This window comes from Watersipora subatra, chromosome 11 (genome assembly GCF_963576615.1).
Source record: "Watersipora subatra chromosome 11, tzWatSuba1.1, whole genome shotgun sequence".
Taxonomy (NCBI): domain Eukaryota; kingdom Metazoa; phylum Bryozoa; class Gymnolaemata; order Cheilostomatida; family Watersiporidae; genus Watersipora; species Watersipora subatra.
This window is the reverse complement of record NC_088718.1, coordinates 20,875,040-21,019,218: the sequence shown is the minus strand read 5'-3', so window position 1 is coordinate 21,019,218 and position 144,179 is coordinate 20,875,040.

Sequence of the window (144,179 nt, the reverse complement as noted above, 5' to 3'; positions counted from 1 at the left end):
TGACAAAAGTAAAAAATGTAAATTTCTGATTTCAACCAAACATGCTAGAATTGCTCCAATTGAGCTAATTAGCTTATTGTGAAAATATTACAAACGTCTGACCAAACTGAAAAATGTAAATTTCCAATTTCAACCAAACAAGCTAGAAATGCTCCAATTGAGCTAATTAGCTTATTGTGAGAATATTACAAACGTCTGACAAAACTGAAAAATAGAAATTTCAAATTTCAACCAAACATGCTAGAAATGCTCCAATTGAGCTAATTAGCTTATTGATAGAATATTGCAATTGTCTGACAAAACTGAAAAATGTAAATTTCCAATTTCAACCAAACATGCTAGAAATGCTCCAATTGAGCTAATTAGCTAATTGTTAGAATATTACAAACGTCTGACAAAAGTGAAAAATGTAAATTTCCAATTTCAACCAAACATGCTAGAAATGCTCCAATTGAGCTAATTAGCTTATTGTGAGAATATTACAAACGTCTGAAAAAACTGAAAAATGTAAATTTCCAATTTCAACCAAACATGCTAGAAATGCTCCAATTGAGCTAATTAGCTTATTGTTAGAATATTACAAACGTCTGACAAAAGTAAAAAATGTAAATTTCTGATTTCAACCAAACATGCTAGAATTGCTCCAATTGAGCTAATTAGCTTATTGTGAGAATATTACAAACGTCTGACAAAACTGAAAAATGTAAATTTCCAATTTTAACCAAACATGCTAGAAATGCTCCAATTGAGCTAATTAGCTTATTGTGAGAATATTGCAATTGTCTGACAAAAGTGAAAAATGTAAATTTCCAATTTCAACCAAACATGCTAGAAATGTTCCAATTGAGCTAATTAGCTTATTGTGAGAATATTGCAATTGTCTGACAAAAGTGAAAAATGTAAATTTCCAATTTCAACCAAACATGCTAGAAATGCTCCAATTGAGCTAATTAGCTTATTGTGAGAATATTACAAACGTCTGACAAAACTGAAAAATGTAAATTTCCAATTTCAACCAAACATGCTAGAAATGTTCCAATTGAGCTAATTAGCTTATTGTGAGAATATTACAAACGTCTGACAAAACTGAAAAATGTAAATTTCCAATTTCAACTAAATATGCTAGAAATGCTCCAATTGAGCTAATTAGCTTATTGTGAGAATATTACAAACGTCTGACAAAACTGAAAAATGTAAATTTCCAATTTCAACCAAACATGCTAGAAATGCTCCAATTGAGCTAATTAGCTTATTGTGAGAATATTGCAATTGTTTGACAAAAGTGAAAAATGTAAATTTCCAATTTCAACCAAACATGCTAGAAATGCTCCAATTGAGCTAATTAGCTTATTGTGAGAATATTACAAACGTCTGACAAAACTGAAAAATGTAAACTTCCAATTTCAACCAAACATGCTAGAAATGCTCCAATTGAGCTAATTAGCTTATTGTGAGAATATTGCAATTGTATGACAAAAGCGAAAATGTAAATTTCCAATTTCAACCAAACATGCTAGAAATGCTCCAATTGAGCTAATTAGCTTATTGTGAGAATATTACAAACGTCTGACAAAAGTGAAAAATGTAAATTTCCAATTTCAACCAAACATGCTAGAAATGCTCCAATTGAGCTAATTAGCTTATTGTGAGAATATTACAAACGTCTGACAAAACTGAAAAATGTAAATTGCCAATTTTAACCAAACATGCTAGAAATGCTCCAATTGAGCTAATTAGCTTATTGTGAGAATGTTACAAACGTCTGACAAAACTGAAAAATGTAAATTGCCAATTTCAACCAAACATGCTACAAATGCTCCAATTGAGCTAATTAGCTTATTGTGAGAATATTGCAATTGTCTGACAAAAGTGAAAAATGTAAATTTCCAATTTCAACCAAACATGCTAGAAATGCTCCAATTGAGCTAATTAGCTTATTGTGAGAATATTACAAACGTCTGACAAAACTGAAAAATGTAAATTTCCAATTTCAACCAAACATGCTAGAAATGCTCCAATTGAGCTAATTAGCTTATTGTGAGAATATTACAAACGTCTGACAAAAGTGAAAAATGTAAATTTCCAATTTCAACCAAACATGCTAGAAATGCTCCAATTGAGCTAATTAGCTTATTGTGAGAATATTACAAACGTCCGACAAAAGTGAAAAATGTAAATTTCCAATTTCAACCAAACATGCTAGAAATGCTCAAATTGAGCTTATTAGCTTATTGTGAGAATATTACAAACGTCTGACAAAACTGAAAAATGTAAATTTCCAATTTCAACCAAACATGCTAGAAATGCTCCAATTAAGCTAATTAGCTTATTGTGAGAATATTACAAACGTCTGACCAAACTGAAAAATGTAAATTTCCAATTTCAACCAAACAAGCTAGAAATGCCCCAATTGAGCTAATTAGCTTATTGTGAGAATATCACAAACGTCTGACAAAACTGAAAAATAGAAATTTCCAATTTCAACCAAACATGCTAGAAATGCTCCAATTGAGCTAATTAGCTTATTGATAGAATATTGCAATTGTCAGACAAAACTGAAAAATGTAAATTTCCAATTTCAACCAAACATGCTAGAAATGCTCCAATTGAGCTAATTAGCTTATTGTTAGAATATTACAAACGTCTGACAAAAGTGAAAAATGTAAATTTCCAATTTCAACCAAACATGCTAGAAATGCTCCAATTGAGCTAATTAGCTTATTGTGAGAATATTACAAACGTCTGACAAAACTGAAAAATGTAAATTTCCAATTTCAACCAAACATGCTAGAAATGCTCCAATTGAGCTAATTAGCTTATTGTGAGAATATTACAAACGTCTGACAAAAGTAAAAAATGTAAATTTCTGATTTCAACCAAGCATGCTAGAAATGTTCCAATTGAGCTAATTAGCTTATTGTGAGAATATTGCAATTGTCTGACAAAAGTGAAAAATGTAAATTTCCAATTTCAACCAAACATGCTAGAAATGCTCCAATTGAGCTAATTAGCTTATTGTGAGAATATTACAAACGTCTGACAAAACTGAAAAATGTAAATTTCCAATTTCAACCAAACATGCTAGAAATGCTCCAATTGAGCTAATTAGCTTATTGTGAGAATATTACAAACGTCTGACAAAACTGAAAAATGTAAATTTCCAATTTCAACTAAATATGCTAGAAATGCTCCAATTGAGCTAATTAGCTTATTGTGAGAATATTGCAATTGTTTGACAAAAGTGAAAAATGTAAATTTCCAATTTCAACCAAACATGCTAGAAATGCTCCAATTGAGCTAATTAGCTTATTGTGAGAATATTACAAACGTCTGACAAAACTGAAAAATGTAAACTTCCAATTTCAACCAAACATGCTAGAAATGCTCCAATTGAGCTAATTAGCTTATTGTGAGAATATTGCAATTGTTTGACAAAAGTGAAAAATGTAAATTTCCAATTTCAACCAAACATGCTAGAAATGCTCCAATTGAGCTAATTAGCTTATTGTGAGAATATTACAAACGTCTGACAAAACTGAAAAATGTAAATTGCCAATTTCAACCAAACATGCTAGAAATGCTCCAATTGAGCTAATTAGCTTATTGTGAGAATGTTACAAACGTCTGACAAAACTGAAAAATGTAAATTGCCAATTTCAACCAAACATGCTACAAATGCTCCAATTGAGCTAATTAGCTTATTGTGAGAATATTGCAATTGTCTGACAAAAGCGAAAAATGTAAATTTACAATTTCAACCAAACATGCTAGAAATGCTCCAATTGAGCTAATTAGCTTATTGTGAGAATATTACAAACGTCTGACAAAACTGAAAAATGTAAAATGCCAATTTCAACCAAACATGCTAGAAATGCTCCAATTGAGCTAATTAGCTTATTGTGAGAATATTGCAATTGTCTGACAAAAGCGAAAAATGTAAATTTCCAATTTCAACCAAACATGCTAGAAATGCTCCAATTGAGCTAATTAGCTTATTGATAGAATATTGCAATTGTCTGACAAAACTGAAAAATGTAAATTTCCAATTTCAACCAAACATGCTAGAAATGCTCCAATTGAGCTAATTAGCTTATTGTGAGAATATTACAAACGTCTGAAAAAACTGAAAAATGTAAATTTCCAATTTCAACCAAACATGCTAGAAATGCTCCAATTGAGCTAATTAGCTTATTGTGAGAATATTGCAATTGTCTGACAAAAGTGAAAAATGTAAATTTCCAATTTCAACCAAACATGCTAGAAATGCTCCAATAGAGCTAATTAGCTTATTGTGAGAATATTACAAACGTCTGACAAAAGTGAAAAATGTAAATTTCCAATTTCAACCAAACATGCTAGAAATGCTCAAATTGAGCTTATTAGCTTATTGTGAGAATATTACAAACGTCTGACAAAACTGAAAAATGTAAATTTCCAATTTCAACCAAACATGCTAGAAATGCTCCAATTAAGCTAATTAGCTTATTGTGAGAAATTTACAAACGTCTGACCAAACTGAAAAAGGTAAATTTCCAATTTCAACCAAACAAGCTAGAAATGCTCCAATTGAGCTAATTAGCTTATTGTGAGAATATCACAAACGTCTGACAAAACTGAAAAATAGAAATTTCCAATTTCAACCAAACATGCTAGAAATGCTCCAATTGAGCTAATTAGCTTATTGATAGAATATTGCAATTGTCTGACAAAACTGAAAAATGTAAATTTCCAATTTCAACCAAACATGCTAGAAATGCTCCAATTGAGCTAATTAGCTTATTGTTAGAATATTACAAACGTCTGACAAAAGTGAAAAATGTAAATTTCCAATTTCAACCAAACATGCTAGAAATGCTCCAATTGAGCTAATTAGCTTATTGTGAGAATATTACAAACGTCTGACAAAACTGAAAAATGTAAATTTCCAATTTCAACCAAACATGCTAGAAATGCTCCAATTGAACTAATTAGCTTATTGTGAGAATATTACAAACGTCTGACAAAAGTAAAAAATGTAAATTTCTGATTTCAACCAAACATGCTAGAAATGTTCCAATTGAGCTAATTAGCTTATTGTGAGAATATTGCAATTGTCTGACAAAAGTGAAAAATGTAAATTTCCAATTTCAACCAAACATGCTAGAAATGCTCCAATTGAGCTAATTAGCTTATTGTGAGAATATTACAAACGTCTGACAAAACTGAAAAATGTAAATTTCCAATTTCAACCAAACATGCTAGAAATGCTCCAATTGAGCTAATTAGCTTATTGTGAGAATATTACAAACGTCTGACAAAAGTGAAAAATGTAAATTTCCAATTTCAACTAAATATGCTAGAAATGCTCCAATTGAGCTAATTAGCTTATTGTGAGAATATTACAAACGTCTGACAAAACTGAAAAATGTAAATTTCCAATTTCAACCAAACATGCTAGAAATGCTCCAATTGAGCTAATTAGCTTATTGTGAGAATATGGCAATTGTTTGACAAAAGTGAAAAATGTAAATTTCCAATTTCAACCAAACATGCTAGAAATGCTCCAATTGAGCTAATTAGCTTATTGTGAGAATATTACAAACGTCTGACAAAACTGAAAAATGTAAACTTCCAATTTCAACCAAACATGCTAGAAATGCTCCAATTGAGCTAATTAGCTTATTGTGAGAATATTGCAATTGTATGACAAAAGCGAAAATGTAAATTTCCAATTTCAACCAAACATGCTAGAAATGCTCCAATTGAGCTAATTAGCTTATTGTGAGAATATTACAAACGTCTGACAAAAGTGAAAAATGTAAATTTCCAATTTCAACCAAACATGCTAAAAATGCTCCAATTGAGCTAATTAGCTTATTGTGAGAATATTACAAGCGTCTGACAAAACTGAAAAATGTAAATTTCCAATTTCAACCAAACATGCTAGAAAGGCTCCAATTGAGCTAATTAGCTTATTGTGAGAATATTGCAATTGTCTGACAAAAGTGAAAAATGTAAATTTCCAATTTCAACCAAACATGCTAGAAATGCTCAAATTGAGCTAATTAGCTTATTGTGAGAATATTACAAACGTCTGACAAAAGTAAAAAATGTAAATTTCTGATTTCAACCAAACATGCTAGAAATGCTCCAATTGAGCTAATTAGCTTATTGTGAGAATATTACAAACGTCTGACAAAACTGAAAAATAGAAATTTCCAATTTCAACTAAACATGCTAGAAAGGCTCCAATTGAGCTAATTAGCTTATTGTGAGAATATTGCAATTGTCTGACAAAAGTGAAAAATGTAAATTTCCAATTTCAACCAAACATGCTAGAAATGCTCCAATTGAGCTAATTAGCTTATTGTGAGAATATTACAAACGTCTGACAAAAGTAAAAAATGTAAATTTCTGATTTCAACCAAACATGCTAGAAATGCTCCAATTGAGCTAATTAGCTTATTGTGAGAATATTACAAACGTCTGACAAAACTGAAAAATAGAAATTTCCAATTTCAACCAAACATGCTAGAAAGGCTCCAATTGAGCTAATTAGCTTATTGTGAGAATATTGCAATTGTCTGACAAAAGTGAAAAATGTAAATTTCCAATTTCAACCAAACATGCTAGAAAGGCTCCAATTGAGCTAATTAGCTTATTGTGAGAATATTACAAACGTCTGACAAAACTGAAAAATAGAAATTTCCAATTTCAACCAAACATGCTAGAAAGGCTCCAATTGAGCTAATTAGCTTATTGTGAGAATATTGCAATTGTCTGACAAAAGTGAAAAATGTAAATTTCCAATTTCAACCAAACATGCTAGAAATGCTCCAATTGAGCTAATTAGCTTAATGTGAGAATATTACAAACGTCTGACAAAACTGAAAAATGTAAATTTCCAATTTCAACCAAACATGCTAGAAATGCTCCAATTGAGCTAATTAGCTTATTGTTAGAATATTACAAACGTCTGACAAAAGTGAAAAATGTAAATTTCCAATTTCAACCAAACATGCTAGAAATGCTCCAATTGAGCTAATTAGCTTATTGTGAGAATATTACAAACGTCTGACAAAACTGAAAAATGTAAATTTCCAATTTCAACCAAACATGCTAGAAATGCTCCAATTGAGCTAATTAGCTTATTGTGAGAATATTACAAACGTCTGACAAAAGTAAAAAATGTAAATTTCTGATTTCAACCAAACATGCTAGAAATGCTCCAATTGAGCTAATTAGCTTATTGTGAGAATATTGCAATTGTCTGACAAAAGTGAAAAATGTAAATTTCCAATTTCAACCAAACATGCTAGAAATGCTCCAATTGAGCTAATTAGCTTATTGTGAGAATATTACAAACGTCTGACAAAACTGAAAAATGTAAATTTCCAATTTCAACCAAACATGCTAGAAATGCTCCAATTGAGCTAATTAGCTTATTGTGAGAATATTACAAACGTCTGACAAAACTGAAAAATGTAAATTTCCAATTTCAACTAAATATGCTAGAAATGCTCCAATTGAGCTAATTAGCTTATTGTGAGAATATTGCAATTGTTTGACAGAAGTGAAAAATGTAAATTTCCAATTTCAACCAAACATGCTAGAAATGCTCCAATTGAGCTAATTAGCTTATTGTTAGAATATTACAAACGTCTGACAATAGTGAAAAATGTAAATTTCCAATTTCAACCAAACATGCTAGAAATGCTCCAATTGAGCTAATTAGCTTATTGTGAGAATATTACAAACGTCTGAAAAAACTGAAAAATGTAAATTTCCAATTTCAACCAAACATGCTAGAAATGCTCCAATTGAGCTAATTAGCTTATTGTGAGAATATTGCAATTGTCTGACAAAAGTGAAAAATGTAAATTTCCAATTTCAACCAAACATGCTAGAAATGCTCCAATAGAGCTAATTAGCTTATTGTGAGAATATTACAAACGTCTGACAAAAGTGAAAAATGTAAATTTCCAATTTCAACCAAACATGCTAGAAATGCTCCAATTGAGCTAATTAGCTTATTGTGAGAATATTACAAACGTCCGACAAAAGTGAAAAATGTAAATTTCCAATTTCAACCAAACATGCTAGAAATGCTCAAATTGAGCTTATTAGCTTATTGTGAGAATATTACAAACGTCTGACAAAACTGAAAAATGTAAATTTCCAATTTCAACCAAACATGCTAGAAATGCTCCAATTAAGCTAATTAGCTTATTGTGAGAAATTTACAAACGTCTGACCAAACTGAAAAAGGTAAATTTCCAATTTCAACCAAACAAGCTAGAAATGCTCCAATTGAGCTAATTAGCTTATTGTGAGAATATCACAAACGTCTGACAAAACTGAAAAATAGAAATTTCCAATTTCAACCAAACATGCTAGAAATGCTCCAATTGAGCTAATTAGCTTATTGATAGAATATTGCAATTGTCTGACAAAACTGAAAAATGTAAATTTCCAATTTCAACCAAACATGCTAGAAATGCTCCAATTGAGCTAATTAGCTTATTGTTAGAATATTACAAACGTCTGACAAAAGTGAAAAATGTAAATTTCCAATTTCAACCAAACATGCTAGAAATGCTCCAATTGAGCTAATTAGCTTATTGTGAGAATATTACAAACGTCTGACAAAACTGAAAAATGTAAATTTCCAATTTCAACCAAACATGCTAGAAATGCTCCAATTGAACTAATTAGCTTATTGTGAGAATATTACAAACGTCTGACAAAAGTAAAAAATGTAAATTTCTGATTTCAACCAAACATGCTAGAAATGTTCCAATTGAGCTAATTAGCTTATTGTGAGAATATTGCAATTGTCTGACAAAAGTGAAAAATGTAAATTTCCAATTTCAACCAAACATGCTAGAAATGCTCCAATTGAGCTAATTAGCTTATTGTGAGAATATTACAAACGTCTGACAAAACTGAAAAATGTAAATTTCCAATTTCAACCAAACATGCTAGAAATGCTCCAATTGAGCTAATTAGCTTATTGTGAGAATATTACAAACGTCTGACAAAACTGAAAAATGTAAATTTCCAATTTCAACTAAATATGCTAGAAATGCTCCAATTGAGCTAATTAGCTTATTGTGAGAATATTACAAACGTCTGACAAAACTGAAAAATGTAAATTTCCAATTTCAACCAAACATGCTAGAAATGCTCCAATTGAGCTAATTAGCTTATTGTGAGAATATGGCAATTGTTTGACAAAAGTGAAAAATGTAAATTTCCAATTTCAACCAAACATGCTAGAAATGCTCCAATTGAGCTAATTAGCTTATTGTGAGAATATTACAAACGTCTGACAAAACTGAAAAATGTAAACTTCCAATTTCAACCAAACATGCTAGAAATGCTCCAATTGAGCTAATTAGCTTATTGTGAGAATATTGCAATTGTATGACAAAAGCGAAAATGTAAATTTCCAATTTCAACCAAACATGCTAGAAATGCTCCAATTGAGCTAATTAGCTTATTGTGAGAATATTACAAACGTCTGACAAAAGTGAAAAATGTAAATTTCCAATTTCAACCAAACATGCTAAAAATGCTCCAATTGAGCTAATTAGCTTATTGTGAGAATATTACAAGCGTCTGACAAAACTGAAAAATGTAAATTTCCAATTTCAACCAAACATGCTAGAAAGGCTCCAATTGAGCTAATTAGCTTATTGTGAGAATATTGCAATTGTCTGACAAAAGTGAAAAATGTAAATTTCCAATTTCAACCAAACATGCTAGAAATGCTCAAATTGAGCTAATTAGCTTATTGTGAGAATATTACAAACGTCTGACAAAAGTAAAAAATGTAAATTTCTGATTTCAACCAAACATGCTAGAAATGCTCCAATTGAGCTAATTAGCTTATTGTGAGAATATTACAAACGTCTGACAAAACTGAAAAATAGAAATTTCCAATTTCAACTAAACATGCTAGAAAGGCTCCAATTGAGCTAATTAGCTTATTGTGAGAATATTGCAATTGTCTGACAAAAGTGAAAAATGTAAATTTCCAATTTCAACCAAACATGCTAGAAATGCTCCAATTGAGCTAATTAGCTTATTGTGAGAATATTACAAACGTCTGACAAAAGTAAAAAATGTAAATTTCCAATTTCAACCAAACATGCTAGAAATGCTCCAATTGAGCTAATTAGCTTATTGTGAGAATATTACAAACGTCTGACAAAACTGAAAAATAGAAATTTCCAATTTCAACCAAACATGCTAGAAAGGCTCCAATTGAGCTAATTAGCTTATTGTGAGAATATTGCAATTGTCTGACAAAAGTGAAAAATGTAAATTTCCAATTTCAACCAAACATGCTAGAAAGGCTCCAATTGAGCTAATTAGCTTATTGTGAGAATATTACAAACGTCTGACAAAACTGAAAAATAGAAATTTCCAATTTCAACCAAACATGCTAGAAAGGCTCCAATTGAGCTAATTAGCTTATTGTGAGAATATTGCAATTGTCTGACAAAAGTGAAAAATGTAAATTTCCAATTTCAACCAAACATGCTAGAAATGCTCCAATTGAGCTAATTAGCTTATTGTGAGAATATTACAAACGTCTGACAAAACTGAAAAATGTAAATTTCCAATTTCAACCAAACATGCTAGAAATGCTCCAATTGAGCTAATTAGCTTATTGTTAGAATATTACAAACGTCTGACAAAAGTGAAAAATGTAAATTTCCATTTTCAACCAAACATGCTAGAAATGCTCCAATTGAGCTAATTAGCTTATTGTGAGAATATTACAAACGTCTGACAAAACTGAAAAATGTAAATTTCCAATTTCAACCAAACATGCTAGAAATGCTCCAATTGAGCTAATTAGCTTATTGTGAGAATATTACAAACGTCTGACAAAAGTAAAAAATGTAAATTTCTGATTTCAACCAAACATGCTAGAAATGTTCCAATTGAGCTAATTAGCTTATTGTGAGAATATTGCAATTGTCTGACAAAAGTGAAAAATGTAAATTTCCAATTTCAACCAAACATGCTAGAAATGCTCCAATTGAGCTAATTAGCTTATTGTGAGAATATTACAAACGTCTGACAAAACTGAAAAATGTAAATTTCCAATTTCAACCAAACATGCTAGAAATGCTCCAATTGAGCTAATTAGCTTATTGTGAGAATATTACAAACGTCTGACAAAACTGAAAAATGTAAATTTCCAATTTCAACTAAATATGCTAGAAATGCTCCAATTGAGCTAATTAGCTTATTGTGAGAATATTGCAATTGTTTGACAGAAGTGAAAAATGTAAATTTCCAATTTCAACCAAACATGCTAGAAATGCTCCAATTGAGCTAATTAGCTTATTGTTAGAATATTACAAACGTCTGACAAAACTGAAAAATGTAAACTTCCAATTTCAACCAAACATGCTAGAAATGCTCCAATTGAGCTAATTAGCTTATTGTGAGAATATTGCAATTGTTTGACAAAAGTGAAAAATGTAAATTTCCAATTTCAACCAAACATGCTAGAAATGCTCCAATTGAGCTAATTAGCTTATTGTGAGAATATTACAAACGTCTGACAAAACTGAAAAATGTAAATTGCCAATTTCAACCAAACATGCTAGAAATGCTCCAATTGAGCTAATTAGCTTATTGTGAGAATGTTACAAACGTCTGACAAAAGTGAAAAATGTAAATTGCCAATTTCAACCAAACATGCTACAAATGCTCCAATTGAGCTAATTAGCTTATTGTGAGAATATTGCAATTGTCTGACAAAAGCGAAAAATGTAAATTTACAATTTCAACCAAACATGCTAGAAATGCTCCAATTGAGCTAATTAGCTTATTGTGAGAATATTACAAACGTCTGACAAAACTGAAAAATGTAAAATGCCAATTTCAACCAAACATGCTAGAAATGCTCCAATTGAGCTAATTAGCTTATTGTGAGAATATTGCAATTGTCTGACAAAAGCGAAAAATGTAAATTTCCAATTTCAACCAAACATGCTAGAAATGCTCCAATTGAGCTAATTAGCTTATTGTGAGAATATTACAAGCGTCTGACAAAACTGAAAAATGTAAATTTCCAATTTCAACCAAACATGCTAGAAAGGCTCCAATTGAGCTAATTAGCTTATTGTGAGAATATTGCAATTGTCTGACAAAAGTGAAAAATGTAAATTTCCAATTTCAACCAAACATGCTAGAAATGCTCAAATTGAGCTAATTAGCTTATTGTGAGAATATTACAAACGTCTGACAAAAGTAAAAAATGTAAATTTCTGATTTCAACCAAACATGCTAGAAATGCTCCAATTGAGCTAATTAGCTTATTGTGAGAATATTACAAACGTCTGACAAAACTGAAAAATAGAAATTTCCAATTTCAACTAAACATGCTAGAAAGGCTCCAATTGAGCTAATTAGCTTATTGTGAGAATATTGCAATTGTCTGACAAAAGTGAAAAATGTAAATTTCCAATTTCAACCAAACATGCTAGAAATGCTCCAATTGAGCTAATTAGCTTATTGTGAGAATATTACAAACGTCTGACAAAAGTAAAAAATGTAAATTTCTGATTTCAACCAAACATGCTAGAAATGCTCCAATTGAGCTAATTAGCTTATTGTGAGAATATTACAAACGTCTGACAAAACTGAAAAATAGAAATTTCCAATTTCAACCAAACATGCTAGAAAGGCTCCAATTGAGCTAATTAGCTTATTGTGAGAATATTGCAATTGTCTGACAAAAGTGAAAAATGTAAATTTCCAATTTCAACCAAACATGCTAGAAATGCTCCAATTGAGCTAATTAGCTTATTGTGAGAATATTACAAACGTCTGACAAAAGTGAAAAATGTAAATTTCCAATTTCAACCAAACATGCTAGAAATGCTCAAATTGAGCTAATTGCTTATTGTGAGAATATTACAAACGTCCGACAAAAGTGAAAAATGTAAATTTCCAATTTCAACCAAACATGCTAGAAATGCTCAAATTGAGCTTATTAGCTTATTGTGAGAATATTACAAACGTCTGACAAAACTGAAAAATGTAAATTTCCAATTTCAACCAAACATGCTAGAAATGCTCCAATTGAGCTAATTAGCTTATTGTGAGAATATTACAAACGTCTGACAAAACTGAAAAATGTAAACTTCCAATTTCAACCAAACATGCTAGAAATGCTCCAATTGAGCTAATTAGCTTATTGTGAGAATATTGCAATTGTATGACAAAAGCGAAAATGTAAATTTCCAATTTCAACCAAACATGCTAGAAATGCTCCAATTGAGCTAATTAGCTTATTGTGAGAATATTACAAACGTCTGACAAAAGTGAAAAATGTAAATTTCCAATTTCAACCAAACATGCTAGAAATGCTCCAATTGAGCTAATTAGCTTATTGTGAGAATATTACAAACGTCTGACAAAACTGAAAAATGTAAATTGCCAATTTCAACCAAACATGCTAGAAATGCTCCAATTGAGCTAATTAGCTTATTGTGAGAATGTTACAAACGTCTGACAAAACTGAAAAATGTAAATTGCCAATTTCAACCAAACATGCTACAAATGCTCCAATTGAGCTAATTAGCTTATTGTGAGAATATTGCAATTGTCTGACAAAAGCGAAAAATGTAAATTTCCAATTTCAACCAAACATGCTAGAAATGCTCCAATTGAGCTAATTAGCTTATTGTGAGAATGTTACAAACGTCTGACAAAACTGAAAAATGTAAATTGCCAATTTCAACCAAACATGCTACAAATGCTCCAAATGAGCTAATTAGCTTATTGTGAGAATATTGCAATTGTCTGACAAAAGCGAAAAATGTAAATTTTACAATTTCAACCAAACATGCTAGAAATGCTCCAATTGAGCTAATTAACTTATTGTGAGAATATTACAAACGTCTGACAAAACTGAAAAATGTAAAATGCCAATTTCAACCAAACATGCTAGAAAGGCTCCAATTGAGCTAATTAGCTTATTGTGAGAATATTACAAACGTCTGACAAAACTGAAAAATAGAAATTTCCAATTTCAACCAAACATGCTAGAAAGGCTCCAATTGAGCTAATTAGCTTATTGTGAGAATATCGCAATTGTCTGACAAAAGTGAAAAATGTAAATTTCCAATTTCAACCAAACATGCTAGAAATGCTCCAATTGAGCTAATTAGCTTATTGTGAGAATATTACAAACGTCTGACAAAACTGAAAAATGTAAATTTCCAATTTCAACCAAACATGCTAGAAATGCTCCAATTGAGCTAATTAGCTTATTGTTAGAATATTACAAACGTCTGACAAAAGTGAAAAATGTAAATTTCCAATTTCAACCAAACATGCTAGAAATGCTCCAATTGAGCTAATTAGCTTATTGTGAGAATATTACAAACGTCTGACAAAACTGAAAAATGTAAATTTCCAATTTCAACCAAACATGCTAGAAATGCTCCAATTGAGCTAATTAGCTTATTGTGAGAATATTACAAACGTCTGACAAAAGTAAAAAATGTAAATTTCTGATTTCAACCAAACATGCTAGAAATGTTCCAATTGAGCTAATTAGCTTATTGTGAGAATATTGCAATTGTCTGACAAAAGTGAAAAATGTAAATTTCCAATTTCAACCAAACATGCTAGAAATGCTCCAATTGAGCTAATTAGCTTATTGTGAGAATATTACAAACGTCTGACAAAACTGAAAAATGTAAATTTCCAATTTCAACCAAACATGCTAGAAATGCTCCAATTGAGCTAATTAGCTTATTGTGAGAATATTACAAACGTCTGACAAAACTGAAAAATGTAAATTTCCAATTTCAACTAAATATGCTAGAAATGCTCCAATTGAGCTAATTAGCTTATTGTGAGAATATTGCAATTGTTTGACAAAAGTGAAAAATGTAAATTTCCAATTTCAACCAAACATGCTAGAAATGCTCCAATTGAGCTAATTAGCTTATTGTGAGAATATTACAAACGTCTGACAAAACTGAAAAATGTAAACTTCCAATTTCAACCAAACATGCTAGAAATGCTCCAATTGAGCTAATTAGCTTATTGTGAGAATATTGCAATTGTTTGACAAAAGTGAAAAATGTAAATTTCCAATTTCAACCAAACATGCTAGAAATGCTCCAATTGAGCTAATTAGCTTATTGTGAGAATATTACAAACGTCTGACAAAACTGAAAAATGTAAATTGCCAATTTCAACCAAACATGCTAGAAATGCTCCAATTGAGCTAATTAGCTTATTGTGAGAATGTTACAAACGTCTGACAAAACTGAAAAATGTAAATTGCCAATTTCAACCAAACATGCTACAAATGCTCCAATTGAGCTAATTAGCTTATTGTGAGAATATTGCAATTGTCTGACAAAAGCGAAAAATGTAAATTTACAATTTCAACCAAACATGCTAGAAAAGCTCCAATTGAGCTAATTAGCTTATTGTGAGAATATTACAAACGTCTGACAAAACTGAAAAATGTAAAATGCCAATTTCAACCAAACATGCTAGAAATGCTCCAATTGAGCTAATTAGCTTATTGTGAGAATATTGCAATTGTCTGACAAAAGCGAAAAATGTAAATTTCCAATTTCAACCAAACATGCTAGAAATGCTCCAATTGAGCTAATTAGCTTATTGATAGAATATTGCAATTGTCTGACAAAACTGAAAAATGTAAATTTCCAATTTCAACCAAACATGCTAGAAATGCTCCAATTGAGCTAATTAGCTTATTGTGAGAATATTACAAACGTCTGAAAAAACTGAAAAATGTAAATTTCCAATTTCAACCAAACATGCTAGAAATGCTCCAATTGAGCTAATTAGCTTATTGTGAGAATATTGCAATTGTCTGACAAAAGTGAAAAATGTAAATTTCCAATTTCAACCAAACATGCTAGAAATGCTCCAATAGAGCTAATTAGCTTATTGTGAGAATATTACAAACGTCTGACAAAAGTGAAAAATGTAAATTTCCAATTTCAACCAAACATGCTAGAAATGCTCCAATTGAGCTAATTAGCTTATTGTGAGAATATTACAAACGTCCGACAAAAGTGAAAAATGTAAATTTCCAATTTCAACCAAACATGCTAGAAATGCTCAAATTGAGCTTATTAGCTTATTGTGAGAATATTACAAACGTCTGACAAAACTGAAAAATGTAAATTTCCAATTTCAACCAAACATGCTAGAAATGCTCCAATTGAGCTAATTAGCTTATTGTGAGAATATTACAAACGTCTGACCAAACTGAAAAATGTAAATTTCTAATTTCAACCAAACAAGCTAGAAATGCTCCAATTGAGCTAATTAGCTTATTGTGAGAATATCACAAACGTCTGACAAAACTGAAAAATAGAAATTTCCAATTTCAACCAAACATGCTAGAAATGCTCCAATTGAGCTAATTAGCTTATTGATAGAATATTGCAATTGTCTGACAAAACTGAAAAATGTAAATTTCCAATTTCAACCAAACATGCTAGAAATGCTCCAATTGAGCTAATTAGCTTATTGTTAGAATATTACAAACGTCTGACAAAAGTGAAAAATGTAAATTTCCAATTTCAACCAAACATGCTAGAAATGCTCCAATTGAGCTAATTAGCTTATTGTGAGAATATTACAAACGTCTGACAAAACTGAAAAATGTAAATTTCCAATTTCAACCAAACATGCTAGAAATGCTCCAATTGAGCTAATTAGCTTATTGTGAGAATATTACAAACGTCTGACAAAAGTAAAAAATGTAAATTTCTGATTTCAACCAAACATGCTAGAAATGTTCCAATTGAGCTAATTAGCTTATTGTGAGAATATTGCAATTGTCTGACAAAAGTGAAAAATGTAAATTTCCAATTTCAACCAAACATGCTAGAAATGCTCCAATTGAGCTAATTAGCTTATTGTGAGAATATTACAAACGTCTGACAAAACTGAAAAATGTAAATTTCCAATTTCAACCAAACATGCTAGAAATGCTCCAATTGAGCTAATTAGCTTATTGTGAGAATATTACAAACGTCTGACAAAACTGAAAAATGTAAATTTCCAATTTCAACTAAATATGCTAGAAATGCTCCAATTGAGCTAATTAGCTTATTGTGAGAATATTACAAACGTCTGACAAAACTGAAAAATGTAAATTTCCAATTTCAACCAAACATGCTAGAAATGCTCCAATTGAGCTAATTAGCTTATTGTGAGAATATTGCAATTGTTTGACAAAAGTGAAAAATGTAAATTTCCAATTTCAACCAAACATGCTAGAAATGCTCCAATTGAGCTAATTAGCTTATTGTGAGAATATTACAAACGTCTGACAAAACTGAAAAATGTAAACTTCCAATTTCAACCAAACATGCTAGAAATGCTCCAATTGAGCTAATTAGCTTATTGTGAGAATATTGCAATTGTATGACAAAAGCGAAAATGTAAATTTCCAATTTCAACCAAACATGCTAGAAATGCTCCAATTGAGCTAATTAGCTTATTGTGAGAATATTACAAACGTCTGACAAAAGTGAAAAATGTAAATTTCCAATTTCAACCAAACATGCTAAAAATGCTCCAATTGAGCTAATTAGCTTATTGTGAGAATATTACAAGCGTCTGACAAAACTGAAAAATGTAAATTTCCAATTTCAACCAAACATGCTAGAAATGCTCAAATTGAGCTAATTAGCTTATTGTGAGAATATTACAAACGTCTGACAAAAGTAAAAAATGTAAATTTCTGATTTCAACCAAACATGCTAGAAATGCTCCAATTGAGCTAATTAGCTTATTGTGAGAATATTACAAACGTCTGACAAAACTGAAAAATAGAAATTTCCAATTTCAACTAAACATGCTAGAAAGGCTCCAATTGAGCTAATTAGCTTATTGTGAGAATATTGCAATTGTCTGACAAAAGTGAAAAATGTAAATTTCCAATTTCAACCAAACATGCTAGAAATGCTCCAATTGAGCTAATTAGCTTATTGTGAGAATATTACAAACGTCTGACAAAAGTAAAAAATGTAAATTTCTGATTTCAACCAAACATGCTAGAAATGCTCCAATTGAGCTAATTAGCTTATTGTGAGAATATTACAAACGTCTGACAAAACTGAAAAATAGAAATTTCCAATTTCAACCAAACATGCTAGAAAGGCTCCAATTGAGCTAATTAGCTTATTGTGAGAATATTGCAATTGTCTGACAAAAGTGAAAAATGTAAATTTCCAATTTCAACCAAACATGCTAGAAATGCTCCAATTGAGCTAATTAGCTTATTGTGAGAATATTACAAACGTCTGACAAAAGTGAAAAATGTAAATTTCCAATTTCAACCAAACATGCTAGAAATGCTCAAATTGAGCTAATTGCTTATTGTGAGAATATTACAAACGTCCGACAAAAGTGAAAAATGTAAATTTCCAATTTCAACCAAACATGCTAGAAATGCTCAAATTGAGCTTATTAGCTTATTGTGAGAATATTACAAACGTCTGACAAAACTGAAAAATGTAAATTTCCAATTTCAACCAAACATGCTAGAAATGCTCCAATTGAGCTAATTAGCTTATTGTGAGAATATTACAAACGTCTGACAAAACTGAAAAATGTAAACTTCCAATTTCAACCAAACATGCTAGAAATGCTCCAATTGAGCTAATTAGCTTATTGTGAGAATATTGCAATTGTATGACAAAAGCGAAAATGTAAATTTCCAATTTCAACCAAACATGCTAGAAATGCTCCAATTGAGCTAATTAGCTTATTGTGAGAATATTACAAACGTCTGACAAAAGTGAAAAATGTAAATTTCCAATTTCAACCAAACATGCTAGAAATGCTCCAATTGAGCTAATTAGCTTATTGTGAGAATATTACAAACGTCTGACAAAACTGAAAAATGTAAATTGCCAATTTCAACCAAACATGCTAGAAATGCTCCAATTGAGCTAATTAGCTTATTGTGAGAATGTTACAAACGTCTGACAAAACTGAAAAATGTAAATTGCCAATTTCAACCAAACATGCTACAAATGCTCCAATTGAGCTAATTAGCTTATTGTGAGAATATTGCAATTGTCTGACAAAAGCGAAAAATGTAAATTTCCAATTTCAACCAAACATGCTAGAAATGCTCCAATTGAGCTAATTAGCTTATTGTGAGAATGTTACAAACGTCTGACAAAACTGAAAAATGTAAATTGCCAATTTCAACCAAACATGCTACAAATGCTCCAATTGAGCTAATTAGCTTATTGTGAGAATATTGCAATTGTCTGACAAAAGCGAAAAATGTAAATTTTACAATTTCAACCAAACATGCTAGAAATGCTCCAATTGAGCTAATTAACTTATTGTGAGAATATTACAAACGTCTGACAAAACTGAAAAATGTAAAATGCCAATTTCAACCAAACATGCTAGAAAGGCTCCAATTGAGCTAATTAGCTTATTGTGAGAATATTACAAACGTCTGACAAAACTGAAAAATAGAAATTTCCAATTTCAACCAAACATGCTAGAAAGGCTCCAATTGAGCTAATTAGCTTATTGTGAGAATATTGCAATTGTCTGACAAAAGTGAAAAATGTAAATTTCCAATTTCAACCAAACATGCTAGAAATGCTCCAATTGAGCTAATTAGCTTATTGTGAGAATATTACAAACGTCTGACAAAAGTAAAAAATGTAAATTTCTGATTTCAACCAAACATGCTAGAAATGCTCCAATTGAGCTAATTAGCTTATTGTGAGAATATTACAAACGTCTGACAAAACTGAAAAATAGAAATTTCCAATTTCAACCAAACATGCTAGAAAGGCTCCAATTGAGCTAATTAGCTTATTGTGAGAATATTGCAATTGTCTGACAAAAGTGAAAAATGTAAATTTCCAATTTCAACCAAACATGCTAGAAATGCTCCAATTGAGCTAATTAGCTTATTGTGAGAATATTACAAACGTCTGACAAAAGTGAAAAATGTAAATTTCCAATTTCAACCAAACATGCTAGAAATGCTCCAATTGAGCTAATTAGCTTATTGTGAGAATATTACAAACGTCCGACAAAAGTGAAAAATGTAAATTTCCAATTTCAACCAAACATGCTAGAAATGCTCAAATTGAGCTTATTAGCTTATTGTGAGAATATTACAAACGTCTGACAAAACTGAAAAATGTAAATTTCCAATTTCAACCAAACATGCTAGAAATGCTCCAATTGAGCTAATTAGCTTATTGTGAGAATATTACAAACGTCTGACCAAACTGAAAAATGTAAATTTCCAATTTCAACCAAACAAGCTAGAAATGCTCCAATTGAGCTAATTAGCTTATTGTGAGAATATCACAAACGTCTGACAAAACTGAAAATTAGAAATTTCCAATTTCAACCAAACATGCTAGAAATGCTCCAATTGAGCTAATTAGCTTATTGATAGAATATTGCAATTGTCTGACAAAACTGAAAAATGTAAATTTCCAATTTCAACCAAACATGCTAGAAATGCTCCAATTGAGCTAATTAGCTTATTGTTAGAATATTACAAACGTCTGACAAAAGTGAAAAATGTAAATTTCCAATTTCAACCAAACATGCTAGAAATGCTCCAATTGAGCTAATTAGCTTATTGTGAGAATATTACAAACGTCTGACAAAAGTGAAAAATGTAAATTTCTGATTTCAACCAAACATGCTAGAATTGCTCCAATTGAGCTAATTAGCTTATTGTGAGAATATTACAAACGTCTGACAAAACTGAAAAATGTAAATTTCCAATTTCAACCAAACATGCTAGAAATGCTCCAATTGAGCTAGTTAGCTTATTGTGAGAATATTGCAATTGTCTGACAAAAGTGAAAAATGTAAATTTTCAATTTCAACCAAACATGCTAGAAATGCTCCAATTGAGCTAATTAGCTTATTGTGAGAATATTACAAACGTCCCACAAAAGTGAAAAATGTAAATTTCCAATTTCAACCAAACATGCTAGAAATGCTCCAATTGAGCTAATTAGCTTATTGTGAGAATATTACAAACGTCTGACAAAACTGAAAAATGTAAATTTCCAATTTCAACCAAACATGCTAGAAATGCTCCAATTGAGCTAATTAGCTTATTGTGAGAATATTACAAACGTCTGACAAAACTGAAAAATGTAAATTTCCAATTTCAACCAAACAAGCTAGAAATGCTCCAATTGAGCTAATTAGCTTATTGTGAGAATATTACAAACGTCTGACAAAAGTGAAAAATGTAAATTTCCAATTTCAACCAAACATGCTAGAAATGCTCCAATTGAGCTAATTAGCTTATTGATAGAATATTGCAATTGTCTGACAAAACTGAAAAATGTAAATTTCCAATTTCAACCAAACATGCTAGAAATGCTCCAATTGAGCTAATTAGCTTATTGATAGAATATTGCAATTGTCTGACAAGAATGAAAAATGTGAATTTCCAATTTCAACCAAACATGCTAGAAATGCTCCAATTGAGCTAATTAGCTAATTGTTAGAATATTACAAACGTCTGACAAAAGTGAAAAATGTAAATTTCCAATTTCAACCAAACATGCTAGAAATGCTCCAATTGAGCTAATTAGCTTATTGTGAGAATATTACAAACGTCTGACAAAACTGAAAAATGTAAATTTCCAATTTCAACCAAACATGCTAGAAATGCTCCAATTGAGCTAATTAGCTTATTGTGAGAATATTACAAACGTCTGACAAAACTGAAAAATGTAAATTTCCAATTTCAACCAAACATGCTAGAAATGCTCCAATTGAGCTAATTAGCTTATTGTGAGAATATTGCAAATGTATGACAAAAGCGAAAAATGTAAATTTCCAATTTCAACCAAACATGCTAGAAATGCTCCAATTGAGCTAATTAGCTTATTGTGAGAATATTACAAACGTCTGACAAAAGTGAAAAATGTAAATTTCCAATTTCAACCAAACATGCTAGAAATGCTCCAATTGAGCTAATTAGCTTATTGTGAGAATATTACAAACGTCTGACAAAACTGAAAAATGTAAATTGCCAATTTCAACCAAACATGCTAGAAATGCTCCAATTGAGCTAATTAGCTTATTGTGAGAATATTGCAATTGTCTGACAAAAGCGAAAAATGTAAATTTCCAATTTCAACCAAACATGCTAGAAATGCTCCAATTGAGCTAATTAGCTCATTGTGAGAATATTACAAACGTCTGACAAAAGTAAAAAATGTAAATTTCTGATTTCAACCAAACATGCTAGAAATGCTCCAATTGAGCTAATTAGCTTATTGTGAGAATATTACAAACGTCTTACAAAACTGAAAAATAGAAATTTCCAATTTCAACCAAACATGCTAGAAAGGCTCCAATTGAGCTAATTAGCTTATTGTGAGAATATTGCAATTGTTTGACAAAAGCGAAAAATGTAAATTTCCAATTTCAACCAAACATGCTAGAAATGCTCCAATTGAGCTAATTAGCTTATTGTGAGAATATTGCAATTGTCTGACAAAAGTGAAAAATGTAAATTTCCAATTTCAACCAAACATGCTAGAAATGTTCCAATTGAGCTAATTAGCTTATTGTGAGAATATTGCAATTGTCTGACAAAAGTGAAAAATGTAAATTTCCAATTTCAACCAAACATGCTAGAAATGCTCCAATTGAGCTAATTAGCTTATTGTGAGAATATTACAAACGTCTGACAAAACTGAAAAATGTAAATTTCCAATTTCAACCAAACATACTAGAAATGCTCCAATTGAGCTAATTAGCTTATTGTGAGAATATTACAAACGTCTGACAAAAGTGAAAAATTTAAAATTCCAATTTCAATCAAACATGCTAGAAATGCTCCAATTGCGCAAATAAGCCTACTGTAAGAATTTTACAAACGTCTGACAAAACTGAAAATTTAAATTTTGAATTTCAACCAAACATGCTAGAAATGCTCCAATTGAGCTAATTAGCTTATTGTGAGAATATTGCAATTGTTTGACAAAAGTGACAAATGTAAATTTCCAATTTCAACCAAACATGCTAGAAATGCTCCAATTGAGCTAATTAGCTTATCGTGAGAATATTACAAACGTCTGACAAAAGTGAAAAATAGAAATTTCCAATTTCAACCAAACATGCTAGAAATGCTCCAATTGAGCTAATTAGCTTATTGTGAGAATATTACAAACGTCTGACTAAACTGAAAAATGTAAATTTCCAATTTCAACCAAACAAGCTAGAAATGCTCCAATTGAGCTAATTAGCTTATTGATAGAATATTGCAATTGTCTGACAAAACTGAAAAATGTAAATTTCCAATTTCAACCAAACATGCTAGAAATGCTCCAATTGAGCTAATTAGCTTATTGATAGAATATTGCAATTGTCTGACAAAACTGAAAAATGTAAATTTCCAATTTCAACCAAACATGCTAGAAATGCTCCAATTGAGCTAATTAGCTAATTGTTAGAATATTACAAACGTCTGACAAAAGTGAAAAATGTAAATTTCCAATTTCAACCAAACATGCTAGAAATGCTCCAATTGAGCTAATTAGCTCATTGTGAGAATATTACAAACGTCTGAAAAAACTGAAAAATGTGAAATTCCAATTTCAACCAAACATGCTAGAAATGCTCCAATTGAGCTAATTAGCTTATTGTGAGAATATTACAAACGTCTGACAAAAGTAAAAAATGTAAATTTCTGATTTCAACCAAACATGCTAGAATTGCTCCAATTGAGCTAATTAGCTTATTGTGAGAATATTACAAACGTCTGACAAAACTGAAAAATGTAAATTTCCAATTTCAACCAAACATGCTAGAAATGCTCCAATTGAGCTAATTAGCTTATTGTGAGAATATTGCAATTGTCTGACAAAAGTGAAAAATGTAAATTTCCAATTTCAACCAAACATGCTAGAAATGTTCCAATTGAGCTAATTAGCTTATTGTGAGAATATTGCAATTGTCTGACAAAAGTGAAAAATGTAAAATTCCAATTTCAACCAAACATGCTAGAAATGTTCCAATTGAGCTAATTAGCTTATTGTGAGAATATTACAAACGTCTGACAAAAGTGAAAAATGTAAATTTCCAATTTCAACCAAACATGCTAGAAATGCTCCAATTGAGCTAATTAGCTTATTGTGAGAATATTGCAATTGTTTCACAAAAGTGAAAAATGTAAATTTCCAATTTCAACCAAACATGCTAGAAATGCTCCAATTGAGCTAATTAGCTTATTGTGAGAATATTACAAACGTCTGACAAAACTGAAAAATGTGAATTGCCAATTTCAACCAAACATGCTAGAAATGCTCCAATTGAGCTAATTAGCTTATTGTGAGAATATTGCAATTGTCTGACAAAAGCGAAAAATGTAAATTTCCAATTTCAACCAAACATGCTAGAAATGTTCCAATTGAGCTAATTAGCTTATTGTGAGAATATTACAAACGTCTGACAAAACTGAAAAATGTAAATTGCCAATTTCAACCAAACATGCTAGAAATGCTCCAATTGAGCTAATTAGCTTATTGCGAGAATATTGCAATTGTCTGACAAAAGCGAAAAATGTAAATTTCCAATTTCAACCAAACATGCTAGAAATGCTCCAATTGAGCTAATTAGCTCATTGTGAGAATATTACAAACGTCTGACAAAAGTAAAAAATGTAAATTTCTGATTTCAACCAAACATGCTAGAAATGCTCCAATTGAGCTAATTAGCTTATTGTGAGAATATTACAAACGTCTGACAAAACTGAAAAATAGAAATTTCCAATTTCAACCAAACATGCTAGAAATGCTCCAATTGAGCTAATTAGCTTATTGTGAGAATATTGCAATTGTCTGACAAAAGTGAAAAATGTAAATTTCCAATTTCAACCAAACATGCTAGAAATGCTCCAATTGAGCTAATTAGCTTATTGTGAGAATATTACAAACGTCTGACAAAAGTGAAAAATGTAAATTTCCAATTTCAACCAAACATGCTAGAAATGCTCCAATTGAGCTAATTAGCTTATTGTGAGAATATTACAAACGTCCGACAAAACTGAAAAATGTAAATTTCCAATTTCAACCAAACATGCTAGAAATGCTCAAATTGAGCTAATTAGCTTATTGTGAGAATATTACAAACGTCTGACAAAACTGAAAAATGTAAATTTCCAATTTCAACCAAACATGCTAGAAATGCTCCAATTGAGCTAATTAGCTTATTGTGAGAATATTGCAATTGTCTGACAAAAGCGAAAAATGTAAATTTCCAATTTCAACCAAACATGCTAGAAATGCTCCAATTGAGCTAATTAGCTCATTGTGAGAATATTACAAACGTCTGACAAAACTGAAAAATGTAAATTTCCAATTTCAACCAAACATGCTAGAAATGCTCCAATTGAGCTAATTAGCTTATTGTGAGAATATTGCAATTGTCTGACAAAAGCGAAAAATGTAAATTTCCAATTTCAACCAAACATGCTAGAAATGCTCCAATTGAGCTAATTAGCTTATTGATAGAATATTGCAATTGTCTGACAAAACTGAAAAATGTAAATTTCCAATTTCAACCAAACATGCTAGAAATGCTCCAATTGAGCTAATTAGCTTATTGTTAGAATATTACAAACGTCTGACAAAAGTGAAAAATGTAAATTTCCAATTTCAACCAAACATGCTAGAAATGCTCCAATTGAGCTAATTAGCTTATTGTGAGAATATTACAAACGTCTGACAAAACTGAAAAATGTAAATTTCCAATTTCAACCAAACATGCTAGAAATGCTCCAATTGAGCTAATTAGCTTATTGTGAGAATATTACAAACGTCTGACAAAAGTAAAAAATGTAAATTTCTGATTTCAACCAAACATGCTAGAATTGCTCCAATTGAGCTAATTAGCTTATTGTAAGAATATTACAAACGTCTGACAAAACTGAAAAATGTAAATTTCCAATTTCAACCAAACATGCTAGAAATGCTCCAATTGAGCTAGTTAGCTTATTGTGAGAATATTGCAATTGTCTGACAAAGGTGAAAAATGTAAATTTTCAATTTCAACCAAACATGCTAGAAATGCTCCAATTGGGCTAATTAGCTTATTGTGAGAATATTACAAACGTCCCACAAAAGTGAAAAATGTAAATTTCCAATTTCAACCAAACATGCTAGAAATGCTCAAATTGAGCTAATTAGCTTATTGTGAGAATATTACAAACGTCTGACAAAACTGAAAAATGTAAATTTCCAATTTCAACCAAACATGCTAGAAATGCTCCAATTGAGCTAATTAGCTTATTGTGAAAATATTACAAACGTCTGACCAAACTGAAAAATGTAAATTTCCAATTTCAACCAAACAAGCTAGAAATGCTCCAATTGAGCTAATTAGCTTATTGTGAGAATATTACAAACGTCTGACAAAACTGAAAAATAGAAATTTCAAATTTCAACCAAACATGCTAGAAATGCTCCAATTGAGCTAATTAGCTTATTGATAGAATATTGCAATTGTCTGACAAAACTGAAAAATGTAAATTTCCAATTTCAACCAAACATGCTAGAAATGCTCCAATTGAGCTAATTAGCTAATTGTTAGAATATTACAAACGTCTGACAAAAGTGAAAAATGTAAATTTCCAATTTCAACCAAACATGCTAGAAATGCTCCAATTGAGCTAATTAGCTTATTGTGAGAATATTACAAACGTCTGAAAAAACTGAAAAATGTAAATTTCCAATTTCAACCAAACATGCTAGAAATGCTCCAATTGAGCTAATTAGCTTATTGTTAGAATATTACAAACGACTGACAAAAGTAAAAAATGTAAATTTCTGATTTCAACCAAACATGCTAGAATTGCTCCAATTGAGCTAATTAGCTTATTGTGAGAATATTACAAACGTCTGACAAAACTGAAAAATGTAAATTTCCAATTTTAACCAAACATGCTAGAAATGCTCCAATTGAGCTAATTAGCTTATTGTGAGAATATTGCAATTGTCTGACAAAAGTGAAAAATGTAAATTTCCAATTTCAACCAAACATGCTAGAAATGTTCCAATTGAGCTAATTAGCTTATTGTGAGAATATTGCAATTGTCTGACAAAAGTGAAAAATGTAAATTTCCAATTTCAACCAAACATGCTAGAAATGCTCCAATTGAGCTAATTAGCTTATTGTGAGAATATTACAAACGTCTGACAAAACTGAAAAATGTAAATTTCCAATTTCAACCAAACATGCTAGAAATGCTCCAATTGAGCTAATTAGCTTATTGTGAGAATATTACAAACGTCTGACAAAAGTAAAAAATGTAAATTTCTGATTTCAACCAAACATGCTAGAATTGCTCCAATTGAGCTAATTAGCTTATTGTAAGAATATTACAAACGTCTGACAAAACTGAAAAATGTAAATTTCCAATTTCAACCAAACATGCTAGAAATGCTCCAATTGAGCTAGTTAGCTTATTGTGAGAATATGGCAATTGTCTGACAAAGGTGAAAAATGTAAATTTTCAATTTCAACCAAACATGCTAGAAATGCTCCAATTGAGCTAATTAGCTTATTGTGAGAATATTACAAACGTCCCACAAAAGTGAAAAATGTAAATTTCCAATTTCAACCAAACATGCTAGAAATGCTCAAATTGAGCTAATTAGCTTATTGTGAGAATATTACAAACGTCTGACAAAACTGAAAAATGTAAATTTCCAATTTCAACCAAACATGCTAGAAATGCTCCAATTGAGCTAATTAGCTTATTGTGAAAATATTACAAACGTCTGACCAAACTGAAAAATGTAAATTTCCAATTTCAACCAAACAAGCTAGAAATGCTCCAATTGAGCTAATTAGCTTATTGTGAGAATATTACAAACGTCTGACAAAACTGAAAAATAGAAATTTCAAATTTCAACCAAACATGCTAGAAATGCTCCAATTGAGCTAATTAGCTTATTGATAGAATATTGCAATTGTCTGACAAAACTGAAAAATGTAAATTTCCAATTTCAACCAAACATGCTAGAAATGCTCCAATTGAGCTAATTAGCTTATTGTGAGAATATTACAAACGTCTGACAAAAGTAAAAAATGTAAATTTCTGATTTCAACCAAACATGCTAGAAATGCTCCAATTGAGCTAATTAGCTTATTGTGAGAATATTACAAACGTCTGACAAAACTGAAAAATAGAAATTTCCAATTTCAACCAAAGATGCTAGAAAGGCTCCAATTGAGCTAATTAGCTTATTGTGAGAATATTGCAATTGTCTGACAAAAGTGAAAAATGTAAATTTCCAATTTCAACCAAACATGCTAGAAATGCTCCAATTGAGCTAATTAGCTTATTGTGAGAATATTACAAACGTCTGACAAAAGTGAAAAATGTAAATTTCCAATTTCAACCAAACATGCTAGAAATGCTCCAATTGAGCTAATTAGCTTATTGTGAGAATATTACAAACGTCCGACAAAAGCGAAAAATGTAAATTTCCAATTTCAACCAAACATGCTAGAAATGCTCAAATTGAGCTTATTAGCTTATTGTGAGAATATTACAAACGTCTGACAAAACTGAAAAATGTAAATTTCCAATTTCAACCAAACATGCTAGAAATGCTCCAATTAAGCTAATTAGCTTATTGTGAGAATATTACAAACGTCTGACCAAACTGAAAAATGTAAATTTCCAATTTCAACCAAACATGCTAGAAATGCTCCAATTGAGCTAATTAGCTTATTGTGAGAATATCACAAACGTCTGACAAAACTGAAAAATAGAAATTTCCAATTTCAACCAAACATGCTAGAAATGCTCCAATTGAGCTAATTAGCTTATTGTTAGAATATTACAAACGTCTGACAAAAGTGAAAAATGTAAATTTCCAATTTCAACCAAACATGCTAGAAATGCTCCAATTGAGCTAATTAGCTTATTGTGAGAATATTACAAACGTCTGACAAAACTGAAAAATGTAAATTTCCAATTTCAACCAAACATGCTAGAAATGCTCCAATTGAGCTAATTAGCTTATTGTGAGAATATTACAAACGTCTGACAAAAGTAAAAAATGTAAATTTCTGATTTCAAACAAACATGCTAGAAATGTTCCAATTGAGCTAATTAGCTTATTGTGAGAATATTGCAATTGTCTGACAAAAGTGAAAAATGTAAATTTCCAATTTCAACCAAACATGCTAGAAATGCTCCAATTGAGCTAATTAGCTTATTGTGAGAATATTACAAACGTCTGACAAAACTGAAAAATGTAAATTTCCAATTTCAACCAAACATGCTAGAAATGCTCCAATTGAGCTAATTAGCTTATTGTGAGAATATTACAAACGTCTGACAAAACTGAAAAATGTAAATTTCCAATTTCAACTAAATATGCTAGAAATGCTCCAATTGAGCTAATTAGCTTATTGTGAGAATATTACAAACGTCTGACAAAACTGAAAAATGTAAATTTCCAATTTCAACCAAACATGCTAGAAATGCTCCAATTGAGCTAATTAGCTTATTGTTAGAATATTACAAACGTCTGACAAAAGTGAAAAATGCAAATTTCCAATTTCAACCAAACATGCTAGAAAGGCTCCAATTGAGCTAATTAGCTTATTGTGAGAATATTACAAACGTCTGACAAAACTGAAAAATGTAAATTTCCAATTTCAACCAAACATGCTAGAAATGCTCCAATTGAGCTAATTAGCTTATTGTGAGAATATTACAAACGTCTGACAAAAGTAAAAAATGTAAATTTCTGATTTCAACCAAACATGCTAGAAATGTTCCAATTGAGCTAATTAGCTTATTGTGAGAATATTGCAATTGTCTGACAAAAGTGAAAAATGTAAATTTCCAATTTCAACCAAACATGCTAGAAATGCTCCAATTGAGCTAATTAGCTTATTGTGAGAATATTACAAACGTCTGACAAAACTGAAAAATGTAAATTGCCAATTTCAACCAAACATGCTAAAAATGCTCCAATTGAGCTAATTAGCTTATTGTGAGAATATTACAAACGTCTGACAAAAGTAAAAAATGTAAATTTCTGATTTCAAACAAACATGCTAGAAATGTTCCAATTGAGCTAATTAGCTTATTGTGAGAATATTGCAATTGTCTGACAAAAGTGAAAAATGTAAATTTCCAATTTCAACCAAACATGCTAGAAATGCTCCAATTGAGCTAATTAGCTTATTGTGAGAATATTACAAACGTCTGACAAAACTGAAAAATGTAAATTTCCAATTTCAACCAAACATGCTAGAAATGCTCCAATTGAGCTAATTAGCTTATTGTGAGAATATTACAAACGTCTGACAAAACTGAAAAATGTAAATTTCCAATTTCAACTAAATATGCTAGAAATGCTCCAATTGAGCTAATTAGCTTATTGTGAGAATATTACAAACGTCTGACAAAACTGAAAAATGTAAATTTCCAATTTCAACCAAACATGCTAGAAATGCTCCAATTGAGCTAATTAGCTTATTGTTAGAATATTACAAACGTCTGACAAAAGTGAAAAATGTAAATTTCCAATTTCAACCAAACATGCTAGAAATGCTCCAATTGAGCTAATTAGCTTATTGTGAGAATATTACAAACGTCTGACAAAACTGAAAAATGTAAATTTCCAATTTCAACCAAACATGCTAGAAATGCTCCAATTGAGCTAATTAGCTTATTGTGAGAATATTACAAACGTCTGACAAAAGTAAAAAATGTAAATTTCTGATTTCAACCAAACATGCTAGAAATGTTCCAATTGAGCTAATTAGCTTATTGTGAGAATATTGCAATTGTCTGACAAAAGTGAAAAATGTAAATTTCCAATTTCAACCAAACATGCTAGAAATGCTCCAATTGAGCTAATTAGCTTATTGTGAGAATATTACAAACGTCTGACAAAACTGAAAAATGTAAATTTCCAATTTCAACCAAACATGCTAGAAATGCTCCAATTGAGCTAATTAGCTTATTGTGAGAATATTACAAACGTCTGACAAAACTGAAAAATGTAAATTTCCAATTTCAACTAAATATGCTAGAAATGCTCCAATTGAGCTAATTAGCTTATTGTGAGAATATTACAAACGTCTGACAAAACTGAAAAATGTAAATTTCCAATTTCAACCAAACATGCTAGAAATGCTCCAATTGAGCTAATTAGCTTATTGTGAGAATATTGCAATTGTTTGACAAAAGTGAAAAATGTAAATTTCCAATTTCAACCAAACATGCTAGAAATGCTCCAATTGAGCTAATTAGCTTATTGTGAGAATATTACAAACGTCTGACAAAACTGAAAAATGTAAACTTCCAATTTCAACCAAACATGCTAGAAATGCTCCAATTGAGCTAATTAGCTTATTGTGAGAATATTGCAATTGTATGACAAAAGCGAAAATGTAAATTTCCAATTTCAACCAAACATGCTAGAAATGCTCCAATTGAGCTAATTAGCTTATTGTGAGAATATTACAAACGTCTGACAAAAGTGAAAAATGTAAATTTCCAATTTCAACCAAACATGCTAAAAATGCTCCAATTGAGCTAATTAGCTTATTGTGAGAATATTACAAGCGTCTGACAAAACTGAAAAATGTAAATTTCCAATTTCAACCAAACATGCTAGAAATGCTCCAATTGAGCTAATTAGCTTATTGTGAGAATATTGCAATTGTCTGACAAAAGTGAAAAATGTAAATTTCCAATTTCAACCAAACATGCTAGAAATGCTCCAATTGAGCTAATTAGCTTATTGTGAGAATATTACAAACGTCTGACAAAAGTAAAAAATGTAAATTTCTGATTTCAACCAAACATGCTAGAAATGCTCCAATTGAGCTAATTAGCTTATTGTGAGAATATTACAAACGTCTGACAAAACTGAAAAATAGAAATTTCCAATTTCAACTAAACATGCTAGAAAGGCTCCAATTGAGCTAATTAGCTTATTGTGAGAATATTGCAAACGTCTGACAAAAGTGAAAAATGTAAATTTCCAATTTCAACCAAACATGCTAGAAATGCTCCAATTGAGCTAATTAGCTTATTGTGAGAATATTACAAGCGTCTGACAAAACTGAAAAATGTAAATTTCCAATTTCAACCAAACATGCTAGAAAGGCTCCAATTGAGCTAATTAGCTTATTGTGAGAATATTGCAATTGTCTGACAAAAGTGAAAAATGTAAATTTCCAATTTCAACCAAACATGCTAGAAATGCTCCAATTGAGCTAATTAGCTTATTGTGAGAATATTACAAACGTCTGACAAAAGTAAAAAATGTAAATTTCTGATTTCAACCAAACATGCTAGAAATGCTCCAATTGAGCTAATTAGCTTATTGTGAGAATATTACAAACGTCTGACAAAACTGAAAAATAGAAATTTCCAATTTCAACTAAACATGCTAGAAAGGCTCCAATTGAGCTAATTAGCTTATTGTGAGAATATTGCAATTGTCTGACAAAAGTGAAAAATGTAAATTTCCAATTTCAACCAAACATGCTAGAAATGCTCCAATTGAGCTAATTAGCTTATTGTGAGAATATTACAAACGTCTGACAAAAGTAAAAAATGTAAATTTCTGATTTCAACCAAACATGCTAGAAATGCTCCAATTGAGCTAATTAGCTTATTGTGAGAATATTACAAACGTCTGACAAAACTGAAAAATAGAAATTTCAAATTTCAACCAAACATGCTAGAAATGCTCCAATTGAGCTAATTAGCTTATTGATAGAATATTGCAATTGTCTGACAAAACTGAAAAATGTAAATTTCCAATTTCAACCAAACATGCTAGAAATGCTCCAATTGAGCTAATTAGCTTATTGTGAGAATATTACAAACGTCTGACAAAAGTAAAAAATGTAAATTTCTGATTTCAACCAAACATGCTAGAAATGCTCCAATTGAGCTAATTAGCTTATTGTGAGAATATTACAAACGTCTGACAAAACTGAAAAATAGAAATTTCCAATTTCAACCAAAGATGCTAGAAAGGCTCCAATTGAGCTAATTAGCTTATTGTGAGAATATTGCAATTGTCTGACAAAAGTGAAAAATGTAAATTTCCAATTTCAACCAAACATGCTAGAAATGCTCCAATTGAGCTAATTAGCTTATTGTGAGAATATTACAAACGTCTGACAAAAGTGAAAAATGTAAATTTCCAATTTCAACCAAACATGCTAGAAATGCTCCAATTGAGCTAATTAGCTTATTGTGAGAATATTACAAACGTCCGACAAAAGTGAAAAATGTAAATTTCCAATTTCAACCAAACATGCTAGAAATGCTCAAATTGAGCTTATTAGCTTATTGTGAGAATATTACAAACGTCTGACAAAACTGAAAAATGTAAATTTCCAATTTCAACCAAACATGCTAGAAATGCTCCAATTAAGCTAATTAGCTTATTGTGAGAATATTACAAACGTCTGACCAAACTGAAAAATGTAAATTTCCAATTTCAACCAAACATGCTAGAAATGCTCCAATTGAGCTAATTAGCTTATTGTGAGAATATCACAAACGTCTGACAAAACTGAAAAATAGAAATTTCCAATTTCAACCAAACATGCTAGAAATGCTCCAATTGAGCTAATTAGCTTATTGTGAGAATATTGCAATTGTTTGACAAAAGTGACAAATGTAAATTTCCAATTTCAACCAAACATGCTAGAAATGCTCCAATTGAGCTAATTAGCTTATCGTGAGAATATTACAAACGTCTGACAAAAGTGAAAAATAGAAATTTCCAATTTCAACCAAACATGCTAGAAATGCTCCAATTGAGCTAATTAGCTAATTGTTAGAATATTGCAATTGTCTGACAAAAGTGAAAAATGTAAATTTCCAATTTCAACCAAACATGCTAGAAATGCTCCAATTGAGCTAATTAGCTTATTGTGAGAATATTACAAACGTCTGACAAAAGTGAAAAATTTAAAATTCCAATTTCAATCAAACATGCTAGAAATGCTCCAATTGCGCAAATAAGCCTACTGTAAGAAATTTACAAACGTCTGACAAAACTGAAAATTTAAATTTTGAATTTCAACCAAACATGCTAGAAATGCTCCAATTGAGCTAATTAGCTTATTGTGAGAATATTGCAATTGTTTGACAAAAGTGACAAATGTAAATTTCCAATTTCAACCAAACATGCTAGAAATGCTCCAATTGAGCTAATTAGCTTATCGTGAGAATATTACAAACGTCTGACAAAAGTGAAAAATAGAAATTTCCAATTTCAACCAAACATGCTAGAAATGCTCCAATTGAGCTAATTAGCTAATTGTTAGAATATTACAAACGTCTGACAAAAGTGAAAAATGTAAATTTCCAATTTCAACCAAACATGCTAGAAATGCTCCAATTGAGCTAATTAGCTTATGTTGAGAATATTACAAACGTCTGAAAAAACTGAAAAATGTAAAATTCCAATTTCAACCAAACATGCTAGAAATGCTCCAATTGAGCTAATTAGCTTATTGTGAGAATATTACAAACGTCTGACAAAAGTAAAAAATGTAAATTTCTGATTTCAACCAAACATGCTAGAATTGCTCCAATTGAGCTAATTAGCTTATTGTGAGAATATTACAAACGTCTGACAAAACTGAAAAATGTAAATTTCCAATTTCAACCAAACATGCTAGAAATGCTCCAATTGAGCTAATTAGCTTATTGTGAGAATATTGCAATTGTCTGACAAAAGTGAAAAATGTAAATTTCCAATTTCAACCAAACATGCTAGAAATGTTCCAATTGAGCTAATTAGCTTATTGTGAGAATATTGCAATTGTCTGACAAAAGTGAAAAATGTAAATTTCCAATTTCAACCAAACATGCTAGAAATGCTCCAATTGAGCTAATTAGCTTATTGTGAGAATATTACAAACGTCTGACAAAAGTAAAAAATGTAAATTTCTGATTTCAACCAAACATGCTAGAAATGCTCCAATTGAGCTAATTAGCTTATTGTGAGAATATTACAAACGTCTGACAAAAGTGAAAAATGTAAATTTCCAATTTCAACCAAACATGCTAGAAAGGCTCCAATTGAGCTAATTAGCTTATTGTGAGAATATTGCAATTGTCTGACAAAAGTGAAAAATGTAAATTTCCAATTTCAACCAAACATGCTAGAAATGCTCCAATTGAGCTAATTAGCTTATTGTGAGAATATTACAAACGTCTGACAAAAGTGAAAAATGTAAATTTCCAATTTCAACCAAACATGCTAGAAATGCTCCAATTGAGCTAATTAGCTTATTGTGAGAATATTACAAACGTCCGACAAAAGTGAAAAATGTAAATTTCCAATTTCAACCAAACATGCTAGAAATGCTCAAATTGAACTTATTAGCTTATTGTGAGAATATTACAAACGTCTGACAAAACTGAAAAATTAGAAATTTCCAATTTCAACCAAACATGCTAGAAATGCTCCAATTGAGCTAATTAGCTTATTGATAGAATATTGCAATTGTCTGACAAAACTGAAAAATGTAAATTTCCAATTTCAACCAAACATGCTAGAAATGCTCCAATTGAGCTAATTAGCTTATTGTTAGAATATTACAAACGTCTGACAAAAGTGAAAAATGTAAATTTCCAATTTCAACCAAACATGCTAGAAATGCTCCAATTGAGCTAATTAGCTTATTGTGAGAATATTACAAACGTCTTACAAAACTGAAAAATAGAAATTTCCAATTTCAACCAAACATGCTAGAAAGGCTCCAATTGAGCTAATTAGCTTATTGTGAGAATATTGCAATTGTTTGACAAAAGCGAAAAATGTAAATTTCCAATTTCAACCAAACATGCTAGAAATGCTCCAATTGAGCTAATTAGCTTATTGTGAGAATATTGCAATTGTCTGACAAAAGTGAAAAATGTAAATTTCCAATTTCAACCAAACATGCTAGAAATGTTCCAATTGAGCTAATTAGCTTATTGTGAGAATATTGCAATTGTCTGACAAAAGTGAAAAATGTAAATTTCCAATTTCAACCAAACATGCTAGAAATGCTCCAATTGAGCTAATTAGCTTATTGTGAGAATATTACAAACGTCTGACAAAACTGAAAAATGTAAATTTCCAATTTCAACCAAACATGCTAGAAATGCTCCAATTGAGCTAATTAGCTTATTGTGAGAATATTACAAACGTCTGACAAAAGTGAAAAATTTAAAATTCCAATTTCAATCAAACATGCTAGAAATGCTCCAATTGCGCAAATAAGCCTACTGTAAGAAATTTACAAACGTCTGACAAAACTGAAAATTTAAATTTTGAATTTCAACCAAACATGCTAGAAATGCTCCAATTGAGCTAATTAGCTTATTGTGAGAATATTGCAATTGTTTGACAAAAGTGACAAATGTAAATTTCCAATTTCAACCAAACATGCTAGAAATGCTCCAATTGAGCTAATTAGCTTATCGTGAGAATATTACAAACGTCTGACAAAAGTGAAAAATAGAAATTTCCAATTTCAACCAAACATGCTAGAAATGCTCCAATTGAGCTAATTAGCTAATTGTTAGAATATTACAAACGTCTGACAAAAGTGAAAAATGTAAATTTCCAATTTCAACCAAACATGCTAGAAATGCTCCAATTGAGCTAATTAGCTTATTGTGAGAATATTACAAACGTCTGAAAAAACTGAAAAATGTAAAATTCCAATTTCAACCAAACATGCTAGAAATGCTCCAATTGAGCTAATTAGCTTATTGTGAGAATATTACAAACGTCTGACAAAACTGAAAATTAGAAATTTCCAATTTCAACCAAACATGCTAGAAATGCTCCAATTGAGCTAATTAGCTTATTGATAGAATATTGCAATTGTCTGACAAAACTGAAAAATGTAAATTTCCAAATTCAACCAAACATGCTAGAAATGCTCCAATTGAGCTAATTAGCTTATTGTTAGAATATTACAAACGTCTGACAAAAGTGAAAAATGTAAATTTCCAATTTCAACCAAACATGCTAGAAATGCTCCAATTGAGCTAATTAGCTTATTGTGAGAATATTACAAACGTCTGACAAAAGTGAAAAATGTAAATTTCCAATTTCAACCAAACATGCTAGAAATGCTCCAATTGAGCTAATTAGCTTATTGTGAGAATATTACAAACGTCTGACAAAAGTAAAAAATGTAAATTTCTGATTTCAACCAAACATGCTAGAATTGCTCCAATTGAGCTAATTAGCTTATTGTGAGAATATTACAAACGTCTGACAAAACTGAAAAATGTAAATTTCCAATTTCAACCAAACATGCTAGAAATGCTCCAATTGAGCTAATTAGCTTATTGTGAGAATATTGCAATTGTCTGACAAAAGTGAAAAATGTAAATTTCCAATTTCAACCAAACATGCTAGAAATGTTCCAATTGAGCTAATTAGCTTATTGTGAGAATATTGCAATTGTCTGACAAAAGTGAAAAATGTAAAATTCCAATTTCAACCAAACATGCTAGAAATGTTCCAATTGACCTAATTAGCTTATTGTGAGAATATTACAAACGTCTGACAAAAGTGAAAAATGTAAATTTCCAATTTCAACCAAACATGCTAGAAATGCTCCAATTGAGCTAATTAGCTTATTGTGAGAATATTGCAATTGTTTGACAAAAGTGAAAAATGTAAATTTCCAATTTCAACCAAACATGCTAGAAATGCTCCAATTGAGCTAATTAGCTTATTGTGAGAATATTGCAATTGTCTGACAAAAGCGAAAAATGTAAATTTCCAATTTCAACCAAACATGCTAGAAATGTTCCAATTGAGCTAATAAGCCTACTGTAAGAAATTTACAAACGTCTGACAAAACTGAAAAATGTAAAATGCCAATTTCAACCAAACATGCTAGAAAGGCTCCAATTGAGCTAATTAGCTTATTGTGAGAATATTACGAACGTCTGACAAAACTGAAAAATAGAAATTTCCAATTTCAACCAAACATGCTAGAAAGGCTCCAATTGAGCTAATTAGCTTATTGTGAGAATATTGCAATTGTCTGACAAAAGTGAAAAATGTAAATTTCCAATTTCAACCAAACATGCTAGAAATGCTCCAATTGAGCTAATTAGCTTATTGTGAGAATATTACAAACGTCTGACAAAAGTAAAAAATGTAAATTTCTGATTTCAACCAAACATGCTAGAAATGCTCCAATTGAGCTAATTAGCTTATTGTGAGAATATTACAAACGTCTGACAAAACTGAAAAATAGAAATTTCCAATTTCAACCAAACATGCTAGAAAGGCTCCAATTGAGCTAATTAGCTTATTGTGAGAATATTGCAATTGTCTGACAAAAGTGAAAAATGTAAATTTCCAATTTCAACCAAACATGCTAGAAATGCTCCAATTGAGCTAATTAGCTTATTGTGAGAATATTACAAACGTCTGACAAAAGTGAAAAATGTAAATTTCCAATTTCAACCAAACATGCTAGAAATGCTCCAATTGAGCTAATTAGCTTATTGTGAGAATATTACAAACGTCCGACAAAAGTGAAAAATGTAAATTTCCAATTTCAACCAAACATGCTAGAAATGCTCAAATTGAACTTATTAGCTTATTGTGAGAATATTACAAACGTCTGACAAAACTGAAAAATGTAAATTTCCAATTTCAACCAAACATGCTAGAAATGCTCCAATTGAGCTAATTAGCTTATTGTGAGAATATCACAAACGTCTGACAAAACTGAAAATTAGAAATTTCCAATTTCAACCAAACATGCTAGAAATGCTCCAATTGAGCTAATTAGCTTATTGATAGAATATTGCAATTGTCTGACAAAACTGAAAAATGTAAATTTCCAATTTCAACCAAACATGCTAGAAATGCTCCAATTGAGCTAATTAGCTTATTGTTAGAATATTACAAACGTCTGACAAAAGTGAAAAATGTAAATTTCCAATTTCAACCAAACATGCTAGAAATGCTCCAATTGAGCTAATTAGCTTATTGTGAGAATATTACAAACGTCTGACAAAAGTGAAAAATGTAAATTTCCAATTTCAACCAAACATGCTAGAAATGCTCCAATTGAGCTAATTAGCTTATTGTGAGAATATTACAAACGTCTGACAAAAGTAAAAAATGTAAATTTCTGATTTCAACCAAACATGCTAGAATTGCTCCAATTGAGCTAATTAGCTTATTGTGAGAATATTACAAACGTCTGACAAAACTGAAAAATGTAAATTTCCAATTTCAACCAAACATGCTAGAAATGCTCCAATTGCGCATATAAGCCTACTGTAAGAATATTACAAACGTCTGACAAAACTGAAAAATGTAAATTTCCAATTTCAACCAAACATGCTAGAAATGCTCCAATTGAGCTAATTAGCTTATTGTGAGAATATTGCAATTGTCTGACAAAAGCGAAAAATTTAAATTTCCAATTTCAACCAAACATGCTAGAAATGCTCCAATTGAGCGAATTAGCTCATTGTGAGAATATTACAAACGTCTGACAAAAGTAAAAAATGTAAATTTCTGATTTCAACCAAACATGCTAGAAATGCTCCAATTGAGCTAATTAGCTTATTGTGAGAATATTACAAACGTGTTACAAAACTGAAAAATAGAAATTTCCAATTTCAACCAAACATGCTAGAAAGGCTCCAATTGAGCTAATTAGCTTATTGTGAGAATATTGCAATTGTTTGACAAAAGCGAAAAATGTAAATTTCCAATTTCAACCAAACATGCTAGAAATGCTCCAATTGAGCTAATTAGCTTATTGTGAGAATATTGCAATTGTCTGACAAAAGTGAAAAATGTAAATTTCCAATTTCAACCAAACATGCTAGAAATGTTCCAATTGAGCTAATTAGCTTATTGTGAGAATATTGCAATTGTCTGACAAAAGTGAAAAATGTAAATTTCCAATTTCAACCAAACATGCTAGAAATGCTCCAATTGAGCTAATTAGCTTATTGTGAGAATATTACAAACGTCTGACAAAACTGAAAAATGTAAATTTCCAATTTCAACCAAACATGCTAGAAATGCTCCAATTGAGCTAATTAGCTTATTGTGAGAATATTACAAACGTCTGACAAAAGTGAAAAATTTAAAATTCCAATTTCAATCAAACATGCTAGAAATGCTCCAATTGCGCAAATAAACCTACTGTAAGAAATTTACAAACGTCTGACAAAACTGAAAATTTAAATTTTGAATTTCAACCAAACATGCTAGAAATGCTCCAATTGAGCTAATTAGCTTATTGTGAGAATATTGCAATTGTTTGACAAAAGTGACAAATGTAAATTTCCAATTTCAACCAAACATGCTAGAAATGCTCCAATTGAGCTAATTAGCTTATCGTGAGAATATTACAAACGTCTGACAAAAGTGAAAAATAGAAATTTCCAATTTCAACCAAACATGCTAGAAATGCTCCAATTGAGCTAATTAGCTAATTGTTAGAATATCACAAACGTCTGACAAAAGTGAAAAATGTAAATTTCCAATTTCAACCAAACATGCTAGAAATGCTCCAATTGAGCTAATTAGCTTATTGTGAGAATATTACAAACGTCTGAAAAAACTGAAAAATGTAAAATTCCAATTTCAACCAAACATGCTAGAAATGCTCCAATTGAGCTAATTAGCTTATTGTGAGAATATTACAAACGTCTGACAAAAGTAAAAAATGTAAATTTCTGATTTCAACCAAACATGCTAGAATTGCTCCAATTGAGCTAATTAGCTTATTGTGAGAATATTACAAACGTCTGACAAAACTGAAAAATGTAAATTTCCAATTTCAACCAAACATGCTAGAAATGCTCCAATTGAGCTAATTAGCTTATTGTGAGAATATTGCAATTGTCTGACAAAAGTGAAAAATGTAAATTTCCAATTTCAACCAAACATGCTAGAAATGTTCCAATTGAGCTAATTAGCTTATTGTGAGAATATTGCAATTGTCTGACAAAAGTGAAAAATGTAAAATTCCAATTTCAACCAAACATGCTAGAAATGTTCCAATTGAGCTAATTAGCTTATTGTGAGAATATTACAAACGTCTGACAAAAGTGAAAAATGTAAATTTCCAATTTCAACCAAACATGCTAGAAATGCTCCAATTGAGCTAATTAGCTTATTGTCAGAATATTGCAATTGTTTGACAAAAGTGAAAAATGTAAATTTCCAATTTCAACCAAACATGCTAGAAATGCTCCAATTGAGCTAATTAGCTTATTGTGAGAATATTACAAACGTCTGACAAAACTGAAAAATGTGAATTGCCAATTTCAACCAAACATGCTAGAAATGCTCCAATTGAGCTAATTAGCTTATTGTGAGAATATTGCAATTGTCTGACAAAAGCGAAAAATGTAAATTTCCAATTTCAACCAAACATGCTAGAATTGCTCCAATTGAGCTAATTAGCTTATTGTGAGAATATTACAAACGTCTGACAAAACTGAAAAATGTAAATTTCCAATTTCAACCAAACATGCTAGAAATGCTCCAATTGCGCATATAAGCCTACTGTAAGAATATTACAAACGTCTGACAAAACTGAAAAATGTAAATTTCCAATTTCAACCAAACATGCTAGAAATGCTCCAATTGAGCTAATTAGCTTATTGTGAGAATATTGCAATTGTCTGACAAAAGCGAAAAATTTAAATTTCCAATTTCAACCAAACATGCTAGAAATGCTCCAATTGAGCGAATTAGCTCATTGTGAGAATATTACAAACGTCTGACAAAAGTAAAAAATGTAAATTTCTGATTTCAACCAAACATGCTAGAAATGCTCCAATTGAGCTAATTAGCTTATTGTGAGAATATTACAAACGTCTTACAAAACTGAAAAATAGAAATTTCCAATTTCAACCAAACATGCTAGAAAGGCTCCAATTGAGCTAATTAGCTTATTGTGAGAATATTGCAATTGTTTGACAAAAGCGAAAAATGTAAATTTCCAATTTCAACCAAACATGCTAGAAATGCTCCAATTGAGCTAATTAGCTTATTGTGAGAATATTGCAATTGTCTGACAAAAGTGAAAAATGTAAATTTCCAATTTCAACCAAACATGCTAGAAATGTTCCAATTGAGCTAATTAGCTTATTGTGAGAATATTGCAATTGTCTGACAAAAGTGAAAAATGTAAATTTCCAATTTCAACCAAACATGCTAGAAATGCTCCAATTGAGCTAATTAGCTTATTGTGAGAATATTACAAACGTCTGACAAAACTGAAAAATGTAAATTTCCAATTTCAACCAAACATGCTAGAAATGCTCCAATTGAGCTAATTAGCTTATTGTGAGAATATTACAAACGTCTGACAAAAGTGAAAAATTTAAAATTCCAATTTCAATCAAACATGCTAGAAATGCTCCAATTGCGCAAATAAACCTACTGTAAGAAATTTACAAACGTCTGACAAAACTGAAAATTTAAATTTTGAATTTCAACCAAACATGCTAGAAATGCTCCAATTGAGCTAATTAGCTTATTGTGAGAATATTGCAATTGTTTGACAAAAGTGACAAATGTAAATTTCCAATTTCAACCAAACATGCTAGAAATGCTCCAATTGAGCTAATTAGCTTATCGTGAGAATATTACAAACGTCTGACAAAAGTGAAAAATAGAAATTTCCAATTTCAACCAAACATGCTAGAAATGCTCCAATTGAGCTAATTAGCTAATTGTTAGAATATCACAAACGTCTGACAAAAGTGAAAAATGTAAATTTCCAATTTCAACCAAACATGCTAGAAATGCTCCAATTGAGCTAATTAGCTTATTGTGAGAATATTACAAACGTCTGAAAAAACTGAAAAATGTAAAATTCCAATTTCAACCAAACATGCTAGAAATGCTCCAATTGAGCTAATTAGCTTATTGTGAGAATATTACAAACGTCTGACAAAAGTAAAAAATGTAAATTTCTGATTTCAACCAAACATGCTAGAATTGCTCCAATTGAGCTAATTAGCTTATTGTGAGAATATTACAAACGTCTGACAAAACTGAAAAATGTAAATTTCCAATTTCAACCAAACATGCTAGAAATGCTCCAATTGAGCTAATTAGCTTATTGTGAGAATATTGCAATTGTCTGACAAAAGTGAAAAATGTAAATTTCCAATTTCAACCAAACATGCTAGAAATGTTCCAATTGAGCTAATTAGCTTATTGTGAGAATATTGCAATTGTCTGACAAAAGTGAAAAATGTAAAATTCCAATTTCAACCAAACATGCTAGAAATGTTCCAATTGAGCTAATTAGCTTATTGTGAGAATATTACAAACGTCTGACAAAAGTGAAAAATGTAAATTTCCAATTTCAACCAAACATGCTAGAAATGCTCCAATTGAGCTAATTAGCTTATTGTGAGAATATTACAAACGTCTGACAAAACTGAAAAATGTGAATTGCCAATTTCAACCAAACATGCTAGAAATGCTCCAATTGAGCTAATTAGCTTATTGTGAGAATATTGCAATTGTCTGACAAAAGCGAAAAATGTAAATTTCCAATTTCAACCAAACATGCTAGAAATGTTCCAATTGAGCTAATTAGCTTATTGTGAGAATATTACAAACGTCTGACAAAACTGAAAAATGTAAATTGCCAATTTCAACCAAACATGCTAGAAATGCTCCAATTGAGCTAATTAGCTTATTGCGAGAATATTGCAATTGTCTGACAAAAGCGAAAAATGTAAATTTCCAATTTCAACCAAACATGCTAGAAATGCTCCAATTGAGCTAATTAGCTCATTGTGAGAATATTACAAACGTGTGACAAAAGTAAAAAATGTAAATTTCTGATTTCAACCAAACATGCTAGAAATGCTCCAATTGAGCTAATTAGCTTATTGTGAGAATATTACAAACGTCTGACAAAACTGAAAAATAGAAATTTCCAATTTCAACCAAACATGCTAGAAAGGCTCTAATTGAGCTAATTAGCTTATTGTGAGAATATTGCAATTGTCTGACAAAAGTGAAAAATGTAAATTTCCAATTTCAACCAAACATGCTAGAAATGCTCCAATTGAGCTAATTAGCTTATTGTGAGAATATTATAAACGTCTGACAAAAGTAAAAAATGTAAATTTCTGATTTCAACCAAACATGCTAGAAATGCTCCAATTGAGCTAATTAGCTTATTGTGAGAATATTACAAACGTCTGACAAAACTGAAAAATAGAAATTTCCAATTTCAACCAAACATGCTAGAAATGCTCCAATTGAGCTAATTAGCTTATTGTGAGAATATTGCAATTGTCTGACAAAAGTGAAAAATGTAAATTTCCAATTTCAACCAAACATGCTAGAAATGCTCCAATTGAGCTAATTAGCTTATTGTGAGAATATTACAAACGTCTGACAAAAGTGAAAAATGTAAATTTCCAATTTCAACCAAACATGCTAGAAATGCTCCAATTGAGCTAATTAGCTTATTGTGAGAATATTACAAACGTCCGACAAAAGTGAAAAATGTAAATTTCCAATTTCAACCAAACATGCTAGAAATGCTCAAATTGAGCTAAATAGCTTATTGTGAGAATATTACAAACGTCTGACAAAACTGAAAAATGTAAATTTCCAATTTCAACCAAACATGCTAGAAATGCTCCAATTGAGCTAATTAGCTTATTGTGAGAATATTACAAACGTCTGACCAAACTGAAAAATGTAAATTTCCAATTTCAACCAAACAAGCTAGAAATGCTCCAATTGAGCTAATTAGCTTATTGTGAGAATATTACAAACGTCTGACAAAACTGAAAAATAGAAATTTCCAATTTCAACCAAACATGCTAGAAATGCTCCAATTGAGCTAATTAGCTTATTGATAGAATATTGCAATTGTCTGACAAAACTGAAAAATGTAAATTTCCAATTTCAACCAAACATGCTAGAAATGCTCCAATTGAGCTAATTAGCTTATTGTTAGAATATTACAAACGTCTGACAAAAGTGAAAAATGTAAATTTCCAATTTCAACCAAACATGCTAGAAATGCTCCAATTGAGCTAATTAGCTTATTGTGAGAATATTACAAACGTCTGACAAAACTGAAAAATGTAAATTTCCAATTTCAACCAAACATGCTAGAAATGCTCCAATTGAGCTAATTAGCTTATTGTGAGAATATTACAAACGTCTGACAAAAGTAAAAAATGTAAATTTCTGATTTCAACCAAACATGCTAGAATTGCTCCAATTGAGCTAATTAGCTTATTGTAAGAATATTACAAACGTCTGACAAAACTGAAAAATGTAAATTTCCAATTTCAACCAAACATGCTAGAAATGCTCCAATTGAGCTAGTTAGCTTATTGTGAGAATATTGCAATTGTCTGACAAAGGTGAAAAATGTAAATTTTCAATTTCAACCAAACATGCTAGAAATGCTCCAATTGAGCTAATTAGTTTATTGTGAGAATATTACAAACGTCCCACAAAAGTGAAAAATGTAAATTTCCAATTTCAGCCAAACATGCTAGAAATGCTCAAATTGAGCTAATTAGCTTATTGTGAGAATATTACAAACGTCAGACAAAACTGAAAAATGTAAATTTCCAATTTCAACCAAACATGCTAGAAATGCTCCAATTGAGCTAATTAGCTTATTGTGAAAATATTACAAACGTCTGACCAAACTGAAAAATGTAAATTTCCAATTTCAACCAAACAAGCTAGAAATGCTCCAATTGAGCTAATTAGCTTATTGTGAGAATATTACAAACGTCTGACAAAACTGAAAAATAGAAATTTCAAATTTCAACCAAACATGCTAGAAATGCTCCAATTGAGCTAATTAGCTTATTGATAGAATATTGCAATTGTCTGACAAAACTGAAAAATGTAAATTTCCAATTTCAACCAAACATGCTAGAAATGCTCCAATTGAGCTAATTAGCTAATTGTTAGAATATTACAAACGTCTGACAAAAGTGAAAAATGTAAATTTCCAATTTCAACCAAACATGCTAGAAATGCTCCAATTGAGCTAATTAGCTTATTGTGAGAATATTACAAACGTCTGAAAAAACTGAAAAATGTAAATTTCCAATTTCAACCAAACATGCTAGAAATGCTCCAATTGAGCTAATTAGCTTATTGTTAGAATATTACAAACGTCTGACAAAAGTAAAAAATGTAAATTTCTGATTTCAACCAAACATGCTAGAATTGCTCCAATTGAGCTAATTAGCTTATTGTGAGAATATTACAAACGTCTGACAAAACTGAAAAATGTAAATTTCCAATTTTAACCAAACATGCTAGAAATGCTCCAATTGAGCTAATTAGCTTATTGTGAGAATATTGCAATTGTCTGACAAAAGTGAAAAATGTAAATTTCCAATTTCAACCAAACATGCTAGAAATGTTCCAATTGAGCTAATTAGCTTATTGTGAGAATATCGCAATTGTCTGACAAAAGTGAAAAATGTAAATTTCCAATTTCAACCAAACATGCTAGAAATGCTCCAATTGAGCTAATTAGCTTATTGTGAGAATATTACAAACGTCTGACAAAACTGAAAAATGTAAATTTCCAATTTCAACCAAACATGCTAGAAATGTTCCAATTGAGCTAATTAGCTTATTGTGAGAATATTACAAACGTCTGACAAAACTGAAAAATGTAAATTTCCAATTTCAACTAAATATGCTAGAAATGCTCCAATTGAGCTAATTAGCTTATTGTGAGAATATCACAAACGTCTGACAAAACTGAAAAATGTAAATTTCCAATTTCAACCAAACATGCTAGAAATGCTCCAATTGAGCTAATTAGCTTATTGTGAGAATATTGCAATTGTTTGACAAAAGTGAAAAATGTAAATTTCCAATTTCAACCAAACATGCTAGAAATGCTCCAATTGAGCTAATTAGCTTATTGTGAGAATATTACAAACGTCTGACAAAACTGAAAAATGTAAACTTCCAATTTCAACCAAACATGCTAGAAATGCTCCAATTGAGCTAATTAGCTTATTGTGAGAATATTGCAATTGTATGACAAAAGCGAAAATGTAAATTTCCAATTTCAACCAAACATGCTAGAAATGCTCCAATTGAGCTAATTAGCTTATTGTGAGAATATTACAAACGTCTGACAAAAGTGAAAAATGTAAATTTCCAATTTCAACCAAACATGCTAGAAATGCTCCAATTGAGCTAATTAGCTTATTGTGAGAATATTACAAACGTCTGACAAAACTGAAAAATGTAAATTGCCAATTTCAACCAAACATGCTAGAAATGCTCCAATTGAGCTAATTAGCTTATTGTGAGAATGTTACAAACGTCTGACAAAACTGAAAAATGTAAATTGCCAATTTCAACCAAACATGCTACAAATGCTACAATTGAGCTAATTAGCTTATTGTGAGAATATTGCAATTGTCTGACAAAAGCGAAAAATGTAAATTTACAATTTCAACCAAACATGCTAGAAATGCTCCAATTGAGCTAATTAGCTTATTGTGAGAATATTACAAACGTCTGACAAAACTGAAAAATGTAAAATGCCAATTTCAACCAAACATGCTAGAAATGCTCCAATTGAGCTAATTAGCATATTGTGAGAATATTGCAATTGTCTGACAAAAGCGAAAAATGTAAATTTCCAATTTCAACCAAACATGCTAGAAATGCTCCAATTGAGCTAATTAGCTTATTGATAGAATATTGCAATTGTCTGACAAAACTGAAAAATGTAAATTTCCAATTTCAACCAAACATGCTAGAAATGCTCCAATTGAGCTAATTAGCTTATTGTGAGAATATTACAAACGTCTGAAAAAACTGAAAAATGTAAATTTCCAATTTCAACCAAACATGCTAGAAATGTTCCAATTGAGCTAATTAGCTTATTGTGAGAATATTACAAACGTCTGACAAAACTGAAAAATGTAAATTTCCAATTTCAACCAAACATGCTAGAAATGCTCCAATTGAGCTAATTAGCTTATTGTGAGAATATTGCAATTGTCTGACAAAAGCGAAAAATGTAAATTTCCAATTTCAACCAAACATGCTAGAAATGTTCCAATTGAGCTAATTAGCTCATTGTGAGAATATTACAAACGTCTGACGAAAGTAAAAAATGTAAATTTCTGATTTCAACCAAACATGCTAAAAATGCTCCAATTGAGCTAATTAGCTTATTGTGAGAATATTACAAACGTCTGACAAAACTGAAAAATGTAAATTTCCAATTTCAACCAAACATGCTAGAAAGGCTCCAATTGAGCTAATTAGCTTATTGTGAGAATATTGCAATTGTCTGACAAAAGTGAAAAATGTAAATTTCCAATTTCAACCAAACATGCTAGAAATGCTCCAATTGAGCTAATTAGCTTATTGTGAGAATATTACAAACGTCTGACAAAAGTAAAAAATGTAAATTTCTGATTTCAACCAAACATGCTAGAAATGCTCCAATTGAGCCAATTAGCTTATTGTGAGAATATTACAAACGTCTGACAAAACTGAAAAATAGAAATTTCCAATTTCAACCAAAGATGCTAGAAAGGCTCCAATTGAGCTAATTAGCTTATTGTGAGAATATTGCAATTGTCTGACAAAAGTGAAAAATGTAAATTTCCAATTTCAACCAAACATGCTAGAAATGCTCCAATTGAGCTAATTAGCTTATTGTGAGAATATTACAAACGTCTGACAAAACTGAAAAATGTAAATTTCCAATTTCAACCAAACATGCTAGAAATGCTCCAATTGAGCTAATTAGCTTATTGTGAGAATATTACAAACGTCTGACAAAAGTGAAAAATGTAAATTTCCAATTTCAACCAAACATGCTAGAATTGCTCAAATTGAGCTTATTAGCTTATTGTGAGAATATTACAAACGTCTGACAAAACTGAAAAATGTAAATTTCCAATTTCAACCAAACATGCTAGAAATGCTCCAATTAAGCTAATTAGCTTATTGTGAGAATATTACAAACGTCTGACCAAACTGAAAAATGTAAATTTCCAATTTCAACCAAACAAGCTAGAAATGCTCCAATTGAGCTAATTAGCTTATTGTGAGAATATCACAAACGTCTGACAAAACTGAAAAATAGAAATTTCCAATTTCAACCAAACATGCTAGAAATGCTCCAATTGAGCTATTTAGCTTATTGATAGAATATTGCAATTGTCTGACAAAACTGAAAAATGTAAATTTCCAATTTCAACCAAACATGCTAGAAATGCTCCAATTGAGCTAATTAGCTTATTGTTAGAATATTATAAACGTCTGACAAAAGTGAAAAATGTAAATTTCCAATTTCAACCAAACATGCTAGAAATGCTCCAATTGAGCTAATTAGCTTATTGTGAGAATATTACAAACGTCTGACAAAACTGAAAAATGTAAATTTCCAATTTCAACCAAACACGCTAGAAATGCTCCAATTGAGCTAATTAGCTTATTGTGAGAATATTACAAACGTCTGACAAAAGTAAAACATGTAAATTTCTGATTTCAACCAAACATGCTAGAAATGTTCCAATTGAGCTAATTAGCTTATTGTGAGAATATTGCAATTGTCTGACAAAAGTGAAAAATGTAAATTTCCAATTTCAACCAAACATGCTAGAAATGCTCCAATTGAGCTAATTAGTTTATTGTGAGAATATTACAAACGTCTGACAAAAGTGAAAAATGTAAATTTCCAATTTCAACCAAACATGCTAGAAATGCTCCAATTGAGCTAATTAGCTTATTGTGAGAATATTACAAACGTCTGACAAAACTGAAAAATGTAAATTGCCAATTTCAACCAAACATGCTAGAAATGCTCCAATTGAGCTAATTAGCTTATTGTGAGAATGTTACAAACGTCTGACAAAACTGAAAAATGTAAATTGCCAATTTCAACCAAACATGCTACAAATGCTCCAATTGAGCTAATTAGCTTATTGTGAGAATATTGCAATTGTCTGACAAAAGTGAAAAATGTAAATTTACAATTTCAACCAAACATGCTAGAAATGCTCCAATTGAGCTAATTAGCTTATTGTGAGAATATTACAAACGTCTGACAAAACTGAAAAATGTAAAATGCCAATTTCAACCAAACATGCTAGAAATGCTCCAATTGAGCTAATTAGCTTATTGTGAGAATGTTACAAACGTCTGACAAAACTGAAAAATGTAAATTGCCAATTTCAACCAAACATGCTACAAATGCTCCAATTGAGCTAATTAGCTTATTGTGAGAATATTGCAATTGTCTGACAAAAGCGAAAAATGTAAATTTACAATTTCAACCAAACATGCTAAAAATGCTCCAATTGAGCTAATTAGCTTATTGTGAGAATATTACAAACGTCTGACAAAACTGAAAAATGTAAATTTCCAATTTCAACCAAACATGCTAGAAAGGCTCCAATTGAGCTAATTAGCTTATTGTGAGAATATTGCAATTGTCTGACAAAAGTGAAAAATGTAAATTTCCAATTTCAACCAAACATGCTAGAATTGCTCCAATTGAGCTAATTAGCTTATTGTGAGAATATTACAAACGTCTGACAAAAGTAAAAAATGTAAATTTCTGATTTCAACCAAACATGCTAGAAATGCTCCAATTGAGCTAATTAGCTTATTGTGAGAATATTACAAACGTTTGACAAAACTGAAAAATAGAAATTTCCAATTTCAACCAAACATGCTAGAAAGGCTCCAATTGAGCTAATTAGCTTATTGTGAGAATATTGCAATTGTCTGACAAAAGTGAAAAATGTAAATTTCCAATTTCAACCAAACATGCTAGAAATGCTCCAATTGAGCTAATTAGCTTATTGTGAGAATATTACAAACGTCTGACAAAAGTGAAAAATGTAAATTTCCAATTTCAACCAAACATGCTAGAAATGCTCCAATTGAGCTAATTAGCTTATTGTGAGAATATTACAAACGTCCGACAAAAGTGAAAAATGTAAATTTCCAATTTCAACCAAACATGCTAGAAATGCTCAAATTGAGCTTATTAGCTTATTGTGAGAATATTACAAACGTCTGACAAAACTGAAAAATGTAAATTTCCAATTTCAACCAAACATGCTAGAAATGCTCCAATTAAGCTAATTAGCTTATTGTGAGAATATTACAAACGTTTGACCAAACTGAAAAATGTAAATTTCCAATTTAGACCAAACAAGCTAGAAATGCTCCAATTGAGCTAATTAGCTTATTGTGAGAATATCACAAACGTCTGACAAAACTGAAAAATGTAATTTTCCAATTTCAACCAAACATGCTAGAAATGCTCCAATTGAGCTAATTAGCTTATTGATAGAATATTGCAATTGTCTGACAAAACTGAAAAATGTAAATTTCCAATTTCAACCAAACATGCTAGAAATGCTCCAATTGAGCTAATTAGCTTATTGTGAGAATATTACAAACGTCTGACAAAAGTGAAAAATGTAAATTTCCAATTTCAACCAAACATGCTAGAAATGCTCCAATTGAGCTAATTAGCTTATTGTGAGAATATTACAAACGTCTGACAAAACTGAAAAATGTAAATTTCCAATTTCAACCAAACATGCTAGAAATGCTCCAATTGAGCTAATTAGCTTATTGTGAGAATATTACAAACGTCTGACAAAAGTAAAAAATGTAAATTTCTGATTTCAACCAAACATGCTAGAAATGCTCCAATTGAGCTAATTAGCTTATTGTGAGAATATTACAAACGTCTGACAAAACTGAAAAATGTAAATTTCCAATTTCAACCAAACATGCTAGAAATGCTCCAATTGAGCTAGTTAGCTTATTGTGAGAATATTGCAATTGTCTGACAAAAGTGAAAAATGTAAATTTTCAATTTCAACCAAACATGCTAGAAATGCTCCAATTGAGCTAATTAGCTTATTGTGAGAATATTACAAACGTCCCACAAAAGTGAAAAATGTAAATTTCCAATTTCAACCAAACATGCTAGAAATGCTCAAATTGAGCTAATTAGCTTATTGTGAGAATATTACAAACGTCTGACAAAACTGAAAAATGTAAATTTCCAATTTCAACCAAACATGCTAGAAATGCTCCAATTGAGCTAATTAGCTTATTGTGAGAATATTACAAACGTCTGACAAAACTGAAAAATGTAAATTTCCAATTTCAACCAAACAAGCTAGAAATGCTCCAATTGAGCTAATTAGCTTATTGTGAGAATATTACAAACGTCTGACAAAACTGAAAAATAGAAACTTCCAATTTCAACCAAACATGCTAGAAATGCTCCAATTGAGCTAATTAGCTTATTGATAGAATATTGCAATTGTCTGACAAAACTGAAAAATGTAAATTTCCAATTTCAACCAAACATGCTAGAAATGCTCCAATTGAGCTAATTAGCTTATTGTGAGAATATTGCAATTGTTTGACAAAAGTGAAAAATGTAAATTTCCAATTTCAACCAAACATGCTAGAAATGCTCCAATTGAGCTAATTAGCTTATTGTGAGAATATTGCAATTGTTTGACAAAAGTGAAAAATGTAAATTTCCAATTTCAACCAAACATGCTAGAAATGCTCCAATTGAGCTAATTAGCTTATTGTGAGAATATTACAAACGTCTGACAAAACTGAAAAATGTAAACTTCCAATTTCAACCAAACATGCTAGAAATGCTCCAATTGAGCTAATTAGCTTATTGTGAGAATATTGCAATTGTATGACAAAAGCGAAAATGTAAATTTCCAATTTCAACCAAACATGCTAGAAATGCTCCAATTGAGCTAATTAGCTTATTGTGAGAATATTACAAACGTCTGACAAAACTGAAAAATGTGAATTGCCAATTTCAACCAAACATGCTAGAAATGCTCCAATTGAGCTAATTAGCTTATTGTGAGAATGTTACAAACGTCTGACAAAACTGAAAAATGTAAATTGCCAATTTCAACCAAACATGCTACAAATGCTCCAATTGAGCTAATTAGCTTATTGTGAGAATATTGCAATTGTCTGACAAAATCGAAAAATGTAAATTTACAATTTCAACCAAACATGCTAGAAATGCTCCAATTGAGCTAATTAGCTTATTGTGAGAATATTACAAACGTCTGACAAAACTGAAAAATGTAAAATGCCAATTTCAACCAAACATGCTAGAAATGCTCCAATTGAGCTAATTAGCTTATTGTGAGAATATTGCAATTGTCTGACAAAAGCGAAAAATGTAAATTTCCAATTTCAATTAAACATGCTAGAAATGTTCCAATTGAGCTAATTAGCTTATTGTGAGAATATTGCAATTGTTTGACAAAAGTGAAAAATGTAAATTTCCAATTTCAACCAAACATGCTAGAAATGCTCCAATTGAGCTAATTAGCTTATTGTGAGAATATTACAAACGTCTGACAAAACTGAAAAATGTAAAATGCCAATTTCAACCAAACATGCTAGAAATGCTCCAATTAAGCTAATTAGCTTATTGTGAGAATATTACAAACGTTTGACAAAACTGAAAAATGTAAATTTCCAATTTAGACCAAACAAGCTAGAAATGCTCCAATTGAGCTAATTAGCTTATTGTGAGAATATCACAAACGTCTGACAAAACTGAAAAATGTAATTTTCCAATTTCAACCAAACATGCTAGATATGCTCCAATTGAGCTAATTAGCTTATTGATAGAATATTGCAATTGTCTGACAAAACTGAAAAATGTAAATTTCCAATTTCAACCAAACATGCTAGAAATGCTCCAATTGAGCTAATTAGCTTATTGTTAGAATATTACAAACGTCTGACAAAAGTGAAAAATGTAAATTTCCAATTTCAACCAAACATGCTAGAAATGCTCCAATTGAGCTAATTAGCTTATTGTGAGAATATTACAAACGTCTGACAAAACTGAAAAATGTAAATTTCCAATTTCAACCAAACATGCTAGAAATGCTCCAATTGAGCTAATTAGCTTATTGTGAGAATATTACAAACGTCTGACAAAAGTAAAAAATGTAAATTTCTGATTTCAACCAAACATGCTAGAATTGCTCCAATTGAGCTAATTAGCTTATTGTGAGAATATTACAAACGTCTGACAAAACTGAAAAATGTAAATTTCCAATTTCAACCAAACATGCTAGAAATGCTCCAATTGAGCTAGTTAGCTTATTGTGAGAATATTGCAATTGTCTGACAAAAGTGAAAAATGTAAATTTTCAATTTCAACCAAACATGCTAGAAATGCTCCAATTGAGCTAATTAGCTTATTGTGAGAATATTACAAACGTCCCACAAAAGTGAAAAATGTAAATTTCCAATTTCAACCAAACATGTTAGAAATGCTCCAATTGAGCTAATTAGCTTATTGTGAGAATATTACAAACGTCTGACAAAACTGAAAAATGTAAATTTCCAATTTCAACCAAACATGCTAGAAATGCTCCAATTGAGCTAATTAGCTTATTGTGAGAATATTACAAACGTCTGACAAAACTGAAAAATGTAAATTTCCAATTTCAACCAAACAAGCTAGAAATGCTCCAATTGAGCTAATTAGCTTATTGTGAGAATATTACAAACGTCTGACAAAACTGAAAAATAGAAACTTCCAATTTCAACCAAACATGCTAGAAATGCTCCAATTGAGCTAATTAGCTTATTGATAGAATATTGCAATTGTCTGACAAAACTGAAAAATGTAAATTTCCAATTTCAACCAAACATGCTAGAAATGCTCCAATTGAGCTAATTAGCTAATTGTTAGAATATTACAAACGTCTGACAAAAGTGAAAAATGTAAATTTCCAATTTCAACCAAACATGCTAGAAATGCTCCAATTGAGCTAATTAGCTTATTGTGAGAATATTACAAACGTCTGAAAAAACTGAAAAATGTAAATTTCCAATTTCAACCAAACATGCTAGAAATGTTCCAATTGAGCTAATTAGCTTATTGTGAGAATATTACAAACGTCTGACAAAAGTGAAAAATGTAAATTTCCAATTTCAACCAAACATGCTAGAAATGCTCCAATTGAGCTAATTAGCTTATTGTGAGAATATTACAAACGTCTGACAAAACTGAAAAATGTAAATTTCCAATTTCAACCAAACATGCTAGAAATGCTCCAATTGAGCTAATTAGCTTATTGTGAGAATATTGCAATTGTATGACAAAAGCGAAAAATGTAAATTTCCAATTTCAACCAAACATGCTAGAAATGCTCCAATTGAGCTAATTAGCTTATTGTGAGAATATTACAAACGTCTGACAAAAGTGAAAAATGTAAATTTCCAATTTCAACCAAACATGCTAGAAATGCTCCAATTGAGCTAATTAGCTTATTGTGAGAATATTACAAACGTCTGACAAAACTGAAAAATGTAAATTGCCAATTTCAACCAAACATGCTAGAAATGCTCCAATTGAGCTAATTAGCTTATTGTGAGAATATTGCAATTGTCTGACAAAAGCGAAAAATGTAAATTTCCAATTTCAACCAAACATGCTAGAAATGCTCCAATTGAGCTAATTAGCTTATTGTGAGAATATTACAAACGTCTGACAAAAGTAAAAAATGTAAATTTCTGATTTCAACCAAACATGCTAGAAATGCTCCAATTGAGCTAATTAGCTTATTGTGAGAATATTACAAACGTCTGACAAAACTGAAAAATGTAAATTTCCAATTTCAACCAAACATGCTAGAAATGCTCCAATTGAGCTAACTAGCTTATTGTGAGAATATTACAAACGTCCGACAAAAGTGAAAAATGTAAATTTCCAATTTCAACCAAACATGCTAGAAATGCTCCAATTGAGCTAATTAGCTTATTGTTAGAATATTACAAACGTCTGACAAAAGTGAAAAATGTAAATTTCCAATTTCAACCAAACATGCTAGAAATGCTCCAATTGAGCTAATTAGCTTATTGTGAGAATATTACAAACGTCTGACAAAAGTGAAAAATGTAAATTTCCAATTTCAACCAAACATGCTAGAAATGCTCCAATTGAGCTAATTAGCTTATTGTGAGAATATTACAAACGTCTGACAAAACTGAAAAATGTAAATTTCCAATTTCAACTAAATATGCTAGAAATGCTCCAATTGAGCTAATTAGCTTATTGTGAGAATATTGCAATTGTATGACAAAAGCGAAAATGTAAATTTCCAATTTCAACCAAACATGCTAGAAATGCTCCAATTGAGCTAATTAGCTTATTGTGAGAATATTACAAACGTCTGACAAAACTGAAAAATGTAAATTGCCAATTTCAACCAAACATGCTAGAAATGCTCCAATTGAGCTAATTAGCTTATTGTGAGAATGTTACAAACGTCTGACAAAACTGAAAAATGTAAATTGCCAATTTCAACCAAACATGCTAGAAATGCTCCAATTGAGCTAATTAGCTTATTGTGAGAATATTACAAACGTCTGACAAAAGTGAAAAATGTAAATTTCCAATTTCAACCAAACATGCTAGAAATGCTCCAATTGAGCTAATTAGCTTATTGTGAGAATATTACAAACGTCCGACAAAAGTGAAAAATGTAAATTTCCAATTTCAACCAAACATGCTAGAAATGCTCAAATTGAGCTTATTAGCTTATTGTGAGAATATTACAAACGTCTGACAAAACTGAAAAATGTAAATTTCCAATTTCAACCAAACATGCTAGAAATGCTCCAATTAAGCTAATTAGCTTATTGTGAGAATATTACAAACGTTTGACCAAACTGAAAAATGTAAATTTCCAATTTAGACCAAACAAGCTAGAAATGCTCCAATTGAGCTAATTAGCTTATTGTGAGAATATCACAAACGTCTGACAAAACTGAAAAATGTAATTTTCCAATTTCAACCAAACATGCTAGAAATGCTCCAATTGAGCTAATTAGCTTATTGTGAGAATATTACAAACGTCTGACAAAACTGAAAAATGTAAATTTCCAATTTCAACCAAACTTGCTAGAAATGCTCCAATTGAGCTAATTAGCTTATTGTGAGAATATTACAAACGTCTGACAAAACTGAAAAATGTAAATTTCCAATTTCAACCAAACATGCTAGAAATGCTCCAATTGAGCTAACTAGCTTATTGTGAGAATATTACAAACGTCCGACAAAAGTGAAAAATGTAAATTTCCAATTTCAACCAAACATGCTAGAAATGCTCCAATTGAGCTAATTAGCTTATTGTTAGAATATTACAAACGTCTGACAAAAGTGAAAAATGTAAATTTCCAATTTCAACCAAACATGCTAGAAATGCTCCAATTGAGCTAATTAGCTTATTGTGAGAATATTACAAACGTCTGACAAAAGTGAAAAATGTAAATTTTCAATTTCAACCAAACATGCTAGAAATGCTCCAATTGAGCTAATTAGCTTATTGTGAGAATATTACAAACGTCCGACAAAAGTGAAAAATGTAAATTTCCAATTTCAACCAAACATGCTAGAAATGCTCCAATTGAGCTAATTAGCTTATTGTTAGAATATTACAAACGTCTGACAAAAGTGAAAAATGTAAATTTCCAATTTCAACCAAACATGCTAGAAATGCTCCAATTGAGCTAATTAGCTTATTGTGAGAATATTACAAACGTCCGACAAAAGTGAAAAATGTAAATTTCCAATTTCAACCAAACATGCTAGAAATGCTCAAATTGAGCTTATTAGCTTATTGTGAGAATATTGCAATTGTTTGACAAAAGTGAAAAATGTAAATTTCCAATTTCAACCAAACATGCTAGAAATGCTCCAATTGAGCTAATTAGCTTATTGTGAGAATATTACAAACGTCTGACAAAACTGAAAAATGTAAACTTCCAATTTCAACCAAACATGCTAGAAATGCTCCAATTGAGCTAACTAGCTTATTGTGAGAATATTACAAACGTCCGACAAAAGTGAAAAATGTAAATTTCCAATTTCAACCAAACATGCTAGAAATGCTCCAATTGAGCTAATTAGCTTATTGTTAGAATATTACAAACGTCTGACAAAAGTGAAAAATGTAAATTTCCAATTTCAACCAAACATGCTAGAAATGCTCCAATTGAGCTAATTAGCTTATTGTGAGAATATTACAAACGTCTGACAAAACTGAAAAATGTAAATTTCCAATTTCAACCAAACATGCTAGAAATGCTCCAATTGAGCTAGTTAGCTTATTGTGAGAATATTGCAATTGTCTGACAAAAGTGAAAAATGTAAATTTTCAATTTCAACCAAACATGCTAGAAATGCTTCAATTGAGCTAATTAGCTTATTGTGAGAATATTACAAACGTCCCACAAAAGTGAAAAATGTAAATTTCCAATTTCAACCAAACATGCTAGAAATGCTCCAATTGAGCTAATTAGCTTATTGTGAGAATATTACAAACGTCTGACAAAACTGAAAAATGTAAATTTCCAATTTCAACCAAACATGCTAGAAATGCTCCAATTGAGCTAATTAGCTTATTGTGAGAATATTACAAACGTCTGACAAAACTGAAAAATGTAAATTTTCAATTTCAACCAAACATGCTAGAAATGCTCCAATTGAGCTAATTAGCTTATTGTGAGAATATTGCAATTGTTTGACAAAAGTGAAAAATGTAAATTTCCAATTTCAACCAAACATGCTAGAAATGCTCCAATTGAGCTAATTAGCTTATTGTGAGAATATTACAAACGTCTGACAAAACTGAAAAATGTAAATTTTCAATTTCAACCAAACATGCTAGAAATGCTCCAATTGAGCTAATTAGCTTATTGTGAGAATATTGCAATTGTTTGACAAAAGTGAAAAATGTAAATTTCCAATTTCAACCAAACATGCTAGAAATGCTCCAATTGAGCTAATTAGCTTATTGTGAGAATATTACAAACGTCTGACAAAACTGAAAAATGTAAACTTCCAATTTCAACCAAACATGCTAGAAATGCTCCAATTGAGCTAATTAGCTTATTGTGAGAATATTGCAATTGTATGACAAAAGCGAAAATGTAAATTTCCAATTTCAACCAAACATGCTAGAAATGCTCCAATTGAGCTAATTAGCTTATTGTGAGAATATTACAAACGTCTGACAAAACTGAAAAATGTAAATTTCCAATTTCAACCAAACATGCTAGAAATGCTCCAATTGAGCTAATTAGCTTATTGTGAGAATATTACAAACGTCCGACAAAAGTGAAAAATGTAAATTTCCAATTTCAACCAAACATGCTAGAAATGCTCAAATTGAGCTTATTAGCTTATTGTGAGAATATTACAAACGTCTGACAAAACTGAAAAATGTAAATTTCCAATTTCAACCAAACATGCTAGAAATGCTCCAATTAAGCTAATTAGCTTATTGTGAGAATATTACAAACGTTTGACCAAACTGAAAAATGTAAATTTCCAATTTAGACCGAACAAGCTAGAAATGCTCCAATTGAGCTAATTAGCTTATTGTGAGAATATCACAAACGTCTGACAAAACTGAAAAATGTAATTTTCCAATTTCAACCAAACATGCTAGAAATGCTCCAATTGAGCTAATTAGCTTATTGTGAGAATATTACAAACGTCTGACTAAACTGAAAAATGTAAATTTCCAATTTCAACCAAACTTGCTAGAAATGCTCCAATTGAGCTAATTAGCTTATTGTGAGAATATTACAAACGTCTGACAAAACTGAAAAATGTAAATTTCCAATTTCAACCAAACATGCTAGAAATGCTCCAATTGAGCTAACTAGCTTATTGTGAGAATATTACAAACGTCCGACAAAAGTGAAAAATGTAAATTTCCAATTTCAACCAAACATGCTAGAAATGCTCCAATTGAGCTAATTAGCTTATTGTTAGAATATTACAAACGTCTGACAAAAGTGAAAAATGTAAATTTCCAATTTCAACCAAACATGCTAGAAATGCTCCAATTGAGCTAATTAGCTTATTGTGAGAATATTACAAACGTCTGACAAAAGTGAAAAATGTAAATTTCCAATTTCAACCAAACATGCTAGAAATGCTCCAATTGAGCTAATTAGCTTATTGTGAGAATATTACAAACGTCTGACAAAACTGAAAAATGTAAATTTCCAATTTCAACCAAACATGCTAGAAATGCTCCAATTGAGCTAGTTAGCTTATTGTGAGAATATTGCAATTGTCTGACAAAAGTGAAAAATGTAAATTTTCAATTTCAACCAAACATGCTAGAAATGCTCCAATTGAGCTAATTAGCTTATTGTGAGAATATTACAAACGTCCCACAAAAGTGAAAAATGTAAATTTCCAATTTCAACCAAACATGCTAGAAATGCTCCAATTGAGCTAATTAGCTTATTGTGAGAATATTACAAACGTCTGACAAAACTGAAAAATGTAAATTTCCAATTTCAACCAAACATGCTAGAAATGCTCCAATTGAGCTAATTAGCTTATTGTGAGAATATTACAAACGTCTGACAAAACTGAAAAATGTAAATTTCCAATTTCAACTAAATATGCTAGAAATGCTCCAATTGAGCTAATTAGCTTATTGTGAGAATATTACAAACGTCTGACAAAACTGAAAAATGTAAATTTCCAATTTCAACCAAACATGCTAGAAATGCTCCAATTGAGCTAATTAGCTTATTGTGAGAATATTGCAATTGTTTGACAAAAGTGAAAAATGTAAATTTCCAATTTCAACCAAACATGCTAGAAATGCTCCAATTGAGCTAATTAGCTTATTGTGAGAATATTACAAACGTCTGACAAAACTGAAAAATGTAAACTTCCAATTTCAACCAAACATGCTAGAAATGCTCCAATTGAGCTAATTAGCTTATTGTGAGAATATTGCAATTGTATGACAAAAGCGAAAATGTAAATTTCCAATTTCAACCAAACATGCTAGAAATGCTCCAATTGAGCTAATTAGCTTATTGTGAGAATATTACAAACGTCTGACAAAACTGAAAAATGTAAATTGCCAATTTCAACCAAACATGCTAGAAATGCTCCAATTGAGCTAATTAGCTTATATTGAGAATGTTACAAACGTCTGACAAAACTGAAAAATGTAAATTGCCAATTTCAACCAAACATGCTAGAAATGCTCCAATTGAGCTAATTAGCTTATTGTGAGAATATTGCAATTGTCTGACAAAAGCGAAAAATGTAAATTTACAATTTCAACCAAACATGCTAGAAATGCTCCAATTGAGCTAATTAGCTTATTGTGAGAATATTACAAACGTCTGACAAAACTGAAAAATGTAAAATGCCAATTTCAACCAAACATGCTAGAAATGCTCCAATTGAGCTAATTAGCTTATTGTGAGAATATTGCAATTGTCTGACAAAAGCGAAAAATGTAAATTTCCAATTTCAACCAAACATGCTAGAAATGTTCCAATTGAGCTAATTAGCTAATTGTGAGAATATTACAAACGTCTGACGAAAGTAAAAAATGTAAATTTCTGATTTCAACCAAACACGCTAAAAATGCTCCAATTGAGCTAATTAGCTTATTGTGAGAATATTACAAACGTCTGACAAAACTGAAAAATGTAAATTTCCAATTTCAACCAAACATGCTAGAAAGGCTCCAATTGAGCTAATTAGCTTATTGTGAGAATATTGCAATTGTCTGACAAAAGTGAAAAATGTAAATTTCCAATTTCAACCAAACATGCTAGAAATGCTCCAATTGAGCTAATTAGCTTATTGTGAGAATATTACAAACGTCTGACAAAAGTAAAAAATGTAAATTTCTGATTTCAACCAAACATGCTAGAAAGGCTCCAATTGAGCTAATTAGCTTATTGTGAGAATATTACAAACGTCTGACAAAAGTGAAAAATGTAAATTTCCAATTTCAACCAAACATGCTAGAAATGCTCCAATTGAGCTAATTAGCTTATTGTGAGAATATTACAAACGTCCGACAAAAGTGAAAAATGTAAATTTCCAATTTCAACCAAACATGCTAGAAATGCTCAAATTGAGCTTATTAGCTTATTGTGAGAATATTACAAACGTCTGACAAAACTGAAAAATGTAAATTTCCAATTTCAACCAAACATGCTAGAAATGCTCCAATTAAGCTAATTAGCTTATTGTGAGAATATTACAAACGTTTGACCAAACTGAAAAATGTAAATTTCCAATTTAGACCAAACAAGCTAGAAATGCTCCAATTGAGCTAATTAGCTTATTGTGAGAATATCACAAACGTCTGACAAAACTGAAAAATGTAATTTTCCAATTTCAACCAAACATGCTAGAAATGCTCCAATTGAGCTAATTAGCTTATTGATAGAATATTGCAATTGTCTGACAAAACTGAAAAATGTAAATTTCCAATTTCAACCAAACATGCTAGAAATGCTCCAATTGAGCTAATTAGCTTATTGTTAGAATATTACAAACGTCTGACAAAAGTGAAAAATGTAAATTTCCAATTTCAACCAAACATGCTAGAAATGCTCCAATTGAGCTAATTAGCTTATTGTGAGAATATTACAAACGTCTGACAAAACTGAAAAATGTAAATTTCCAATTTCAACCAAACATGCTAGAAATGCTCCAATTGAGCTAATTAGCTTATTGTGAGAATATTACAAACGTCTGACAAAAGTAAAAAATGTAAATTTCTGATTTCAACCAAACATGCTAGAATTGCTCCAATTGAGCTAATTAGCTTATTGTGAGAATATTACAAACGTCTGACAAAACTGAAAAATGTAAATTTCCAATTTCAACCAAACATGCTAGAAATGCTCCAATTGAGCTAGTTAGCTTAGTGTGAGAATATTGCAATTGTCTGACAAAAGTGAAAAATGTAAATTTTCAATTTCAACCAAACATGCTAGAAATGCTCCAATTGAGCTAATTAGCTTATTGTGAGAATATTACAAACGTCCCACAAAAGTGAAAAATGTAAATTTCCAATTTCAACCAAACATGCTAGAAATGCTCCAATTGAGCTAATTAGCTTATTGTGAGAATATTACAAACGTCTGACAAAACTGAAAAATGTAAATTTCCAATTTCAACCAAACATGCTAGAAATGCTCCAATTGAGCTAATTAGCTTATTGTGAGAATATTACAAACGTCTGACAAAACTGAAAAATGTAAATTTCCAATTTCAACCAAACAAGCTAGAAATGCTCCAATTGAGCTAATTAGCTTATTGTGAGAATATTACAAACGTCTGACAAAACTGAAAAATAGAAATTTCCAATTTCAACCAAACATGCTAGAAATGCTCCAATTGAGCCAATTAGCTTATTGATAGAATATTGCAATTGTCTGACAAAACTGAAAAATGTAAATTTCCAATTTCAACCAAACATGCTAGAAATGCTCCAATTGAGCTAATTAGCTAATTGTTAGAATATTACAAACGTCTGACAAAAGTGAAAAATGTAAATTTCCAATTTCAACCAAACATGCTAGAAATGCTCCAATTGAGCTAATTAGCTTATTGTGAGAATATTACAAACGTCTGAAAAAACTGAAAAATGTAAATTTCCAATTTCAACCAAACATGCTAGAAATGTTCCAATTGAGCTAATTAGCTTATTATGAGAATATTACAAACGTCTGACAAAAGTGAAAAATGTAAATTTCCAATTTCAACCAAACATGCTAGAAATGCTCCAATTGAGCTAATTAGCTTATTGTGAGAATATTACAAACGTCTGACAAAACTGAAAAATGTAAATTTCCAATTTCAACCAAACATGCTAGAAATGCTCCAATTGAGCTAATTAGCTTATTGTGAGAATATTGCAATTGTATGACAAAAGCGAAAAATGTAAATTTCCAATTTCAACCAAACATGCTAGAAATGCTCCAATTGAGCTAATTAGCTTATTGTGAGAATATTACAAACGTCTGACAAAAGTGAAAAATGTAAATTTCCAATTTTAACCAAACATGCTAGAAATGCTCCAATTGAGCTAATTAGCTTATTGTGAGAATATTACAAACGTCTGACAAAACTGAAAAATGTAAATTGCCAATTTCAACCAAACATGCTAGAAATGCTCCAATTGAGCTAATTAGCTTATTGTGAGAATATTGCAATTGTCTGACAAAAGCGAAAAATGTAAATTTCCAATTTCAACCAAACATGCTAGAAATGCTCCAATTGAGCTAATTAGCTCATTGTGAGAATATTACAAACGTCTGACAAAAGTAAAAAATGTAAATTTCTGATTTCAACCAAACATGCTAGAAATGCTCCAATTGAGCTAATTAGCTTATTGTGAGAATATTACAAACGTCTGACAAAACTGAAAAATGTAAATTTCCAAATTCAACCAAACATGCTAGAAATGCTCCAATTGAGCTAACTAGCTTATTGTGAGAATATTACAAACGTCCGACAAAAGTGAAAAATGTAAATTTCCAATTTCAACCAAACATGCTAGAAATGCTCAAATTGAGCTTATTAGCTTATTGTGAGAATATTACAAACGTCTGACAAAACTGAAAAATGTAAATTTCCAATTTCAACCAAACATGCTAGAAATGCTCCAATTGAGCTAATTAGCTTATTGTGAGAATATTACAAACGTCTGACCAAACTGAAAAATGTAAATTTCCAATTTCAACCAAACATGCTAGAAATGCTCCAATTGAGCTAATTAGCTTATTGTTAGAATATTACAAACGTCTGACAAAAGTGAAAAATGTAAATTTCCAATTCAACCAAACATGCTAGAAATGCTCCAATTGAGCTAATTAGCTTATTGTGAGAATATTACAAACGTCTGACAAAAGTGAAAAATGTAAATTTCCAATTTTAACCAAACATGCTAGAAATGCTCCAATTGAGCTAATTAGCTTATTGTGAGAATATTACAAACGTCTGACAAAAGTGAAAAATGTAAATTTCCAATTTTAACCAAACATGCTAGAAATGCTCCAATTGAGCTAATTAGCTTATTGTGAGAATATTACAAACGTCTGACAAAACTGAAAAATGTAAATTTCCAATTTCAACCAAACATGCTAGAAATGCTCCAATTGAGCTAATTAGCTTATTGTGAGAATATTACAAACGTCTGACAAAACTGAAAAATGTAAATTTCCAATTTCAACCAAACAAGCTAGAAATGCTCCAATTGAGCTAATTAGCTTATTGTGAGAATATTACAAACGTCTGACAAAACTGAAAAATAGAAATTTCCAATTTCAACCAAACATGCTAGAAATGCTCCAATTGAGCTAATTAGCTTATTGATAGAATATTGCAATTGTCTGACAAAACTGAAAAATGTAAATTTCCAATTTCAACCAAACATGCTAGAAATGCTCCAATTGAGCTAATTAGCTAATTGTTAGAATATTACAAACGTCTGACAAAAGTGAAAAATGTAAATTTCCAATTTCAACCAAACATGCTAGAAATGCTCCAATTGAGCTAATTAGCTTATTGTGAGAATATTACAAACGTCTGAAAAAACTGAAAAATGTAAATTTCCAATTTCAACCAAACATGCTAGAAATGTTCCAATTGAGCTAATTAGCTTATTGATAGAATATTGCAATTGTCTGACAAAACTGAAAAATGTAAATTTCCAATTTCAACCAAACATGCTAGAAATGCTCCAATTGAGCTAATTAGCTTATTGTTAGAATATTACAAACGTTTGACAAAAGTGAAAAATGTAAATTTCCAATTTCAACCAAACATGCTAGAAATGCTCCAATTGAGCTAATTAGCTTATTGTGAGAATATTACAAACGTCTGACAAAAGTGAAAAATGTAAATTTCCAATTTCAACCAAACATGCTAGAAATGCTCCAATTGAGCTAATTAGCTTATTGTGAGAATATTACAAACGTCTGACAAAAGTAAAAAATGTAAATTTCTGATTTCAACCAAACATGCTAGAATTGCTCCAATTGAGCTAATTAGCTTATTGTGAGAATATTACAAACGTCTGACAAAACTGAAAAATGTAAATTTCCAATTTCAACCAAACATGCTAGAAATGCTCCAATTGAGCTAGTTAGCTTATTGTGAGAATATTGCAATTGTCTGACAAAAGTGAAAAATGTAAATTTTCAATTTCAACCAAACATGCTAGAAATGCTCCAATTGAGCTAATTAGCTTATTGTGAGAATATTACAAACGTCCCACAAAAGTGAAAAATGTAAATTTCCAATTTCAACCAAACATGCTAGAAATGCTCCAATTGAGCTAATTAGCTTATTGTGAGAATATTACAAACGTCTGACAAAACTGAAAAATGTAAATTTCCAATTTCAACCAAACATGCTAGAAATGCTCCAATTGAGCTAATTAGCTTATTGTGAGAATATTACAAACGTCTGACAAAACTGAAAAATGTAAATTTCCAATTTCAACCAAACAAGCTAGAAATGCTCCAATTGAGCTAATTAGTTTATTGTGAGAATATTACAAACGTCTGACAAAACTGAAAAATAGAAATTTCCAATTTCAACCAAACATGCTAGAAATGCTCCAATTGAGCCAATTAGCTTATTGATAGAATATTGCAATTGTCTGACAAAACTGAAAAATGTAAATTTCCAATTTCAACCAAACATGCTAGAAATGCTCCAATTGAGCTAATTAGCTAATTGTTAGAATATTACAAACGTCTGACAAAAGTGAAAAATGTAAATTTCCAATTTCAACCAAACATGCTAGAAATGCTCCAATTGAGCTAATTAGCTTATTGTGAGAATATTACAAACGTCTGAAAAAACTGAAAAATGTAAATTTCCAATTTCAACCAAACATGCTAGAAATGTTCCAATTGAGCTAATTAGCTTATTGTGAGAATATTACAAACGTCTGACAAAAGTGAAAAATGTAAATTTCCAATTTCAACCAAACATGCTAGAAATGCTCCAATTGAGCTAATTAGCTTATTGTGAGAATATTACAAACGTCTGACAAAACTGAAAAATGTAAATTTCCAATTTCAACCAAACATGCTAGAAATGCTCCAATTGAGCTAATTAGCTTATTGTGAGAATATTGCAATTGTATGACAAAAGCGAAAAATGTAAATTTCCAATTTCAACCAAACATGCTAGAAATGCTCCAATTGAGCTAATTAGCTTATTGTGAGAATATTACAAACGTCTGACAAAAGTGAAAAATGTAAATTTCCAATTTCAACCAAACATGCTAGAAATGCTCCAATTGAGCTAATTAGCTTATTGTGAGAATATTACAAACGTCTGACAAAACTGAAAAATGTAAATTTCCAATTTCAACCAAACATGCTAGAAATGCTCCAATTGAGCTAATTAGCTTATTGTGAGAATATTGCAATTGTCTGACAAAAGCGAAAAATGTAAATTTCCAATTTCAACCAAACATGCTAGAAATGCTCCAATTGAGCTAATTAGCTTATTGTGAGAATATTACAAACGTCTGACAAAACTGAAAAATGTAAATTTCCAATTTCAACCAAACATGCTAGAAATGCTCCAATTGAGCTAATTAGCTTATTGTTAGAATATTACAAACGTCTGACAAAAGTGAAAAATGTAAATTTCCAATTCAACCAAACATGCTAGAAATGCTCCAATTGAGCTAATTAGCTTATTGTGAGAATATTACAAACGTCTGACAAAAGTGAAAAATGTAAATTTCCAATTTTAACCAAACATGCTAGAAATGCTCCAATTGAGCTAATTAGCTTATTGTGAGAATATTACAAACGTCTGACAAAAGTGAAAAATGTAAATTTCCAATTTTAACCAAACATGCTAGAAATGCTCCAATTGAGCTAATTAGCTTATTGTGAGAATATTACAAACGTCTGACAAAACTGAAAAATGTAAATTTCCAATTTCAACCAAACATGCTAGAAATGCTCCAATTGAGCTAATTAGCTTATTGTGAGAATATTACAAACGTCTGACAAAACTGAAAAATGTAAATTTCCAATTTCAACCAAACAAGCTAGAAATGCTCCAATTGAGCTAATTAGCTTATTGTGAGAATATTACAAACGTCTGACAAAACTGAAAAATAGAAATTTCCAATTTCAACCAAACATGCTAGAAATGCTCCAATTGAGCTAATTAGCTTATTGATAGAATATTGCAATTGTCTGACAAAACTGAAAAATGTAAATTTCCAATTTCAACCAAACATGCTAGAAATGCTCCAATTGAGCTAATTAGCTAATTGTTAGAATATTACAAACGTCTGACAAAAGTGAAAAATGTAAATTTCCAATTTCAACCAAACATGCTAGAAATGCTCCAATTGAGCTAATTAGCTTATTGTGAGAATATTACAAACGTCTGAAAAAACTGAAAAATGTAAATTTCCAATTTCAACCAAACATGCTAGAAATGTTCCAATTGAGCTAATTAGCTTATTGATAGAATATTGCAATTGTCTGACAAAACTGAAAAATGTAAATTTCCAATTTCAACCAAACATGCTAGAAATGCTCCAATTGAGCTAATTAGCTTATTGTTAGAATATTACAAACGTTTGACAAAAGTGAAAAATGTAAATTTCCAATTTCAACCAAACATGCTAGAAATGCTCCAATTGAGCTAATTAGCTTATTGTGAGAATATTACAAACGTCTGACAAAAGTGAAAAATGTAAATTTCCAATTTCAACCAAACATGCTAGAAATGCTCCAATTGAGCTAATTAGCTTATTGTGAGAATATTACAAACGTCTGACAAAAGTAAAAAATGTAAATTTCTGATTTCAACCAAACATGCTAGAATTGCTCCAATTGAGCTAATTAGCTTATTGTGAGAATATTACAAACGTCTGACAAAACTGAAAAATGTAAATTTCCAATTTCAACCAAACATGCTAGAAATGCTCCAATTGAGCTAGTTAGCTTATTGTGAGAATATTGCAATTGTCTGACAAAAGTGAAAAATGTAAATTTTCAATTTCAACCAAACATGCTAGAAATGCTCCAATTGAGCTAATTAGCTTATTGTGAGAATATTACAAACGTCCCACAAAAGTGAAAAATGTAAATTTCCAATTTCAACCAAACATGCTAGAAATGCTCCAATTGAGCTAATTAGCTTATTGTGAGAATATTACAAACGTCTGACAAAACTGAAAAATGTAAATTTCCAATTTCAACCAAACATGCTAGAAATGCTCCAATTGAGCTAATTAGCTTATTGTGAGAATATTACAAACGTCTGACAAAACTGAAAAATGTAAATTTCCAATTTCAACCAAACAAGCTAGAAATGCTCCAATTGAGCTAATTAGTTTATTGTGAGAATATTACAAACGTCTGACAAAACTGAAAAATAGAAATTTCCAATTTCAACCAAACATGCTAGAAATGCTCCAATTGAGCCAATTAGCTTATTGATAGAATATTGCAATTGTCTGACAAAACTGAAAAATGTAAATTTCCAATTTCAACCAAACATGCTAGAAATGCTCCAATTGAGCTAATTAGCTAATTGTTAGAATATTACAAACGTCTGACAAAAGTGAAAAATGTAAATTTCCAATTTCAACCAAACATGCTAGAAATGCTCCAATTGAGCTAATTAGCTTATTGTGAGAATATTACAAACGTCTGAAAAAACTGAAAAATGTAAATTTCCAATTTCAACCAAACATGCTAGAAATGTTCCAATTGAGCTAATTAGCTTATTGTGAGAATATTACAAACGTCTGACAAAAGTGAAAAATGTAAATTTCCAATTTCAACCAAACATGCTAGAAATGCTCCAATTGAGCTAATTAGCTTATTGTGAGAATATTACAAACGTCTGACAAAACTGAAAAATGTAAATTTCCAATTTCAACCAAACATGCTAGAAATGCTCCAATTGAGCTAATTAGCTTATTGTGAGAATATTGCAATTGTATGACAAAAGCGAAAAATGTAAATTTCCAATTTCAACCAAACATGCTAGAAATGCTCCAATTGAGCTAATTAGCTTATTGTGAGAATATTACAAACGTCTGACAAAAGTGAAAAATGTAAATTTCCAATTTCAACCAAACATGCTAGAAATGCTCCAATTGAGCTAATTAGCTTATTGTGAGAATATTACAAACGTCTGACAAAACTGAAAAATGTAAATTTCCAATTTCAACCAAACATGCTAGAAATGCTCCAATTGAGCTAATTAGCTTATTGTGAGAATATTGCAATTGTCTGACAAAAGCGAAAAATGTAAATTTCCAATTTCAACCAAACATGCTAGAAATGCTCCAATTGAGCTAATTAGCTCATTGTGAGAATATTACAAACGTCTGACAAAAGTAAAAAATGTAAATTTCTGATTTCAACCAAACATGCTAGAAATGCTCCAATTGAGCTAATTAGCTTATTGTGAGAATATTACAAACGTCTGACAAAACTGAAAAATGTAAATTTCCAATTTCAACCAAACATGCTAGAAATGCTCCAATTGAGCTAACTAGCTTATTGTGAGAATATTACAAATGTCCGACAAAAGTGAAAAATGTAAATTTCCAATTTCAACCAAACATGCTAGAAATGCTCAAAAGGAGCTTATTAGCTTATTGTGAGAATATTACAAACGTCTGACAAAACTGAAAAATGTAAATTTCCAATTTCAACCAAACATGCTAGAAATGCTCCAATTGAGCTAATTAGCTTATTGTGAGAATATTACAAACGTCTGACCAAACTGAAAAATGTAAATTTCCAATTTCAACCAAACATGCTAGAAATGCTCCAATTGAGCTAATTAGCTTATTGTTAGAATATTACAAACGTCTGACAAAAGTGAAAAATGTAAATTTCCAATTTCAACCAAACATGCTAGAAATGCTCCAATTGAGCTAATTAGCTTATTGTGAGAATATTACAAACGTCTGACAAAAGTGAAAAATGTAAATTTCCAATTTCAACCAAACATGCTAGAAATGCTCCAATTGGGCTAATTAGCTTATTGTGAGAATATTACAAACGTCTGACAAAACTGAAAAATGTAAATTTCCAATTTCAACCAAACATGCTAGAAATGCTCCAATTGAGCTAATTAGCTTATTGTGAGAATATTACAAACGTCTGACAAAAGTAAAATATGTAAATTTCTGATTTCAACCAAACATGCTAGAATTGCTCCAATTGAGCTAATTAGCTTATTGTGAGAATATTACAAACGTCTGACAAAACTGAAAAATGTAAATTTCCAATTTCAACCAAACATGCTAGAAATGCTCCAATTGAGCTAGTTAGCTTATTGTGAGAATATTGCAATTGTCTGACAAAAGTGAAAAATGTAAATTTTCCATTTCAACCAAACATGCTAGAAACGCTCCAATTGAGCTAATTAGCTTATTGTGAGAATATTACAAACGTCCCACAAAAGTGAAAAATGTAAATTTCCAATTTCAACCAAACATGCTAGAAATGCTCCAATTGAGCTAATTAGCTTATTGTGAGAATATTACAAACGTCTGACAAAACTGAAAAATGTAAATTTCCAATTTCAACCAAACATGCTAGAAATGCTCCAATTGAGCTAATTAGCTTATTGTGAGAATATTACAAACGTCTGACAAAACTGAAAAATGTAAATTTCCAATTTCAACCAAACAAGCTAGAAATGCTCCAATTGAGCTAATTAGCTTATTGTGAGAATATTACAAACGTCTGACAAAAGTGAAAAATGTAAATTTCCAATTTCAACCAAACATGCTAGAAATGCTCCAATTGAGCTAATTAGCTTATTGTGAGAATATTACAAACGTCTGACAAAAGTGAAAAATGTAAATTTCCAATTTCAACCAAACATGCTAGAAATGCTCAAATTGAGCTTATTAGCTTATTGTGAGAATATTACAAACGTCTGACAAAACTGAAAAATGTAAATTTCCAATTTCAACCAAACATGCTAGAAATGCTCCAATTGAGCTAATTAGCTTATTGTGAGAATATTACAAACGTCTGACAAAAGTGAAAAATGTAAATTTCCAATTTCAACCAAACATGCTAGAAATGCTCAAATTGAGCTTATTAGCTTATTGTGAGAATATTACAAACGTCTGACAAAACTGAAAAATGTAAATTTCCAATTTCAACCAAACATGCTAGAAATGCTCCAATTGAGCTAATTAGCTTATTGTGAGAATATTACAAACGTCTGACAAAAGTGAAAAATGTAAATTTCCAATTTCAACCAAACATGCTAGAAATGCTCCAATTGAGCTAATTAGCTTATTGTGAGAATATTACAAACGTCTGACAAAACTGAAAAATGTAAATTTCCAATTTCAACCAAACATGCTAGAAATGCTCCAATTGAGCTAATTAGCTTATTGTGAGAATATTACAAACGTCTGACAAAAGTAAAAAATGTAAATTTCTGATTTCAACCAAACATGCTAGAATTGCTCCAATTGAGCTAATTAGCTTATTGTGAGAATATTACAAACGTCTGACAAAACTGAAAAATGTAAATTTCCAATTTCAACCAAACATGCTAGAAATGCTCCAATTGAGCTAGTTAGCTTATTGTGAGAATATTGCAATTGTCTGACAAAAGTGAAAAATGTAAATTTTCAATTTCAACCAAACATGCTAGAAATGCTCCAATTGAGCTAATTAGCTTATTGTGAGAATATTACAAACGTCCCACAAAAGTGAAAAATGTAAATTTCCAATTTCAACCAAACATGCTAGAAATGCTCCAATTGAGCTAATTAGCTTATTGTGAGAATATTACAAACGTCTGACAAAACTGAAAAATGTAAATTTCCAATTTCAACCAAACATGCAAGAAATGCTCCAATTGAGCTAATTAGCTTATTGTGAGAATATTACAAACGTCTGACAAAACTGAAAAATGTAAATTTCCAATTTCAACCAAACAAGCTAGAAATGCTCCAATTGAGCTAATTAGCTTATTGTGAGAATATTACAAACGTCTGACAAAAGTGAAAAATGTAAATTTCCAATTTCAACCAAACATGCTAGAAATGCTCCAATTGAGCTAATTAGCTTATTGTGAGAATATTACAAACGTCTGACAAAACTGAAAAATGTAAATTTCCAATTTCAACCAAACAAGCTAGAAATGCTCCAATTGAGCTAATTAGCTTATTGTGAGAATATTACAAACGTCTGACAAAAGTGAAAAATGTAAATTTCCAATTTCAACCAAACATGCTAGAAATGTTCCAATTGAGCTAATTAGCTTATTGTGAGAATATTACAAACGTCTGACAAAACTGAAAAATGTAAATTTCCAATTTCAACCAAACATGCTAGAAATGCTCCAATTGAGCTAATTAGCTTATTGTGAGAATATTGCAATTGTATGACAAAACTGAAAAATGTAAATTTCCAATTTCAACCAAACATGCTAGAAATGCTCCAATTGAGCTAATTAGCTTATTGTGAGAATATTACAAACGTCTGACAAAAGTGAAAAATGTAAATTTCCAATTTCAACCAAACATGCTAGAAATGCTCAAATTGAGCTTATTAGCTTATTGTGAGAATATTACAAACGTCTGACAAAACTGAAAAATGTAAATTTCCAATTTCAACCAAACATGCTAGAAATGCTCCAATTGAGCTAATTAGCTTATTGTGAGAATATTACAAACGTCTGACAAAAGTGAAAAATGTAAATTTCCAATTTCAACCAAACATGCTAGAAATGCTCCAATTGAGCTAATTAGCTTATTGTGAGAATATTACAAACGTCTGACAAAACTGAAAAATGTAAATTTCCAATTTCAACCAAACATGCTAGAAATGCTCCAATTGAGCTAATTAGCTTATTGTGAGAATATTACAAACGTCTGACAAAAGTAAAAAATGTAAATTTCTGATTTCAACCAAACATGCTAGAATTGCTCCAATTGAGCTAATTAGCTTATTGTGAGAATATTACAAACGTCTGACAAAACTGAAAAATGTAAATTTCCAATTTCAACCAAACATGCTAGAAATGCTCCAATTGAGCTAGTTAGCTTATTGTGAGAATATTGCAATTGTCTGACAAAAGTGAAAAATGTAAATTTTCAATTTCAACCAATCATGCTAGAAATGCTCCAATTGAGCTAATTAGCTTATTGTGAGAATATTACAAACGTCCCACAAAAGTGAAAAATGTAAATTTCCAATTTCAACCAAACATGCTAGAAATGCTCCAATTGAGCTAATTAGCTTATTGTGAGAATATTACAAACGTCTGACAAAAGTGAAAAATGTAAATTTCCAATTTCAACCAAACATGCTAGAAATGCTCCAATTGAGCTAATTAGCTTATTGTGAGAATATTACAAACGTCTGACAAAACTGAAAAATGTAAATTTCCAATTTCAACCAAACATGCTAGAAATGCTCCAATTGAGCTAATTAGCTTATTGTGAGAATATTACAAACGTCTGACAAAAGTAAAAAATGTAAATTTCTGATTTCAACCAAACATGCTAGAATTGCTCCAATTGAGCTAATTAGCTTATTGTGAGAATATTACAAACGTCTGACAAAACTGAAAAATGTAAATTTCCAATTTCAACCAAACATGCTAGAAATGCTCCAATTGAGCTAGTTAGCTTATTGTGAGAATATTGCAATTGTCTGACAAAAGTGAAAAATGTAAATTTTCAATTTCAACCAAACATGCTAGAAATGCTCCAATTGAGCTAATTAGCTTATTGTGAGAATATTACAAACGTCCCACAAAAGTGAAAAATGTAAATTTCCAATTTCAACCAAACATGCTAGAAATGCTCCAATTGAGCTAATTAGCTTATTGTGAGAATATTACAAACGTCTGACAAAACTGAAAAATGTAAATTTCCAATTTCAACCAAACATGCAAGAAATGCTCCAATTGAGCTAATTAGCTTATTGTGAGAATATTACAAACGTCTGACAAAACTGAAAAATGTAAATTTCCAATTTCAACCAAACAAGCTAGAAATGCTCCAATTGAGCTAATTAGCTTATTGTGAGAATATTACAAACGTCTGACAAAAGTGAAAAATGTAAATTTCCAATTTCAACCAAACATGCTAGAAATGCTCCAATTGAGCTAATTAGCTTATTGTGAGAATATTACAAACGTCTGACAAAACTGAAAAATGTAAATTTCCAATTTCAACCAAACAAGCTAGAAATGCTCCAATTGAGCTAATTAGCTTATTGTGAGAATATTACAAACGTCTGACAAAAGTGAAAAATGTAAATTTCCAATTTCAACCAAACATGCTAGAAATGTTCCAATTGAGCTAATTAGCTTATTGTGAGAATATTACAAACGTCTGACAAAACTGAAAAATGTAAATTTCCAATTTCAACCAAACATGCTAGAAATGCTCCAATTGAGCTAATTAGCTTATTGTGAGAATATTGCAATTGTATGACAAAACTGAAAAATGTAAATTTCCAATTTCAACCAAACATGCTAGAAATGCTCCAATTGAGCTAATTAGCTTATTGTGAGAATATTACAAACGTCTGACAAAAGTGAAAAATGTAAATTTCCAATTTCAACCAAACATGCTAGAAATGCTCAAATTGAGCTTATTAGCTTATTGTGAGAATATTACAAACGTCTGACAAAACTGAAAAATGTAAATTTCCAATTTCAACCAAACATGCTAGAAATGCTCCAATTGAGCTAATTAGCTTATTGTGAGAATATTACAAACGTCTGACAAAAGTGAAAAATGTAAATTTCCAATTTCAACCAAACATGCTAGAAATGCTCCAATTGAGCTAATTAGCTTATTGTGAGAATATTACAAACGTCTGACAAAACTGAAAAATGTAAATTTCCAATTTCAACCAAACATGCTAGAAATGCTCCAATTGAGCTAATTAGCTTATTGTGAGAATATTACAAACGTCTGACAAAAGTAAAAAATGTAAATTTCTGATTTCAACCAAACATGCTAGAATTGCTCCAATTGAGCTAATTAGCTTATTGTGAGAATATTACAAACGTCTGACAAAACTGAAAAATGTAAATTTCCAATTTCAACCAAACATGCTAGAAATGCTCCAATTGAGCTAGTTAGCTTATTGTGAGAATATTGCAATTGTCTGACAAAAGTGAAAAATGTAAATTTTCAATTTCAACCAATCATGCTAGAAATGCTCCAATTGAGCTAATTAGCTTATTGTGAGAATATTACAAACGTCCCACAAAAGTGAAAAATGTAAATTTCCAATTTCAACCAAACATGCTAGAAATGCTCCAATTGAGCTAATTAGCTTATTGTGAGAATATTACAAACGTCTGACAAAACTGAAAAATGTAAATTTCCAATTTCAACCAAACATGCAAGAAATGCTCCAATTGAGCTAATTAGCTTATTGTGAGAATATTACAAACGTCTGACAAAACTGAAAAATGTAAATTTCCAATTTCAACCAAACAAGCTAGAAATGCTCCAATTGAGCTAATTAGCTTATTGTGAGAATATTACAAACGTCTGAAAAAACTGAAAAATGTAAATTTCCAATTTCAACCAAACATGCTAGAAATGTTCCAATTGAGCTAATTAGCTTATTGATAGAATATTGCAATTGTCTGACAAAAGTGAAAAATGTAAATTTCCAATTTCAACCAAACATGCTAGAAATGCTCCAATTGAGCTAATTAGCTTATTGTTAGAATATTACAAACGTCTGACAAAAGTGAAAAATGTAAATTTCCAATTTCAACCAAACATGCTAGAAATGCTCCAATTGAGCTAATTAGCTTATTGTGAGAATATTACAAACGTCTGACAAAACTGAAAAATGTAAATTTCCAATTTCAACCAAACATGCTAGAAATGCTCCAATTGAGCTAATTAGCTTATTGTGAGAATATTACAAACGTCTGACAAAAGTTAAAAATGTAAATTTCTGATTTCAACCAAACATGCTAGAATTGCTCCAATTGAGCTAATTAGCTTATTGTGAGAATATTACAAACGTCTGACAAAACTGAAAAATGTAAATTTCCAATTTCAACCAAACATGCTAGAAATGCTCCATTTGAGCTAGTTAGCTTATTGTGAGAATATTGCAATTGTCTGACAAAAGTGAAAAATGTAAATTTTCAATTTCAACCAAACATGCTAGAAATGCTCCAATTGAGCTAATTAGCTTATTGTGAGAATATTACAAACGTCCCACAAAAGTGAAAAATGTAAATTTCCAATTTCAACCAAACATGCTAGAAATGCTCCAATTGAGCTAATTAGCTTATTGTGAGAATATTACAAACGTCTGACAAAACTGAAAAATGTAAATTTCCAATTTCAACCAAACATGCTAGAAATGCTCCAATTGAGCTAATTAGCTTATTGTGAGAATATTACAAACGTCTGACAAAACTGAAAAATGTAAATTTCCAATTTCAACCAAACAAGCTAGAAATGCTCCAATTGAGCTAATTAGCTTATTGTGAGAATATTACAAACGTCTGACAAAACTGAAAAATAGAAATTTCTAATTTCAACCAAACATGCTAGAAATGCTCCAATTGAGCCAATTAGCTTATTGATAGAATATTGCAATTGTCTGACAAAACTGAAAAATGTAAATTTCCAATTTCAACCAAACATGCTAGAAATGCTCCAATTGAGCTAATTAGCTAATTGTTAGAATATTACAAACGTCTGACAAAAGTGAAAAATGTAAATTTCCAATTTCAACCAAACATGCTAGAAATGCTCCAATTGAGCTAATTAGCTTATTGTGAGAATATTACAAACGTCTGAAAAAACTGAAAAATGTAAATTTCCAATTTCAACCAAACATGCTAGAAATGTTCCAATTGAGCTAATTAGCTTATTGTGAGAATATTACAAACGTCTGACAAAAGTGAAAAATGTAAATTTCCAATTTCAACCAAACATGCTAGAAATGCTCCAATTGAGCTAATTAGCTGATTGTGAGAATATTACAAACGTCTGACAAAAGTGAAAAATGTAAATTTCCAATTTCAACCAAACATGCTAGAAATGCTCCAATTGAGCTAATTAGCTTATTGTGAGAATATTACAAACGTCTGACAAAACTGAAAAATGTAAATTGCCAATTTCAACCAAACATGCTAGAAATGCTCCAATTGAGCTAATTAGCTTATTGTGAGAATATTGCAATTGTCTGACAAAAGCGAAAAATGTAAATTTCCAATTTCAACCAAACATGCTAGAAATGCTCCAATTGAGCTAATTAGCTCATTGTGAGAATATTACAAACGTCTGACAAAACTGAAAAATGTAAATTTCCAATTTCAACCAAACATGCTAGAAATGCTCCAATTGAGCTAACTAGCTTATTGTGAGAATATTACAAACGTCCGACAAAAGTGAAAAATGTAAATTTCCAATTTCAACCAAACATGCTAGAAATGCTCAAATTGAGCTTATTAGCTTATTGTGAGAATATTACAAACGTCTGACAAAACTGAAAAATGTAAATTTCCAATTTCAACCAAACATGCTAGAAATGCTCCAATTGAGCTAACTAGCTTATTGTGAGAATATTACAAACGTCCGACAAAAGTGAAAAATGTAAATTTCCAATTTCAACCAAACATGCTAGAAATGCTCCAATTGAGCTAACTAGCTTATTGTGAGAATATTACAAACGTCCGACAAAAGTGAAAAATGTAAATTTCCAATTTCAACCAAACATGCTAGAAATGCTCAAATTGAGCTTATTAGCTTATTGTGAGAATATTACAAACGTCTGACAAAACTGAAAAATGTAAATTTCCAATTTCAACCAAACATGCTAGAAATGCTCCAATTGAGCTAATTAGCTTATTGTGAGAATATTACAAACGTCTGACCAAACTGAAAAATGTAAATTTCCAATTTCAACCAAACATGCTAGAAATGCTCCAATTGAGCTAATTAGCTTATTGTTAGAATATTACAAACGTCTGACAAAAGTGAAAAATGTAAATTTCCAATTTCAACCAAATATGCTAGAAATGCTCCAATTGAGCTAATTAGCTTATTGTGAGAATATTACAAACGTCTGACAAAAGTGAAAAATGTAAATTTCCAATTTCAACCAAACATGCTAGAAATGCTCCAATTGAGCTAATTAGCTTATTGTGAGAATATTACAAACGTCTGACAAAACTGAAAAATGTAAATTTCCAATTTCAACCAAACATGCTAGAAATGCTCCAATTGAGCTAATTAGCTTATTGTGAGAATATTACAAACGTCTGACAAAAGTAAAAAATGTAAATTTCTGATTTCAACCAAACATGCTAGAATTGCTCCAATTGAGCTAATTAGCTTATTGTGAGAATATTACAAACGTCTGACAAAACTGAAAAATGTAAATTTCCAATTTCAACCAAACATGCTAGAAATGCTCCAATTGAGCTAGTTAGCTTATTGTGAGAATATTGCAATTGTCTGACAAAAGTGAAAAATGTAAATTTTCAATTTCAACCAAACATGCTAGAAATGCTCCAATTGAGCTAATTAGCTTATTGTGAGAATATTACAAACGTCCCACAAAAGTGAAAATTGTAAATTTCCAATTTCAACCAAACATGCTAGAAATGCTCCAATTGAGCTAATTAGCTTATTGTGAGAATATTACAAACGTCTGACAAAACTGAAAAATGTAAATTTCCAATTTCAACCAAACATGCTAGAAATGCTCCAATTGAGCTAATTAGCTTATTGTGAGAATATTACAAACGTCTGACAAAACTGAAAAATGTAAATTTCCAATTTCAACCAAACAAGCTAGAAATGCTCCAATTGAGCTAATTAGCTTATTGTGAGAATATTACAAACGTCTGACAAAACTGAAAATTAGAAATTTCCAATTTCAACCAAACATGCTAGAAATGCTCCAATTGAGCTAATTAGCTTATTGTGAGAATATTACAAACGTCTGACAAAACTGAAAAATGTAAATTTCCAATTTCAACCAAACATGCTAGAAATGCTCCAATTGAGCTAATTAGCTTATTGTGAGAATATTACAAACGTCTGACAGAAGTAAAAAATGTAAATTTCTGATTTCAACCAAACATGCTAGAATTGCTCCAATTGAGCTAATTAGCTTATTGTGAGAATATTACAAACGTCTGACAAAACTGAAAAATGTAAATTTCCAATTTCAACCAAACATGCTAGAAATGCTCCAATTGAGCTAGTTAGCTTATTGTGAGAATATTGCAATTGTCTGACAAAAGTGAAAAATGTAAATTTTCAATTTCAACCAATCATGCTAGAAATGCTCCAATTGAGCTAATTAGCTTATTGTGAGAATATTACAAACGTCCCACAAAAGTGAAAAATGTAAATTTCCAATTTCAACCAAACATGCTAGAAATGCTCCAATTGAGCTAATTAGCTTATTGTGAGAATATTACAAACGTCTGACAAAACTGAAAAATGTAAATTTCCAATTTCAACCAAACATGCAAGAAATGCTCCAATTGAGCTAATTAGCTTATTGTGAGAATATTACAAACGTCTGACAAAACTGAAAAATGTAAATTTCCAATTTCAACCAAACAAGCTAGAAATGCTCCAATTGAGCTAATTAGCTTATTGTGAGAATATTACAAACGTCTGACAAAACTGAAAAATAGAAATTTCCAATTTCAACCAAACATGCTAGAAATGCTCCAATTGAGCTAATTAGCTTATTGATAGAATATTGCAATTGTCTGACAAAACTGAAAAATGTAAATTTCCAATTTCAACCAAACATGCTAGAAATGCTCCAATTGAGCTAATTAGCTAATTGTTAGAATATTACAAACGTCTGACAAAAGTGAAAAATGTAAATTTCCAATTTCAACCAAACATGCTAGAAATGCTCCAATTGAGCTAATTAGCTTATTGTGAGAATATTACAAACGTCTGAAAAAACTGAAAAATGTAAATTTCCAATTTCAACCAAACATGCTAGAAATGTTCCAATTGAGCTAATTAGCTTATTGATAGAATATTGCAATTGTCTGACAAAACTGAAAAATGTAAATTTCCAATTTCAACCAAACATGCTAGAAATGCTCCAATTGAGCTAATTAGCTTATTGTTAGAATATTACAAACGTCTGACAAAAGTGAAAAATGTAAATTTCCAATTTCAACCAAACATGCTAGAAATGCTCCAATTGAGCTAATTAGCTTATTGTGAGAATATTACAAACGTCTGACAAAACTGAAAAATGTAAATTTCCAATTTCAACCAAACATGCTAGAAATGCTCCAATTGAGCTAATTAGCTTATTGTGAGAATATTACAAACGTCTGACAAAAGTAAAAAATGTAAATTTCTGATTTCAACCAAACATGCTAGAATTGCTCCAATTGAGCTAATTAGCTTATTGTGAGAATATTACAAACGTCTGACAAAACTGAAAAATGTAAATTTCCAATTTCAACCAAACATGCTAGAAATGCTCCAATTGAGCTAATTAGCTTATTGTGAGAATATTGCAATTGTATGACAAAACTGAAAAATGTAAATTTCCAATTTCAACCAAACATGCTAGAAATGCTCCAATTGAGCTAATTAGCTTATTGTGAGAATATTACAAACGTCTGACAAAAGTGAAAAATGTAAATTTCCAATTTCAACCAAACATGCTAGAAATGCTCAAATTGAGCTTATTAGCTTATTGTGAGAATATTACAAACGTCTGACAAAACTGAAAAATGTAAATTTCCAATTTCAACCAAACATGCTAGAAATGCTCCAATTGAGCTAATTAGCTTATTGTGAGAATATTACAAACGTCTGACAAAAGTGAAAAATGTAAATTTCCAATTTCAACCAAACATGCTAGAAATGCTCCAATTGAGCTAATTAGCTTATTGTGAGAATATTACAAACGTCTGACAAAACTGAAAAATGTAAATTTCCAATTTCAACCAAACATGCTAGAAATGCTCCAATTGAGCTAATTAGCTTATTGTGAGAATATTACAAACGTCTGACAAAAGTAAAAAATGTAAATTTCTGATTTCAACCAAACATGCTAGAATTGCTCCAATTGAGCTAATTAGCTTATTGTGAGAATATTACAAACGTCTGACAAAACTGAAAAATGTAAATTTCCAATTTCAACCAAACATGCTAGAAATGCTCCAATTGAGCTAGTTAGCTTATTGTGAGAATATTGCAATTGTCTGACAAAAGTGAAAAATGTAAATTTTCAATTTCAACCAATCATGCTAGAAATGCTCCAATTGAGCTAATTAGCTTATTGTGAGAATATTACAAACGTCCCACAAAAGTGAAAAATGTAAATTTCCAATTTCAACCAAACATGCTAGAAATGCTCCAATTGAGCTAATTAGCTTATTGTGAGAATATTACAAACGTCTGACAAAACTGAAAAATGTAAATTTCCAATTTCAACCAAACATGCAAGAAATGCTCCAATTGAGCTAATTAGCTTATTGTGAGAATATTACAAACGTCTGACAAAACTGAAAAATGTAAATTTCCAATTTCAACCAAACAAGCTAGAAATGCTCCAATTGAGCTAATTAGCTTATTGTGAGAATATTACAAACGTCTGAAAAAACTGAAAAATGTAAATTTCCAATTTCAACCAAACATGCTAGAAATGTTCCAATTGAGCTAATTAGCTTATTGATAGAATATTGCAATTGTCTGACAAAACTGAAAAATGTAAATTTCCAATTTCAACCAAACATGCTAGAAATGCTCCAATTGAGCTAATTAGCTTATTGTTAGAATATTACAAACGTCTGACAAAAGTGAAAAATGTAAATTTCCAATTTCAACCAAACATGCTAGAAATGCTCCAATTGAGCTAATTAGCTTATTGTGAGAATATTACAAACGTCTGACAAAACTGAAAAATGTAAATTTCCAATTTCAACCAAACATGCTAGAAATGCTCCAATTGAGCTAATTAGCTTATTGTGAGAATATTACAAACGTCTGACAAAAGTAAAAAATGTAAATTTCTGATTTCAACCAAACATGCTAGAATTGCTCCAATTGAGCTAATTAGCTTATTGTGAGAATATTACAAACGTCTGACAAAACTGAAAAATGTAAATTTCCAATTTCAACCAAACATGCTAGAAATGCTCCATTTGAGCTAGTTAGCTTATTGTGAGAATATTGCAATTGTCTGACAAAAGTGAAAAATGTAAATTTTCAATTTCAACCAAACATGCTAGAAATGCTCCAATTGAGCTAATTAGCTTATTGTGAGAATATTACAAACGTCCCACAAAAGTGAAAAATGTAAATTTCCAATTTCAACCAAACATGCTAGAAATGCTCCAATTGAGCTAATTAGCTTATTGTGAGAATATTACAAACGTCTGACAAAACTGAAAAATGTAAATTTCCAATTTCAACCAAACATGCTAGAAATGCTCCAATTGAGCTAATTAGCTTATTGTGAGAATATTACAAACGTCTGACAAAACTGAAAAATGTAAATTTCCAATTTCAACCAAACAAGCTAGAAATGCTCCAATTGAGCTAATTAGCTTATTGTGAGAATATTACAAACGTCTGACAAAACTGAAAAATAGAAATTTCTAATTTCAACCAAACATGCTAGAAATGCTCCAATTGAGCCAATTAGCTTATTGATAGAATATTGCAATTGTCTGACAAAACTGAAAAATGTAAATTTCCAATTTCAACCAAACATGCTAGAAATGCTCCAATTGAGCTAATTAGCTAATTGTTAGAATATTACAAACGTCTGACAAAAGTGAAAAATGTAAATTTCCAATTTCAACCAAACATGCTAGAAATGCTCCAATTGAGCTAATTAGCTTATTGTGAGAATATTACAAACGTCTGAAAAAACTGAAAAATGTAAATTTCCAATTTCAACCAAACATGCTAGAAATGTTCCAATTGAGCTAATTAGCTTATTGTGAGAATATTACAAACGTCTGACAAAAGTGAAAAATGTAAATTTCCAATTTCAACCAAACATGCTAGAAATGCTCCAATTGAGCTAATTAGCTGATTGTGAGAATATTACAAACGTCTGACAAAAGTGAAAAATGTAAATTTCCAATTTCAACCAAACATGCTAGAAATGCTCCAATTGAGCTAATTAGCTTATTGTGAGAATATTACAAACGTCTGACAAAACTGAAAAATGTAAATTGCCAATTTCAACCAAACATGCTAGAAATGCTCCAATTGAGCTAATTAGCTTATTGTGAGAATATTGCAATTGTCTGACAAAAGCGAAAAATGTAAATTTCCAATTTCAACCAAACATGCTAGAAATGCTCCAATTGAGCTAATTAGCTCATTGTGAGAATATTACAAACGTCTGACAAAACTGAAAAATGTAAATTTCCAATTTCAACCAAACATGCTAGAAATGCTCCAATTGAGCTAACTAGCTTATTGTGAGAATATTACAAACGTCCGACAAAAGTAAAAAATGTAAATTTCCAATTTCAACCAAACATGCTAGAAATGCTCAAATTGAGCTTATTAGCTTATTGTGAGAATATTACAAACGTCTGACAAAACTGAAAAATGTAAATTTCCAATTTCAACCAAACATGCTAGAAATGCTCCAATTGAGCTAACTAGCTTATTGTGAGAATATTACAAACGTCCGACAAAAGTGAAAAATGTAAATTTCCAATTTCAACCAAACATGCTAGAAATGCTCCAATTGAGCTAACTAGCTTATTGTGAGAATATTACAAACGTCCGACAAAGGTGAAAAATGTAAATTTCCAATTTCAACCAAACATGCTAGAAATGCTCAAATTGAGCTTATTAGCTTATTGTGAGAATATTACAAACGTCTGACAAAACTGAAAAATGTAAATTTCCAATTTCAACCAAACATGCTAGAAATGCTCCAATTGAGCTAATTAGCTTATTGTGAGAATATTACAAACGTCTGACCAAACTGAAAAATGTAAATTTCCAATTTCAACCAAACATGCTAGAAATGCTCCAATTGAGCTAATTAGCTTATTGTTAGAATATTACAAACGTCTGACAAAAGTGAAAAATGTAAATTTCCAATTTCAACCAAATATGCTAGAAATGCTCCAATTGAGCTAATTAGCTTATTGTGAGAATATTACAAACGTCTGACAAAAGTGAAAAATGTAAATTTCCAATTTCAACCAAACATGCTAGAAATGCTCCAATTGAGCTAATTAGCTTATTGTGAGAATATTACAAACGTCTGACAAAACTGAAAAATGTAAATTTCCAATTTCAACCAAACATGCTAGAAATGCTCCAATTGAGCTAATTAGCTTATTGTGAGAATATTACAAACGTCTGACAAAAGTAAAAAATGTAAATTTCTGATTTCAACCAAACATGCTAGAATTGCTCCAATTGAGCTAATTAGCTTATTGTGAGAATATTACAAACGTCTGACAAAACTGAAAAATGTAAATTTCCAATTTCAACCAAACATGCTAGAAATGCTCCAATTGAGCTAGTTAGCTTATTGTGAGAATATTGCAATTGTCTGACAAAAGTGAAAAATGTAAATTTTCAATTTCAACCAAACATGCTAGAAATGCTCCAATTGAGCTAATTAGCTTATTGTGAGAATATTACAAACGTCCCACAAAAGTGAAAATTGTAAATTTCCAATTTCAACCAAACATGCTAGAAATGCTCCAATTGAGCTAATTAGCTTATTGTGAGAATATTACAAACGTCTGACAAAACTGAAAAATGTAAATTTCCAATTTCAACCAAACATGCTAGAAATGCTCCAATTGAGCTAATTAGCTTATTGTGAGAATATTACAAACGTCTGACAAAACTGAAAAATGTAAATTTCCAATTTCAACCAAACAAGCTAGAAATGCTCCAATTGAGCTAATTAGCTTATTGTGAGAATATTACAAACGTCTGACAAAACTGAAAATTAGAAATTTCCAATTTCAACCAAACATGCTAGAAATGCTCCAATTGAGCTAATTAGCTTATTGTGAGAATATTACAAACGTCTGACAAAACTGAAAAATGTAAATTTCCAATTTCAACCAAACATGCTAGAAATGCTCCAATTGAGCTAATTAGCTTATTGTGAGAATATTACAAACGTCTGACAAAAGTAAAAAATGTAAATTTCTGATTTCAACCAAACATGCTAGAATTGCTCCAATTGAGCTAATTAGCTTATTGTGAGAATATTACAAACGTCTGACAAAACTGAAAAATGTAAATTTCCAATTTCAACCAAACATGCTAGAAATGCTCCATTTGAGCTAGTTAGCTTATTGTGAGAATATTGCAATTGTCTGACAAAAGTGAAAAATGTAAATTTTCAATTTCAACCAAACATGCTAGAAATGCTCCAATTGAGCTAATTAGCTTATTGTGAGAATATTACAAACGTCCCACAAAAGTGAAAAATGTAAATTTCCAATTTCAACCAAACATGCTAGAAATGCTCCAATTGAGCTAATTAGCTTATTGTGAGAATATTACAAACGTCTGACAAAACTGAAAAATGTAAATTTCCAATTTCAACCAAACATGCTAGAAATGCTCCAATTGAGCTAATTAGCTTATTGTGAGAATATTACAAACGTCTGACAAAACTGAAAAATGTAAATTTCCAATTTCAACCAAACAAGCTAGAAATGCTCCAATTGAGCTAATTAGCTTATTGTGAGAATATTACAAACGTCTGACAAAACTGAAAAATAGAAATTTCTAATTTCAACCAAACATGCTAGAAATGCTCCAATTGAGCCAATTAGCTTATTGATAGAATATTGCAATTGTCTGACAAAACTGAAAAATGTAAATTTCCAATTTCAACCAAACATGCTAGAAATGCTCCAATTGAGCTAATTAGCTAATTGTTAGAATATTACAAACGTCTGACAAAAGTGAAAAATGTAAATTTCCAATTTCAACCAAACATGCTAGAAATGCTCCAATTGAGCTAATTAGCTTATTGTGAGAATATTACAAACGTCTGAAAAAACTGAAAAATGTAAATTTCCAATTTCAACCAAACATGCTAGAAATGTTCCAATTGAGCTAATTAGCTTATTGTGAGAATATTACAAACGTCTGACAAAAGTGAAAAATGTAAATTTCCAATTTCAACCAAACATGCTAGAAATGCTCCAATTGAGCTAATTAGCTGATTGTGAGAATATTACAAACGTCTGACAAAAGTGAAAAATGTAAATTTCCAATTTCAACCAAACATGCTAGAAATGCTCCAATTGAGCTAATTAGCTTATTGTGAGAATATTACAAACGTCTGACAAAACTGAAAAATGTAAATTGCCAATTTCAACCAAACATGCTAGAAATGCTCCAATTGAGCTAATTAGCTTATTGTGAGAATATTGCAATTGTCTGACAAAAGCGAAAAATGTAAATTTCCAATTTCAACCAAACATGCTAGAAATGCTCCAATTGAGCTAATTAGCTCATTGTGAGAATATTACAAACGTCTGACAAAACTGAAAAATGTAAATTTCCAATTTCAACCAAACATGCTAGAAATGCTCCAATTGAGCTAACTAGCTTATTGTGAGAATATTACAAACGTCCGACAAAAGTAAAAAATGTAAATTTCCAATTTCAACCAAACATGCTAGAAATGCTCAAATTGAGCTTATTAGCTTATTGTGAGAATATTACAAACGTCTGACAAAACTGAAAAATGTAAATTTCCAATTTCAACCAAACATGCTAGAAATGCTCCAATTGAGCTAACTAGCTTATTGTGAGAATATTACAAACGTCCGACAAAAGTGAAAAATGTAAATTTCCAATTTCAACCAAACATGCTAGAAATGCTCCAATTGAGCTAACTAGCTTATTGTGAGAATATTACAAACGTCCGACAAAGGTGAAAAATGTAAATTTCCAATTTCAACCAAACATGCTAGAAATGCTCAAATTGAGCTTATTAGCTTATTGTGAGAATATTACAAACGTCTGACAAAACTGAAAAATGTAAATTTCCAATTTCAACCAAACATGCTAGAAATGCTCCAATTGAGCTAATTAGCTTATTGTGAGAATATTACAAACGTCTGACCAAACTGAAAAATGTAAATTTCCAATTTCAACCAAACATGCTAGAAATGCTCCAATTGAGCTAATTAGCTTATTGTTAGAATATTACAAACGTCTGACAAAAGTGAAAAATGTAAATTTCCAATTTCAACCAAATATGCTAGAAATGCTCCAATTGAGCTAATTAGCTTATTGTGAGAATATTACAAACGTCTGACAAAAGTGAAAAATGTAAATTTCCAATTTCAACCAAACATGCTAGAAATGCTCCAATTGAGCTAATTAGCTTATTGTGAGAATATTACAAACGTCTGACAAAACTGAAAAATGTAAATTTCCAATTTCAACCAAACATGCTAGAAATGCTCCAATTGAGCTAATTAGCTTATTGTGAGAATATTACAAACGTCTGACAAAAGTAAAAAATGTAAATTTCTGATTTCAACCAAACATGCTAGAATTGCTCCAATTGAGCTAATTAGCTTATTGTGAGAATATTACAAACGTCTGACAAAACTGAAAAATGTAAATTTCCAATTTCAACCAAACATGCTAGAAATGCTCCAATTGAGCTAGTTAGCTTATTGTGAGAATATTGCAATTGTCTGACAAAAGTGAAAAATGTAAATTTTCAATTTCAACCAAACATGCTAGAAATGCTCCAATTGAGCTAATTAGCTTATTGTGAGAATATTACAAACGTCCCACAAAAGTGAAAATTGTAAATTTCCAATTTCAACCAAACATGCTAGAAATGCTCCAAATGAGCTAATTAGCTTATTGTGAGAATATTACAAACGTCTGACAAAACTGAAAAATGTAAATTTCCAATTTCAACCAAACATGCTAGAAATGCTCCAATTGAGCTAATTAGCTTATTGTGAGAATATTACAAACGTCTGACAAAACTGAAAAATGTAAATTTCCAATTTCAACCAAACAAGCTAGAAATGCTCCAATTGAGCTAATTAGCTTATTGTGAGAATATTACAAACGTCTGACAAAACTGAAAATTAGAAATTTCCAATTTCAACCAAACATGCTAGAAATGCTCCAATTGAGCTAATTAGCTTATTGTGAGAATATTACAAACGTCTGACAAAACTGAAAAATGTAAATTTCCAATTTCAACCAAACATGCTAGAAATGCTCCAATTGAGCTAATTAGCTTATTGTGAGAATATTACAAACGTCTGACAAAAGTAAAAAATGTAAATTTCTGATTTCAACCAAACATGCTAGAATTGCTCCAATTGAGCTAATTAGCTTATTGTGAGAATATTACAAACGTCTGACAAAACTGAAAAATGTAAATTTCCAATTTCAACCAAACATGCTAGAAATGCTCCAATTGAGCTAGTTAGCTTATTGTGAGAATATTGCAATTGTCTGACAAAAGTGAAAAATGTAAATTTTCAATTTCAACCAATCATGCTAGAAATGCTCCAATTGAGCTAATTAGCTTATTGTGAGAATATTACAAACGTCCCACAAAAGTGAAAAATGTAAATTTCCAATTTCAACCAAACATGCTAGAAATGCTCCAATTGAGCTAATTAGCTTATTGTGAGAATATTACAAACGTCTGACAAAACTGAAAAATGTAAATTTCCAATTTCAACCAAACATGCAAGAAATGCTCCAATTGAGCTAATTAGCTTATTGTGAGAATATTACAAACGTCTGACAAAACTGAAAAATGTAAATTTCCAATTTCAACCAAACAAGCTAGAAATGCTCCAATTGAGCTAATTAGCTTATTGTGAGAATATTACAAACGTCTGACAAAACTGAAAAATAGAAATTTCCAATTTCAACCAAACATGCTAGAAATGCTCCAATTGAGCTAATTAGCTTATTGATAGAATATTGCAATTGTCTGACAAAACTGAAAAATGTAAATTTCCAATTTCAACCAAACATGCTAGAAATGCTCCAATTGAGCTAATTAGCTAATTGTTAGAATATTACAAACGTCTGACAAAAGTGAAAAATGTAAATTTCCAATTTCAACCAAACATGCTAGAAATGCTCCAATTGAGCTAATTAGCTTATTGTGAGAATATTACAAACGTCTGAAAAAACTGAAAAATGTAAATTTCCAATTTCAACCAAACATGCTAGAAATGTTCCAATTGAGCTAATTAGCTTATTGATAGAATATTGCAATTGTCTGACAAAACTGAAAAATGTAAATTTCCAATTTCAACCAAACATGCTAGAAATGCTCCAATTGAGCTAATTAGCTTATTGTTAGAATATTACAAACGTCTGACAAAAGTGAAAAATGTAAATTTCCAATTTCAACCAAACATGCTAGAAATGCTCCAATTGAGCTAATTAGCTTATTGTGAGAATATTACAAACGTCTGACAAAACTGAAAAATGTAAATTTCCAATTTCAACCAAACATGCTAGAAATGCTCCAATTGAGCTAATTAGCTTATTGTGAGAATATTACAAACGTCTGACAAAAGTAAAAAATGTAAATTTCTGATTTCAACCAAACATGCTAGAATTGCTCCAATTGAGCTAATTAGCTTATTGTGAGAATATTACAAACGTCTGACAAAACTGAAAAATGTAAATTTCCAATTTCAACCAAACATGCTAGAAATGCTCCATTTGAGCTAGTTAGCTTATTGTGAGAATATTGCAATTGTCTGACAAAAGTGAAAAATGTAAATTTTCAATTTCAACCAAACATGCTAGAAATGCTCCAATTGAGCTAATTAGCTTATTGTGAGAATATTACAAACGTCCCACAAAAGTGAAAAATGTAAATTTCCAATTTCAACCAAACATGCTAGAAATGCTCCAATTGAGCTAATTAGCTTATTGTGAGAATATTACAAACGTCTGACAAAACTGAAAAATGTAAATTTCCAATTTCAACCAAACATGCTAGAAATGCTCCAATTGAGCTAATTAGCTTATTGTGAGAATATTACAAACGTCTGACAAAACTGAAAAATGTAAATTTCCAATTTCAACCAAACAAGCTAGAAATGCTCCAATTGAGCTAATTAGCTTATTGTGAGAATATTACAAACGTCTGACAAAACTGAAAAATAGAAATTTCTAATTTCAACCAAACATGCTAGAAATGCTCCAATTGAGCCAATTAGCTTATTGATAGAATATTGCAATTGTCTGACAAAACTGAAAAATGTAAATTTCCAATTTCAACCAAACATGCTAGAAATGCTCCAATTGAGCTAATTAGCTAATTGTTAGAATATTACAAACGTCTGACAAAAGTGAAAAATGTAAATTTCCAATTTCAACCAAACATGCTAGAAATGCTCCAATTGAGCTAATTAGCTTATTGTGAGAATATTACAAACGTCTGAAAAAACTGAAAAATGTAAATTTCCAATTTCAACCAAACATGCTAGAAATGTTCCAATTGAGCTAATTAGCTTATTGTGAGAATATTACAAACGTCTGACAAAAGTGAAAAATGTAAATTTCCAATTTCAACCAAACATGCTAGAAATGCTCCAATTGAGCTAATTAGCTGATTGTGAGAATATTACAAACGTCTGACAAAAGTGAAAAATGTAAATTTCCAATTTCAACCAAACATGCTAGAAATGCTCCAATTGAGCTAATTAGCTTATTGTGAGAATATTACAAACGTCTGACAAAACTGAAAAATGTAAATTGCCAATTTCAACCAAACATGCTAGAAATGCTCCAATTGAGCTAATTAGCTTATTGTGAGAATATTGCAATTGTCTGACAAAAGCGAAAAATGTAAATTTCCAATTTCAACCAAACATGCTAGAAATGCTCCAATTGAGCTAATTAGCTCATTGTGAGAATATTACAAACGTCTGACAAAACTGAAAAATGTAAATTTCCAATTTCAACCAAACATGCTAGAAATGCTCCAATTGAGCTAACTAGCTTATTGTGAGAATATTACAAACGTCCGACAAAAGTGAAAAATGTAAATTTCCAATTTCAACCAAACATGCTAGAAATGCTCAAATTGAGCTTATTAGCTTATTGTGAGAATATTACAAACGTCTGACAAAACTGAAAAATGTAAATTTCCAATTTCAACCAAACATGCTAGAAATGCTCCAATTGAGCTAATTAGCTTATTGTGAGAATATTACAAACGTCTGACCAAACTGAAAAATGTAAATTTCCAATTTCAACCAAACATGCTAGAAATGCTCCAATTGAGCTAATTAGCTTATTGTTAGAATATTACAAACGTCTGACAAAAGTGAAAAATGTAAATTTCCAATTTCAACCAAATATGCTAGAAATGCTCCAATTGAGCTAATTAGCTTATTGTGAGAATATTACAAACGTCTGACAAAAGTGAAAAATGTAAATTTCCAATTTCAACCAAACATGCTAGAAATGCTCCAATTGAGCTAATTAGCTTATTGTGAGAATATTACAAACGTCTGACAAAACTGAAAAATGTAAATTTCCAATTTCAACCAAACATGCTAGAAATGCTCCAATTGAGCTAATTAGCTTATTGTGAGAATATTACAAACGTCTGACAAAAGTAAAAAATGTAAATTTCTGATTTCAACCAAACATGCTAGAATTGCTCCAATTGAGCTAATTAGCTTATTGTGAGAATATTACAAACGTCTGACAAAACTGAAAAATGTAAATTTCCAATTTCAACCAAACATGCTAGAAATGCTCCAATTGAGCTAGTTAGCTTATTGTGAGAATATTGCAATTGTCTGACAAAAGTGAAAAATGTAAATTTTCAATTTCAACCAAACATGCTAGAAATGCTCCAATTGAGCTAATTAGCTTATTGTGAGAATATTACAAACGTCCCACAAAAGTGAAAATTGTAAATTTCCAATTTCAACCAAACATGCTAGAAATGCTCAAATTGAGCTAATTAGCTTATTGTGAGAATATTACAAACGTCTGACAAAACTGAAAAATGTAAATTTCCAATTTCAACCAAACATGCTAGAAATGCTCCAATTGAGCTAATTAGCTTATTGTGAGAATATTACAAACGTCTGACAAAACTGAAAAATGTAAATTTCCAATTTCAACCAAACAAGCTAGAAATGCTCCAATTGAGCTAATTAGCTTATTGTGAGAATATTACAAACGTCTGACAAAACTGAAAATTAGAAATTTCCAATTTCAACCAAACATGCTAGAAATGCTCCAATTGAGCTAATTAGCTTATTGTGAGAATATTACAAACGTCTGACAAAACTGAAAAATGTAAATTTCCAATTTCAACCAAACATGCTAGAAATGCTCCAATTGAGCTAATTAGCTTATTGTGAGAATATTACAAACGTCTGACAAAAGTAAAAAATGTAAATTTCTGATTTCAACCAAACATGCTAGAATTGCTCCAATTGAGCTAATTAGCTTATTGTGAGAATATTACAAACGTCTGACAAAACTGAAAAATGTAAATTTCCAATTTCAACCAAACATGCTAGAAATGCTCCAATTGAGCTAGTTAGCTTATTGTGAGAATATTGCAATTGTCTGACAAAAGTGAAAAATGTAAATTTTCAATTTCAACCAAACATGCTAGAAATGCTCCAATTGAGCTAATTAGCTTATTGTGAGAATATTACAAACGTCCCACAAAAGTGAAAAATGTAAATTTCCAATTTCAACCAAACATGCTAGAAATGCTCCAATTGAGCTAATTAGCTTATTGTGAGAATATTACAAACGTCTGACAAAACTGAAAAATGTAAATTTCCAATTTCAACCAAACATGCAAGAAATGCTCCAATTGAGCTAATTAGCTTATTGTGAGAATATTACAAACGTCTGACAAAACTGAAAAATGTAAATTTCCAATTTCAACCAAACAAGCTAGAAATGCTCCAATTGAGCTAATTAGCTTATTGTGAGAATATTACAAACGTCTGACAAAAGTGAAAAATGTAAATTTCCAATTTCAACCAAACATGCTAGAAATGCTCCAATTGAGCTAATTAGCTTATTGTGAGAATATTACAAACGTCTGACAAAACTGAAAAATGTAAATTTCCAATTTCAACCAAACAAGCTAGAAATGCTCCAATTGAGCTAATTAGCTTATTGTGAGAATATTACAAACGTCTGACAAAAGTGAAAAATGTAAATTTCCAATTTCAACCAAACATGCTAGAAATGTTCCAATTGAGCTAATTAGCTTATTGTGAGAATATTACAAACGTCTGACAAAACTGAAAAATGTAAATTTCCAATTTCAACCAAACATGCTAGAAATGCTCCAATTGAGCTAATTAGCTTATTGTGAGAATATTGCAATTGTATGACAAAACTGAAAAATGTAAATTTCCAATTTCAACCAAACATGCTAGAAATGCTCCAATTGAGCTAATTAGCTTATTGTGAGAATATTACAAACGTCTGACAAAAGTGAAAAATGTAAATTTCCAATTTCAACCAAACATGCTAGAAATGCTCAAATTGAGCTTATTAGCTTATTGTGAGAATATTACAAACGTCTGACAAAACTGAAAAATGTAAATTTCCAATTTCAACCAAACATGCTAGAAATGCTCCAATTGAGCTAATTAGCTTATTGTGAGAATATTACAAACGTCTGACAAAAGTGAAAAATGTAAATTTCCAATTTCAACCAAACATGCTAGAAATGCTCCAATTGAGCTAATTAGCTTATTGTGAGAATATTACAAACGTCTGACAAAACTGAAAAATGTAAATTTCCAATTTCAACCAAACATGCTAGAAATGCTCCAATTGAGCTAATTAGCTTATTGTGAGAATATTACAAACGTCTGACAAAAGTAAAAAATGTAAATTTCTGATTTCAACCAAACATGCTAGAATTGCTCCAATTGAGCTAATTAGCTTATTGTGAGAATATTACAAACGTCTGACAAAACTGAAAAATGTAAATTTCCAATTTCAACCAAACATGCTAGAAATGCTCCAATTGAGCTAGTTAGCTTATTGTGAGAATATTGCAATTGTCTGACAAAAGTGAAAAATGTAAATTTTCAATTTCAACCAATCATGCTAGAAATGCTCCAATTGAGCTAATTAGCTTATTGTGAGAATATTACAAACGTCCCACAAAAGTGAAAAATGTAAATTTCCAATTTCAACCAAACATGCTAGAAATGCTCCAATTGAGCTAATTAGCTTATTGTGAGAATATTACAAACGTCTGACAAAACTGAAAAATGTAAATTTCCAATTTCAACCAAACATGCAAGAAATGCTCCAATTGAGCTAATTAGCTTATTGTGAGAATATTACAAACGTCTGACAAAACTGAAAAATGTAAATTTCCAATTTCAACCAAACAAGCTAGAAATGCTCCAATTGAGCTAATTAGCTTATTGTGAGAATATTACAAACGTCTGACAAAACTGAAAAATAGAAATTTCCAATTTCAACCAAACATGCTAGAAATGCTCCAATTGAGCTAATTAGCTTATTGATAGAATATTGCAATTGTCTGACAAAACTGAAAAATGTAAATTTCCAATTTCAACCAAACATGCTAGAAATGCTCCAATTGAGCTAATTAGCTAATTGTTAGAATATTACAAACGTCTGACAAAAGTGAAAAATGTAAATTTCCAATTTCAACCAAACATGCTAGAAATGCTCCAATTGAGCTAATTAGCTTATTGTGAGAATATTACAAACGTCTGAAAAAACTGAAAAATGTAAATTTCCAATTTCAACCAAACATGCTAGAAATGTTCCAATTGAGCTAATTAGCTTATTGATAGAATATTGCAATTGTCTGACAAAACTGAAAAATGTAAATTTCCAATTTCAACCAAACATGCTAGAAATGCTCCAATTGAGCTAATTAGCTTATTGTTAGAATATTACAAACGTCTGACAAAAGTGAAAAATGTAAATTTCCAATTTCAACCAAACATGCTAGAAATGCTCCAATTGAGCTAATTAGCTTATTGTGAGAATATTACAAACGTCTGACAAAACTGAAAAATGTAAATTTCCAATTTCAACCAAACATGCTAGAAATGCTCCAATTGAGCTAATTAGCTTATTGTGAGAATATTACAAACGTCTGACAAAAGTAAAAAATGTAAATTTCTGATTTCAACCAAACATGCTAGAATTGCTCCAATTGAGCTAATTAGCTTATTGTGAGAATATTACAAACGTCTGACAAAACTGAAAAATGTAAATTTCCAATTTCAACCAAACATGCTAGAAATGCTCCATTTGAGCTAGTTAGCTTATTGTGAGAATATTGCAATTGTCTGACAAAAGTGAAAAATGTAAATTTTCAATTTCAACCAAACATGCTAGAAATGCTCCAATTGAGCTAATTAGCTTATTGTGAGAATATTACAAACGTCCCACAAAAGTGAAAAATGTAAATTTCCAATTTCAACCAAACATGCTAGAAATGCTCCAATTGAGCTAATTAGCTTATTGTGAGAATATTACAAACGTCTGACAAAACTGAAAAATGTAAATTTCCAATTTCAACCAAACATGCTAGAAATGCTCCAATTGAGCTAATTAGCTTATTGTGAGAATATTACAAACGTCTGACAAAACTGAAAAATGTAAATTTCCAATTTCAACCAAACAAGCTAGAAATGCTCCAATTGAGCTAATTAGCTTATTGTGAGAATATTACAAACGTCTGACAAAACTGAAAAATAGAAATTTCTAATTTCAACCAAACATGCTAGAAATGCTCCAATTGAGCCAATTAGCTTATTGATAGAATATTGCAATTGTCTGACAAAACTGAAAAATGTAAATTTCCAATTTCAACCAAACATGCTAGAAATGCTCCAATTGAGCTAATTAGCTAATTGTTAGAATATTACAAACGTCTGACAAAAGTGAAAAATGTAAACTTCCAATTTCAACCAAACATGCTAGAAATGCTCCAATTGAGCTAATTAGCTTATTGTGAGAATATTACAAACGTCTGAAAAAACTGAAAAATGTAAATTTCCAATTTCAACCAAACATGCTAGAAATGTTCCAATTGAGCTAATTAGCTTATTGTGAGAATATTACAAACGTCTGACAAAAGTGAAAAATGTAAATTTCCAATTTCAACCAAACATGCTAGAAATGCTCCAATTGAGCTAATTAGCTGATTGTGAGAATATTACAAACGTCTGACAAAAGTGAAAAATGTAAATTTCCAATTTCAACCAAACATGCTAGAAATGCTCCAATTGAGCTAATTAGCTTATTGTGAGAATATTACAAACGTCTGACAAAACTGAAAAATGTAAATTGCCAATTTCAACCAAACATGCTAGAAATGCTCCAATTGAGCTAATTAGCTTATTGTGAGAATATTGCAATTGTCTGACAAAAGCGAAAAATGTAAATTTCCAATTTCAACCAAACATGCTAGAAATGCTCCAATTGAGCTAATTAGCTCATTGTGAGAATATTACAAACGTCTGACAAAACTGAAAAATGTAAATTTCCAATTTCAACCAAACATGCTAGAAATGCTCCAATTGAGCTAACTAGCTTATTGTGAGAATATTACAAACGTCCGACAAAAGTGAAAAATGTAAATTTCCAATTTCAACCAAACATGCTAGAAATGCTCAAATTGAGCTTATTAGCTTATTGTGAGAATATTACAAACGTCTGACAAAACTGAAAAATGTAAATTTCCAATTTCAACCAAACATGCTAGAAATGCTCCAATTGAGCTAATTAGCTTATTGTGAGAATATTACAAACGTCTGACCAAACTGAAAAATGTAAATTTCCAATTTCAACCAAACATGCTAGAAATGCTCCAATTGAGCTAATTAGCTTATTGTTAGAATATTACAAACGTCTGACAAAAGTGAAAAATGTAAATTTCCAATTTCAACCAAATATGCTAGAAATGCTCCAATTGAGCTAATTAGCTTATTGTGAGAATATTACAAACGTCTGACAAAAGTGAAAAATGTAAATTTCCAATTTCAACCAAACATGCTAGAAATGCTCCAATTGAGCTAATTAGCTTATTGTGAGAATATTACAAACGTCTGACAAAACTGAAAAATGTAAATTTCCAATTTCAACCAAACATGCTAGAAATGCTCCAATTGAGCTAATTAGCTTATTGTGAGAATATTACAAACGTCTGACAAAACTGAAAAATGTAAATTTCTGATTTCAACCAAACATGCTAGAATTGCTCCAATTGAGCTAATTAGCTTATTGTGAGAATATTACAAACGTCTGACAAAACTGAAAAATGTAAATTTCCAATTTCAACCAAACATGCTAGAAATGCTCCAATTGAGCTAGTTAGCTTATTGTGAGAATATTGCAATTGTCTGACAAAAGTGAAAAATGTAAATTTTCAATTTCAACCAAACATGCTAGAAATGCTCCAATTGAGCTAATTAGCTTATTGTGAGAATATTACAAACGTCCCACAAAAGTGAAAATTGTAAATTTCCAATTTCAACCAAACATGCTAGAAATGCTCCAATTGAGCTAATTAGCTTATTGTGAGAATATTACAAACGTCTGACAAAACTGAAAAATGTAAATTTCCAATTTCAACCAAACATGCTAGAAATGCTCCAATTGAGCTAATTAGCTTATTGTGAGAATATTACAAACGTCTGACAAAACTGAAAAATGTAAATTTCCAATTTCAACCAAACAAGCTAGAAATGCTCCAATTGAGCTAATTAGCTTATTGTGAGAATATTACAAACGTCTGACAAAACTGAAAATTAGAAATTTCCAATTTCAACCAAACATGCTAGAAATGCTCCAATTGAGCTAATTAGCTTATTGATAGAATATTGCAATTGTCTGAAAAAACTGAAAAATGTAAATTTCCAATTTCAACCAAACATGCTAGAAATGCTCCAATTGAGCTAATTAGCTTATTGTGAGAATATTACAAACGTCCTAAAAAACTGAAAAATGTAAATTTCCAATTTCAACCAAACATGCTAGAAATGTTCCAATTGAGCTAATTAGCTTATTGTGAGAATATTACAAACGTCTGACAAAAGTGAAAAATGTAAATTTCCAATTTCAACCAAACATGCTAGAAATGCTCCAATTGAGCTAATTAGCTTATTGTGAGAATATTACAAACGTCTGACAAAAGTGAAAAATGTAAATTTCCAATTTCAACCAAACATGCTAGAAATGCTCCAATTGAGCTAATTAGCTTATTGTGAGAATATTACAAACGTCTGACAAAACTGAAAAATGTAAATTGCCAATTTCAACCAAACATGCTAGAAATGCTCCAATTGAGCTAATTAGCTTATTGTGAGAATATTGCAATTGTCTGACAAAAGCGAAAAATGTAATTTTCCAATTTCAACCAAACATGCTAGAAATGCTCCAATTGAGCTAATTAGCTCATTGTGAGAATATTACAAACGTCTGACAAAAGTAAAAAATGTAAATTTCTGATTTCAACCAAACATGCTAGAAATGCTCCAATTGAGCTAATTAGCTTATTGTGAGAATATTACAAACGTCTTACAAAACTGAAAAATAGAAATTTCCAATTTCAACCAAACATGCTAGAAAGGCTCCAATTGAGCTAATTAGCTTATTGTGAGAATATTGCAATTGTCTGACAAAAGTGAAAAATGTAAATTTCCAATTTCAACCAAACATGCTAGAAATGCTCCAATTGAGCTAATTAGCTTATTGTGAGAATATTACAAACGTCTGACAAAAGTGAAAAATGTAAATTTCCAATTTCAACCAAATATGCTAGAAATGCTCCAATTGAGCTAATTAGCTTATTGTGAGAATATTACAAACGTCTGACAAAAGTGAAAAATGTAAATTTCCAATTTCAACCAAACATGCTAGAAATGCTCCAATTGAGCTAATTAGCTTATTGTGAGAATATTACAAACGTCTGACAAAACTGAAAAATGTAAATTTCCAATTTCAACCAAACATGCTAGAAATGCTCCAATTGAGCTAATTAGCTTATTGTGAGAATATTACAAACGTCTGACAAAAGTAAAAAATGTAAATTTCTGATTTCAACCAAACATGCTAGAATTGCTCCAATTGAGCTAATTAGCTTATTGTGAGAATATTACAAACGTCTGACAAAACTGAAAAATGTAAATTTCCAATTTCAACCAAACATGCTAGAAATGCTCCAATTGAGCTAGTTAGCTTATTGTGAGAATATTGCAATTGTCTGACAAAAGTGAAAAATGTAAATTTTCAATTTCAACCAAACATGCTAGAAATGCTCCAATTGAGCTAATTAGCTTATTGTGAGAATATTACAAACGTCCCACAAAAGTGAAAATTGTAAATTTCCAATTTCAACCAAACATGCTAGAAATGCTCCAATTGAGCTAATTAGCTTATTGTGAGAATATTACAAACGTCTGACAAAACTGAAAAATGTAAATTTCCAATTTCAACCAAACATGCTAGAAATGCTCCAATTGAGCTAATTAGCTTATTGTGAGAATATTACAAACGTCTGACAAAACTGAAAAATGTAAATTTCCAATTTCAACCAAACAAGCTAGAAATGCTCCAATTGAGCTAATTAGCTTATTGTGAGAATATTACAAACGTCTGACAAAACTGAAAATTAGAAATTTCCAATTTCAACCAAACATGCTAGAAATGCTCCAATTGAGCTAATTAGCTTATTGATAGAATATTGCAATTGTCTGACAAAACTGAAAAATGTAAATTTCCAATTTCAACCAAACATGCTAGAAATGCTCCAATTGAGCTAATTAGCTTATTGTGAGAATATTACAAACGTCTGAAAAAACTGAAAAATGTAAATTTCCAATTTCAACCAAACATGCTAGAAATGTTCCAATTGAGCTAATTAGCTTATTGTGAGAATATTACAAACGTCTGACAAAAGTGAAAAATGTAAATTTCCAATTTCAACCAAACATGCTAGAAATGCTCCAATTGAGCTAATTAGCTTATTGTGAGAATATTACAAACGTCTGACAAAAGTGAAAAATGTAAATTTCCAATTTCAACCAAACATGCTAGAAATGCTCCAATTGAGCTAATTAGCTTATTGTGAGAATATTACAAACGTCTGACAAAACTGAAAAATGTAAATTGCCAATTTCAACCAAACATGCTAGAAATGCTCCAATTGAGCTAATTAGCTTATTGTGAGAATATTGCAATTGTCTGACAAAAGCGAAAAATGTAATTTTCCAATTTCAACCAAACATGCTAGAAATGCTCCAATTGAGCTAATTAGCTAATTGTTAGAATATTACAAACGTCTGACAAAAGTGAAAAATGTAAATTTCCAATTTCAACCAAACATGCTAGAAATGCTCCAATTGAGCTAATTAGCTTATTGTGAGAATATTACAAACGTCTGAAAAAACTGAAAAATGTAAATTTCCAATTTCAACCAAACATGCTAGAAATGTTCCAATTGAGCTAATTAGCTTATTGATAGAATATTGCAATTGTCTGACAAAACTGAAAAATGTAAATTTCCAATTTCAACCAAACATGCTAGAAATGCTCCAATTGAGCTAATTAGCTTATTGTTAGAATATTACAAACGTCTGACAAAAGTGAAAAATGTAAATTTCCAATTTCAACCAAACATGCTAGAAATGCTCCAATTGAGCTAATTAGCTTATTGTGAGAATATTACAAACGTCTGACAAAACTGAAAAATGTAAATTTCCAATTTCAACCAAACATGCTAGAAATGCTCCAATTGAGCTAATTAGCTTATTGTGAGAATATTACAAACGTCTGACAAAAGTAAAAAATGTAAATTTCTGATTTCAACCAAACATGCTAGAATTGCTCCAATTGAGCTAATTAGCTTATTGTGAGAATATTACAAACGTCTGACAAAACTGAAAAATGTAAATTTCCAATTTCAACCAAACATGCTAGAAATGCTCCATTTGAGCTAGTTAGCTTATTGTGAGAATATTGCAATTGTCTGACAAAAGTGAAAAATGTAAATTTTCAATTTCAACCAAACATGCTAGAAATGCTCCAATTGAGCTAATTAGCTTATTGTGAGAATATTACAAACGTCCCACAAAAGTGAAAAATGTAAATTTCCAATTTCAACCAAACATGCTAGAAATGCTCCAATTGAGCTAATTAGCTTATTGTGAGAATATTACAAACGTCTGACAAAACTGAAAAATGTAAATTTCCAATTTCAACCAAACATGCTAGAAATGCTCCAATTGAGCTAATTAGCTTATTGTGAGAATATTACAAACGTCTGACAAAACTGAAAAATGTAAATTTCCAATTTCAACCAAACAAGCTAGAAATGCTCCAATTGAGCTAATTAGCTTATTGTGAGAATATTACAAACGTCTGACAAAACTGAAAAATAGAAATTTCTAATTTCAACCAAACATGCTAGAAATGCTCCAATTGAGCCAATTAGCTTATTGATAGAATATTGCAATTGTCTGACAAAACTGAAAAATGTAAATTTCCAATTTCAACCAAACATGCTAGAAATGCTCCAATTGAGCTAATTAGCTAATTGTTAGAATATTACAAACGTCTGACAAAAGTGAAAAATGTAAATTTCCAATTTCAACCAAACATGCTAGAAATGCTCCAATTGAGCTAATTAGCTTATTGTGAGAATATTACAAACGTCTGAAAAAACTGAAAAATGTAAATTTCCAATTTCAACCAAACATGCTAGAAATGTTCCAATTGAGCTAATTAGCTTATTGTGAGAATATTACAAACGTCTGACAAAAGTGAAAAATGTAAATTTCCAATTTCAACCAAACATGCTAGAAATGCTCCAATTGAGCTAATTAGCTGATTGTGAGAATATTACAAACGTCTGACAAAAGTGAAAAATGTAAATTTCCAATTTCAACCAAACATGCTAGAAATGCTCCAATTGAGCTAATTAGCTGATTGTGAGAATATTACAAACGTCTGACAAAAGTGAAAAATGTAAATTTCCAATTTCAACCAAACATGCTAGAAATGCTCCAATTGAGCTAATTAGCTTATTGTGAGAATATTACAAACGTCTGACAAAACTGAAAAATGTAAATTGCCAATTTCAACCAAACATGCTAGAAATGCTCCAATTGAGCTAATTAGCTTATTGTAAGAATATTGCAATTGTCTGACAAAAGCGAAAAATGTAAATTTCCAATTTCAACCAAACATGCTAGAAATGCTCCAATTGAGCTAATTAGCTCATTGTGAGAATATTACAAACGTCTGACAAAAGTAAAAAATGTAAATTTCTGATTTCAACCAAACATGCTAGAAATGCTCCAATTGAGCTAATTAGCTTATTGTGAGAATATTACAAACGTCTGACAAAACTGAAAAATGTAAATTTCCAATTTCAACCAAACATGCTAGAAATGCTCCAATTGAGCTAACTAGCTTATTGTGAGAATATTACAAACGTCCGACAAAAGTGAAAAATGTAAATTTCCAATTTCAACCAAACATGCTAGAAATGCTCAAATTGAGCTTATTAGCTTATTGTGAGAATATTACAAACGTCTGACAAAACTGAAAAATGTAAATTTCCAATTTCAACCAAACATGCTAGAAATGCTCCAATTGAGCTAATTAGCTTATTGTGAGAATATTACAAACGTCTGACCAAACTGAAAAATGTAAATTTCCAATTTCAACCAAACATGCTAGAAATGCTCCAATTGAGCTAATTAGCTTATTGTTAGAATATTGCAAACGTCTGACAAAAGTGAAAAATGTAAATTTCCAATTTCAACCAAATATGCTAGAAATGCTCCAATTGAGCTAATTAGCTTATTGTGAGAATATTACAAACGTCTGACAAAAGTGAAAAATGTAAATTTCCAATTTCAACCAAACATGCTAGAAATGCTCCAATTGAGCTAATTAGCTTATTGTGAGAATATTACAAACGTCTGACAAAAGTAAAAAATGTAAATTTCTGATTTCAACCAAACATGATAGAATTGCTCCAATTGAGCTAATTAGCTTATTGTGAGAATATTACAAACGTCTGACAAAACTGAAAAATGTAAACTTCCAATTTCAACCAAACATGCTAGAAATGCTCCAATTGAGCTAGTTAGCTTATTGTGAGAATATTGCAATTGTCTGACAAAAGTGAAAAATGTAAATTTTCAATTTCAACCAAACATGCTAGAAATGCTCCAATTGAGCTAATTAGCTTATTGTGAGAATATTACAAACGTCCCACAAAAGTGAAAATTGTAAATTTCCAATTTCAACCAAACATGCTAGAAATGCTCCAATTGAGCTAATTAGCTTATTGTGAGAATATTACAAACGTCTGACAAAACTGAAAAATGTAAATTTCCAATTTCAACCAAACATGCTAGAAATGCTCCAATTGAGCTAATTAGCTTATTGTGAGAATATTACAAACGTCTGACAAAACTGAAAAATGTAAATTTCCAATTTCAACCAAACAAGCTAGAAATGCTCCAATTGAGCTAATTAGCTTATTGTGAGAATATTACAAACGTCTGACAAAAGTGAAAAATGTAAATTTCCAATTTCAACCAAACATGCAAGAAATGCTCCAATTGAGCTAATTAGCTTATTGTGAGAATATTACAAACGTCTGACAAAAGTGAAAAATGTAAATTTCCAATTTCAACCAAACATGCTAGAAATGCTCCAATTGAGCTAATTAGCTTATTGTGAGAATATTACAAACGTCTGACAAAACTGAAAAATGTAAATTGCCAATTTCAACCAAACATGCTAGAAATGCTCCAATTGAGCTAATTAGCTTATTGTGAGAATATTGCAATTGTCTGACAAAAGCGAAAAATGTAATTTTCCAATTTCAACCAAACATGCTAGAAATGCTCCAATTGAGCTAATTAGCTCATTGTGAGAATATTACAAACGTCTGACAAAAGTAAAAAATGTAAATTTCTGATTTCAACCAAACATGCTAGAAATGCTCCAATTGAGCTAATTAGCTTATTGTGAGAATATTACAAACGTCTTACAAAACTGAAAAATAGAAATTTCCAATTTCAACCAAACATGCTAGAAAGGCTCCAATTGAGCTAATTAGCTTATTGTGAGAATATTGCAATTGTCTGACAAAAGTGAAAAATGTAAATTTCCAATTTCAACCAAACATGCTAGAAATGCTCCAATTGAGCTAATTAGCTTATTGTGAGAATATTACAAACGTCTGACAAAAGTGAAAAATGTAAATTTCCAATTTCAACCAAATATGCTAGAAATGCTCCAATTGAGCTAATTAGCTTATTGTGAGAATATTACAAACGTCTGACAAAAGTGAAAAATGTAAATTTCCAATTTCAACCAAACATGCTAGAAATGCTCCAATTGAGCTAATTAGCATATTGTGAGAATATTACAAACGTCTGACAAAACTGAAAAATGTAAATTTCCAATTTCAACCAAACATGCTAGAAATGCTCCAATTGAGCTAATTAGCTTATTGTGAGAATATTACAAACGTCTGACAAAAGTAAAAAATGTAAATTTCTGATTTCAACCAAACATGCTAGAATTGCTCCAATTGAGCTAATTAGCTTATTGTGAGAATATTACAAACGTCTGACAAAACTGAAAAATGTAAATTTCCAATTTCAACCAAACATGCTAGAAATGCTCCAATTGAGCTAGTTAGCTTATTGTGAGAATATTGCAAATGTCTGACAAAAGTGAAAAATGTAAATTTTCAATTTCAACCAAACATGCTAGAAATGCTCCAATTGAGCTAATTAGCTTATTGTGAGAATATTACAAACGTCCCACAAAAGTGAAAATTGTAAATTTCCAATTTCAACCAAACATGCTAGAAATGCTCCAATTGAGCTAATTAGCTTATTGTGAGAATATTACAAACGTCTGACAAAACTGAAAAATGTAAATTTCCAATTTCAACCAAACATGCTAGAAATGCTCCAATTGAGCTAATTAGCTTATTGTGAGAATATTACAAACGTCTGACAAAACTGAAAATTAGAAATTTCCAATTTCAACCAAACATGCTAGAAATGCTCCAATTGAGCTAATTAGCTTATTGATAGAATATTGCAATTGTCGGACAAAACTGAAAAATGTAAATTTCCAATTTCAACCAAACATGCTAGAAATGCTCCAATTGAGCTAATTAGCTTATTGTGAGAATATTACAAACGTCTGAAAAAACTGAAAAATGTAAATTTCCAATTTCAACCAAACATGCTAGAAATGTTCCAATTGAGCTAATTAGCTTATTGTGAGAATATTACAAACGTCTGACAAAAGTGAAAAATGTAAATTTCCAATTTCAACCAAACATGCTAGAAATGCTCCAATTGAGCTAATTAGCTTATTGTGAGAATATTACAAACGTCTGACAAAAGTGAAAAATGTAAATTTCCAATTTCAACCAAACATGCTAGAAATGCTCCAATTGAGCTAATTAGCTTATTGTGAGAATATTACAAACGTCTGACAAAACTGAAAAATGTAAATTGCCAATTTCAACCAAACATGCTAGAAATGCTCCAATTGAGCTAATTAGCTTATTGTGAGAATATTGCAATTGTCTGACAAAAGCGAAAAATGTAATTTTCCAATTTCAACCAAACATGCTAGAAATGCTCCAATTGAGCTAATTAGCTCATTGTGAGAATATTACAAACGTCTGACAAAAGTAAAAAATGTAAATTTCTGATTTCAACCAAACATGCTAGAAATGCTCCAATTGAGCTAATTAGCTTATTGTGAGAATATTACAAACGTCTTACAAAACTGAAAAATAGAAATTTCCAATTTCAACCAAACATGCTAGAAAGGCTCCAATTGAGCTAATTAGCTTATTGTGAGAATATTGCAATTGTCTGACAAAAGTGAAAAATGTAAATTTCCAATTTCAACCAAACATGCTAGAAATGCTCCAATTGAGCTAATTAGCTTATTGTGAGAATATTACAAACGTCTGACAAAACTGAAAAATGTAAATTTCCAATTTCGACCAAACATGCTAGAAATGCTCCAATTGAGCTAATTAGCTTATTGTGAGAATATTACAAACGTCTGACAAAAGTGAAAAATTTACAATTCCAATTTCAATCAAACATGCTAGAAATGCTGCAATTGCGCAAAAAAGCCTACTGTAAAAATTTTAAAAACGTCTGACAAAACTGAAAATTTAAATTTTCAATTTCAACCAAACATGCTAGAAATGCTCCAATTGAGCTAATTAGCTTATTGTGAAAATATTGCAATTGTTTGACAAAAGTGAAAAATGTAAATTTCCAATTTCAACCAAACATGCTAGAAATGCTCCAATTGAGCTAATTAGCTTATTGTGAAAATATTGCAATTGTCTGACAAAAGTGAAAAATGTAAATTTCCAATTTCAACCAAACATGCTAGAAATGTTCCAATTGAGCTAATTAGCTTATTGTGAGAATATTGCAATTGTCTGACAAAAGTGAAAAATGTAAATTTCCAATTTCAACCAAACATGCTAGAAATGCTCCAACTGAGCTAATTAGCTTATTGTGAGAATATTACAAACGTCTGACAAAAGTGAAAAATTTAAAATTCCAATTTCAATCAAACATGCTAGAAATGCTCCAATTGCGCAAATAAGCCTACTGTAAGAATTTTACAAACGTCTGACAAAACTGAAAATTTAAATTTTGAATTTCAACCAAACATGCTAGAAATGCTCCAATTGAGCTAATTAGCTTATTGTGAGAATATTGCAATTGTTTGACAAAAGTGACAAATGTAAATTTCCAATTTCAACCAAAGATGCTAGAAATGCTCCAATTGAGCTAATTAGCTTATTGTGAGAATATTACAAACGTCTGACAAAAGTGAAAAATGCTAATTTCCAATTTCAACTAAACATGCTAGAAATGCTCCAATTGAGCTAATTAGCTTATTGTGAGAATATTACAAACGTTTGACAAAACTGAAAAATGTAAATTTTCAATTTCAACCAAACATGCTAGAAATGCTCCAATTGAGCTAGTTAGCTTATTGTGAGAATATTGCAATTGTCTGACAAAACTGAAAAATGTAAATTTTCAATTTCAACCAAACATGCTAGAAATGCTCCAATTGAGCTAATTAGCTTATTGTGAGAATATTACAAACGTCCAACAAAAGTGAAAAATGTAAATTTCCAATTTCAACCAAACATGCTAGAAATGCTCAAATTGAGCTAATTAGCTTATTGTGAGAATATTACAAACGTCTGACAAAACTGAAAAATGTAAATTTCCAATTTCAACCAAACATGCTAGAAATGCTCCAATTGAGCTAATTAGCTTATTGTGAGAATATTACAAACGTCTGACAAAACTGAAAAATGTAAATTTCCAATTTCAACCAAACAAGCTAGAAATGATCCAATTGAGCTAATTAGCTTATTGTGAGAATATTACAAACGTCTGACAAAACTGAAAAACAGAAATTTCCAATTTCAACCAAATATGCTAGAAATGCTCCAATTGAGCTAATTAGCTTATTGATAGAATATTGCAATGGTCTGACAAAAGTGAAAAATGTAAATTTCCAATTTCAACCAAACATGCTAGAAATGCTCCAATTGAGCTAATTAGCTTATTGTGAGAATATTACAAACGTCTGACAAAACTGAAAAATGTTAATTTCCAATTTCAACCAAACATGCTAGAAATGCTCCAATTGAGCTAATTAGCTTATTGTGAGAATATTACAAACGTCTGACAAAACTGAAAAATGTAAATTTCCAATTTCAACTAAACATGCTAGAAATGCTCCAATTGAGCTAATTAGCTTATTGTGAGAATATTACAAACGTCTGACAAAACTGAAAAATGTAAATTTCCAATTTCAACCAAACATGCTAGAAATGCTCCAATTGAGCTAATTAGCTTATTGTGAGAATATTGCAATTGTTTGACAAAAGTGAAAAATGTAAAATTCCAATTTCAACCAAACATGCTAGAAATGCTCCAATTGAGCTAGTTAGCTTATTGTGAGAATATTACAAACGTCCGACAAAACTGAAAAATGTAAATTTCCAATTTCAACCAAACATGCTAGAAATGCTCCAATTGAGCTAATTAGCTTATTGTGAGAATATTGCAATTGTATGACAAAAGCGAAAAATGTAAATTTCCAATTTCAACCAAACATGCTAGAAATGCTCCAATTGAGCTAATTAGCTTATTGTGAGAATATTACAAACGTCTGACAAAACTGAAAAATGTAAATTTCCAATTTCAACCAAACATGCTAGAAATGCTCCAATTGAGCTAATTAGCTTATTGTGAGAATATTACAAACGTCTGACAAAACTGAAAAATGTAAATTTCCAATTTCAATCAAACATGCTAGAAATGCTCCAATTGCGCAACTAAGCGTACTGTAAGAATTTTACAAACTTCTGACAAAACTGAAAATTTAAATTTTGAATTTCAACCAAACATGCTAGAAATGCTCCAATTGAGCTAATTAGCTTATTGTGAGAATATTGCAATTGTTTGACAAAAGTGAAAAATGTAAATTTCCAATTTCAACCAAACATGCTAGAAATGCTCCAATTAAGCTAATTAGCTTATTGTGAGAATATTGCAATTGTTTGACAAAAGTGAAAAATGTAAATTTCCAATTTCAACCAAACATGCTAGAAATGCTCCAATTAAGCTAATTAGCTTATTGTGAGAATATTACAAACGTCTGACAAAACTGAAAAATGTAAATTTCCAATTTAAACTAAACATGCTAGAAATGCTCCAATTGAGCTAATTAGCTTATTGTGAGAATATTACAAACGTCTGACAAAAGTGAAAAATGTAAATTTCCAATTTCAACCAAACATGCTAGAAATGCTCCAATTGAGCTAATTAGCTCATTGTGAGAATATTACAAACGTCTGACAAAAGTAAAAAATGTAAATTTCTGATTTCAACCAAACATGCTAGAAATGCTCCAATTGAGCTAATTAGCTTATTGTGAGAATATTACAAACGTCTTACAAAACTGAAAAATAGAAATTTCCAATTTCAACCAAACATGCTAGAAAGGCTCCAATTGAGCTAATTAGCTTATTGTGAGAATATTGCAATTGTCTGACAAAAGTGAAAAATGTAAATTTCCAATTTCAACCAAACATGCTAGAAATGCTCCAATTGAGCTAATTAGCTTATTGTGAGAATATTACAAACGTCTGACAAAAGTGAAAAATTTACAATTCCAATTTCAATCAAACATGCTAGAAATGCTCCAATTGCGCAAAAAAGCCTACTGTAAAAATTTTAAAAACGTCTGACAAAACTGAAAATTTAAATTTTCAATTTCAACCAAACATGCTAGAAATGCTCCAATTGAGCTAATTAGCTTATTGTGAAAATGTTGCAATTGTTTGACAAAAGTGAAAAATGTAAATTTCCAATTTCAACCAAACATGCTAGAAATGCTCCAATTGAGCTAATTAGCTTATTGTGAAAATATTGCAATTGTCTGACAAAAGTGAAAAATGTAAATTTCCAATTTCAACCAAACATGCTAGAAATGTTCCAATTGAGCTAATTAGCTTATTGTGAGAATATTGCAATTGTCTGACAAAAGTGAAAAATGTAAATTTCCAATTTCAACCAAACATGCTAGAAATGCTCCAACTGAGCTAATTAGCTTATTGTGAGAATATTACAAACGTCTGACAAAAGTGAAAAATTTAAAATTCCAATTTCAATCAAACATGCTAGAAATGCTCCAATTGCGCAAATAAGCCTACTGTAAGAATTTTACAAACGTCTGACAAAACTGAAAATTTAAATTTTGAATTTCAACCAAACATGCTAGAAATGCTCCAATTGAGCTAATTAGCTTATTGTGAGAATATTGCAATTGTTTGACAAAAGTGACAAATGTAAATTTCCAATTTCAACCAAAGATGCTAGAAATGCTCTAATTGAGCTAATTAGCTTATTGTGAGAATATTACAAACGTCTGACAAAAGTGAAAAATGCTAATTTCCAATTTCAACTAAACATGCTAGAAATGCTCCAATTGAGCTAATTAGCTTATTGTGAGAATATTACAAACGTTTGACAAAACTGAAAAATGTAAATTTTCAATTTCAACCAAACATGCTAGAAATGCTCCAATTGAGCTAGTTAGCTTATTGTGAGAATATTGCAATTGTCTGACAAAACTGAAAAATGTAAATTTTCAATTTCAACCAAACATGCTAGAAATGCTCCAATTGAGCTAATTAGCTTATTGTGAGAATATTACAAACGTCCAACAAAAGTGAAAAATGTAAATTTCCAATTTCAACCAAACATGCTAGAAATGCTCAAATTGAGCTAATTAGCTTATTGTGAGAATATTACAAACGTCTGACAAAACTGAAAAATGTAAATTTCCAATTTCAACCAAACATGCTAGAAATGCTCCAATTGAGCTAATTAGCTTATTGTGAGAATATTACAAACGTCTGACCAAACTGAAAAATGTAAATTTCCAATTTCAACCAAACAAGCTAGAAATGATCCAATTGAGCTAATTAGCTTATTGTGAGAATATTACAAACGTCTGACAAAACTGAAAAATAGAAATTTCCAATTTCAACCAAATATGCTAGAAATGCTCCAATTGAGCTAATTAGCTTATTGATAGAATATTGCAATTGTCTGACAAAACTGAAAAATAGAAATTTCCAATTTCAACCAAACATGCTAGAAATGCTCCAATTGAGCTAATTAGCTTATTGTGAGAATATTACAAACGTCTGACAAAACTGAAAAATGTTAATTTCCAATTTCAACCAAACATGCTAGAAATGCTCCAATTGAGCTAATTAGCTTATTGTGAGAATATTACAAACGTCTGACAAAACTGAAAAATGTAAATTTCCAATTTCAACTAAACATGCTAGAAATGCTCCAATTGAGCTAATTAGCTTATTGTGAGAATATTACAAACGTCTGACAAAACTGAAAAATGTAAATTTCCAATTTCAACCAAACATGCTAGAAATGCTCCAATTGAGCTAATTAGCTTATTGTGAGAATATTGCAATTGTTTGACAAAAGTGAAAAATGTAAAATTCCAATTTCAACCAAACATGCTAGAAATGCTCCAATTGAGCTAGTTAGCTTAATGTGAGAATATTACAAACGTCCGACAAAACTGAAAAATGTAAATTTCCAATTTCAACCAAACATGCTAGAAATGCTCCAATTGAGCTAATTAGCTTATTGTGAGAATATTGCAATTGTTTGACAAAAGTGAAAAATGTAAAATTCCAATTTCAACCAAACATGCTAGAAATGCTCCAATTGAGCTAGTTAGCTTATTGTGAGAATATTACAAACGTCCGACAAAACTGAAAAATGTAAATTTCCAATTTCAACCAAACATGCTAGAAATGCTCCAATTGAGCTAATTAGCTTATTGTGAGAATATTGCAATTGTATGACAAAAGCGAAAAATGTAAATTTCCAATTTCAACCAAACATGCTAGAAATGCTCCAATTGAGCTAATTAGCTTATTGTGAGAATATTACAAACGTCTGACAAAACTGAAAAATGTAAATTTCCAATTTCAACCAAACATGCTAGAAATGCTCCAATTGAGCTAATTAGCTTATTGTGAGAATATTACAAACGTCTGACAAAACTGAAAAATGTAAATTTCCAATTTCAATCAAACATGCTAGAAATGCTCCAATTGCGCAACTAAGCGTACTGTAAGAATTTTACAAACTTCTGACAAAACTGAAAATTTAAATTTTGAATTTCAACCAAACATGCTAGAAATGCTCCAATTGAGCTAATTAGCTTATTGTGAGAATATTGCAATTGTTTGACAAAAGTGAAAAATGTAAATTTCCAATTTCAACCAAACATGCTAGAAATGCTCCAATTAAGCTAATTAGCTTATTGTGAGAATATTGCAATTGTTTGACAAAAGTGAAAAATGTAAATTTCCAATTTCAACCAAACATGCTAGAAATGCTCCAATTAAGCTAATTAGCTTATTGTGAGAATATTACAAACGTCTGACAAAACTGAAAAATGTAAATTTCCAATTTAAACTAAACATGCTAGAAATGCTCCAATTGAGCTAATTAGCTTATTGTGAGAATATTACAAACGTCTGACAAAAGTGAAAAATGTAAATTTCCAATTTCAACCAAACATGCTAGAAATGCTCCAATTGAGCTAATTAGCTCATTGTGAGAATATTACAAACGTCTGACAAAAGTAAAAAATGTAAATTTCTGATTTCAACCAAACATGCTAGAAATGCTCCAATTGAGCTAATTAGCTTATTGTGAGAATATTACAAACGTCTTACAAAACTGAAAAATAGAAATTTCCAATTTCAACCAAACATGCTAGAAAGGCTCCAATTGAGCTAATTAGCTTATTGTGAGAATATTGCAATTGTCTGACAAAAGTGAAAAATGTAAATTTCCAATTTCAACCAAACATGCTAGAAATGCTCCAATTGAGCTAATTAGCTTATTGTGAGAATATTACAAACGTCTGACAAAAGTGAAAAATTTACAATTCCAATTTCAATCAAACATGCTAGAAATGCTCCAATTGCGCAAAAAAGCCTACTGTAAAAATTTTAAAAACGTCTGACAAAACTGAAAATTTAAATTTTCAATTTCAACCAAACATGCTAGAAATGCTCCAATTGAGCTAATTAGCTTATTGTGAAAATGTTGCAATTGTTTGACAAAAGTGAAAAATGTAAATTTCCAATTTCAACCAAACATGCTAGAAATGCTCCAATTGAGCTAATTAGCTTATTGTGAAAATATTGCAATTGTCTGACAAAAGTGAAAAATGTAAATTTCCAATTTCAACCAAACATGCTAGAAATGTTCCAATTGAGCTAATTAGCTTATTGTGAGAATATTGCAATTGTCTGACAAAAGTGAAAAATGTAAATTTCCAATTTCAACCAAACATGCTAGAAATGCTCCAACTGAGCTAATTAGCTTATTGTGAGAATATTACAAACGTCTGACAAAAGTGAAAAATTTAAAATTCCAATTTCAATCAAACATGCTAGAAATGCTCCAATTGCGCAAATAAGCCTACTGTAAGAATTTTACAAACGTCTGACAAAACTGAAAATTTAAATTTTGAATTTCAACCAAACATGCTAGAAATGCTCCAATTGAGCTAATTAGCTTATTGTGAGAATATTGCAATTGTTTGACAAAAGTGACAAATGTAAATTTCCAATTTCAACCAAAGATGCTAGAAATGCTCTAATTGAGCTAATTAGCTTATTGTGAGAATATTACAAACGTCTGACAAAAGTGAAAAATGCTAATTTCCAATTTCAACTAAACATGCTAGAAATGCTCCAATTGAGCTAATTAGCTTATTGTGAGAATATTACAAACGTTTGACAAAACTGAAAAATGTAAATTTTCAATTTCAACCAAACATGCTAGAAATGCTCCAATTGAGCTAGTTAGCTTATTGTGAGAATATTGCAATTGTCTGACAAAACTGAAAAATGTAAATTTTCAATTTCAACCAAACATGCTAGAAATGCTCCAATTGAGCTAATTAGCTTATTGTGAGAATATTACAAACGTCCAACAAAAGTGAAAAATGTAAATTTCCAATTTCAACCAAACATGCTAGAAATGCTCAAATTGAGCTAATTAGCTTATTGTGAGAATATTACAAACGTCTGACAAAACTGAAAAATGTAAATTTCCAATTTCAACCAAACATGCTAGAAATGCTCCAATTGAGCTAATTAGCTTATTGTGAGAATATTACAAACGTCTGACCAAACTGAAAAATGTAAATTTCCAATTTCAACCAAACAAGCTAGAAATGATCCAATTGAGCTAATTAGCTTATTGTGAGAATATTACAAACGTCTGACAAAACTGAAAAATAGAAATTTCCAATTTCAACCAAATATGCTAGAAATGCTCCAATTGAGCTAATTAGCTTATTGATAGAATATTGCAATTGTCTGACAAAACTGAAAAATAGAAATTTCCAATTTCAACCAAACATGCTAGAAATGCTCCAATTGAGCTAATTAGCTTATTGTGAGAATATTACAAACGTCTGACAAAACTGAAAAATGTTAATTTCCAATTTCAACCAAACATGCTAGAAATGCTCCAATTGAGCTAATTAGCTTATTGTGAGAATATTACAAACGTCTGACAAAACTGAAAAATGTAAATTTCCAATTTCAACTAAACATGCTAGAAATGCTCCAATTGAGCTAATTAGCTTATTGTGAGAATATTACAAACGTCTGACAAAACTGAAAAATGTAAATTTCCAATTTCAACCAAACATGCTAGAAATGCTCCAATTGAGCTAATTAGCTTATTGTGAGAATATTGCAATTGTTTGACAAAAGTGAAAAATGTAAAATTCCAATTTCAACCAAACATGCTAGAAATGCTCCAATTGAGCTAGTTAGCTTAATGTGAGAATATTACAAACGTCCGACAAAACTGAAAAATGTAAATTTCCAATTTCAACCAAACATGCTAGAAATGCTCCAATTTAGCTAATTAGCTTATTGTGAGAATATTGCAATTGTATGACAAAAGCGAAAAATGTAAATTTCCAATTTCAACCAAACATGCTAGAAATGCTCCAATTGAGCTAATTAGCTTATTGTGAGAATATTACAAACGTCTGACAAAACTGAAAAATGTAAATTTCCAATTTCAACCAAACATGCTAGAAATGCTCCAATTGAGCTAATTAGCTTATTGTGAGAATATTACAAACGTCTGACAAAACTGAAAAATGTAAATTTCCAATTTCAATCAAACATGCTAGAAATGCTCCAATTGCGCAACTAAGCCTACTGTAAGAATTTTACAAACGTCTGACAAAACTGAAAATTTAAATTTTGAATTTCAACCAAACATGCTAGAAATGCTCCAATTGAGCTAATTAGCTTATTGTGAGAATATTGCAATTGTTTGACAAAAGTGAAAAATGTAAATTTCCAATTTCAACCAAACATGCTAGAAATGCTCCAATTAAGCTAATTAGCTTATTGTGAGAATATTACAAACGTCTGACAAAACTGAAAAATGTAAATTTCCAATTTAAACTAAACATGCTAGAAATGCTCCAATTGAGCTAATTAGCGTATTGTGAGAATATTACAAACGTCTGACAAAAGTGAAAAATGTAAATTTCCAATTTCAACCAAACATGCTAGAAATGCTCCAATTGAGCTAATTAGCTTATTGTGAGAATATTGCAATTGTTTGACAAAACTGAAAAATGTAAATTTCCAATTTCAACCAAACATGCTAGAAATGCTCCAATTGAGCTAATTAGCTTATTGTGAGAATATTACAAACGTCTGACAAAACTGAAAAATGTAAATTTCCAATTTCAACCAAACATGCTAGAAATGCTCCAATTGAGCTAATTAGCTTATTGTGAGAATATTACAAACGTCTGACAAAAGTGAAAAATGTAAATTTCCAATTTCAATCAAACATGCTAGAAATGCTCCAATTGCGCAAATAAGCCTACTGTAAGAATTTTACAAACGTCTGACAAAACTGAAAATTTAAATTTTGAATTTCAACCAAACATGCTAGAAATGCTCCAATTGAGCTAATTAGTTTATTGTGAGAATATTGCAATTGTTTGACAAAAGTGAAAAATGTAAATTTCCAATTTCAACCAAACATGCTAGAAATGCTCCAATTGAGCTAATTAGCTTACTGTGAGAATATTACAAACGTCTGACAAAACTGAAAAATGTAAATTTCCAATTTCAACCAAACATGCTAGAAATGCTCCAATTGAGCTAATTAGCTTATTGTGAGAATATTGCAATTGTCTGACAAAAGCGAAAAATGGAAATTTCCAATTTCAACCAAACATGCTAGAAATGCTCCAATTGAGCTAATTAGCTTATTGTGAGAATATTACAAACGTCTGACAAAAGTGAAAAATGTAAATTTCCAATTTCAACCAAACATGCTAGAAATGCTCGAATTGCGCAAATAAACCTACTGTAAGAGGTTTACAAACGTTTGACAAAACTGAAAAATGTAAATTTTCAAAATCAACAAAACATGCTAGAAATGCTCCAATTGAGCTAATTAGCTTATTGTGAAAATATTGCAATTGTCTGACAAAAGTGAAAAATGTAAATTTTCAATTTCAACCAAACATGCTAGAAATGCTCCAATTGAGCTAATTAGCTTATTGTGAGAATATTGCAATTGTCTGACAAAAGTGAAAAATGTAAATTTCCAATTTCAACCAAACATGCTACAAATGCTCCAATTGAGCTAATTAGCTTATTGTGAGAATATTACAAACGTCTGACAAAACTGAAAAATGTAAATTTCCAATTTCAACCAAACATGCTAGAAATGCTCCAATTGAGCTAATTAGCTTATTGTGAGAATATTGCAATTGTCTGACAAAAGTGAAAAATGTAAAATTCCAATTTCAACCAAACATGCTAGAAATGCTCCAATTGAGCTAATTAGCTTGTTGTGAGAATATTACAAACGTCTGACCAAACTGAAAAATGTAAATTTCCAATTTCAACAAAACATGCTAGAAATGCTCCAATTGAGCTAATTAGCTTATTGTGAGAATATTACAAACGTCTGACAAAACTGAAAAATGTAAATTTCCAATTTCAACCAAACATGCTAGAAATGTTCCAATTGAGCTAATTAGCTTATTGTGAAAATATATCAATTGTCTGACAAAAGTGAAAAATGTAAATTTCCAATTTCAACCAAACATGCTAGAAATGCTCCAATTGAGCTAATTAGCTTATTGTGAGAATATTGCAATTGTCTGACAAAAGTGAAAAATGTAAATTTCCAATTTCAACCAAACATGCTAGAAATGTTCCAATTGAGCTAATTAGCTTATTGTGAGAATATTACAAACGTCTGACAAAAGTGAAAAATGTAAATTTCCAATTTCAACCAAACATGCTAGAAATGCTCCAATTGAGCTAATTAGCTTATTGTGAGAATATTACAAACGTCTGACAAAACTGAAAAATGTAAATTGCCAATTTCAACCAAACATGCTAGAAATGCTCCAATTGAGCTAATTAGCTTATTGTGAGAATATTGCAATTGTCTGACAAAAGCGAAAAATGTAAATTTCCAATTTCAACCAAACATGCTAGAAATGCTCCAATTGAGCTAATTAGCTCATTGTGAGAATATTACAATCGTCTGACAAAAGTAAAAAATGTAAATTTCTGATTTCAACCAAACATGCTAGAAATGCTCCAATTGAGCTAATTAGCTTATTGTGAGAATATTACAAACGTCTGACAAAACTGAAAAATGTAAATTTCCAATTTCAACCAAACATGCTAGAAATGCTCCAATTGAGCTAATTAGCTTATTGTGAGAATATTACAAACGTCTGACAAAAGTGAAAAATGTAAATTTCCAATTTCAACCAAACATGCTAGAAATGCTCAAATTGCGCATATAAGCCTACTGTAAGAATTTTACAAACGTCTGACAAAACTGAAAAATTTAAATTTCCGATTTCAACCAAACATGCTAGAAATGCTCCAATTGAGCTAATTAGCTTATTGAGAGAATATTGCAATTGTCTGACAAAAGTGAAAAATGTAAATTTCCAATTTCAACTAAACATGCTAGAAATGCTCCAATTGAGCTAATTAGCTTATTGTGAGAATATTACAAACGTCTGACAAAACTGAAAAATGTGAATTTCCAATTTCAACCAAACATGCTAGAAATGCTCGAATTGCGCAAATAAGCCTACTGTAAGAATTTTACAAACGTTTGACAAAACTGAAAAATGTAAATTTTCAAATTCAACAAAACATGCTAGAAATGCTCCAATTGAGCTAATTAGCTTATTGTGAGAATATTGCAGTTGTCTGACAAAAGTGAAAAATGTAAATTTCCAATTTCAACCAAACATGCTACAAATGCTCCAATTGAGCTAATTAGCTTATTGTGAGAATATTACAAACGTCTGACAAAACTGAAAAATGTAAATTTCCAATTTCAACCAAACATGCTAGAAATGCTCCAATTGAGCTAATTAGCTTATTGTGAGAATATTGCAATTGTCTGACAAAAGTGAAAAATGTAAAATTCCAATTTCAACCAAACATGCTAGAAATGCTCCAATTGAGCTAATTAGCTTGTTGTGAGAATATTACAAACGTCTGACCAAACTGAAAAATGTAAATTTCCAATTTCAACAAAACATGCTAGAAATGCTCCAATTGAGCTAATTAGCTTATTGTGAGAATATTACAAACGTCTGACAAAACTGAAAAATGTAAATTTCCAATTTCAACCAAACATGCTAGAAATGTTCCAATTGAGCTAATTAGCTTATTGTGAAAATATATCAATTGTCTGACAAAAGTGAAAAATATAAATTTCCAATTTCAACCAAACATGCTAGAAATGCTCCAATTGAGCTAATTAGCTTATTGTGAGAATATTGCAATTGTCTGACAAAAGTGAAAAATGTAAATTTCCAATTTCAACCAAACATGCTAGAAATGTTCCAATTGAGCTAATTAGCTTATTGTGAGAATATTACAAACGTCTGACAAAAGTGAAAAATGTAAATTTCCAATTTCAACCAAACATGCTAGAAATGCTCCAATTGAGCTAATTAGCTTATTGTGAGAATATTACAAACGTCTGACAAAACTGAAAAATGTAAATTGCCAATTTCAACCAAACATGCTAGAAATGCTCCAATTGAGCTAATTAGCTTATTGTGAGAATATTGCAATTGTCTGACAAAAGCGAAAAATGTAAATTTCCAATTTCAACCAAACATGCTAGAAATGCTCCAATTGAGCTAATTAGCTCATTGTGAGAATATTACAATCGTCTGACAAAAGTAAAAAATGTAAATTTCTGATTTCAACCAAACATGCTAGAAATGCTCCAATTGAGCTAATTAGCTTATTGTGAGAATATTACAAACGTCTGACAAAACTGAAAAATGTAAATTTCCAATTTCAACCAAACATGCTAGAAATGCTCCAATTGAGCTAATTAGCTTATTGTGAGAATATTACAAACGTCTGACAAAAGTGAAAAATGTAAATTTCCAATTTCAACCAAACATGCTAGAAATGCTCAAATTGCGCATATAAGCCTACTGTAAGAATTTTACAAACGTCTGACAAAACTGAAAAATTTAAATTTCCGATTTCAACCAAACATGCTAGAAATGCTCCAATTGAGCTAATTAGCTTATTGAGAGAATATTGCAATTGTCTGACAAAAGTGAAAAATGTAAATTTCCAATTTCAACTAAACATGCTAGAAATGCTCCAATTGAGCTAATTAGCTTATTGTGAGAATATTACAAACGTCTGACAAAACTGAAAAATGTGAATTTCCAATTTCAACCAAACATGCTAGAAATGCTCGAATTGCGCAAATAAGCCTACTGTAAGAATTTTACAAACGTTTGACAAAACTGAAAAATGTAAATTTTCAAATTCAACAAAACATGCTAGAAATGCTCCAATTGAGCTAATTAGCTTATTGTGAGAATATTGCAATTGTCTGACAAAAGTGAAAAATGTAAATTTCCAATTTCAACCAAACATGCTACAAATGCTCCAATTGAGCTAATTAGCTTATTGTGAGAATATTACAAACGTCTGACAAAACTGAAAAATGTAAATTTCCAATTTCAACCAAACATGCTAGAAATGCTCCAATTGAGCTAATTAGCTTATTGTGAGAATATTGCAATTGTCTGACAAAAGTGAAAAATGTAAAATTCCAATTTCAACCAAACATGCTAGAAATGCTCCAATTGAGCTAATTAGCTTGTTGTGAGAATATTACAAACGTCTGACCAAACTGAAAAATGTAAATTTCCAATTTCAACAAAACATGCTAGAAATGCTCCAATTGAGCTAATTAGCTTATTGTGAGAATATTACAAACGTCTGACAAAACTGAAAAATGTAAATTTCCAATTTCAACCAAACATGCTAGAAATGTTCCAATTGAGCTAATTAGCTTATTGTGAAAATATATCAATTGTCTGACAAAAGTGAAAAATGTAAATTTCCAATTTCAACCAAACATGCTAGAAATGCTCCAATTGAGCTAATTAGCTTATTGTGAGAATATTGCAATTGTCTGACAAAAGTGAAAAATGTAAATTTCCAATTTCAACCAAACATGCTAGAAATGTTCCAATTGAGCTAATTAGCTTATTGTGAGAATATTACAAACGTCTGACAAAAGTGAAAAATGTAAATTTCCAATTTCAACCAAACATGCTAGAAATGCTCCAATTGAGCTAATTAGCTTATTGTGAGAATATTACAAACGTCTGACAAAACTGAAAAATGTAAATTGCCAATTTCAACCAAACATGCTAGAAATGCTCCAATTGAGCTAATTAGCTTATTGTGAGAATATTGCAATTGTCTGACAAAAGCGAAAAATGTAAATTTCCAATTTCAACCAAACATGCTAGAAATGCTCCAATTGAGCTAATTAGCTCATTGTGAGAATATTACAATCGTCTGACAAAAGTAAAAAATGTAAATTTCTGATTTCAACCAAACATGCTAGAAATGCTCCAATTGAGCTAATTAGCTTATTGTGAGAATATTACAAACGTCTGACAAAACTGAAAAATGTAAATTTCCAATTTCAACCAAACATGCTAGAAATGCTCCAATTGAGCTAATTAGCTTATTGTGAGAATATTACAAACGTCTGACAAAAGTGAAAAATGTAAATTTCCAATTTCAACCAAACATGCTAGAAATGCTCAAATTGCGCATATAAGCCTACTGTAAGAATTTTACAAACGTCTGACAAAACTGAAAAATTTAAATTTCCGATTTCAACCAAACATGCTAGAAATGCTCCAATTGAGCTAATTAGCTTATTGAGAGAATATTGCAATTGTCTGACAAAAGTGAAAAATGTAAATTTCCAATTTCAACTAAACATGCTAGAAATGCTCCAATTGAGCTAATTAGCTTATTGTGAGAATATTACAAACGTCTGACAAAACTGAAAAATGTGAATTTCCAATTTCAACCAAACATGCTAGAAATGCTCGAATTGCGCAAATAAGCCTACTGTAAGAATTTTACAAACGTTTGACAAAACTGAAAAATGTAAATTTTCAAATTCAACAAAACATGCTAGAAATGCTCCAATTGAGCTAATTAGCTTATTGTGAAAATATTGCAATTGTCTGACAAAAGTGAAAAATGTAAATTTTCAATTTCAACCAAACATGCTAGAAATGTTCCAATTGAGCTAATTAGCTTATTGTGAGAATATTGCAATTGTCTGACAAAAGTGAAAAATGTAAATTTCCAATTTCAACCAAACATGCTAGAAATGTTCCAATTGAGCTAATTAGCTTATTGTGAGAATATTACAAACGTCTGACAAAAGTGAAAAATGTAAATTTCCAATTTCAACCAAACATGCTAGAAATGCTCCAATTGAGCTAATTAGCTTATTGTGAGAATATTACAAACGTCTGACAAAACTGAAAAATGTAAATTGCCAATTTCAACCAAACATGCTAGAAATGCTCCAATTGAGCTAATTAGCTTATTGTGAGAATATTGCAATTGTCTGACAAAAGCGAAAAATGTAAATTTCCAATTTCAACCAAACATGCTAGAAATGCTCCAATTGAGCTAATTAGCTCATTGTGAGAATATTACAATCGTCTGACAAAAGTAAAAAATGTAAATTTCTGATTTCAACCAAACATGCTAGAAATGCTCCAATTGAGCTAATTAGCTTATTGTGAGAATATTACAAACGTCTGACAAAACTGAAAAATGTAAATTTCCAATTTCAACCAAACATGCTAGAAATGCTCCAATTGAGCTAATTAGCTTATTGTGAGAATATTACAAACGTCTGACAAAAGTGAAAAATGTAAATTTCCAATTTCAACCAAACATGCTATAAATGCTCAAATTGCGCATATAAGCCTACTGTAAGAATTTTACAAACGTCTGACAAAACTGAAAAATTTAAATTTCCGATTTCAACCAAACATGCTAGAAATGCTCCAATTGAGCTAATTAGCTTATTGAGAGAATATTGCAATTGTCTGACAAAAGTGAAAAATGTAAATTTCCAATTTCAACTAAACATGCTAGAAATGCTCCAATTGAGCTAATTAGCTTATTGTGAGAATATTACAAACGTCTGACAAAACTGAAAAATGTGAATTTCCAATTTCAACCAAACATGCTAGAAATGCTCGAATTGCGCAAATAAGCCTACTGTAAGAATTTTACAAACGTTCGACAAAACTGAAAAATGTAAATTTTCAAATTCAACAAAACATGCTAGAAATGCTCCAATTGAGCTAATTAGCTTATTGTGAAAATATTGCAATTGTCTGACAAAAGTGAAAAATGTAAATTTTCAATTTCAACCAAACATGCTAGAAATGCTCCAATTGAGCTAATTAGCTTATTGTGAGAATATTGCAATTGTCTGACAAAAGTGAAAAATGTAAATTTCCAATTTCAACCAAACATGCTAGAAATGCTCCAATTGAGCTAATTAGCTTATTGTGAGAATATTACAAACGTCTGACAAAACTGAAAAATGTAAATTTCCAATTTCAACCAAACATGCTAGAAATGCTCCAATTGAGCTAATTAGCTTATTGTGAGAATATTGCAATTGTCTGACAAAAGTGAAAAATGTAAAATTCCAATTTCAACCAAACATGCTAGAAATGCTCCAATTGAGCTAATTAGCTTGTTGTGAGAATATTACAAACGTCTGACCAAACTGAAAAATGTAAATTTCCAATTTCAACAAAACATGCTAGAAATGCTCCAATTGAGCTAAGTAGCTTATTGTGAGAATATTACAAACGTCTGACAAAACTGAAAAATGTAAATTTCCAATGTCAACCAAACATGCTAGAAATGTTCCAATTGAGCTAATTAGCTTATTGTGTGAATATTACAAACGTCTGACAAAAGTGAAAAATGTAAATTTCCAATTTCAACCAAACATGCTAGAAATGCTCCAATTGAGCTAATTAGCTTATTGTGAGAATATTGCAATTGTCTGACAAAAGTGAAAAATGTAAATTTCCAATTTCAACCAAACATGCTAGAAATGCTCCAATTGAGCTAATTAGCTTATTGTGAGAATATTACAAACGTCTGACAAAACTGAAAAATGTAAATTTCCAATTTCAACCAAACATGCTAGAAATGTTCCAATTGAGCTAATTAGCCTATTGTGAGAATATTACAAACGTGTGACAAAAGTGAAAAATGTAATTTTCCAATTTCAACCAAACATGCTAGAAATGCTCCAATTGAGCTAATTAGCTTATTGTGAAAATATATCAATTGTCTGACAAAAGTGAAAAATGTAAATTTCCAATTTCAACCAAACATGCTAGAAATGCTCCAATTGAGCTAATTAGCTTATTGTGAGAATATTGCAATTGTCTGACAAAACTGAAAAATGTAAATTTCCAATTTCAACCAAACATGCTAGAAATGCTCCAATTGAGCTAATTAGCTTATTGTGAGAATATTGCAATTGTCTGACAAAAGCGAAAAATGTAATTTTCCAATTTCAACCAAACATGCTAGAAATGCTCCAATTGAGCTAATTAGCTCATTGTGAGAATATTACAAACGTCTGACAAAAGTAAAAAATGTAAATTTCTGATTTCAACCAAACATGCTAGAAATGTTCCAATTGAGCTAATTAGCTTATTGTGAGAATATTACAAACGTCTTACAAAACTGAAAAATAGAAATTTCCAATTTCAACCAAACATGCTAGAAAGGCTCCAATTGAGCTAATTAGCTTATTGTGAGAATATTGCAATTGTCTGACAAAAGTGAAAAATGTAAATTTCCAATTTCAACCAAACATGCTAGAAATGCTCCAATTGAGCTAATTAGCTTATTGTGAGAATATTACAAACGTCTGACAAAACTGAAAAATGTAAATTTCCAATTTCGACCAAACATGCTAGAAATGCTCCAATTGAGCTAATTAGCTTATTGTGAGAATATTACAAACGTCTGACAAAAGTGAAAAATTTACAATTCCAATTTCAATCAAACATGCTAGAAATGCTGCAATTGCGCAAAAAAGCCTACTGTAAAAATTTTAAAAACGTCTGACAAAACTGAAAATTTAAATTTTCAATTTCAACCAAACATGCTAGAAATGCTCCAATTGAGCTAATTAGCTTATTGTGAAAATATTGCAATTGTTTGACAAAAGTGAAAAATGTAAATTTCCAATTTCAACCAAACATGCTAGAAATGCTCCAATTGAGCTAATTAGCTTATTGTGAAAATATTGCAATTGTCTGACAAAAGTGAAAAATGTAAATTTCCAATTTCAACCAAACATGCTAGAAATGTTCCAATTGAGCTAATTAGCTTATTGTGAGAATATTGCAATTGTCTGACAAAAGTGAAAAATGTAAATTTCCAATTTCAACCAAACATGCTAGAAATGCTCCAACTGAGCTAATTAGCTTATTGTGAGAATATTACAAACGTCTGACAAAAGTGAAAAATTTAAAATTCCAATTTCAATCAAACATGCTAGAAATGCTCCAATTGCGCAAATAAGCCTACTGTAAGAATTTTACAAACGTCTGACAAAACTGAAAATTTAAATTTTGAATTTCAACCAAACATGCTAGAAATGCTCCAATTGAGCTAATTAGCTTATTGTGAGAATATTGCAATTGTTTGACAAAAGTGACAAATGTAAATTTCCAATTTCAACCAAAGATGCTAGAAATGCTCCAATTGAGCTAATTAGCTTATTGTGAGAATATTACAAACGTCTGACAAAAGTGAAAAATGCTAATTTCCAATTTCAACTAAACATGCTAGAAATGCTCCAATTGAGCTAATTAGCTTATTGTGAGAATATTACAAACGTTTGACAAAACTGAAAAATGTAAATTTTCAATTTCAACCAAACATGCTAGAAATGCTCCAATTGAGCTAGTTAGCTTATTGTGAGAATATTGCAATTGTCTGACAAAACTGAAAAATGTAAATTTTCAATTTCAACCAAACATGCTAGAAATGCTCCAATTGAGCTAATTAGCTTATTGTGAGAATATTACAAACGTCCAACAAAAGTGAAAAATGTAAATTTCCAATTTCAACCAAACATGCTAGAAATGCTCAAATTGAGCTAATTAGCTTATTGTGAGAATATTACAAACGTCTGACAAAACTGAAAAATGTAAATTTCCAATTTCAACCAAACATGCTAGAAATGCTCCAATTGAGCTAATTAGCTTATTGTGAGAATATTACAAACGTCTGACAAAACTGAAAAATGTAAATTTCCAATTTCAACCAAACAAGCTAGAAATGATCCAATTGAGCTAATTAGCTTATTGTGAGAATATTACAAACGTCTGACAAAACTGAAAAACAGAAATTTCCAATTTCAACCAAATATGCTAGAAATGCTCCAATTGAGCTAATTAGCTTATTGATAGAATATTGCAATGGTCTGACAAAAGTGAAAAATGTAAATTTCCAATTTCAACCAAACATGCTAGAAATGCTCCAATTGAGCTAATTAGCTTATTGTGAGAATATTACAAACGTCTGACAAAACTGAAAAATGTTAATTTCCAATTTCAACCAAACATGCTAGAAATGCTCCAATTGAGCTAATTAGCTTATTGTGAGAATATTACAAACGTCTGACAAAACTGAAAAATGTAAATTTCCAATTTCAACTAAACATGCTAGAAATGCTCCAATTGAGCTAATTAGCTTATTGTGAGAATATTACAAACGTCTGACAAAACTGAAAAATGTAAATTTCCAATTTCAACCAAACATGCTAGAAATGCTCCAATTGAGCTAATTAGCTTATTGTGAGAATATTGCAATTGTTTGACAAAAGTGAAAAATGTAAAATTCCAATTTCAACCAAACATGCTAGAAATGCTCCAATTGAGCTAGTTAGCTTATTGTGAGAATATTACAAACGTCCGACAAAACTGAAAAATGTAAATTTCCAATTTCAACCAAACATGCTAGAAATGCTCCAATTGAGCTAATTAGCTTATTGTGAGAATATTGCAATTGTATGACAAAAGCGAAAAATGTAAATTTCCAATTTCAACCAAACATGCTAGAAATGCTCCAATTGAGCTAATTAGCTTATTGTGAGAATATTACAAACGTCTGACAAAACTGAAAAATGTAAATTTCCAATTTCAACCAAACATGCTAGAAATGCTCCAATTGAGCTAATTAGCTTATTGTGAGAATATTACAAACGTCTGACAAAACTGAAAAATGTAAATTTCCAATTTCAATCAAACATGCTAGAAATGCTCCAATTGCGCAACTAAGCGTACTGTAAGAATTTTACAAACTTCTGACAAAACTGAAAATTTAAATTTTGAATTTCAACCAAACATGCTAGAAATGCTCCAATTGAGCTAATTAGCTTATTGTGAGAATATTGCAATTGTTTGACAAAAGTGAAAAATGTAAATTTCCAATTTCAACCAAACATGCTAGAAATGCTCCAATTAAGCTAATTAGCTTATTGTGAGAATATTGCAATTGTTTGACAAAAGTGAAAAATGTAAATTTCCAATTTCAACCAAACATGCTAGAAATGCTCCAATTAAGCTAATTAGCTTATTGTGAGAATATTACAAACGTCTGACAAAACTGAAAAATGTAAATTTCCAATTTAAACTAAACATGCTAGAAATGCTCCAATTGAGCTAATTAGCTTATTGTGAGAATATTACAAACGTCTGACAAAAGTGAAAAATGTAAATTTCCAATTTCAACCAAACATGCTAGAAATGCTCCAATTGAGCTAATTAGCTCATTGTGAGAATATTACAAACGTCTGACAAAAGTAAAAAATGTAAATTTCTGATTTCAACCAAACATGCTAGAAATGCTCCAATTGAGCTAATTAGCTTATTGTGAGAATATTACAAACGTCTTACAAAACTGAAAAATAGAAATTTCCAATTTCAACCAAACATGCTAGAAAGGCTCCAATTGAGCTAATTAGCTTATTGTGAGAATATTGCAATTGTCTGACAAAAGTGAAAAATGTAAATTTCCAATTTCAACCAAACATGCTAGAAATGCTCCAATTGAGCTAATTAGCTTATTGTGAGAATATTACAAACGTCTGACAAAAGTGAAAAATTTACAATTCCAATTTCAATCAAACATGCTAGAAATGCTCCAATTGCGCAAAAAAGCCTACTGTAAAAATTTTAAAAACGTCTGACAAAACTGAAAATTTAAATTTTCAATTTCAACCAAACATGCTAGAAATGCTCCAATTGAGCTAATTAGCTTATTGTGAAAATGTTGCAATTGTTTGACAAAAGTGAAAAATGTAAATTTCCAATTTCAACCAAACATGCTAGAAATGCTCCAATTGAGCTAATTAGCTTATTGTGAAAATATTGCAATTGTCTGACAAAAGTGAAAAATGTAAATTTCCAATTTCAACCAAACATGCTAGAAATGTTCCAATTGAGCTAATTAGCTTATTGTGAGAATATTGCAATTGTCTGACAAAAGTGAAAAATGTAAATTTCCAATTTCAACCAAACATGCTAGAAATGCTCCAACTGAGCTAATTAGCTTATTGTGAGAATATTACAAACGTCTGACAAAAGTGAAAAATTTAAAATTCCAATTTCAATCAAACATGCTAGAAATGCTCCAATTGCGCAAATAAGCCTACTGTAAGAATTTTACAAACGTCTGACAAAACTGAAAATTTAAATTTTGAATTTCAACCAAACATGCTATAAATGCTCCAATTGAGCTAATTAGCTTATTGTGAGAATATTGCAATTGTTTGACAAAAGTGACAAATGTAAATTTCCAATTTCAACCAAAGATGCTAGAAATGCTCTAATTGAGCTAATTAGCTTATTGTGAGAATATTACAAACGTCTGACAAAAGTGAAAAATGCTAATTTCCAATTTCAACTAAACATGCTAGAAATGCTCCAATTGAGCTAATTAGCTTATTGTGAGAATATTACAAACGTTTGACAAAACTGAAAAATGTAAATTTTCAATTTCAACCAAACATGCTAGAAATGCTCCAATTGAGCTAGTTAGCTTATTGTGAGAATATTGCAATTGTCTGACAAAACTGAAAAATGTAAATTTTCAATTTCAACCAAACATGCTAGAAATGCTCCAATTGAGCTAATTAGCTTATTGTGAGAATATTACAAACGTCCAACAAAAGTGAAAAATGTAAATTTCCAATTTCAACCAAACATGCTAGAAATGCTCAAATTGAGCTAATTAGCTTATTGTGAGAATATTACAAACGTCTGACAAAACTGAAAAATGTAAATTTCCAATTTCAACCAAACATGCTAGAAATGCTCCAATTGAGCTAATTAGCTTATTGTGAGAATATTACAAACGTCTGACCAAACTGAAAAATGTAAATTTCCAATTTCAACCAAACAAGCTAGAAATGATCCAATTGAGCTAATTAGCTTATTGTGAGAATATTACAAACGTCTGACAAAACTGAAAAATAGAAATTTCCAATTTCAACCAAATATGCTAGAAATGCTCCAATTGAGCTAATTAGCTTATTGATAGAATATTGCAATTGTCTGACAAAACTGAAAAATAGAAATTTCCAATTTCAACCAAACATGCTAGAAATGCTCCAATTGAGCTAATTAGCTTATTGTGAGAATATTACAAACGTCTGACAAAACTGAAAAATGTTAATTTCCAATTTCAACCAAACATGCTAGAAATGCTCCAATTGAGCTAATTAGCTTATTGTGAGAATATTACAAACGTCTGACAAAACTGAAAAATGTAAATTTCCAATTTCAACTAAACATGCTAGAAATGCTCCAATTGAGCTAATTAGCTTATTGTGAGAATATTACAAACGTCTGACAAAACTGAAAAATGTAAATTTCCAATTTCAACCAAACATGCTAGAAATGCTCCAATTGAGCTAATTAGCTTATTGTGAGAATATTGCAATTGTTTGACAAAAGTGAAAAATGTAAAATTCCAATTTCAACCAAACATGCTAGAAATGCTCCAATTGAGCTAGTTAGCTTAATGTGAGAATATTACAAACGTCCGACAAAACTGAAAAATGTAAATTTCCAATTTCAACCAAACATGCTAGAAATGCTCCAATTTAGCTAATTAGCTTATTGTGAGAATATTGCAATTGTATGACAAAAGCGAAAAATGTAAATTTCCAATTTCAACCAAACATGCTAGAAATGCTCCAATTGAGCTAATTAGCTTATTGTGAGAATATTACAAACGTCTGACAAAACTGAAAAATGTAAATTTCCAATTTCAACCAAACATGCTAGAAATGCTCCAATTGAGCTAATTAGCTTATTGTGAGAATATTACAAACGTCTGACAAAACTGAAAAATGTAAATTTCCAATTTCAATCAAACATGCTAGAAATGCTCCAATTGCGCAACTAAGCCTACTGTAAGAATTTTACAAACGTCTGACAAAACTGAAAATTTAAATTTTGAATTTCAACCAAACATGCTAGAAATGCTCCAATTGAGCTAATTAGCTTATTGTGAGAATATTGCAATTGTTTGACAAAAGTGAAAAATGTAAATTTCCAATTTCAACCAAACATGCTAGAAATGCTCCAATTAAGCTAATTAGCTTATTGTGAGAATATTACAAACGTCTGACAAAACTGAAAAATGTAAATTTCCAATTTAAACTAAACATGCTAGAAATGCTCCAATTGAGCTAATTAGCGTATTGTGAGAATATTACAAACGTCTGACAAAAGTGAAAAATGTAAATTTCCAATTTCAACCAAACATGCTAGAAATGCTCCAATTGAGCTAATTAGCTTATTGTGAGAATATTGCAATTGTTTGACAAAACTGAAAAATGTAAATTTCCAATTTCAACCAAACATGCTAGAAATGCTCCAATTGAGCTAATTAGCTTATTGTGAGAATATTACAAACGTCTGACAAAACTGAAAAATGTAAATTTCCAATTTCAACCAAACATGCTAGAAATGCTCCAATTGAGCTAATTAGCTTATTGTGAGAATATTACAAACGTCTGACAAAAGTGAAAAATGTAAATTTCCAATTTCAATCAAACATGCTAGAAATGCTCCAATTGCGCAAATAAGCCTACTGTAAGAATTTTACAAACGTCTGACAAAACTGAAAATTTAAATTTTGAATTTCAACCAAACATGCTAGAAATGCTCCAATTGAGCTAATTAGTTTATTGTGAGAATATTGCAATTGTTTGACAAAAGTGAAAAATGTAAATTTCCAATTTCAACCAAACATGCTAGAAATGCTCCAATTGAGCTAATTAGCTTACTGTGAGAATATTACAAACGTCTGACAAAACTGAAAAATGTAAATTTCCAATTTCAACCAAACATGCTAGAAATGCTCCAATTGAGCTAATTAGCTTATTGTGAGAATATTGCAATTGTCTGACAAAAGCGAAAAATGGAAATTTCCAATTTCAACCAAACATGCTAGAAATGCTCCAATTGAGCTAATTAGCTTATTGTGAGAATATTACAAACGTCTGACAAAAGTGAAAAATGTAAATTTCCAATTTCAACCAAACATGCTAGAAATGCTCGAATTGCGCAAATAAACCTACTGTAAGAGGTTTACAAACGTTTGACAAAACTGAAAAATGTAAATTTTCAAAATCAACAAAACATGCTAGAAATGCTCCAATTGAGCTAATTAGCTTATTGTGAAAATATTGCAATTGTCTGACAAAAGTGAAAAATGTAAATTTTCAATTTCAACCAAACATGCTAGAAATGCTCCAATTGAGCTAATTAGCTTATTGTGAGAATATTGCAATTGTCTGACAAAAGTGAAAAATGTAAATTTCCAATTTCAACCAAACATGCTACAAATGCTCCAATTGAGCTAATTAGCTTATTGTGAGAATATTACAAACGTCTGACAAAACTGAAAAATGTAAATTTCCAATTTCAACCAAACATGCTAGAAATGCTCCAATTGAGCTAATTAGCTTATTGTGAGAATATTGCAATTGTCTGACAAAAGTGAAAAATGTAAAATTCCAATTTCAACCAAACATGCTAGAAATGCTCCAATTGAGCTAATTAGCTTGTTGTGAGAATATTACAAACGTCTGACCAAACTGAAAAATGTAAATTTCCAATTTCAACAAAACATGCTAGAAATGCTCCAATTGAGCTAATTAGCTTATTGTGAGAATATTACAAACGTCTGACAAAACTGAAAAATGTAAATTTCCAATTTCAACCAAACATGCTAGAAATGTTCCAATTGAGCTAATTAGCTTATTGTGAAAATATATCAATTGTCTGACAAAAGTGAAAAATGTAAATTTCCAATTTCAACCAAACATGCTAGAAATGCTCCAATTGAGCTAATTAGCTTATTGTGAGAATATTGCAATTGTCTGACAAAAGTGAAAAATGTAAATTTCCAATTTCAACCAAACATGCTAGAAATGTTCCAATTGAGCTAATTAGCTTATTGTGAGAATATTACAAACGTCTGACAAAAGTGAAAAATGTAAATTTCCAATTTCAACCAAACATGCTAGAAATGCTCCAATTGAGCTAATTAGCTTATTGTGAGAATATTACAAACGTCTGACAAAACTGAAAAATGTAAATTGCCAATTTCAACCAAACATGCTAGAAATGCTCCAATTGAGCTAATTAGCTTATTGTGAGAATATTGCAATTGTCTGACAAGAGCGAAAAATGTAAATTTCCAATTTCAACCAAACATGCTAGAAATGCTCCAATTGAGCTAATTAGCTCATTGTGAGAATATTACAATCGTCTGACAAAAGTAAAAAATGTAAATTTCTGATTTCAACCAAACATGCTAGAAATGCTCCAATTGAGCTAATTAGCTTATTGTGAGAATATTACAAACGTCTGACAAAACTGAAAAATGTAAATTTCCAATTTCAACCAAACATGCTAGAAATGCTCCAATTGAGCTAATTAGCTTATTGTGAGAATATTACAAACGTCTGACAAAAGTGAAAAATGTAAATTTCCAATTTCAACCAAACATGCTAGAAATGCTCAAATTGCGCATATAAGCCTACTGTAAGAATTTTACAAACGTCTGACAAAACTGAAAAATTTAAATTTCCGATTTCAACCAAACATGCTAGAAATGCTCCAATTGAGCTAATTAGCTTATTGAGAGAATATTGCAATTGTCTGACAAAAGTGAAAAATGTAAATTTCCAATTTCAACTAAACATGCTAGAAATGCTCCAATTGAGCTAATTAGCTTATTGTGAGAATATTACAAACGTCTGACAAAACTGAAAAATGTGAATTTCCAATTTCAACCAAACATGCTAGAAATGCTCGAATTGCGCAAATAAGCCTACTGTAAGAATTTTACAAACGTTTGACAAAACTGAAAAATGTAAATTTTCAAATTCAACAAAACATGCTAGAAATGCTCCAATTGAGCTAATTAGCTTATTGTGAGAATATTGCAATTGTCTGACAAAAGTGAAAAATGTAAATTTCCAATTTCAACCAAACATGCTACAAATGCTCCAATTGAGCTAATTAGCTTATTGTGAGAATATTACAAACGTCTGACAAAACTGAAAAATGTAAATTTCCAATTTCAACCAAACATGCTAGAAATGCTCCAATTGAGCTAATTAGCTTATTGTGAGAATATTGCAATTGTCTGACAAAAGTGAAAAATGTAAAATTCCAATTTCAACCAAACATGCTAGAAATGCTCCAATTGAGCTAATTAGCTTGTTGTGAGAATATTACAAACGTCTGACCAAACTGAAAAATGTAAATTTCCAATTTCAACAAAACATGCTAGAAATGCTCCAATTGAGCTAATTAGCTTATTGTGAGAATATTACAAACGTCTGACAAAACTGAAAAATGTAAATTTCCAATTTCAACCAAACATGCTAGAAATGTTCCAATTGAGCTAATTAGCTTATTGTGAAAATATATCAATTGTCTGACAAAAGTGAAAAATATAAATTTCCAATTTCAACCAAACATGCTAGAAATGCTCCAATTGAGCTAATTAGCTTATTGTGAGAATATTGCAATTGTCTGACAAAAGTGAAAAATGTAAATTTCCAATTTCAACCAAACATGCTAGAAATGTTCCAATTGAGCTAATTAGCTTATTGTGAGAATATTACAAACGTCTGACAAAAGTGAAAAATGTAAATTTCCAATTTCAACCAAACATGCTAGAAATGCTCCAATTGAGCTAATTAGCTTATTGTGAGAATATTACAAACGTCTGACAAAACTGAAAAATGTAAATTGCCAATTTCAACCAAACATGCTAGAAATGCTCCAATTGAGCTAATTAGCTTATTGTGAGAATATTGCAATTGTCTGACAAAAGCGAAAAATGTAAATTTCCAATTTCAACCAAACATGCTAGAAATGCTCCAATTGAGCTAATTAGCTCATTGTGAGAATATTACAATCGTCTGACAAAAGTAAAAAATGTAAATTTCTGATTTCAACCAAACATGCTAGAAATGCTCCAATTGAGCTAATTAGCTTATTGTGAGAATATTACAAACGTCTGACAAAACTGAAAAATGTAAATTTCCAATTTCAACCAAACATGCTAGAAATGCTCCAATTGAGCTAATTAGCTTATTGTGAGAATATTACAAACGTCTGACAAAAGTGAAAAATGTAAATTTCCAATTTCAACCAAACATGCTAGAAATGCTCAAATTGCGCATATAAGCCTACTGTAAGAATTTTACAAACGTCTGACAAAACTGAAAAATTTAAATTTCCGATTTCAACCAAACATGCTAGAAATGCTCCAATTGAGCTAATTAGCTTATTGAGAGAATATTGCAATTGTCTGACAAAAGTGAAAAATGTAAATTTCCAATTTCAACTAAACATGCTAGAAATGCTCCAATTGAGCTAATTAGCTTATTGTGAGAATATTACAAACGTCTGACAAAACTGAAAAATGTGAATTTCCAATTTCAACCAAACATGCTAGAAATGCTCGAATTGCGCAAATAAGCCTACTGTAAGAATTTTACAAACGTTTGACAAAACTGAAAAATGTAAATTTTCAAATTCAACAAAACATGCTAGAAATGCTCCAATTGAGCTAATTAGCTTATTGTGAGAATATTGCAATTGTCTGACAAAAGTGAAAAATGTAAATTTCCAATTTCAACCAAACATGCTACAAATGCTCCAATTGAGCTAATTAGCTTATTGTGAGAATATTACAAACGTCTGACAAAACTGAAAAATGTAAATTTCCAATTTCAACCAAACATGCTAGAAATGCTCCAATTGAGCTAATTAGCTTATTGTGAGAATATTGCAATTGTCTGACAAAAGTGAAAAATGTAAAATTCCAATTTCAACCAAACATGCTAGAAATGCTCCAATTGAGCTAATTAGCTTGTTGTGAGAATATTACAAACGTCTGACCAAACTGAAAAATGTAAATTTCCAATTTCAACAAAACATGCTAGAAATGCTCCAATTGAGCTAATTAGCTTATTGTGAGAATATTACAAACGTCTGACAAAACTGAAAAATGTAAATTTCCAATTTCAACCAAACATGCTAGAAATGTTCCAATTGAGCTAATTAGCTTATTGTGAAAATATATCAATTGTCTGACAAAAGTGAAAAATGTAAATTTCCAATTTCAACCAAACATGCTAGAAATGCTCCAATTGAGCTAATTAGCTTATTGTGAGAATATTGCAATTGTCTGACAAAAGTGAAAAATGTAAATTTCCAATTTCAACCAAACATGCTAGAAATGTTCCAATTGAGCTAATTAGCTTATTGTGAGAATATTACAAACGTCTGACAAAAGTGAAAAATGTAAATTTCCAATTTCAACCAAACATGCTAGAAATGCTCCAATTGAGCTAATTAGCTTATTGTGAGAATATTACAAACGTCTGACAAAACTGAAAAATGTAAATTGCCAATTTCAACCAAACATGCTAGAAATGCTCCAATTGAGCTAATTAGCTTATTGTGAGAATATTGCAATTGTCTGACAAAAGCGAAAAATGTAAATTTCCAATTTCAACCAAACATGCTAGAAATGCTCCAATTGAGCTAATTAGCTCATTGTGAGAATATTACAATCGTCTGACAAAAGTAAAAAATGTAAATTTCTGATTTCAACCAAACATGCTAGAAATGCTCCAATTGAGCTAATTAGCTTATTGTGAGAATATTACAAACGTCTGACAAAACTGAAAAATGTAAATTTCCAATTTCAACCAAACATGCTAGAAATGCTCCAATTGAGCTAATTAGCTTATTGTGAGAATATTACAAACGTCTGACAAAAGTGAAAAATGTAAATTTCCAATTTCAACCAAACATGCTAGAAATGCTCAAATTGCGCATATAAGCCTACTGTAAGAATTTTACAAACGTCTGACAAAACTGAAAAATTTAAATTTCCGATTTCAACCAAACATGCTAGAAATGCTCCAATTGAGCTAATTAGCTTATTGAGAGAATATTGCAATTGTCTGACAAAAGTGAAAAATGTAAATTTCCAATTTCAACTAAACATGCTAGAAATGCTCCAATTGAGCTAATTAGCTTATTGTGAGAATATTACAAACGTCTGACAAAACTGAAAAATGTGAATTTCCAATTTCAACCAAACATGCTAGAAATGCTCGAATTGCGCAAATAAGCCTACTGTAAGAATTTTACAAACGTTTGACAAAACTGAAAAATGTAAATTTTCAAATTCAACAAAACATGCTAGAAATGCTCCAATTGAGCTAATTAGCTTATTGTGAAAATATTGCAATTGTCTGACAAAAGTGAAAAATGTAAATTTTCAATTTCAACCAAACATGCTAGAAATGTTCCAATTGAGCTAATTAGCTTATTGTGAGAATATTGCAATTGTCTGACAAAAGTGAAAAATGTAAATTTCCAATTTCAACCAAACATGCTAGAAATGTTCCAATTGAGCTAATTAGCTTATTGTGAGAATATTACAAACGTCTGACAAAAGTGAAAAATGTAAATTTCCAATTTCAACCAAACATGCTAGAAATGCTCCAATTGAGCTAATTAGCTTATTGTGAGAATATTACAAACGTCTGACAAAACTGAAAAATGTAAATTGCCAATTTCAACCAAACATGCTAGAAATGCTCCAATTGAGCTAATTAGCTTATTGTGAGAATATTGCAATTGTCTGACAAAAGCGAAAAATGTAAATTTCCAATTTCAACCAAACATGCTAGAAATGCTCCAATTGAGCTAATTAGCTCATTGTGAGAATATTACAATCGTCTGACAAAAGTAAAAAATGTAAATTTCTGATTTCAACCAAACATGCTAGAAATGCTCCAATTGAGCTAATTAGCTTATTGTGAGAATATTACAAACGTCTGACAAAACTGAAAAATGTAAATTTCCAATTTCAACCAAACATGCTAGAAATGCTCCAATTGAGCTAATTAGCTTATTGTGAGAATATTACAAACGTCTGACAAAAGTGAAAAATGTAAATTTCCAATTTCAACCAAACATGCTATAAATGCTCAAATTGCGCATATAAGCCTACTGTAAGAATTTTACAAACGTCTGACAAAACTGAAAAATTTAAATTTCCGATTTCAACCAAACATGCTAGAAATGCTCCAATTGAGCTAATTAGCTTATTGAGAGAATATTGCAATTGTCTGACAAAAGTGAAAAATGTAAATTTCCAATTTCAACTAAACATGCTAGAAATGCTCCAATTGAGCTAATTAGCTTATTGTGAGAATATTACAAACGTCTGACAAAACTGAAAAATGTGAATTTCCAATTTCAACCAAACATGCTAGAAATGCTCGAATTGCGCAAATAAGCCTACTGTAAGAATTTTACAAACGTTCGACAAAACTGAAAAATGTAAATTTTCAAATTCAACAAAACATGCTAGAAATGCTCCAATTGAGCTAATTAGCTTATTGTGAAAATATTGCAATTGTCTGACAAAAGTGAAAAATGTAAATTTTCAATTTCAACCAAACATGCTAGAAATGCTCCAATTGAGCTAATTAGCTTATTGTGAGAATATTGCAATTGTCTGACAAAAGTGAAAAATGTAAATTTCCAATTTCAACCAAACATGCTAGAAATGCTCCAATTGAGCTAATTAGCTTATTGTGAGAATATTACAAACGTCTGACAAAACTGAAAAATGTAAATTTCCAATTTCAACCAAACATGCTAGAAATGCTCCAATTGAGCTAATTAGCTTATTGTGAGAATATTGCAATTGTCTGACAAAAGTGAAAAATGTAAAATTCCAATTTCAACCAAACATGCTAGAAATGCTCCAATTGAGCTAATTAGCTTGTTGTGAGAATATTACAAACGTCTGACCAAACTGAAAAATGTAAATTTCCAATTTCAACAAAACATGCTAGAAATGCTCCAATTGAGCTAAGTAGCTTATTGTGAGAATATTACAAACGTCTGACAAAACTGAAAAATGTAAATTTCCAATGTCAACCAAACATGCTAGAAATGTTCCAATTGAGCTAATTAGCTTATTGTGTGAATATTACAAACGTCTGACAAAAGTGAAAAATGTAAATTTCCAATTTCAACCAAACATGCTAGAAATGCTCCAATTGAGCTAATTAGCTTATTGTGAGAATATTGCAATTGTCTGACAAAAGTGAAAAATGTAAATTTCCAATTTCAACCAAACATGCTAGAAATGCTCCAATTGAGCTAATTAGCTTATTGTGAGAATATTACAAACGTCTGACAAAACTGAAAAATGTAAATTTCCAATTTCAACCAAACATGCTAGAAATGTTCCAATTGAGCTAATTAGCCTATTGTGAGAATATTACAAACGTGTGACAAAAGTGAAAAATGTAATTTTCCAATTTCAACCAAACATGCTAGAAATGCTCCAATTGAGCTAATTAGCTTATTGTGAAAATATATCAATTGTCTGACAAAAGTGAAAAATGTAAATTTCCAATTTCAACCAAACATGCTAGAAATGCTCCAATTGAGCTAATTAGCTTATTGTGAGAATATTGCAATTGTCTGACAAAACTGAAAAATGTAAATTTCCAATTTCAACCAAACATGCTAGAAATGCTCCAATTGAGCTAATTAGCTTATTGTGAGAATATTACAAACGTCTGACAAAACTGAAAAATGTAAATTTCCAAGCTCAACCAAACATGCTAGAAATGTTCCAATTGAGCTAATTAGCTTATTGTGAGAATATTGCAATTGTCTGACAAAAGTGAAAAATGTAAATTTCCAATTTCAACCAAACATGCTAGAAATGCTCCAATTGAGCTAATTAGCTTATTGTGAGAATATTACAAACGTCTGACAAAAGTGAAAAATGTAAATTTCCAATTTCAACCAAACATGCTAGAAATGCTCCAATTGAGCTAATTAGCTTATTGTGAGAATATTACAAACGTCTGACAAAACTGAAAAATGTAAATTGCCAATTTCAACCAAACATGCTAGAAATGCTCCAATTGAGCTAATTAGCTTATTGTGAGAATATTGCAATTGTCTGACAAAAGCGAAAAATGTAAATTTCCAATTTCAACCAAACATGCTAGAAATGCTCCAATTGAGCTAATTAGCTCATTGTGAGAATATTACAAACGTCTGACAAAAGTAAAAAATGTAAATTTCTGATTTCAACCAAACATGCTAGAAATGCTCCAATTGAGCTAATTAGCTTATTGTGAGAATATTACAAACGTTTTACAAAACTGAAAAATAGAAATTTCCAATTTCAACCAAACATGCTAGAAAGGCTCCAATTGAGCTAATTAGCTTATTGTGAGAATATTGCAATTGTCTGACAAAAGTGAAAAATGTAAATTTCCAATTTCAACCAAACATGCTAGAAATGCTCCAATTGAGCTAATTAGCTTATTGTGAGAATATTACAAACGTCTGACAAAACTGAAAAATGTAAATTTCCAATTTCGACCAAACATGCTAGAAATGCTCCAATTGAGCTAATTAGCTTATTGTGAGAATATTACAAACGTCTGACAAAAGTGAAAAATTTACATTTCCAATTTCAATCAAACATGCTAGAAATGCTCCAATTGCGCAAATAAGCCTACTGTAAAAATTTTACAAACGTCTGACAAAACTGAAAATTTAAATTTTCAATTTCAACCAAACATGCTAGAAATGCTCCAATTGAGCTAATTAGCTTATTGTGAAAATATTGCAATTGTTTGACAAAAGTGAAAAATGTAAATTTCCAATTTCAACCAAACATGCTAAAAATGTTCCAATTGAGCTAATTAGCTTATTGTGAAAATATTGCAATTGTGTGACAAAAGTGAAAAATGTAAATTTCCAATTTCAACCAAACATGCTAGAAATGCTCCAATTGAGCTAATTAGCTTATTGTGAGAATATTACAAACGTCTGACAAAACTGAAAAATGTAAATTTCCAATTTCATCCAAACATGCTAGAAATGCTCCAATTGAGCTAATTAGCTTATTGTGAGAATATTACAAACGTCTGACAAAAGTGAAAAATGTAAATTTCCAATTTCAACCAAACATGCTAGAAATGCTCCAATTGAGCTAATTAGCTTATTGTGAGAATATTACAAACGTCTGACAAAACTGAAAAATGTAAATTTCCAATTTCAACCAAACATGCTAGAAATGCTCCAATTGAGCTAATTAGCTTATTGTGAGAATATTACAAACGTCTGACAAAACTGAAAAATGTAAATTGCCAATTTCAACCAAACATGCTAGAAATGCTCCAATTGAGCTAATTAGCTTATTGTGAGAATATTGCAATTGTCTGACAAAAGCGAAAAATGTAAATTTCCAATTTCAACCAAACATGCTAGAAATGCTCCAATTGAGCTAATTAGCTCATTGTGAGAATATTACAATCGTCTGACAAAAGTAAAAAATGTAAATTTCTGATTTCAACCAAACATGCTAGAAATGCTCCAATTGAGCTAATTAGCTTATTGTGAGAATATTACAAACGTCTGACAAAACTGAAAAATGTAAATTTCCAATTTCAACCAAACATGCTAGAAATGCTCCAATTGAGCTAATTAGCTTATTGTGAGAATATTACAAACGTCTGACAAAAGTGAAAAATGTAAATTTCCAATTTCAACCAAACATGCTAGAAATGCTCAAATTGCGCATATAAGCCTACTGTAAGAATTTTACAAACGTCTGACAAAAGTGAAAAATTTAAATTTCCGATTTCAACCAAACATGCTAGAAATGCTCCAATTGAGCTAATTAGCTTATTGAGAGAATATTGCAATTGTCTGACAAAAGTGAAAAATGTAAATTTCCAATTTCAACTAAACATGCTAGAAATGCTCCAATTGAGCTAATTAGCTTATTGTGAGAATATTACAAACGTCTGACAAAACTGAAAAATGTGAATTTCCAATTTCAACCAAACATGCTAGAAATGCTCGAATTGCGCAAATAAGCCTACTGTAAGAATTTTACAAACGTTTGACAAAACTGAAAAATGTAAATTTTCAAATTCAACAAAACATGCTAGAAATGCTCCAATTGAGCTAATTAGCTTATTGTGAAAATATTGCAATTGTCTGACAAAAGTGAAAAATGTAAATTTTCAATTTCAACCAAACATGCTAGAAATGCTCCAATTGAGCTAATTAGCTTATTGTGAGAATATTGCAATTGTCTGACAAAAGTGAAAAATGTAAATTTCCAATTTCAACCAAACATGCTAGAAATGCTCCAATTGAGCTAATTAGCTTATTGTGAGAATATTACAAACGTCTGACAAAACTGAAAAATGTAAATTTCCAATTTCAACCAAACATGCTAGAAATGCTCCAATTGAGCTAATTAGCTTATTGTGAGAATATTGCAATTGTCTGACAAAAGTGAAAAATGTAAAATTCCAATTTCAACCAAACATGCTAGAAATGCTCCAATTGAGCTAATTAGCTTGTTGTGAGAATATTACAAACGTCTGACCAAACTGAAAAATGTAAATTTCCAATTTCAACAAAACATGCTAGAAATGCTCCAATTGAGCTAATTAGCTTATTGTGAGAATATTACAAACGTCTGACAAAACTGAAAAATGTAAATTTCCAATGTCAACCAAACATGCTAGAAATGTTCCAATTGAGCTAATTAGCTTATTGTGTGAATATTACAAACGTCTGACAAAAGTGAAAAATGTAAATTTCCAATTTCAACCAAACATGCTAGAAATGCTCCAATTGAGCTAATTAGCTTATTGTGAGAATATTGCAATTGTTTGACAAAACTGAAAAATGTAAATTTCCAATTTCAACCAAACATGCTAGAAATGCTCCAATTGAGCTAATTAGCTTATTGTGAGAATATTACAAACGTCTGACAAAACTGAAAAATGTAAATTTCCAAGCTCAACCAAACATGCTAGAAATGTTCCAATTGAGCTAATTAGCTTATTGTGAGAATATTGCAATTGTCTGACAAAAGTGAAAAATGTAAATTTCCAATTTCAACCAAACATGCTAGAAATGCTCCAATTGAGCTAATTAGCTTATTGTGAGAATATTACAAACGTCTGACAAAAGTGAAAAATGTAAATTTCCAATTTCAACCAAACATGCTAGAAATGCTCCAATTGAGCTAATTAGCTTATTGTGAGAATATTACAAACGTCTGACAAAACTGAAAAATGTAAATTGCCAATTTCAACCAAACATGCTAGAATTGCTCCAATTGAGCTAATTAGCTTATTGTGAGAATATTGCAATTGTCTGACAAAAGCGAAAAATGTAAATTTCCAATTTCAACCAAACATGCTAGAAATGCTCCAATTGAGCTAATTAGCTCATTGTGAGAATATTACAAACGTCTGACAAAAGTAAAAAATGTAAATTTCTGATTTCAACCAAACATGCTAGAAATGCTCCAATTGAGCTAATTAGCTTATTGTGAGAATATTACAAACGTCTTACAAAACTGAAAAATAGAAATTTCCAATTTCAACCAAACATGCTAGAAAGGCTCCAATTGAGCTAATTAGCTTATTGTGAGAATATTGCAATTGTCTGACAAAAGTGAAAAATGTAAATTTCCAATTTCAACCAAACATGCTAGAAATGCTCCAATTGAGCTAATTAGCTTATTGTGAAAATATTGCAATTGTTTGACAAAAGTGAAAAATGTAAATTTCCAATTTCAACCAAACATGCTAAAAATGTTCCAATTGAGCTAATTAGCTTATTGTGAAAATATTGCAATTGTCTGACAAAAGTGAAAAATGTAAATTTCCAATTTCAACCAAACATGCTAGAAATGTTCCCATTGAGCTATTCAGCTTATTGTGAGAATATTGCAATTGTCTGACAAAAGTGAAAAATGTAAATTTCCAATTTCAACCAAACATGCTAGAAATGCTCCAATTGCGCAAATAAGCCTACTGTAAGAATTTTACAAACGTCTGACAAAACTGAAAATTTAAATTTTGAATTTCAACCAAACATGCTAGAAATGCTCCAATTGAGCTAATTAGCTTATTGTGAGAATATTGCAATTGTTTGACAAAAGTGACAAATGTAAATTTCCAATTTCAACCAAAGATGCTAGAAATGCTCCAATTGAGCTAATTAGCTTATTGTGAGAATATTACAAACGTCTGACAAAAGTGACAAATGCAAATTTCCAATTTCAACTAAACATGCTAGAAATGCTCCAATTGAGCTAATTAGCTTATTGTGAGAATATTACAAACGTTTGACAAAACTGAAAAATGTAAATTTTCAATTTCAACCAAACATGCTAGAAATGCTCCAATTGAGCTAGTTAGCTTATTGTGAGAATATTGCAATTGTCTGACAAAACTGAAAAATGTAAATTTTCAATTTCAACCAAACATGCTAGAAATGCTCCAATTGAGCTAATTAGCTTATTGTGAGAATATTACAAACGTCCAACAAAAGTGAAAAATGTAAATTTCCAATTTCAACCAAACATGCTAGAAATGCTCAA